A 119496-nucleotide genomic window follows, 5' to 3' on the forward strand; every position below is an offset into this window, starting at 1 on the left:
TTTAGATCTTAAAACATTCAACAGATGTTCACTGAGCCTGCGAGCTATGGAGCAGCACACAGTTGAAAGATCTGCCCTGGTTGCGCCTAACCCAAACCCTTCTTAGCAGCAGAATCATCACAACAATGTTTTAGAGTGTAATTTCTACAGAATTACTGACCTATTAAAGTTTTTTATACCAGCAAAAGGCGACACATGGGCAGAGGCTTGACACCATCATTTGAATACAAATGTATTCATTTTGCACAAGCTTATAATGACTTTGAACACACACCATCTTGATCTGCAGGGAAATATTCTACTACTAAGCTATACCCAACCCCAAATGTACATTGTTTTGGTATTAATCCAAAGCTTGGAAATTAATTTTTGAATCAAATGACGATTTGGCGATGATTTCTTTTCACTTGTCACTTGTTATTTTTCCTCTGTGTTATTTTACACAGTCACATTAGCATTGATAGGTTATTAATTCTTCACGAAATGACATACATTGTCATCACCTGCTAGTTGTGGCATTTTGTGGAATCTACGACACAACCGTCAGATATTTGACACCTGCTTCATTTCTCGGTTGTTCCCAGCGCTCTCTTTGATCATCTTCCTTTCCCTTACAAGTCCCTTGAGTTTCTCACTTCTCACAATCGAAACATACTTTCTCTCAAAATGTTTTCTTGCAACCTGGGAACAGTTCATTGTTTAATAACAAATCAGCATAAATCATATTTCTCTTTCACTGTGCTCAAGCGAGACAGACTGTAAGTGTGTTTTGTTATGACAGCCTCCAGGATGTTCACCTCTCCTTTTAATGGCTAACTTGTTTTTAGGCAGGCTGGTCTCTAAGGTCAGTTTCATGAAATTGTCTAGTAGAAAAGTATTGTCTACTTTAAATGGAAATGTATTCAGTTTACTTCAATTATCATAAGCCTGTTCTCTGGCAATGTATTTTGCCAATGTATTTCTTGTCTTTCCTCATAAAGATAAACAATAAACAATTGTATTCTTTGTGGGGTTACCTTTCATGATGCAGTGATGAACTGCAGTTTAAGTGTAATTTTCAGAAGCAAATAAATTGTCATTTTTTCTCATGGGCAGGACCAAGGGTTTCATGGACAAGAGTTCCCAAATGTGTTTTTGGGAGGAAGATATACGTATTAAGTAGGAAAATATGAAAGAGTGTTAATATTTTATGCGTTCATGCTCATACAGCATTTTGCCCAGCTGTACGACACTGAATTAAAAAATGTCTCCAAACTTCAATGTTACATTTCTTATTCCATAATAGATCATTTGTAAAAACAAGTAAGAACTAAGCTGTGTTTTTTTCCTCACAGACAAAGAGCAGAATCCTTGAATTCCTGAATGTTTGTTGAACCTGTAAAGAGAATGTGTCTGCCAGGAGGATGAATGAGTCAGTCATCCTTTTACATTAAAAGCAAATGTCCAACACTTCCTGCTGCATGGGCGCCATGGAGAAAAAATCTCAAGGATGTATAATGGCACCCAATAATATGAAATAAGCCATCCATTTCTCAAAACTACTATTAAAATGTTTCACATATCTTTGTGTACCTCCTGTGGAGGTACAGTGAAGCTGTGACTGAATCTTGCTTGTATTAAGACTCCCAGAAAAGGTTTTACTTAGTCCATTAATTAAGTCATTTATTTTTCTGATCATTCAAACTGCCCTTCCCTTTTTAGAGGTATAAACACCCCCAATACAATACTGGATATGTATCTCCTGGCAGCATAGCAGGTGTTATCTGAGGAAAAAGGACAGTTTATTCTTTACATCTGTCTACAAAGCAGCACTGCAGTATTATTGGGTATCAGTGTTTCTCATAATGTTAGGCTGGGACTCAGTGCTGGTTTGTTGCCATATCTTAATCTGTGACAGTTGGCTGTCACTAGAAGCAAGTTTTTGGCAAGAGACTTTGTACTGTTCATCTTGTGGGTGAAAAAAATGAAAAAGCTTTAGGCTCAACAGAGTAACAAAACAACAAGTAACAGAGTTGATGACATTCACAATGGTCAGGCCCAGTCACCCAAAAGAGGGTAGAGCTGTCTCTTGTCTGAGCTCCATTTTAGTCTGTGTGTGCGAAGGCCCTATCTTTTTCCCAATGAGTGGGAGGGTGGGAATTAAATGAGGGAAGTATATACCAGCAGCGGCAGCAGATAACAGACAACTTCTGCTTCACACCCTCCAGCTAAAAACCCTAACAGAACAAGGGTAGCTTTCCAGTTTCTCCAACGCAAAAGCCCATCAGACGTGGTGTTCTTACTCCCCCCTCGAGTGACAAGTGACGGATTGTGCATTCACATGGGCTTTACATATTAATAAATACATTCTGAACAGGAACACGACTTCTCCATTAACGCACATGGCATACTCACGTGGTTTCAATGGATATCGAGCACAGTTCTTTTTTTCTCCCTCCCAAGCTCTCCCCCCATGTTAAATTAAAGCAAAATGTCTTCCATCCCAATAGAAATCGCTTTAAAGGGAAATTGAGGAGCACTTCTGGCAGGAGCAGCATCTGCTGTGGAGGTAGGCAATGGAGAAGAAGAGTTATTGTTGTTTTACTGTTACTCAGTGACTCATAATCAACGCCCTATTATGAGTGAGTGAGACAGGCCAGGTCAAAACAGCAAATAAGAAGTGACTAATGTGTTCTGGGTGTGCTGTTATAATACAGGAATTGCATTTTAGTTGTTTTTACCGGGTTCTTCGGAGCTGTTATATAACAAATGACAATAGACCATTATTAAGAAAAGTGAAGAAGGAGCACACTTGCTTTATGTGGCAGTGAATATCAGAAGATTCTGGTAGATTAGATCCCATAGCAACATGTAATGGTAATTGAAATAGAACATTTACATTTAGTCATTTAGCAGACGCTCTTATCCAGAGCGACAGGGACATTCCCCCGAGGCAAGTAGGGTGAAGTGTCTTGCCCAAGGACACAGCGTCAGTTTGCATGACCGGGAATCGAACTGGCAACCTTCAGATTACTAGCCCGATTCCCTCACGTGGCTGAGTGTTCTACATAGAACAACATAGAACTCTGCATAGACAACATAGAACACTGCATAGAACAATAAGACATTTTAATCAAAACATTTCATTTATTTTACATTAACCAACCACGATGACCTGCTTGACCATACTGACACTTTTTTCCTGCCAAACCATTTCCTCAACATCACGGTAGCTCTGTTTAAGGACTTCTACAAGCCAACCTTCATAATTAAGACAAATTGAGTCGTGATAATGAAGCTTGAAGCCCTTCTACTGTGACACAAAGCATAGCTCTCTGAGCAATTCCGCTATCAACCCTTGTAATGAGCAGTTGATTTCTTTGAGCTGTTATTGAGAAGAGCCACACACAATGGCTGAACTACGTGAGAGTACAACATGATGAGGCGAGAGGACAGAACTCCATGGCACACCAGGCTCCAGTCACACATCCTCAGAGCAGGGATGGCACTCAGGCAAAAAGCCATTTATCTGTTTAACACACCCTCTAGATTATTTATGACTGTTGTACAAGGGAGCCATCCGGTAGAATTTCAATGTCCTCCCAGTCTGCAATGCCCAGGTAAATCAAAGTGACTGTTTAAGGGAATGAGGTATGTAAAACCATTAGGGCAAATTGCAGGAGACACCAGCGGTAACGGCCCACCAGTCACCTGGAAGGGAAGACTCGGGGAGGAAACACTGTGTATCATGAAGGAGAAGTGTTAACCCACAAGGGTGTTTCATGAGGGTGAGGTCGCTTGTTGAAAAAGTCAGCATTGTGTGAAAGTGGATTCACTTAAAGAGGTGGGGGGATGTTTCACTGACAAACCAGGAGAGGCGAGACAAATGGATATATATTTACATTTATGCATTTAGCAGACGCTATATGAAATGATATGCACAGTCACATGTGTTATCTCAGTCTGGCCTTTCAAAGTGAACCTGACATGGTTCGGAGAACAATCATGCATCTACCCAAACTTCTTCTATCACAGCTGTCCTCTTGGTTGTTAAAAAGCACTTTAATGTACAGTTACATATGCACACACCTCTTTCCAGTCTACAACTTTTTTTTTTTGGGGGGGGGGGGTTAATTATTGACATTTAAAATAGTTATTTAATAATTTTCTCTTACAGTACTATCTCTAAGCAGCTAGCCATCAAGGAGTATTTTGAAAATGTAATAGTTCATTCAGATGGATACATATGTGACTGTTTTCTGCTTTACAGTATGTCTGTTTTGTGAAAAGCTTAACTTTGACAATGTTATATCTGTTCTGTAGATAATTTCTCATCTGAGGATTTTCACTGCTAGATATGTCTAATATCGAGGCATCACATGTGTTTATACAGTACTATAACTGATGGCTCAATAACAGACATGTCATTTACAGTTTGGTCATGGGGGTCTTGTCCTTTGTAAAGAAGCATCCAATATTTTTGACAACCAGGACATCCAGTGTCTTCCTGTCTTAGCTACCATATGATCACTCACTAAATGTATATGTTTTGAGTGATTTTTATGTAACAGGTCTGACTATGAGTTGGCCTCTTGTTTTCCTCAAACCTGACCTGCTCTCATTTCATGTACTCTTCATTTGGAGTAATATTCCTGTAACAGGATTAGTGGGTTAATGACGAAAATGGCAATAACCAACCTCTGGTGATATGCAGTGTGTGCCTCATAATACTGGTGGGATCCTTTCCCCCTGTCAGACTGAACCATGTTGTTTCCTCATCAAATACACAGTAAATACCTACATAAACGATGAACATTTGACCAACTTTAACTTTAATACTGCAATTTATCTCCCATGTCTTGTTATTTAATTTAGAGGGATAAGGCCAACGGAAATAACAAGATACATCAAACTGTACCTGTTTCTACCTTTCTGGTTGGTTGTGCTCCAATAGTGATCCCTTGTCAAATGAAAAAACACGGAGGGTCTCATGTCAGTAATTCCACTGCTGTTTCCCTGTTGCATTTTCCTTTCATGGCTACCTGTCACATCCGCTTAGAGTGCGACGAGGCGGGGTGCTTTCTGAACCAGAGTGCCCCTCAGTCCACTCGGGCAAGTGCACCCTGGGAATAAAACCCAAACCACAAGCTTCCACTCCATGAAACAATTCTCCCTCCTTCTCCGTGGAAATCTGTCTCCAGAGAACCTGCTGTATTGAACTTTCAAAAAAAGACAGGAAGAGGGAAAAGATCAAGCCTCATGGAAACGACTTATTCTAGGTAATGAAATCCAGATAGCGCATGCACATCTTCAGCCATCTAAGGAGTGCTCTTACTGTTTGTGTGGCATCATTAATGCTGGACTGAGCTAGAGAAGATAGCAGTTTAAGTCTCAGAGTTTTATAGCCCACTCAAGCTACTGTCCGTGACAGAACAGGAATTTGCCATCATCTCAGACATGCAATCGAAAATGTGTCCAAGTGTAGTGTAGCACTTCCCATAACCAATGTGAAAAGAAGTTGATTTTATAAGTTGTGGTAATTTATCGTATCTTTTTTTTTTTATTGTGGATGAAAAACAATGAACATGTTTGCTTTGCAATGCCATGTCAATGTCGTGTCATGAGTAATATGTATTTTTCAATGCAGGCATGAATACTACACGAATATGCAGTAACTAATATCATGCCATGCCACAGTAACTTAGTGTTATACCAGACTCATTACACAGTGAATGAACAAATCACATGCATCTCAGATCAGTCGAATTCGGGAGTACAAATGAGACATGATATGCTGAGCAATCTCAGTGAGGTATAGCGTGCTGCCTAGCGACCCCGTCCTCATCTCTGTGAGAGTGGTTGGACCGATCCACAGAGTTCGTGATTCTCTATGTGCTGCAGTGTCTCCGACTACCTAATGAGGCCTTATTAATTCAGATCAGGGTGAATGATTAGCTCATCATTTCCACTCTCCTGGGAGCCCCCGCTCCCTCTTCATTCTGCTCTGTAAAAATACTGTACATCTGTACATCTTGCACCATGAGACCAGTTAACATTCTGGTGGGGCAATCTGTCCTATCTGCATAGAATGGACAGAGAACATTTCACAAATAGCATCGATGAGAACAAAGCATGGGTTTGAGACATTTCCTTGTATAATTTATTTATTTGCATTTCTGTATCTCCTACTCTGTTTTGGTTTGGATGTACTCCCACCAGCTCCATATCTGACAGAAACATAGCCCACTCTATCTCTCTTCTTCTCTGTCTCTCTCCCTCTCTGTGCAGAGACTAGTTGCCTAGCAATGAAGTCTGTGATTTTATGGTCCGTGAGGCTTACATCGAGAAGAAAAAGAAAAATCCATCAGGATTAGATTTAGAGTCGTTTAACACCCTTTCCTCTTGCATGTTTGTGTGGACTCATATCTACCAGGCTTACGATATTGACGATGAAAAGAGTAGAACAAACAATATCATGCTAGTTGGTTAATCCTGGGCAGATGACATAGTTTCTTGACCAGTCTGTATGGAAATTGTATTCATCACAATGTTTTAAGGCTCAACATGTTGAACAGTGCAATACCTGAAACAAGTCATACAAGACAATGGCATATTGTACTTACAAACATACAGTACATACAAAGTATACATTCGTTTTTGTCCTATGTCCCTTTCTCTTGTACAACCAAAAAGGCCTGAAAACAACTGCAGTGGAGACACCTATGAAACGACTTTTCATGATGCACACCAGAAGAGAGCGTGAGAGTGCTCACTTTGAGGGAACCGTGCGTGGATGCTTCTCTGCATTTTTAATTAACTTCATCCTTACACTTCTTTCTGCGTCTCCCAGTAGCCAAAGCTCTTTAGTGGGAAAACTCTTGGGAGAACTAACAAAGACTCCACATAACTTGGCTTTCCAAAAAGCTGCTGGATGACACAGCCAGTTTTAACTTGAACACACTGTTATCGAAAGTGTGTGTGTTTGTGTATGTGTGTTTGTGTGTGTGTGTGTGTGTGTGTGTTAGTGCTTGTGTGTAAGTGTGTGTGTTTGTGTATACAGCAGGAGGGAAAGGGAGCTTAGGAATAAGAGTAGCCTTCACTCTCCAAAGCAGATCACCAACTCGAGTACAGTAGGGAGGTCATCATATATATTATTTTGTGGCTGAATGACACATTGAGCTACACTCAAGGCTAAACTGATCATGACATCACTCAGTTCAGATCAAACTCAGTGCTACCCTCTATAATCTGTCAATACATTCCATGGTATGTAAGGATTTGATTTGCATTTACCAGTTCATCATTAAACCAATGCGGCTACTAGTCTTGACTGAACATATCAAGTTGTTTTTCTTGTCCATCCTCATCATACATGACATGACATCTCATGATATGCTTGTTGAAACACAACTGTATTCTTTCAGTAAGTCAATCAGATATTTTGGTCACTGTGATTATTACATTTAAGTCTTCTGGTTCCAACAAATTGAAACCATCTCAAGTACTTTACACTGATAGATTATCAAATAGTTTAATTATTTTTACTGATCTAATAGGAGGGATTTACTGCGATTCATGACTTTTGCAGTACTGTAGACTTTTACAACATCACGTCATAAAACCAGACAGCTAACCACTACACTCTCATGAATCCATGATCAAACCACTGTGTGTCTGGATTAGGTTAGGGTAGACAGGGAGGCATGACTCCCATGTTATAGCTGTTGTCAGGGATAAACATTCCACTTGTGTTGTTTGGGATGGAGATGGGAATGGGGTTAGGTTTAGGGTGTGGGTCAGGATTAATGGTTAGTTAAGTTAGTTAGTTAAGTTAGTTGGTTATGTACATTCAATAAAAAGCACTATCACAACAAGGCAACTTCATTGGTGCAGTGAATAACACAGTGTTAACTCACTTGCTTTGTTTCAGAACAAAGCAAACGTTTGACACAGAAGGAGATAAATGATTCAGTACATTGATATATTTCAAACCATCCACAAAGCCGTTGAGCTCTTAATAAAAATATATAAGTAGTGTTCCAGCGAAGTTCCAAAGGGACATATAAATGTTTCATTGCAAAAGGCCAAATTCACAAAAACATCCCTAAGGGTTGATCACATTGGGATGTTACATAAATGCAGTAAAAATGCACAACAACCTTTAAGGTTGGGTGAAAAACATGAGGCAGGCAGAGGCCCACTGAAAGTAGTCTCTAACTAAACTGCAAGTTTGGATGAATTTGCCTCACTAAATGTGTCTGCCATAATATTATGTTTTACATTGAAAGAGCACAGGACTACTACATATATTTAGTGAGAGACACATTTTTTCATTGTACTGTACGACATACTGCACAATGCTGTAAATTGTTCAACTTACTGCGGTTGAATGTGGCCAACAGATACCTCCTCTAAAGAGCCATTAGGGGCCATTCAAAGTGAGCCAAAACCAGAGCACTTCCCAATAATTGCCTGAAACATTTTATGTTTAGAGGTAATGTTCTAAACACCAGGAAACTTAAACTGTGTTCAGATGACTAATTAGATTAGAGAAAGGAGGACCTAATTCAAACCATACCAAGTGTTGACGCAACAAACTCTATGATCTTTGACTCCAATAGATTTCCATTGAAAAGAAAGGGGTTGGCTTAAAAGCATTTTTCGCAATCTGTAAATAGCTTTGATTCCTCAATTTCAAACAGAAGAATCAACTTCATTACATGCCAATTCAATCTGAAGCAAACTCACCATTTATGCATAGCCAATGAGATTGAAAAGTCTTATCACATTAGTTGCCATGGTTTTGTTTTCCACTGTCCAGAACATTAAAAGAGAAACCTGATTGATTAATGGCATTTCATTTTTCCCAGCATGCAGTGTGGGAAACCCTGGAGCCTTCAGATATATGTCCTCTAATTAGAACGAGCTGTCTAATGAGCCTCGTTTGGGCTTGGAAAACTAATAAAGGGAATCTAAGGCAGAGGTGAGGCCATGTGGTAATTAGATAAGCTACCAGACAAGCAATATTTCTCGTAGCACTTCGTTGGACACTATAGCACCAGAAAAACAATGTTAAGAGTCTTCATTAAACCGAGATAAATTTGTTTGCTCTTGCATCCAATTGATCGAGATTGATCCACACAACACACTTGTGCCAGCTGATGAAATCGTATTTGTCTGAGTGGTAATGAATGGGCACTAATCAATTGTAAAGACTGAAGTACTTGAGGACATATGTTCAGGTTGGTCTACGAAATATTGCAAATGAAGTATACATGCATACTGCAGACATAACTAGACCAATACATTTTTTAAGAAAAGCTTGAAGATCTCAGCTGGGATGAGTTTTGGGGTGTTTGCTCAAAATGCAAACATTCAGGATTCCATCTCACAACAGAGCACAGAGTAAAGTGTATACTGATGTTTTTGACAGTGAATCTCAGAGTCAGTTGAATATAATTAAATTGTTGTCAAGGTGATCAGACAATCAAAAGTTACTTGTGAATTAAGCAGATGGAGAAGATGTGATCAAACATGTTTATGCTCATTTCTTTAAACAGTGTATGGTGTTCAATGTCTACTTCTACTTCCATCTTAAATAGTTTCCCATAGATATTACCGCCCCATAGTACTTTCTCAAGAAATGACAAAGAACTAGAAGATCTGTCTGAGGATTCTCTGGAGACGAAGTGTTTACCAAGACTCAGGGAAACATGGTCGTTCATCAGCGCTTCTAATTAATTAGTTTGTTGTGTTTGCTTCCACTTCAGACAAAAGCCTGATTCATCACCAGAACTGCAAAAAAAATAAACAAAATAAAACTCTAATAAATGCAGCTGCAAACCATTTAAGAGGCCTCTTCAGGTGTCTACAGTACAGTCCTACTGCATTGCTCTTGTTGTCATTCTTTTTCAATTTCACTTTTCTTTCAAGTGTAAACCGTACCATAAAAAAGTAAGGACATGAAAGGAGCACTAAAACAAAAAAGCATTTAAGAAGCTTATTAATTCCAACTTTTAATGCTTATTTGAAGATTACGATAATAAAGGTTAAGCTGACCCATTCTGTCTCTTCATAGTAGATGTGCCATGTATTTATGTTGATTAAACTATTACATCCTCACCCCTTGAAGACTCTTTACAGCTTGGAAAACCATCTATCTGTCCTTTTCAGAGCCTCTGATTAGAAAGACTTCATAATTATTTTGAGTAAAGCAAAAATAATAATAAAGAACTGTTAGTGTAACCTGCTTTGGTATTTTTATAGGTGTTGAGATTTTAATGGGACCAATTACATGAGTGTGTCACATGTAAAGAGAGGTCAGGGGCATGAAAATCACTGTCATATTGTCAGACATCCCAACCTGCAGAGAACCCCCCCCCCCCCCCCCCCCGGGACGCATGATGTACCCCCTCAACCTGCACGTCCCCGTCCCCCGTCCCCCGTCCCCCGTCCCCGTCCCCGTCCCCGACGCACTCAGGACACGCGAATTGCACCTATCTCTACCAGAAATGACCATTAGACAGTCTCTCGCTCACTCGAAATACAAAATCCCCGATTTCCGGGAGATTGTACAGCATTTGCGGGCGTCAGGGAGCCGCTATTGAAATGCGGGACACTCCCGGACCTTCCGGGAGACTTGGGATGTCTGTATTGTTTTACATTCGTCTTCATCGAACTGACAGGCATAGCTGTGCAGAATTCTTATCGTTTTATTGACACTTCCTGTGTAAAGACTGTGATGGGAGAAGGAAATGGGGAGAGAAGGCAAGGGTGTTGTGTAAATCGCTTTAGATAAACCACAATGGGCCAATAATGACAGAAGAAGTCACAAAGTGACTGTTGATACGATCAATAGCAGCAACTAGGGATTTGTGAAAGACAAGGTTCTTCCTCTGTATTGATTAGTGTACTGGTATAATACACCGTGCAGGGGTAGTTTTTGAGCGATGTTTACAATGTTCCAAATAGTGGGATTTTTGTTTGGATTTGTTGTATATTTGTGATCTCTATTCTTCTCTCGGTCACTTTTGCCTAGTTCTTTATCTTTTAAAGAATTTGAGGTAAAATGATCAGAACATCAACATCAAATTCAACAATAACATCACTATTCCATCAACATGACCATACTGGTCTGAAGTACATCACATTCCATCATGGCAGTTGGATCCGACCTTTCTGAAACTATTTATTGTTTTCAATGAATTGCATGGCATGCACTTACTTTAAGTCACACTTATCAATTATCAATAGTTATGTAGATTGTCTGGTGTGTGGGTTCCTCCCCCAATTTGGTTTACATAATTATATTATGTAGGACATAGGCAGCCAGAAGCAATTCTTCTCTTTGGAACACTTGAGAGAGTGAATGGAGGGGATCTATTTAAGGAAGTGGGTTAGTGGTGAGGGGAAGAGACTTGATTCAGAGAATAAACAAATTTTTTACACATTAGGATATTTGTTATTTCACCATGCATCCCCAGGAGTCTCAGTTTTGTAGATTGCTGGAGCTTCCGCAGTAACAGCAATACATACCAGAAGCAGTCATAAGAAGATTGGTGATTCGGCCTTTGTCAATTACGCCCCAAAACTATGGAACAAATTACCCATAAATATTAGGGAAGCAAATACGCTAGACATTTTTAAAAGACAGCTTAAAACCTACCTTTTTACCGAAGCATTTAAGTAATTTTATCTCAGAAGGGTTTTACTACTTTTATTAGTTATATTATTGTTTTTATAATTTGCTATTTTAATTATTACTTTTATCACTTGTATTATCGTTTTTATTGATTTTATGTAAAGCACCTTGAGCTACAATTCTTGCATGAAATGTGCTATATAAATAAAGTCTTACTTACTTACATCAACTGAAAGGGGAATATTTTACTCAGAAAAAAGTGTAATGCTAAGTGTATGTTGTCGTATTTGTGTTGTATGTGTGGAATTAGTATTGTAGCTTCTGTGATAGGTAATTATGATGTCACACTCAGGGTTACAATGTGGGAATTGTACAAAGTGGACGAATGTACTGCAGCAGTTTTAAACTTACAGTTAGATAAATAATTGTATCAGTACTACAAAATAACCATTTGAAACATCACGTCTAAGATCTTGTCTATCAAAGTCAGATAGTAATTGCTGGGTAAATCCTTAAGCTTGTGATGTATTTTTTAAGTACTATTTATGTGCTTGTTGTAATTACCCAGAACCAGTGTAAAAACAGGTGAGCTGTGTCCAGGCCAAACAGTGTCATTTACTTTATTATTATAAGGTCATAAATAGGCAGTAAAATCCTCCAGCTCCACAAAAGGCATGATCCATGTTTTCAACAAAAAGTATTACATTTATACACTCCACACAAAGAGCTTTCTTACAGACATGAATTGTAAGATCTGATTTCCATTTCCAAACCCTTGATAAGAGCTCTCACCATGTACATTCAGAGACAGACAATGATAAAAGCAAATCAAAGCAAATCCAAAATAAATCAAAAGAGGCTTGCTAATGGCTTCGGCAAGCTCAAACATTCTTTGTAGAGATTTCTTCAACACGACATCACCGCAGATCTAGAGTTAACCAGTTGGGCTACAATGATAAACTGGTTACCCCAAATTAGAATATGTTTTTGGAGTCAGAATTGAGTGATTCACTTTGAAGTACCTTGGCCAAGGTACACTGTAATAAAAACCTTTGAAGGCAGGTTCTCAAACAACCCCAGTGAGCTTGCCAGAAAAGGAAGGCAGAGAAAGAGAGGAACTGTGAGTGGTACAGTAGAGTGCAGAGTAGTCCACCCTCACTGAAGCCCACTGCTGATCCAGAATCAGGCTTCATCTATCACTGTCGACACTGGCCCAGATGAATTCAACATGGACTCCAAAGAGAGACATAGTCCAAGCACCATGCTGAACCAGATTTATTTGGCATTGTAAAACAATCCTGAACCATCTTTAACCAAGCTTTGCCGTTGCACAATTCAAAGTTTCAAACTTCATAATTTACTTACTCATACATCTGTATATGATTCTGTTTGCACAGTGCAACGAGTATTCAGATAGAAGTAATGTTGACGAGAATAGGACATTATATACAGTACTTGCATGAGACATAAATAAACAATCTATCTTTGTAGGAGGTGTTGTCATATTCACCCCAGAGCATAACTGACATATTGCTTCATCCAGGACAGAATCCCTTTTGCTGATCTTTTGTTTAGAACAAATAATTGTATTTCTCCCCCTGCGGCCTGTTACTCAGGAAAATGGAAGACAGAGAAGAAAAGGAACCATCAAATGCAGTACAAACATATAAAACTATATGATCTGGGTTGTCAATCTATAGTTAACACTGCAGGGTTCAGGAAACGAATGAATCGCGATTAACTGTGGCACTCTTGTCAATAGAATATATTCAGCAGTGTAAAACCTCAGTTCAATCTATCGAAACCAAGATTTGTCAATGTGTACTGTAATGTGGTGTTAGAGTGTGTTGCATCTATGTTTGAAAGTGCATGTAAGAAAGCTTTAAAATGTTTATATTGGTCAACGGCCAAAATGGCAGCACTTTACTGATATTCTGCACTGTACTACGTAGGGCCATGGGAAAAGAAACACCACTCAGCCACAGGAAACTGGGTTAGTTAGGGTTGATTATCCACTTTGGTTCCTTATTTCAGTATATTATTCATGACACACCTTTAAAATGAAGATAACATTTAGGCTCCCACTGTCAAAGTTAATCAGAAAGCAGCATATGATGAAGCTGGCGTACAGCACCTCAGAAGCATCACACTTTAGAGGTGATTGCCACATGTACCAGAGGGCTTTGAGGGCAGAGTTTGAAATCAGAGGAATTTGTTGAGCAGGAAAATATAAAAGTTTAATTAATGATTTGTTTCCAGCATAATTTTATTTTTTTACATCACCTAGTTTTCTGTCGCTCCAGCGAACACGGTTCCTCTCTCCCTGGTGTCTGCTCCAGTAGAACACAGTGGAGAGTCTGGAAACTGCTTTTACAATCATATTAGTTCCTTTCATGCTATTGGCTGACACTCTGACCATCCTTTACATGGGAAGATCAGGTACCTGAGTGAATTGAGTCTTCAACAGGCTGGGCTTGGCTGCATTTCACTTTTCTTGTGGCTTGTCTCCCTAGGCATGAATCAAATGATATGACTACTATACAATTATTAGTTTAACACTGGTGAGATTTTACGTGGTCTCATATCAGTTTTGTCATATGTTATATTTGTAGCAATTATCAAATATTGATTGCTCAAAAAATGACTAGAAAATTGAACAATTTTATTGCAGATAAGGTCATGGTAAATGTTAGCAGTAGATCATTCCACGGGAAGTGAACCTTGAAGCTTGGAAAAGCATGCTAGACTATTAGGAACCAGTCAGGCTTTAAGTCCTAAGGGACCTTCCAAGTGGTGAATGTCTCTTTCCTGCTTCCATTCTCCCTGAGGAAGTGTACAGTGCAGGAACATGATCGGATAGTTGTGTCTTTACACAGACAGCCTTGGAAAGTCAGGCCAGTTAAGACTAGAGTTCAGCAACTGGGTCTCACTAACAGGCCTGAGAATGAAACACTGATAACACTTTCTCTTGCTTTCCCTTTATTTCGCCCTCATTCTCCCTCCCTCTCTCCCTCCCCATTCATTTCCCCCCACTATGTCTCTCGCTGTATCCCTCTCTGAATATGCAGTGACACCCAAAATCTTGTTTGTGGATGAACCAGAGTGCTTCTGTTGACGCTCCCACAATGCAAAGTGTGAAGTGAACCCCAGCCTGTCTCTCTCAGGTCTGACAAGTATAGGAGAGAGAGGGACTTGTCTTTTGCAAAACAGACTGCCGCTGCCTGACTGGCACCTAATTTATTTTACCTATTAGAAACAAGTGGATACTGGTAGGGGGGGGGGGCACGCAGGGCTTTGGACGCTACTGATATGGGCACAATGTGACACGACTACTGAACTCCTTACGCCAGTGTAGTGTCTGAGACTGTCAGGTGCCTGACTTTGTTGGACACAAGACAACAAAGACAACATGATCTGAAAAGAGGGCAAATTAAGTGACTCAAAAGTTTCTATCTAGTTTGGTCCAGTTTGACAGTTACTTACTCGAGACTTAAAGCTGCCCTCTTTTGTTGTCTGTGCTGAGTTCTTTTTAACTGGGCCACATAGAAGCCAGTAAATGAAGCTAATTTTATTGGGACGATAAGTTTGAAAAGGCAGTAGTCAAATGTGAAAAGCTCTGAACTGTATCCAGAAGTCTGTGATAAGGAGTAGTGTCAGAATCCTATCACTGCTGTGATGGAGTCTTTGGCTCTTTTGGTCACACCTAACCAGACAGTGTATTTCGATTAAAAGTGTGTTATGTTAACAAGAGAATTTTAGTAATTGTATGGACGCCAAAGAAACGAAACCATTTTGTTTCTCATCTCACGAATATACTGCATGTTTTCATGCAGAGTACAACAAACCTCATGTTTACCTATATGTTCTTGTCAGAAGAAATCTGAGTTTATTATAACTTTCTTCATTCTAGAGGAAATTATTCCGTTAGATTAAGTCATTATACCTGAAACCTACCTACCATTATACCTGACCTTAAAAATAAACACACAGTCTGCTACAACAAGTTGAACCTGCAACCAATTAGAGGGAAATGTGCTGTGAAGTACAAAAATACTTTTTCCTGCTTTAGAGCTTAGCAGCAGCTAGACATACACACTCACTTACTGTACACACATCTACAGCACACACTTATTCACACTCACACACATCCATACAAACACACAAATTCACACACACGGACAAACACACACACAAAAATGTCATTACCTGGAAGCACAGAATACTCATGAACCACCCTTCTGTCAGAAATCACACTGTCAAATACATGAGCTATTAAATTCAGTCCTTAATTCACTTCAGTACAATCTGTACATAATTACCTCACATGGTATGTTTAAGGTGACTTTGAGTATTCATTCATTTGAGTATTTGGTTTGGAATTTTAATTTTATATTACTGTAATTTGAGTTTAACTGTCAGCTAAACTCTATCCATGCACCTGTGGAGTGAAAAAAAGTATTTTCTTCTCGAGTGGTCTGTAATTCTCTCTGTTCCCATAGCCGATTTAATGAAGTAAGAAATGATAAAGTTAGATGTGTTTTTACTGTTTAGGAGTTAAAAAGCTTTCTGACAGACCATGGTTTACATTCAAATTACTTTCACTTTCATTCATTCTGTGTCATTTCAATTCAGTGGGTTTCTTGCTTGGTGCACAAACACATGCAATTTATGTATTTATTCACCTTCTCCTCAACTTGTTCAAAGCCTTTAAACCATCACTCTTTCTGATGAGTGGAGCTAAGGTTTTTAATTATTCATTTTTGGCATATCTGTGTTTTTTTGTTTTTTTTTCACTTTAATGTTTCCACCCTGTGGAGTTTTAGACTGAAATATGAGTGAACATAAGGAAAGTGATAGTTTATGCACTTCAATCAGATCAAATTAATGCTGAAGCTGTGACAATTTTGGGTGGGGTGATTATGAAGATCTGTAATCAGTAGTGTGGTTGGATTTATATTCCTTTCACATGAAGGAATCCAGTCACTCACTGCTACAGAAACTTACCAATGCTCTGATGCCTTCAAGGGCTAGTGTGTGAAACCAGGATATGTAAAACATTTAAGTGTGACATAAATGCATAGATTTGATATGTAAAACTGGGGAATTCAGCCTGACAAGTTCATGTGTGACAGTTATATAGTCTTTTGTGCACGGTCTTCGTGACTGCACTGCAACTGTGGTTCAATTACTATACCATATAACCATTATGATTAATTGGTAATTAGTGTTCTTAATTAGAATGTTTTACATGTCTTTGTTCCTTTTATCATCCATAAACAATGTGCAGGATGTGTTTGAAATAATTTTCTTTTCATAAGCACTGGTATTCAGCCATAGAGTATGGTATTCTTGGCAGCACAGTATCTACAATCCTTTTGGCTCTCACTCTGAAAGCAACATATGGTACACACAACTTGTGCCACTCAAAGTTAAAATTCATAGTGGGAGTATTACATAGTGTTATAACATTGCACTTGTAAAATTTAAGTTCTGTAGCGTACAATTTTGTTGCATACACCGGATGATAAAATAAATATGATAGAATATATTATAAAATATTATTATTATTTAAGAAAAGTGTTAGGAATTCATAGTTTCACTTTCAAAGGAGAATGAGAAACATGAGAGCTTGGTTGTGAGGCTATGTCACCACTACTGATAATAAGGTCAACATCTCAGGATTGAGGCAGGTAAAAAGGTGAAAAGGTTTTCCACAGCTGTAGAGAAGTTTGGGAGTTAAATTGAAGTTTGCTTCATTTTGCTCTCCTCCCTCTTCATCCATCAAATGGCATGTTGTCAAGAGGCAGTGATCCTTCAACATGGTTTCATGCACTGGTCTGCCCCCCCTTCATGGCTTGAGACAAGAGGAGGAAATCGTGGCAAGCGATCAGAGCTCCCCCTCTTTGTGCACCTGCTTTGTTTGTGAGAGCGTGTCTCACTCTTTCTCAGTGTCTCTTTCTCTCCCCCTCGTCGTGTCACGCAGAGGAAGCTCTCAATAGAGAGGCTGTGAAGGACGGGTTTTTCTAAGCGTCTTGCAGTTGTTTCCTTCACTGTCTCTCTCTCTCTTCCTTTCATTCTCTCTCTCTCTCTCTTTCTATCTATCTAGGGCAGCTCATGGTTTAACAAGGCGCAATCAGCTGACATTCCCATCCTCCCACGTGCCCATACAATCTTGTTAAAGCATGCTGCTAATCTGGGAGGAAACGGACTCTCCTCAGGCAAGCATGGGTTTCATCATCCTATTCCATCCACATTCCTATATCTTTCTAGATTTACCCAGGTATAGAATCCTAAAAAATAATGAGTTATGAGTACAACCATTGATCTCTCTCTCTCTCGCTCTCTCTCATACTCATACTGCCAGATTTACCACATACCGCCCACACCTGTGTGCGTGTGTGTGTGTACAGTGTGGTTGTATATGGATGTGTAGGTGTGTATGTAAAACCCTGATATTTGATTTCCTGCTTTATAAAAATCAGGATAGTTGTGTGGAGAAAGCATCTATCCAACTGTCTATCCAACTGTTACTCTGGAAGTTTTTTTTTTTCTCTCACACTCTCGTTCTCCTCTCTTTCTCTCTCAATCTTTCTTTTTTGCCTGTTTCTCTGTCTCTTCCTGTTTTCTCAGTCTCACCTCCTTCTTGTTTGGCATTAAAGGTTTTTGTAACGTCCCATTTCACCACAAATTTTACTCACAGAGCTTCTTGGAGCTAGAGGGGGTTATCATGGACTCCTTGATAAACCAGGACTTTAAACTTTATGACAAGTACGGGGGTCATATAGACAAGTGAATCGAAGACAAACCAAATGATATCACCTTTCACTTATCTGATACAACACTTAATCATTCTGTACTGTTGAATGTCACAATTGACTAGTTTAGAGTTTTCTCTAAAAGCACTTAAGTGAATATAAAAAAATCAACATGTACATCTACAGGATGCCTGTGATGTACGTGCCTTGATGTTGAATGAACCTTGAGACCTTTCTGTGTTTTAAAGAGTTTATCCTTCAAAAACGTTCCCTTTCTTATGTTCTTACTGGGAGGACGTCACATCATTTTTGAAGTCTTCTTCCATGTCCCAGTAGATTCCCCTTGACCTTAACTATATTTTACCAGTTAACCTGTCAATATACTCTACAGTAACTGCTCAGAGGGGATTTCATAGATGAGGGATAACCCATAAACTACTCATGTATTATTTGACCCAGCAAATAAGGCATTCCTTTGCCACTATACATCTTTTTGAAGATAAATATTTGTGAGTTACCTTGACACCACCATACAAAAGATACTGGTCAGGTCTGCAATGTCAATGTTTAAGTGAGTAAGATTGGTCCATTACCATAGGTCTGGAGATTCTAGAATACTCTATGCTTGGAGAGCTCACTATATAGGCAAATTGAATGTTTTAATTTAATAAACACTCTTGTTTTGAGGCTTGTTTGACTTGCCAACACTGCCATCTCATGGAAAAAAACTAAGCAGACGACCAACCAACAGTACCTTTACATCATGCAATTTACCTAACAGATCAGATTTGCATATAAAAAAAACTATATAACTCAATGTGATTTGGAGGGGAAATAAGTTTCATTAAAATGCACAAAACATAATTTAAAGCAATCTACTTGATTATTGAAAGACACAAATCATCTTTGCAATTTACACAATCCTTTTAGCAAAGAAACTTGAAATAGGAAAAATATAATCTTAGGATTGCAAACTTTATGCACTGCTCCTGTAAAATGGAATAGAAAGAGAGTGCCAATGTTTTTGTCATGGTGAGCTTGTCTCTGGGGACTCTCTTTTTACAGTGCACTAGAGTTGTAGTGATCCTCCGGAGAGCTGAAATTCTCAGTGGGACACTTTTGAAGGTGGGGGCCGGGGGTTGTAGGTTTGGCATATGTGCACGCTTGTCGTGTGAGTTAAAGCTACCCCCCCTGAGGGCTTAGACATGCCTCACAGCATTCTAAGGCTTTTCAAACCAAGAAACCACTCCGATCTCTTTCTCACTCTATTTCTCCGTCCCTCTCCTCCACTGTCTGGATGCTCTGTTCTCCACTCTCCCCTCGTCCCTCCTCCTCTTCTTCCTTCTCACCTGTCACCTGTCGCTCCTCGATGCGGCACCAGGGCATACTCACTGCGCACCCCTCTAACCCACTTTCCACTCCCTGCTCGCACTGCACCACAAAGATTCGGTAGACCTCCAGGAGGACGATGAGAATGTTCTTGCAAGTGAAAAAGATCATCAGCTGGTTGAGCACCTGCTCCCTGATCATGAGGTAGAGGCGATAGACCAGGAAAGGGCCGTCCTGGAGGCCCACGGTCAGCAGCAGGCTCCACACTTCACTGGAGTAGCAGGAGGTGGAGGAGGAGGACGGGGCTCCAGGGCTGCCACCAACACCACTCAGGACTTTCCCAGAGTGCTCCCACTGGAGGGAGCCAGCCCGGATCTGTTCCTGTGGGGGGCGTGTCTGGGTCAAAACCAGAGGGAATTGCATGAGAGCCCAAGAGAAGAGGGCAAGCCCCACAATGATGACAGCTTGGTTGGTTTTGACTTCAGGCTCTTTGAACGTGTCAAAGATATCCAAGATGTCTGCTCCCAGCCCTACGTAGACCATGAGGAGCTGGGAGAGCTGGTCTCGAGACATGTCCCCCTTTGGCATCAGCCAGCGGCCCAAAACCAGCACGATCAGCATGGTCTGTTCCAGGCCTGCTGCCCAGTCCTCTGGGTCCAGTTCCACAATTTCCTGCTTTGGTCAAGACAAAATAATAAAAGAACGTATGACACAATATGTAATTAGATCATGATGTGTTATAAAATCAAACCACAATGTAAATGTAACCAGCCAAAGCATTTATTTTTCCTGTGTTCTTGAGATGCAATTTATCTTCAGATTGAAGGAATTGAAACAAAAAAAATCACCCGAGTCCCACACAAAAGAAACAGCAGTCAAATGGCTATCAAATTCCAGATCTGAGAGTATTTAGTGAGCGAGACTATCTGGAACTCATCTAAATGTGTCAATTACATTTCCTTCTTTCGATACTTTATCCCCCCCCTAGATTTCAATCTAATCTATCATAGGTTATCCTTTAAATGTAGCTGGAAGAAAGAGTGGCGGTGGAAAGGTGTGTGTGGGTGTGTGTGTGTGTAGGTGTTTGTGAGTGGGTGCGTGTGTGGGTGTGTGTGTGTGTGTGTAGGTGTTTGTGAGTGGGTGTGTGTGTGTGTGTGGGGGGGGGGGGTGTAAGGGCTTTATGGGACCACACGTACCGATGCGATGGGGATGTGAGCTAGGAGATGGAGCTCAGGACCTGAGGAGATGTTGACGGGCAGCTTGATCTGTAGCAGGCTGAGCTCCAGAAACCAAATGGAGGGGATAACTGTACTGAGGTAGAGGAAAATCATGGGGGAGAACCTACAAGCAGACAGCCAAGAGGAAGAAGAGGAATCAAAAGGAGTGGGGGATATTTTTAGCGACACACGCCAATTTTTTGGGCCAGTCAGTGAAAAAGAATCCTTTTCCATAAAGAAGTGTCCCATTTCAGACAGGCAATTATTCTCATCACGTATGCAAATCCCACTTGACAGTGCAAAGCCTGCTCCATGTGGAGAGAACTTCAAAGTGTGTGAAAGAGAGAAGCCTGAAGTGAGCTTCCGCCTCTGTATGCCCCCACAAATACGAAAGTATCTTTTTTGAAGGAAGAATTTCCTTTTGCTTTTTACTGCCCAATGACATTTTCTGACTTCCCTGGAAACCTGTTCAATACAGGTCAACCTTAGTTTATGTTAGTGTAGCTCAGGCATGCGAGGAAATGTTTTCAGTTATTGCTGATAGTTACGTGTTTGGTCAGAAATAGGGATTGAGTGAGAGAAAGTCACAAAAAGCGAGTGACTGACAGAGAGATAGAGACAAAAAGAGAGTAAGACAGACAGAGACACAGACGGAAATAGTTTTTAAGGGGAAATTTGAGATTAGGTTTTGGATAGACAGAGAGCGAGAGAGAGAGAGAGAGAGAGAGAGAGAGAGAGAGAGAGAGAGAGAGAGAGAGAGAGAGAGAGAGAGAGAGAGAGAGAGAGAGAGAGAGAGAGAGAAAGAAATCTTTTGGCCCAATACCATAAGTAGCTTACAGAATCTCACCACCTCAGGCATTGGCTTGTAAATAGCTCTTCCTGTTTCAAGGTCACAAGTTATTTATTCCCAAACAAAAACAAAATTGAGGGGCGAAGACTTCAACATTGCAACCCTCATTCTACCCCGGGGACAGGGCTTGGTGTAACTTCATAACCTTCGACACAGTTCTGTTTCACTCACTCACCAACATCATCATCAGTTGTATTAAATCCTAAAATGGTGTGTTCCTCTTTGCACAGCTCACTGTTAAGCATGTAGCATCACTAATGTTTGCAATTATACGTGTGTGTGCATGTGTGCGTGAGTGTTTGTGAGCGTGTAACATCACCACTACCATTTCCACTCGGCATTGCGGGTGCACTTGATGGTGATGGTCATCTCCACCCCCAGCAGAGCGACGCCCATCAGCAGCAACCAATAGAGAGGCTCCCCTTTGACCGTGACCACACGCCACACAGTCACCACACCATGGACTGTAAACAGGAAGCGACTGAGCAGGGCCAGCAAGATGTTGAGAACACGGCACATCCTGTCCAAGACTCGTAGCTAGAGAGGAGTCCAAGAAGACCAATTACATGCGAGCCATCAAAGCTTCTTGAGTGATATAGCAAATCTATGGAACCAATCAGCAGTAATTGACACAAGATTGTAATTGGCCCATGCATGTTCGAATCAGTCTTGGTGATGAAACCAAGCCATTAAACACCAAGCCTAAGTGTATGTGTGAGTAATTAGTGAACATGTTACAAAATAGTAAAGAGCTACCAGCCAAGTCAACATCAAAGGGCAGCACAGACACATCAAAGGGAATTCATATGTAACACATATCTGATCAGTGCTGCCACAGTTGATGCTGAGTCAATCTAACCATGTGCCAGCCACTACTCGGTAGCAATTAAATATGTTCATGCAAATTTAATTGGGTTGATTCAGAATGTAAAGGTTGTGTCATGTCAAAAACCAACAAATGATATGCAAATTGGTAGGGTTATGGTTAGGTTTTGAAAGATAATTGCAAATCTATATAATACTACAAAATTCAACAGACAATTAAATATCTTCTTTGATTATATGTATTAGAAATATACAGTACTGGTAGTGGTCTGACTTACAGAGTTATGTTTCCCCAAAGTCTTTGTGGAAATTAGTTGAATGCCTCGATCAACTCCCCGATATGTTCCCTAAAAGCACCAGATGGTTTTGTAATCCCAGTACAAATGACGACAACTGATTCTACATATATGAAGTAGCTTGTGTCAGTGACTGACTTTTAAAGTACCCCTCTGTGACCCACCCACCCCAAAACACACCTCCACCCCTGTTACTATAGTGTGTGTGTGTCTGTGTGTGTGTGTGTGTGTGTCTGTGTGTGTGTGTGTGTGTGTGTGTGTGTGTGTGTGTGTGTGTGTGTGTGTGTGTGTGTGTGTGTGTGTGTGTGTGTGTGTGTGTGTGTGTGTGTGTAGACCCTTGATTGTAAGTGAAGGGCAGCAGATAACACTTCCTGGCCCTGCACCCACATCTTCATAGCCATCCGTCATGATGTCATCTCTCATACCCAGAACAAAGTTATCTGCCCTGGAGGAGCCAGCCTGCAATGGGCATGTAGGAAGATTGTCCAGCCCTGCCCTTTCCCCACCCTGGCCTGGCCTCGTCAGCAGCACTGGGCATGATAGGTTTCATACCCCAGCCTTCACAGAAAGAAAAAGAGAAAATATGGAGCAACAAAAGCACCGGTAGGGTTTTCTTACAGTTTATTTTATACGTTTGAGGTAAATTTACATTATTTATTATGTCCCAAACTAGTTAATTTCTCAAAATAAAGTTAGCCTTGAGTGTCACTGAGGGGTCCTTGTAGTTCGAAGTACCCTAGCAAAATAGAAAAGAAATACAGGCAGTTAAACCATCCTCTCATACCCTTGTTGAGGGTATTGACCACAATGCCAGAGAATTCACAGAAATGCTTTGATGAAAAATCAGTCATGTAATCCCATTCTTTTTAGGAGAACAATAGCTCATTAGAAGAAACTGCCACGTGATTTAAAAAAAAACCCATCTGTTTTAAACAAAGCAAGGCATTACAACTCAGAGTGAATATTTCCAGCCAGGAGATACACAGGTAGTAGAGGAAGTCCTTTAATGATCAGGAAACAGGCAGCATGGCTGGGACCAGCAGATAAGAGGCTCCGCGTCCCAAATCAAAAACTGGAATGGAAAAATGGGTGGGGGAATGAGAGAAAGACTGAAGGAAAGAAGGGGTGAAGGGAGTGTGCGGGCAAGGTAGCAGCCATGCAGATGAACACACATTTGGTCATTCTGCGTTTGAACACTTCCTCTTGTTTGAGACGATGGTCTGTCTGTGCTCTTGAGTTGTTCAGCCGGATAATTACAGTTGTGCGAATCAATTATACTTTGAGTATGCAGTCTATGTTATAACAGGACATCATTTATTAGTGTAGGGGATAGCGATGGTCAGCATATGGGGAATTGTGGATAAGGTTGCTAAAGGTTAAAGGTCAATAGCCTGGCAGTGGGACAGTGGGTCTCCCACAGGACATGACCTCAGCAACATCTGGTCCAGACAATATTGTCCATAGCTGTTATATTGATTCATAACATTTCCTTTTTTTCACTTCAACTCTTTTTATACCCTCTACCATATTCTGTGGTCATACATGAATGTGTTCCTTCTGAAATCTCAAACCCAGGCTTGAAGAAGACAGTGGAAGTGTCACAGAACAAGTCTCAGAATGACAAGAGACCTTTGATTTCCATGACAATATGTACATTAGTCCATGTCAGCAGTCTCTGTACGGCGGTCCTCACCAGCTCACATGGTGTATGCCACCCAGTAGATGACATTGACAACGGCAAACGTGAAAGGAAACACTGCTCTGGCATAGATGTCGATGGTGTCGGCATCGATGGGTTTACACACACACTTGGCACAGCACTTCTTTTCCTTCTTGCTCTCCTCCACCACCCTGTTCCGCCCCCTCCTGGGCTCGGCCTCCTCCCCGCCCTCCCCGGGGGTCTCGGCGCCGGAGCGCTGGGCACGGTTGTGACGATTGGAGATCACAACGCCCTGGTTCATACCAGTGACGGATAGGGAGAAGAGAACCATGGCCTGCTTGCCGTTCTTCACAATGGACTGAAGAGTAGGAGGAAAACAGTGTGTGTCAATAGAAGCAAGTGGAAGATTGCCGTACAAAACCAATCAGAAGCCTCGACTTTTCAAGTTGCACGGATGCTGCTTAGACATCACGTCAGTGGTTTTCTTACCTCAGAACTCAGCTTGTTGGCCTTGACCTTAGCCTTCTCTTTCAGCCTGTAGTCGGCATTGTAGTGAGCGAAGGCATACTCAATCAGAGCAGCAAACACAAACACATAGCAGATCCAGAAGTAAACATCCAGGGCTTTGATGGCCGAAGCTCGTGGGAGTGACGATCGGGCGCTCACCATCAGAGTAGTCATGGTGAGGACCGTGGTGATCCCTGCAATGCACATGACTTATTGTTCTACAAAATGTATGTACGGTAGGTATGTAAAATAAATATATTCTATCCTTCCATCCACTGATTTCGATTACTTCCTTTACCATAAAATGTTAACAAAAAAGCTAGTACAAAGTCATCAAAATATTATAAAATGTATACGCAAACACATTTCTATATTATGATCCTACTGACCCAAAGTTACCCTAGCTGGGACAGCCGATTGGCTGATCCAAAAGGACACCCAGGACATGGCGACCAATAGGATGGAGGGCATGTAGGACTGGATAATGTAGACGCCTCGGTTACGCCTTAGCTCAAACCTCAGACTGAGCCTGGGGAACCGGCCCGCTAGTAGGAACAGCACACTCTCAATGACACTGAACATACTGAACATAAAACAAGTTTATTAGCTCAATACTTTTATCATCCACCCACTCACCCACCCTCTCTTTCTCTTTCTTTCTCTCTCACCCTTGCTCCCTTTTTATGTATATAATTTGCACATTAGCTCAATGTCATGTATGTCATATGTATAATTTTTTTTTTGTATTAAAACATATTATTTATTTATTTTTTATTTATTTTTTTGTCATTTAGCAGACGCTCTTATCCAGAGCGACTTACAGTAAGTACAGGGACATTCCCCCGAGGAAAGTAGGGTGAAGTGCCTTGCCCAAGGACACAACGTCATCTGGCACGGCCGGGAATCGAACTGGCAACCTTCTGATTACAAGCCCGCTTCCCTAACAGCTCTGCCACCTGACACCCTACACATATTAGTTGTACGGTGAGATCAGGCATACCTGAAATTCCCATGTAATTGGAATTGAGTACCCTGAAGAGTTCAGAATTGGAGCACTCCTTTTAACAACCTAGAGGTTAAGTTTAAAACATTTATGCTATACAGTACGACTGCCTTCATGCCTAAATAACATGATATATTCTGTCTGTGCATAGACTATTCTCATAACCACAGAGGTAACTTGAGTTCAAAAAGTATTTCTTCAAACAGAATTTGAAGGAGCTCAACAGTCGTTCTCGATACAAGACACAAGCTGGGTGCAAAAACATGAATCATATGGTACCCAAGAGAATAGCACAGTAGGATATGGATTGTACATCTAAAGCCATTTTCACAGCTGAATGAGGAATCTTATATGCGTACAGTATATTAGGTAAATGGAAGGTGGCAACCATAGCTATGATGAAAGGGAAGATCTCACCTGATTTGAAGTTCATCATCTCTGTAACAAATCTGTAGTCAGTGATGGTGAACTGGGACAGTTCTAGTTTATCCAATCCATGGATATGTGTCTGGCTCTCTGACCAGTGGTAAACGATATCCTCTGAGGAGTAACCATCTGGAACAAACAGTTAGGACAAGAGAGCAGACTATTTACTGGTCTAGCCTGAAAATATACAGATAGAAGATATACCCCCCAGGGCTGTGCAGTGTTCGGAAGTTTTTAACATCACATTGAAAATAAGACAGAAAGAACTTATAGCAAGAGTCAATTATCTGTACTTTTTATGTGTGATTTCTCCTTTACTCCACATGAACTTGAGGAAAAATCATTTTACAGTTTTTGTAGGCATTTGAAGTCCCTACATGGCACTTAACCTGCCTGCGTGTGCGCCTTTGAAAGCTTTTCTAACTCTCGTCAAATTGAACATAAAATACAAATGAGTGAAGTGAAAGGCCAGAAAAGATGAGGGAAAACAGTCAAACTCACAACTCTCCAAGTCCAGCATGCACTCCTGTTCATCCATAGGGTATTTGGTCAGATCCATATCACAAGCCACTGTCGAGGTAATCCTGGGAGAAGAATGACAAGGTTGGTAAATACTGCCAGCATGAGCTAGAGTTATTGGGAGAACACTTTGTGAATGTTTTGCTGGAAACCAAGAATGATAAAGTCAGTTATGGTGTTGTGAAGCAAGAGCTATGAAGCAATGACAATATTCTGAATTTATATGTCCTTCAGGCAACATTAAACCAACTGTCAACAATAAAAAGAACCCTCCCACCTCTGCTGTTTATCTCCTCCATATTCTCCCCTCCGCTCTCCCACCCACCTCCTCCTGCCCACCAGACACCCCCGTTACCGGCTGCTGTAGAGGATGACCCCATCGGGCTGTAGGCGGATCAGCTTGTTTTCTACCGTGACGTCGTGGAACCAGGCGGACTTGGCATTCACAATGAAGGTGTCTGGGACCCAGAGCTTGTCCACAAAGCGGCTGTCCAGCCCCAGGGTCTTGTTGGTGTGGTTGTAGGACAGCCGGTCATCCCGCCAGCTCTGACGGAGGAACACGGTCATGGTGTAGTCCTGCCAAAAGGCAACACACACACACACACAGAAACACACACACACACACACACAGAAACACACACACACACACACAGAAACACACACACACACACAGAAACACACACACACACACAGAAACACACACACACACACAGAAACACACACACACACACAGAAACACACACACACACACAGAAACACACACACACACACAGAAACACACACACACACACACACAGAAACACACACACACACACACAGAAACACACACACACACAATCAGGGACAAAACTGAGCCCAAGACACTTGCAACTCTAGTCTAGTCAGAAAAATAACATTATTTTTGGTATTCCTTGACTTCTGTAATGGTGAAATCTAGACCATAGCATAGAGACTATGAGGATAAATCTATTTAAGTGAATACATTACCATGTTAGCCTCTGAGATGTGATCAATGCTGGCTACTTCAATAGCCATGGATACATTCACAGGTGGACCTGTAGGGTAAGAAGTGAGAAAAGAAAAAGAAACCTCTACCCCTTTCTCCCTTTAAAAAAAACCCATACACAAGCACTCCCCTCCCCTAGTGAAGTGACATAGCCGCACATTGATAAACGACATGGACCTCATGGTCCTTTGCGGTGAGGTTGTTTAAAAGCGCATTCATAGCGTTCTATTCTGCTGACATTGTGCTGAATGATTAGCATGAATTGTGCTGGTAGGATCTGATGCCAAGAAAGTGCAAATCTAGAGGGGAGTATATAGAAATCAGTGAGGCACAACTGGAAGGGTATTTATTGTGAACATTAAGGAATCATACATTGCCATTCCCCGCCACTCAATTCTTAGCCCATAACCATCATGACAAATTGCATAAAATCCATTAGTATATATAGCTACATAGAATGGGGCCATCAGTGTGGACAAGTCAACAGTCAAATAACTCCCTTTGGAGGGAATTAAAGTTATATAATATCTTAGTGTCAGAACTAGCTCACTTCTTGTCACCATATATACTGTACTGTATTAATTGTTAGGGGATATGAATTGAATAAAGGTAAAAAGGCATCAACTGGTGAATATGACTCTTCAATGGTCATAAATAACCCATCAACTTGACTTCAGCTTTTTTTAGCGATCAGATGTTGAGGTGGTTTTCTACCAGGGGAGTTCCAAAGACCCAAATGATTGTTGCAATATGGAGCAATGTGTATGTAAGAGTCTAGGTAGCCTGTGTTTACAGCCATGTATGTGGTGGTAGTGGTGGTGGTGGAGGTGGTGGTGGTGGTGGTGGAGGTTTTATTTTTTACCATGGATTTCTTTTCACCTCGACTAAACTGAGTTAAGCTGTGAGATTGAGAAATCCAACGCTGTGGTCATTGGATGTTTCACATTTGGCAGGCATTCTTAGCAAAGTCTCCAGCGACCCTCCTTCCTTGCCCCCACTACACATCTCATTCATTTAATAGCATTCACTTTGATAATCATCTCTTGTACAAACATTTTCCCTATAGAATTGCTTTAGTTTTCATAAGGGATCTGCTCATCATGTCACATTCAAAGATAAGCCTATCAGAATTCAAAACTGTTGCTTATGTGATTTAAAACAAAACGTTCACGTTTTTCTTTTCTTTTTTTACCCTAAAAAGTATATTTTGGTGACAGGGCAGATCAAATCATAACTGTGACATACACATACTTGGTCTTGTTATGCTAAGAATGACTGTAAATGTGAGGAGGTGAAATGCAATCCAATGTCACAAGCAGTAGATCTCATACGCACCTCCTATCCCAGGGCGAAAATTTCGAGCATAGCCCTTCATTAAATCATCCAGGTTAGGCAACCAGGATATTTGAATGTCTGTACCTACATATTCCCCAATGTCATTCAGCATGGCCCTAAAGGGAACAAACACAGCAAGCTTGAGCACCACACAACATCCATTATGCATTGAGAAAACCTAGGAGAAAGCTAGAGAGAAAGAGAGAAATTAAGAGATGGTGACAGGGACACAGAGACAAATGCAGGTTATTTCCAAGTTAGGTTAAGATTATCTTTTTTTTTAATGTATTGCCCTGTAGCATAATAGTGAAGCATAGACAGAGCTATTGTTTTCACTTCATATAATATCTTCAGTTTTTATATTTCTTCAGATTTTGGTCAAATAGGAGTGTAGAAATAGCAGTTGCACCCTCTCATCTTTCTCCACATATATCAAGAGGATTATAACAGTTTATGAATCATTCAAGATGTTGTGCCGTTAATTACTTTACTAACGACCACCAGAGGGCAGTGTTCTCTTCCAAAGAACCATTTAAAGAAGGTCACTCGTGGCCTCTACTTACAAGTACTGATTACAGAGAAACACCTTCCATCATTTTGAAAGTACATACATTATATTCCTGTCTTTTATTAAATAGATACTAGAGTTTAAAAACTGTATACATAATACAGGGTGAGTTCTACATGTGAAGACATCTTTCAAAGATGACATTTCAACATGGAGGCTGTATTTTTTGTTAATTTTACATGACAAGAATAGATGGTAACATTGAATATATTAATCAAAAGAGCTGCCTCATGAAGTTCATCACTAATTGGCAGTTTCTAAATTTGGAAAGAGCTGCTACTTCTCAAATTCACAATGTGCCAAATCAGGACAAAGCGGCAGAATACTGTTGCTTTGACCAAATTTGGATAACCCTTTGGACTTAACGATAACAATAAAGGTTTAATCTGTACCTGTTATTAGTAAACTTAACCTACTCTCACCACTTCTTTTTTAGAAAGTGTAACACTAAATATAAATGCAGTTATTACAACATTTTAATTCCATAACTTCCCTCTCTTTTGGGAACCTGAGGAACATCAAGAGTGCATGGGCTCAAGATGTTCAGTACCCATGTCTTCGACACAATGTGTTTCACCACAGGATACATACAAAGCCCACAATACAAGAAAAAGGGATGTCATAAACCTCTAATGGGGTTGAGCATTTTGATTGTTCTCGGGGGAGATGTGCACACTCTGTATTCTCACCCTTTTAAAACAGTTCAAAGTCAATTTCCCACCGATGCTAGTTCCTCTTAGTATTTTATTTCCCTTCATTAACAGGATCTCCTGAGGCCCAGTTTCGCTAACCGCAAGCATTCTGTTTATGAGCTCACAAACTGGGAGGTGGAGACACAAACAAGCTGCTTCCACATCTTCACGTCTTCATACACACTGATGTAGTACTCTGCTGAAAAGCTTAAGTTGCGTTGTATAATGACATCAATTTGTACCTGTGCAGACTTCATCCTCAACCAGAACAGAAATGTTTATGTGCTGTAAATCCAGAATATGTTAGCCTTAAAATGGTGTATTTAACATATACCAATATAAAAGGGCATTATAAGCAGAAAGGGTCTAAATTGTTCGTCTGCCACCACATGAGCTGAACACCTGACTTTGATTGACAGCATGATTTTCTCCAGTTCTCGAGACTAAAAGCATTCTTTCCACTTGCTGTGGCCTATTTTTTTTGTAACTCTAGGTAGTGTGATCTCCCATTCCACTCTCAGGCCTAAAGCCATTTGGCCCCAGCAGCCTGTATCTAGCACAGTGCATAAATGGCATAGGCCAGACATGCACATATAGAATGTACATTATGACCATACTAGGGGCCCTATGGGGCAGCCTTGTGATTTGTCAGGGTAAACTAAGCTGCAGAAGGGTCTGTGCCTAAGCTAAAGAGCCAAAAGCAATTAATGCAAACCCAAATGTAAATAACTGATCTTTCAGCAGCTTTCCGATTTGCATTTCTGGATATCCTCCTCTTATACTGTGACTCAACAACTAAAGTGTCTCCAGACATAAGGAACGAGAAGTCCAGATAAACCCCTGATGCATGCTAAGGACCCGCCAGTCATTTAAGGTAGAGTAGGGCAATAGAAACATTGTATTGGTCAGTAAATACAAATTTAAACAAAACAGTGTTTAGGTTGTAAAGAAAACTGTATATTTAGATGTTTTTATTTCATTAAATAGGTTCTATCCTACTCAACCTCAACCCCCCTACCCATCTCTTTTTGTCCTTGCATGTTAAAGTAGGCCTACATAAATGCTATGCAAAGTCATAACTGAAATGCATTAGAGATCCTTTGACAATTGAAAACATTTTGTAAGCGCATTTTAAGAGGCATATGTGAAAGCCATTTGTTTTGGCTATATTGCATGAAGTGCAGAATAAACAGATAAACTCTTCCATAAAGTTAAGTTAAACTCAACTTAATGCAAATTGTGAGAGAAATTGAGTGTACAAGTGCAGGGTAAGTGACACTCAGGTAAAGTGACAAGCAGTGAAATGCATAAGACACCGATAGGTGAAAAGCTACAGTAACATAACTAGTAAGCTTTTTTTCATAAAATGAACATGAGGAGGAGTATGCTCTACATTATTCCATAAATATAAAACTGTGGAGAAAGCTGAATTCATTCAAGCTTGTTGTAAAGTATTGTCCATTTCGGTTTGATTTGCCAAAGCATGTCATGGGGTGGGGAAAAGGATTAAGACAACAAATTGCATTTAACAATAAAAAAAACATTCAAAGCCCTCTAAAAAGCCCCCAGGAATCATTACTGCACCATCTACTGGTGGAGAAGAGATGATGGATCCACATCATTGAGCAGAAGATACATAAACTTTTGACCTTTTTGGAAGTGATGGTTAAGAACAAAAAACATATATCCAACAATCACAGATACTATCCGGGAAAAAGTTGGATTACATAAAAAAGCAATTCCACATTGAAGTAACCCAGAGACCACCCAGAAATACCAAACAATCAGGTCACATCACATCAATATTTAATCACCTGTTTATATTTATGTCTTCAAATATTAATTGAAATGCATATTTTATATAATGTAATAATTTTACCCTACCATTTTCTAAAGAAATTGTTCAGCAAAAAGGAGTTGAACTTTAAACTATGATCAATGACAGAGAGATCCTAACATCATAAATGTATATATGCTTATTTAGGCTACATCCATACGTAATTTCTACATTCTGTTTAAGAAATTGGTCAAGTCGTGATCATACGAAAAGTAGGCTACATTTAATTTCATGTTTGAAAAACTGCTGCGTCCCCTCCAATGGTAGTTCAATTACTAGCAAAGTTATGTATGCATGCATTGACAAAAGGGTTTTGCATATGCTAATGTTTGATGATAGACAGTGGACAACTGCTCTAGTAGCTACAGTTAGGTCCATAAATATTTGGACATTGACACAATTTTCATCATTTTGGCTCTGTATACCACCACAATGGATTTGAAATGAAACAATCAAGATGTGCTTTAAGTGCAGACTTTCAGCTTTAATTTCAGGATATTTAAATCCAAATCAGGTGAACGGTGTAGGAATTACAACACATTTTATATATGGCCCCCCCCTTTTTAAGGGACCAAAAATAATTGGACAAACTAACATAATCATAAATCTAATTGTCACTTTTAATACTTTGTTGCAAATCCTTTGCAGTCAATGACAGCCTGAAGTCTGGAACCCATAGACATCACCAGACGCTGGGTTTCGTCCCTGGTGATGCTCTGCCAGGCCTCTACTGCAACTGTCTTCAGTTCCTGCTTGTTCTTGGGGCATTTTCCCTTCAGTTTTGTCTTTAGCAAGTGAAATGCATGCTCAATTGGATTTAGGTCAGGTGATTGACTTGGCCATTGCAGAACATTCCACTTCTTTGCCTTAAAAAATTATTTGGTTGCTTTCGCAGTATGCTTCGGGTCATTGTCCATCTGCACTGTGAAGCGCCGTCCTATGAGTTCTGAAGCATTTGGCTGAATCTGAGCAGATAATATTGCCAGAAACACTTCAGAATTCATCCTACTGCTTTTGTCAGCAGTCACATCATCGATAAATACAAGGGAACCAGTTCCATTGGCAGCCATACATGCCCACGCCATAACACTACCTCCACCATGCTTCACTGATGAGGTGGTATGCTTTGGATCATGAGCAGTTCCTTCCCTTCTCCATACTCTTCTCTTCCCATCATTCTGGTACAAGTTGATCTTGGTCTCATCTGTCCATAGGATGTTGTTCCAGAACTGTACAGGGTCTTTTAGATGTTTTTTGGCAAACTCTAATCTGGTCTTCCTGTTTTTGAGACTCACCAATGGTTTACATCTTGTGGTGAACCCTCTGTATTTACTCTGGTGAAGTCTTCTCTTAATTTTTGACTTTGACACAGATACGCCTACCTCCTGGAGAGTGTTCTTGATCTGGCCAACTGTTGTGAAGGGGTTTTTCTTCACCAGGGAAAGAATTCTTCTGTCATCCACCACAGTTGTTTTCCGTGGTCTTCCGGGTCTTTTGGTGTTGCTGAGCTCACCAGTGCGTTCTTTCTTTTTAAGAATGTACCAAACAGTTGATTTGGCCACACCTAATGTTTTTGCTATCTCTCTGATAGGTTTGTTTTGATTTTTCAGACTAACGATGGCTTGCTTCACTGATGGTGACAGCTCTTTGGACTTCATATTGAGAGTTGACAGCAACAGATTACAAACACAAATACCATACTTGAAATGAACTCTAGACCTTTTATCTGCTCCTTGTCAATGAAATAACAAACTCCCATGAGGGAATAACATACACCTGGCCATGGAACAGCTGAGCAGCCAATTGTCCAATTACTTTTGGTCCCTTAAAAAGGGGGGGGGGGCACATATAAAATGTATTGTAATTCCTACACCGTTCACCTGATTTGGATGTAAATACCCTGAAATTAAAGCTGAAAGTCTGCACTTAAAGCACATCTTGATTGTTTCATTTCAAATCCATTGTGGTGGTATACAGAGCCAAAATGATGAAAATTGTGTCAATGTCCAAATATTTATGGACTTAACTGTATATACTTGACCCCAATAGGCCAAAGAGGTTGACATACCTGTCATAATAATGCCTTATTATGCTATGACAGAAATGTGATAAATGACCTTAACTTTTTTATGTCATCCCCCATCTGACATTTGGCGTTGTGAATGAACGTGTTGAACAAATCTTATAATTTCACATTCACTTCGTCATGAAGTCATTTCATTTATCACGTCGGCTTGTTAACTGAATGTTTCCTTAAGGTTATATTTTAAATGTCGAGGCTATAGACTACATCAGTATGTTAAATCAAAATCCATACGGATTTGCTGAAAGTCACCAATAGCTTACCAGATTTGCAGGTCATCTACACTGTCAAATATGTTTAAAGTGAAAATACCGCAACTGCTGCACAGTCAAATTTCAGCAAATTCATAAGGTAAATGACTACAGTAGCCTATCGTAACGTTTTATTCAATTTCGGATAATACTCTACAATTAAACCTATAAATCAACCAAACAATGAATTGCATTTAAAAGTGGTAAACAAGGAGAGAAGATATAGAATAAGTGATACTATAAGGTTATTTTACCTGGTGAACATGTCCCCCGTGTTCAGGAGCACAAAGCTGGCCAATATGAAAGTTATCATCTCCATTACAGCTGCTTGCCAAAATGCCCTAGAATCGAACGAATCGATAAACCGAGGGTATTACCACAGACTTTCTGTACCTATAGTCCCATTGTGTGGAGGCAGATTAGGGTAAAGTAAACTGTGATAATGACCCATGTTCCGCTCAAACGCGCGCTTCGTGCTTGTCCCGAACGCAGCGCAGTTAACCCACCACGCACGTACAGAGCCAACTCTTTGCACCGACAACAATAGTTTACTGAAACGCGCTCGTCCTCTCTCCTTCACCATCAGTGGCTGAGTGGGAGAACGCTAATCTGTCACTACTGCTTTCCCTGCTCTCTGAGCAAAGTCAGATTAAATCGTCCACGCATGGAAAGCTAGTAAAGCGCAGACCAAAACATGAAAAGACTAATATTATGTAATGTAGGCTGTCTTCACAGTCAGTTATGTTAGTTTTAGAATGTGATTGTGACCTGAAGAATAAGATATAGGCTATGTAGCCTTTTACACCAATGCAACGAAACCGATTTTGTTGATTTTGACTTGAGACCTGCAACTCTTCTACGATTCAGGGTCTCCCTTAAATGTCACGCAGTGACATTTATTGTAGGATATTGTGCAATAACGACAGCCATGAGAATTCCCCATTTCCTCAATATGACATCTGACGGTGCAGTGTTTCACCTGCCTTGATTCTTTAGGACCCTAGAGGAAAGGAGAGGACGTTAGAAATAAAACTACTGAGGAGTTAACACTTGTATTTGTCAAGTCTTTTGATATCAGACAATTAAGTGGATAGGATGCAAGATAGGCCAATACCCCCCCGCCCTCCACACTCTCTCTCTCTCTCTCTCTCTCTCTCTCTCTCTCTCTCTCTCTCTCTCTCTCTCTCTCTCTCTCTCTCTCTAATCTTGTTGGAATCGCCACACTTAATTTACATATAGGTACCTGACTTTGCACATAGAACGTCATCTTCTGTTCTTCGGATTTTATCACTGTTCCATACTTTCATTATAGATAGAAGGCCAATACCGCTGAACCAAGAGTGAGGGGGGTCCACAAGTAGCAGCAGAATTCCCCAGAGGGAATCTTAAAACAGGCTAGACCAGCCATTCCACTTTGCGGCCCACTTGCCGTGAAATGTAACATTATTACATTAATCATTGTATCCATCATTGCACCAGCAATGCAACCTTTTCAATTGCACAACATTTTGCATCTCCACTGCGTGCTGTTGAAGGGGCAAGGGGTTACCTATTAGTATATGGTTACCTCCTGTCCTCGTGGTATCCATGGAAACTCCTGACAACAACAACAATAGGGTGTCGTGCACTCGGTACCTGGTGCTAGCTAGTAAGCTATCTTGAATTTGAAAAAGCACGACGGATAATTAGTTCTAGCTTGTTTGAAAACCCCATCACAACTTTTAAACGTTTAATAGCACAGAACGTTCCACGTTAACTTGGGTAGCTAGCCATATTGTCATACAGGCGCGTCTAAAGTACTGTACTGTACTGTACCGTGCAGTAGCTAGCTACTGTACAGTACACAGTACGTAGCAAGCCTGCTATCGACTACAGTACAGGAGCTGATGATATGCCCACCGGGAGTTTCATTTTTATTTGCAGCCTATTTTTCATGTGTATAGACTAGTCGAGGCGGATTTTTTCCACACGTTCCAACCACCCTAGCAAGGGCTAAACTGTATTTCCTTCACCTTATTTTTGCATAAGTCAGGTGTAATGGATGCAAGGAAAAGTTCCTCACTCATTTCACACATCTCATCTGAGCATCAAGCTCCACTCAACACTTGGACAGATGAGGAAACAGGGGGTATTACAAATTTATTTTAATCTGTGTTCTGTAAAGTTAGAAAGTTACTCTTACAAAGTCATCTCTACAAAGTCATCCTTACAATATGAATAGACAACTTACTGTGCTATATTGTCAAAACATAGGCCTATATATTATACAATATGAATATGATATATTTGAACATTCATTTGCCCCATATTTCAGATGAAGGCACAGGAGGTGAGACCTTCCAAGAGGATGACCCAGCCCTTCTAGCTGAAGAAGATCTGTTTGGAGAAGTTGATGCTTCAATCTGGTGAGAGTTTGATGCCTTTTAAGGTTACAAAACATTTATTGATGATGTGGTCAGAACTAGAATGTTTGTTTCAATTATGAGTATTTGCCATCATTCACAACAAATAAACTTGATGATGATGTAATATTACGAAGGTATGTCCTTGTATATACATTTTGTTGCAGTTTTTGAATGTGCAGCAATGCTTTGCATATCTTCTCTAGGGAGGACAGTAATGGCGACCTTGCGGTGGGGGTCGGCACCAGCGGAAAGAAGAGTTACGCCGAGACAGCACGGATGTTCAAGCTGAGACAAAACCTGGACCAGCTGGACTCCTTTCACAGACAGAAGGAACATAATGTGCTAAAAGCCAGGTCAGGATCTGGCAACTTACAGATCTTTGCACTTCCACCTTCATTGGAATAGGTCCTTCTTCATCTTTTTATATTGTACCTACTTACATTGTAAAAAATAGCTGAAGTAACAATTCCATCCAACTAAAATCAGCCATTTCTAAATGGCTTCATAAACCAAGCTGTGATCGAGACTGTGGCACAAATTGTGTCTGTGATTTTGCTCTGACAAATACTCACAGTAAAAGACTGGCCAATATAACAGTTGAGTGTTTTCAATAAGAACACAAAACAGCTCTGGAGCACTTGGCTTTTATCCAATATAGCTTGCTGTTGGTTTTTGCCATAATGGTGTTTTTCTGCTGTTGCATTGACCCCAGTTCCATATTGTGTGTTGCACTTCATTAGATTGCAAAAAGAACATTGGGCCATTCAACACTGTAGAATTATGTGTTTATATGTGTGTATGAGCATGTTGAAAGCTTCAGTGCTCTTTGTTTCAATAAACCTTCATTAGTTGCTTGACAGCCCAATAAATAGTACCTTCCCCGAATCACTTGTAAAAAATATCCATCCAATAATTCATTACACAGATGCCGCAAGCACACTGCAAAAAACACTGCAGCCTTGAAGAAATGTTTTAATGAGATGGTTATGTTCAGTGTTTTTTCAGCCTTATCTTTTACCTCGTGTTTACCAGGGAAGAGCTAAGAATTTGTCGTCAGAATATTGCTGAACTGGAGAGGCAGAGAGATGCAGTGGAGGTGGAGATAGATCAACAACAGAAGGATGCAGACAACAGGTATGCTTCGATAAGCAATTGAGATCCGTTATCGTTCCATTTGAAAAGGAACGGATGAGCATATCGTCGCTATGTGTCTGCTTAAAACTGAAATGACAATACAATAGTACCTGGTTTCCGTGGTTTCTTCCAGTGCGTCAGTGTTTCGTCTCAGAGCCCAACACAGGCGCCTGTGTCAAGAGCTGCAGGCAGAGGAAGATCTGGAGGCCCATGTGACCAAGACTCTCAGAGAGCATGAGTGAATAGCGCCATCTAAATGAACTTTCACTGAAGTTACTTTTGAGTCACCAACTTCTGCATGTTTATTTGTTGCCTGTTTGTGTCTCTCGTTCACTCTATCTCTCTCTCTCTTTCCTTCCTCTGCTGCAGACTGGAGCTGTTGCAGGTTGAGGTAGAGCTGGGTCGTTTCTCTCTCCTCCGTGAGGAGGTGCAGGAGGAGGAGCAGGCCTACCAGGCGCTGCAGGCCCAGAGAGGAGCTGCACGGCTGCAGATGGAGGATGCTGCAGTCCTGGGGCTGCAGCGCAAGACCCAGCGCCTCAAGGCGTGAGTATGCCAAACTGCCCTGTCTCGTGCTGCTGCTCCTTTTTGAGATTAGTCTGTGTGATGATTGATTTTTGTGAAGAAATGTAACATCGATTGTTTTCAATGTCATCGTTGTTTGGTATCCACAGATCTTTATAGATTTTCTTTCCATACCAAAACAAAACAAGATTATATGAACAGCTCAAAGGCCACACATTAACATTTATACTCTGTGGTTTTGACATATGTATGTTAAGTTTCTTGTTTTGACAGAGAAAATACCTTCTAAAAATGCAATCAATTGTGATAGTACAACTTTATAAAGTGATCCCAATGTTTAAACATGCAACAATGCATTAAATCTATCTGTTCTGTTTGTGTTGACAGGAAAAAAGAAGCCATGCTGAAGGAGGAGGAGGATCGTTGTCGGAGAAGCAAAGGGCAGGCCCAGGCCAGCCGCAAGAAAGCAGCTGTATTCTTAAAGGAGACAATTAAAAGGTAAGTGTAGTGCCTTTAGTGCTAAACACTTGGAGCTTATGCCAACATGTTGTAGTCTCATACTACACAGGTATTAACTTACTGTAGGTTAGCTCTTTAGAAAATAACTCTTAAACTGCATAGTATTTTCTCTTACCTTATTTTGTTTTCAGTTTGCATCAGAAGGATGTGGAGGAGAAGCAGCGAAGCCATGAGCTGGTGCAGAAAAGAATGCAGGCAGTGCTGTCATTGAAATCGAACATTGCAGCTACTCAAGTAAGCAGTGCATAACTCACTGAGGGGGAATGCAACATGTCTGAACCTCAGGCCATTGTTTTATTCACATATGGGTTCAAATAAAAGAGTACTCAAGCTTTCCAACTTAGGATGCTGAGTGTTCCGCCTGTGGGATTTTACTCATGACAACATGTAACAAGAAGCTTGAGCTTTAACAGTTGGATGTCCTTCATCATTTTGTCACAGAAAGCAGTCTATACGTTAATACCAAATTCGGGTTGAAAAAACTGCCGTTCTCCCGTACTTAGTTCACTGTAGTGTATATTTAGGGAGTCAGGTGGCTGAGCGGTGAGGGAATCGGGCTAGTAATCCGAAGGTTGCCAGTTCGATTCCCGGTTATGCCAACTGACGTTGTGTCTTTGGGCAAGGCACTTCACCCTACTTGCCTCGGGGGAATGTCCCTGTACTTACTGTAAGTCGCTCTGGATAAGAGCGTCTGCTAAATGACTAAATGTAAATGTATATTTCTGTTGTTCAAGGAACGGCTGAGAGCACAACAGAGAAGGGCCGTGGCTGAGGCCCAGAGACAGGAGCAGGAGGAGAGGCAGCTGAAAGAGGCCCTAGAAGCACAAGGCTCCAACAGCACCAAACACATGTACCAACAGAAGAAGTTACAGGAGTTCCAGCGAAAGAAAGAGTGGGTTCTCAATATATCTGTGTTATCCTACTGTGTTATACAGTATTCCATCTGTGTCTGTTTTGTAAATATGAGCCTATAGGACAAAGAAGGGCAGTTTGCAAACACAGTTTTTACTAATTGTTTCATATGGAACTGTTAGATTGTTTTAAACTCAAATATACAGTATTTCATTGCAAATGTATGGTCCCTGCAGATGTTGTCTACTAGTTTGGCTTTGTCGATGCACTGTTTTCAGGGAGTTTGAGGAGAAACAGAAATCCAACAGGATGGATATTGTTGCTAAGTTACTGCTGGAAGAGGAGTCTTTGGAAAGAAAGAAAAGGCACCAGGCTTCGATGTTCCTTCCCCCATCAGTTAATAAGGACAAGATGAGGCAGACGAGATCTCGAAAGAAGATTCTGCAGAGCCTTGATCCACAACCTGCTAAAACTAAGGAGAAAACAATCAGACAAGTCAGTTGTAATTGCTCAAACATTCTGCATCAGCTTCTACTTTAGTCTGTTCATTAGGATGTACAGGATGAATAACTTTTTCCCCACATACATGGGGGAAGGATAATCATTTCCATCAACTATCCCCCCAGGAAAGTGCGTTGAGTTTCAGCAGCTCTTCGTCAGACCAGGAGGACCTGAGAGAGTGCGTGGACCTGGAAGAGGAGCAGAGCCTGAGGGAGAGCCTGGCTCAGCCAGAGTTCACTGGCCTATGGGACCAGACACACCAGGTAGACACTGAATACAGCACAAGCAAATCTATGGGATTCTACATTTTGTGATATAAGACTGAATATATATATATATTGCTGAAAGTGAGGCTGATTATTGGGATGATCCATCAAAATATACCACTAACACGAGAGAAAAACAAGTTATTCTCTCCAGCAGCAGCAGTTCTGTCTTTCTATGTCGCTACCTCCCTTTCCCCTTACTCCCTCTCTCTTTCGCTCTCTCTTGCTCCCTTTCCCTCACTCTTCCTCGCCCTCTCTCGCTCTCTCCTACCCCTGACCCCTGAAATCCATGGCGACAGGCATCACTTTTCATTTGCGGATGCTTCTGAGCCTTCCAACAGAACGTGACAGTGCAGTTCCGATATTTCTGCGTGTAAGAAGTCATGGGGAAACTGCTTTTAGCATGCAGCTTGGAAAATTGTCGTCCTATCAGACTAGGCTGAGGTGGAGATTTAGAAGTAAGCTTAGTTGCTATTTAGAAAAGCAAAGCAATAAGCTTACTGGCTAAATTATTTAGCTTTACATAACTGTACTGAAATCTGCAATGTTGTCTACATATCAATAGCACAATACCTCAAATTTGTGTCTTGTTTGTCTTCATTTGGTTTTGGCTTTGTGAGACAGACAGTGTCTTATATGGGAGGACTCAACCAGAATGTAGAGAGCATGTCAAAGTGTATGACATGAATCACTGCCTGCCCCAATTGTCTGCATGGTTTTACAGAGCAGCCCAGATGAGGAGGCTCTTGACAAAGCATTTCAGTCCCGGGCAGCCAGACAGGACATGACCCTGCTGCCTGTGGGGAAGCCAACAGCCCCTCCTAAAAAAGTCACTCATGGGAAGGAGTTAAAAGGCCCACCGTTCATCAGCAAGCCCGAGGTCGTCGCCTTCAAGGTGCACGTCTACATACCCTTTGTATTAGTACACTCTACATATACAATCACATTGTATACAGGCTGGTTGTTGTTGTTGCTCACTTCACTTACACAACTGTTGCAGAACTTTGAGGTGGGACAGACGTACAGGAAGAAGATCATCCTGACTAACATCAGCTACATAATAAACTACTGCAAGCTGCTGGGCATCACCCGAGATCTGATGGATTTTATTACCATAAGGTGAACCATCTTTGCAATACACTTGTCTTCTTCAACTGTCTCTATTATTTTACACCAGCAATTTTCCTTTGGTTGTTCTGATTGTCATTGAATAGAGAACCGAAAGTATCTGTGGGGTGTAATTGGAATGACTGTCCACCCCTCTCCCACTATAGATGCCTAAACACTGAGTCAGTCCAGTTGCTTCTCTCCCAGTCCAGGAGCCTCCCTCCCACGTCTGAGAGAGAAGCGGTTCTGCAGGTCACTCACACGGGATCGTTTTCTCCCGACATCCCTGTGACATGATGTGGTTACGTGGGCCCTCTCTTCTTCTCCCCTCCTCTCTTTCTGCCTGAGCGAGTGAAGGATCTCCCCGGCCGTGCCAGAGTCAAATGAAGCTTAGTCTGACCGGTCCTGAACTTTAACATGACACGTCAGCACACATCATTCTCCAGACCCCCCCCCCCCCCCCCCCTTCTCTCTCTCTCTCCTCTCAGTGAGCCGCACACTGGTCTCACCCACTATGGCGTTTCTGAGTATCATGACTCACAGAAGGTGGAAGATTTCTTTAATACTCTATCACCTTGGGAAAAGTACATTTGGCCAAGGTGCCAAAAGTGAGCGTTTAGTTTCTTAGAATATTATTGTACTATAAGCAACGCAGTTAGGATTGATGTAAATGCTGGTGTTTTACTATTTATTTGCTATCGATCGCTTAGCCATAACAGTATTCTGACAGTATTATATAACAGTATTGTGATATTTTCTTATTTATGTTTAATTGTTCAGTTTCATGGCTGCTCAAAAGTATACTGAAATATCTCAGAACAACATTCTCTGCAGCCAGAGAAACGTCTACCAAAATGCATTTGAATTATTTTTATGCCCACAGTTCCCTCTGCTACGCCCCCTGAAAATCTAAAAATGTCTTCCCATCTTTCTACCCCCCCAGCATAGCCGTGTGTGTGCCAGAGATGTTGCTCTCTCCACCATGTCTTCTCAGACACCATACAGGGACACTAGGTGTACAGCCTGGGCTTGCCAAACATCAGAACGCTTTATACGAGTGCAAAACGTAAAGTGTTTTCTCGGCTTAATACGTTTTCTAGCACCACCTGCAAATGATTTTGGCTGACAATAAGACTCCCCCCTGTTCTTGCTAACATTGAGAAACAACGCTGTGGAAGCTGAATATTTTACAACTTATTTTCTCTTTCTCACTTTGTGGCTGCTCATGACATATTCTAGCAATTTGGGTATTTGTTTTTCCAGTTTGCTACTGAGCTGAATAGTGTTGACTCGCAGTAACCACTCTGTTTAGTGTAAAACCAGTGAGGGTTTAGATAATATAATACAGGGTAGAGTCCCTCTGCTCCCATGAGCTCCTGGATATCTTTAGTCTACAGTAAATATGGCCTCATTTACAGTACAACACACCATGTCTGAAAACATGGTCTCACTCCAGTTCAATCCCTAGTGAACTGTTCTCTTTTTTTATGCTCATATTTTTTCAGATCATCTTTGTCTGACCTAGAAAACAATATCTCTATGTATTCATATAGCCCCTTGATGCCTGCCTGTACTGAAGCTGTCTCAAAGTGTGCATCTTTGTGCAACAGAGTCCTCTCATTGAGACGATGACAGACGTTAGGGCAGTTCTGTTGTGCTGCTTGAGAACATGCCCAGTTTGGACTCTTTCATTCACCTCCAGGTCACAGCTGGGTACTGGACAAGCAGACGAAGTTGCTTGGACACCCTTGGCCAATCATCAACATGATGATTATGTTGGTTACAGATGGCTAGATAGTCAAGTAATTTAACATTACATTATTAATAGTATGACAGAGTAGATTTGGTATATAAATACAATTTTGGCTAGAGACCAACATTTCAAACAAGAAGTAACTAAATGCATGCACTTCACATGTGCCCATCTTTATTTAACCAATGCAAATGTAAGACTAAAATCACCCTAGTCATACTTATTAAACCAGGTGGCCCCCAAGATGTGTTGTCATAATTCTCAAAAATTTCCCTTACATATTCATGATGAGAAATAATCCTGTTTTGGAAATATACAGACAACGTCAAGGCATGTCCCTTTGGTGTCAGCTAGGAATGGAGTCAGCTAGGAATGGAGTCAGCTAGGAATGGAGTCAGCTAGGAATGGAGTCAGCTAGGAATGGAGTCAGCTAGGAATGGAGTCAGCTAGGAATGGCACATTTTACCCCGTCCTCATTCTCCGTTTCCTCCATCAGAGGATTGTCCCAGATTAACACACAGAGAGAGAGAAGACTCAAATAGAACATGACATTAACCAATGCAAATTGCAAAAACATATTTCTGAGAGGCTGATCATGGGAGGCTAGCTTGTAAGTGGGTGGTTGCAATTCAGCTCTATACAGTTGCAAGATAAACAATCATCATGATTATTGAGACACAATCAGCCAGTAGTTATGTATTATTGTTGTGGTTTTCTTTCTCATAGTTTATTGGCTTTTGAGAAGTGATTCTGCCTGCTGTGTGCTATGCTCTATTGATTGGCTACCCTTATGCATTTTTTAGAGGAGGTGTCTGAAGAGCTCGAGGGCAAGTTCTGTACTGTAGCTTGCATGTGTTTTCCAATATAAATGTAGCAGTGAACTGCCTTATATTGTGCGTTGTCTTTTAGATAGCCCACTTATTTTTTCCAGAGCTTGTCATCTAATCTATGTGGATAAAAATATACAGAAACAAATGGAAGGTTAGATTAATTATTCAGGAATTCCTGAAGTGTGATCCTTACATCTTCATTGTTATCATTAGAAGATTCTCCTCTTGTACATAAAAGTGAAGATGCCAACATGTTGACTTTTGACCCTGTTCTTTCCAGTATTTTTCATATATTCCCCCTGAGAATGTTTATCTTTTTGCTTCCAAATAATGCAGGATTATGCTATCATAGAATGCAGTTTTGAAAAGTCCCTATGTGTTTAAGAATCAAAGTAGTTTCTTCATGCAGTTTATTTATCATTGCATACGTATGCTCATCACATCATCAGTGCAATATTGTCTCTAAACATTCCTCAGAGCATAAGATAAGATGGGTTTTTGGTTTTTAGTTCTCCTTGCGGAAAAGCATTTTGGAAAAAGATTGTAGTCTGTAAATAGTTTGTCCATGTTTGTTTTTAGCTTCCAGCCCCCTGGACCCATGTCTCCAGGAATGGCCTGTGAGATGCAGGCAACATTCCAACCCATGGTGAGTCTGGACACAGAGGCAAACCTTGTTTTCCTGTAACCATATGCACATTGATAAATAATGACATCGTGTATGTCCAAAGATAAATAAAGATTTGGAGGGAGAAGTCCAGTTTATGTCAGCAGCCGGCCCCTTCTCCGTACTCATCAGATGTACGATAAAGAAATGTGATGTAAGTACTTCCATATAAGGACAGTCTTAAAGACTGGCTGGGGTATATTGTACTCTTTCAGTGCGCCTCTACCATATTTCATGTAATGGCTATCCTCTATCCTACTTGGCCTCCTAATGCAATTCATTTATACCTCTTATACCTTTACTATGCTCATTGCCTGAACATTACGCTTTTGTCATAAATTAACTACCTCTTTCCCTCAAGTCCTCCATACAAACTTGTCCTCACTAATAGCTTCCATGCATATTTCCAAATCCTCATGATAGGTCCATTTGTAAAATAGATGCAACAAAAGGTACGTTTGCATTGTATTCACGTTTGTCTCGTGTCTCCCTGTCAGCTGGCTGTGGACAGCTGCCTCATTGACTTTGGTGCCCGTGTGGTGGGACAGAATATTTCACGGTACATCACCCTAAACAACAGGGGGGCCTTGGGCACCAATTTTACCCTGGTCCCCGTAGACTACCTCAACCCAGCAGAGACCCAGAACCTAACCCAGTCACCAGCCCAGGTCCAGGCCCAGATCTCATCTCAGGCTTCCTCCTACAGTACCCAGGTGAGACTAGGATCCCAGCCCTGAATACCTTAGCTGATTCAGGGTGGTCCCTGTGTCATTTCTGATTCAGCATGGGGACATTAGTACAAAGGTAGTCATCAGAAACAGCTTTTGTGTCGGTGTGAGAATGATATTGGCCTCATAACTGATTGTGTTTGTGTGTGTATGTGATATGTGATCTCATAGCTTCCCAATGACAGCAGCAGTTCAGTAGCAGTGTCTGATGGTCAGGGGAGCACGGCATCCAGAGCCTCTGGAAACCACAACGCAAAACGAGAAAGTGGGAAACCCTCTGTCAAATCCGAGCAAAAGCAGTCGGGTAAACACACACACACCTACACAAACTGAGGGTTCACCTTGTGCAGACTGCTGACTCGGATAGAGCAAGCGCTTCTTATCTCAGACCCCTCAACTCAGCATGTCTTCACAGTAATATTCTTCGATGCTTCTTTGATAAACTCAGTTTCATTGTCTTTGGAGAGATTGTATAGAAAATGTGGAGTCGACTCTTAGTTTGCATTTTGTTCTACCCATGTTAATACCCAACATTCTTATCTTATCAAAACTTCAAAAACCAACTAGTGGAACGGGAAAAGTATGAATCGAATGTGTTTGTGGACCGTGTCAGCTAAGCACATGCAGATCACCGATTTACTCATGAATATAGTATTTCTATACATTAATTAATATAATGAATCAGTGAAGTCAGTTCATAAATGAGTTTCTGCAGCTGTTTCCGAGGCAGGCGTGGCAGAGGCAGGACCAGGAGGGGTGCCCTCAGAGAGGGAGGGAGCCCACACCCTGGAGGCCAGTAGGGAAGAGGCCTCCTCAGTCACCAGCGACATCACTATCCCAGAGGTAGTGCTCTAAATGAATTAAAGATAAGATTTTGCTTGTGCTTTGTATTTGGGCCTTTATTGGTCTTCCATACTATCTGCCTTTCTTCTACCCTTCTCTCTCTCTTTCTTCTACCCTTCTCTCTCTCTTTCTTCTACCCTTCTCTCTCTCTTTCTTCTACCCTTCTCTCTTTCTTCTACCCATCTCTCTCTCTTTCTTCTACCCTTCTCTCTCTCTTTCTTCTACCCTTCTCTCTCTCTTTCTTCTACCATTCTCTCTCTTTCTTCTACCCTTCTCTCTTTCTTCTACCCTTCTCTCTCTCTTTCTTCTACCCTTCTCTCTCTCTTTCTTCTACCCTTCTCTCTCTCTTTCTTCTACCCTTCTCTCTCTCTTTCTTCTGCCCTTCTCTCTTTTTCTGTTTGTTTCTTGCTGTCTCTCCTTGGGTTGTCTGCCACGGGGTCTTTAGCACTAATGTCATGTGTGCCTTGAGGCCAACATGTAGTTCTGGGCTTGTTCTGGGCTCATTACGCCTCCCTTGGGGGTAATGGTGCATTGCTTCTCCCTCTGTGCAGTGCGTGTGTAGGTGTGTGTTTGTGTGAATGCAACTGTGTTGATTGTCATTTAGATTTATATGTTCATCCCCTGAGTTTGAATGCTTCTACGTTCCCTGGTTAAATGATCAGACCAGGCAGTGTGTTCTCAGTGTTGATTGAGTGAGGTGCCAATGCGTTTTTTTCTTTGTCCCAACTTATTGTTGATTGTTCCCTTTTCATTCTTGTGTAGTGAGACGTGACTTTGACATCAGTTCAATGTCCTTGTGTTTCAAATTACAGTCCTTGTTTCATTTTTTTTGTTCTCTCTAGGGCAGGGAGGGCCATATTGGCCCATTTGAAAGTGTCAAGCTGGAGATTGTTTTCAAACCTACCATACCTGGGAAAGCTAAGTTGGACTTCAACTTCAAATTATCAGAGCCATCTTGTGCACCAGTAAGATATTCATTCCTTTCACCTTGCCTTGGTTTCTCCCCAAGACAACTTTTATTAATTCTGGACATGTTAACATCGTAGTTTTGACAGATGGTTCCACATCTACTCCCAGATACCTGTTGAGGTTCGAGGCATGGTTGTGAGTGTGCCTGTGTGGGTCACTCAACCGAGCATTGACCTGAAGATCTGTATGTTTGATCGCCTCTATCAAGACACCATCGTGGTACAAAGCAGGTGGGTCAGTTAATGATCTGTTACAGTCCTCTTGTATCTTAATATCAACATTAAAAGGCTTTAAACTATACGCCTTTATGATTTAGATGAAATGATATCATGTCTTTGCCATTTTTTGTTGTTGCAATGCTTGGAATAGTATGCCTTAAAATAAGCAGAATCCCTTTGCAATCAACTACACAGAAACACAGAACCAGTTCACTTCTTATCCCTCCCCACTGAAAATAGCAAAAAGCCATCCAGCATATTGAATTATTTAATAATGGGTTACAATGTCCTGCACAAAAGTCTTCCTTTAAAAAGCACCTAACCCTGGAACTTTAAAGTTGGAGTGCTGGCAATTTTCTCTCTTGCTTTTCAGACGCTAGACTCTCCCAATCCCCTGTGCGTTAGATATAGAATTGAAGATTACCAAATCCTTTTTGATTATTATTGTGATACATCATGATGTGATAGGGTTCAGATAACACAGCACTGTTTTTGCTGCCCGCGAGTCGTTGTGTCACGTCACCAACGGGGGATTTATGTCAGCTGCCATCTGGAGCTCAGACACACCAGTGCATGTGATGATGTGACGGCGATGGTGTTTCTGAGAATGCCTGGTCTCAATCCCAAAAAATACCCAAAGGCTGCAGAAACCAACAGCAGTCAGCCAGCATATGTCACTTTTGCTTTTGAAACCATAGTTATTTTAAATACTATTTGGCAGGCAGACGAAGCAACCAGCATTGTACAATTTGTCCCCATTGGAGTTGAAACAGCACTTTGAATAGTTGACAGGTTTTTTGGGGGAAAAAACGGCAAACTGTAGTTTATGCCATGGTTTAGAGATAGTGAGCGAATAACGAATGAACGATTTAATCATTTTTGGTCATACCAAGAACATCAAGCATCGTACAGTATTGTCATGATCAAGCTAATGATGGAGCTTCTCCAGATATAAAGAACACTGAAAACCACTTTCACTGACACATACTGGGGAGCTGAAACAGGTTCAAAATAACCTGCCCTCAATTCCCCCTCCTTATTTTTAACAGTACCTGTTTTTAGTGCTGCCAACCACTAGCCATGGGGAACCAGGCTGAGTTGGTGAACGTCTTTTTTTTAATAGTGCTGCTATTTTTCCTGGAAAAACACCACTTTTTAATGTAATCTGCTGGATTCCTGGAATGAAGCAGGAAGGAAAGAGTGCTTGGCATCTCTCAGAGCTGTGCAGCTTAGTGTGGAGCCATGCCAGGAGAAGTTTCTGGTGTGGGTCTGGAGACCCCATAGGCCACACGAAGGCCACACAGTAAACCATCTGGCCCTGCAGGAAATACAACTTTGTCATGGATAGCATGAGCAGGTAGCAAAAACATGGATAATCATGAAAGCTGATTAAAGACAGGTTTATAAGACATACAATGAAAGAATAATCTCAGAAAGAATCTCCAACTAATAAACGTGCGTGATCACCAGATAGCAATCGTCCATCCCTTAACCAGGCACCCGGATTGCAGAATATCTTTCAGCTGTCCAGCGGTAAATCTCGTTGATATGGAGATGTCATCAAATCTGTAACTACTATTGTTAAACCTCAGATAGGCTAGATTTATTACTTATCTGGTGTATTAAATTACAATGTCATCAAAGTATAATGCCAATAAGGAAAAACTATTGAGAAGGTGGCACTGTTAGAGGACATTAAAATACTTTGCTGAAGCCAAAATGCTGAGTTTGCAGATTCTTTCTCCAAATCAGAATATGTAATTGCTGTAATTGATTATGGTTTATGAATATTCTTCTGAGAGCAGTTTGAAGGTTACAGTTTGGCTCATTCAAAGATAGTCGCTTAACACCCCGAATTATCCCAAGTGTCCTTTCCTCAGGCAGCAAAGCCATCTGTTTGACCCCACTATTTAAAGTAGGTCATTTAATTTAAGCAGCAGAGAAAAAACTGAAGGACCTCACGCTTTTGCCGCAGTCAAACATTCTAGCTAAAGGCTCATCACTTTCACCACTCTATCATCTCACCTCTGTATCTTTGGAGACAAAAGTAGCATAAACCTTTAGGAATACAAAACAGTGTTATTCACCGAGCGGAGGAAATCTTTACCTATCGAGGGTATGAGTTTGGAGGTGTGTGTGTGTGGTAGTTTGACTGTGTGTGCGGGGTAGAATTCCCAGGGAGGATGGGCCAGTTATATCACCAGCTAACAGGCGCTCCTCACCACGGGCACAACCATCTGCTGGATCCCTACTGAAATTGGGTCACCTAAATGATGAGGGGCCTGAGTACACTATAGCATACATGGCAATTTCATGTGGTGTCAGTCATGCTGTCTCCTCACCATGTCCTTGTCAGGAACCCCACGGCAATAAAGGTGCTCCCAGGGTGACTACTGTATGTGTGTACGATAACATGAAGCTGCCTGTTGGCACTTTTTCCTTTAAGGACTGTTCTGCTGTTCAAAAACATGAACATTGAATACTTTATAGGGAATCCCATATGATATATACAGTATGTAATATATATATATTTCTCTATGCACTTTATATTCTGCATGGCACAACTGTAAATGGATAGAGGCAGACTGACCAGATTCTGGAAATATTGATGTGATATGTGAAATATTACTACAAACATGGTCTGAGCATTACCTGTCTTTTGTATTAAAGAGCTAGCACAGCTCTTCGACTGACGTTTGAGGTGTGTCCGGCGCTGAGGAACCACATGGAGATCCTGCCTAAGACTGGCTACATACAGGCAGGGGCCAGCTTTAATGCACAGCTCAAGTTCATACCCAGGTAAGCATGCTAAGGGCATAATGATCATAGATTAATATTTTATAGTCTACTATGTTGCGTACATTTTGCAGAGCCTGAATATCACATAATGAAAGCAAGTGCCAGTACTGTATCCCAAAATGTTGGCTTTTATAATTTTTATACCTCCGTTATTATCTTCACAATTTGACCACAGTGCAGATTGCAGCTCAACACAGAAAATTGAGTCACGTTATGTCTTCTGATAATGAATTTTAATGGTAATTTTAGGACGGTGAGTCTATTTTTAGGATGGCGAGGCTGAGTTGCACTGCAGTTTGAACGCCAGGGGACTGGGTAGCAGACCTCCAGAGCAGCTCTGAGAGGCCTTCAGGATCTACAATGTATGGGGGAGGGGGCACAAGTTCTCCCGGGCGGGGGCGCAAGTTCTCCCGCCCGGGTTTTTACCAGAGTTTAGCTGCCTGCCTGATAGCTAAGAAGATTTAAGGTCTGACGATGGCAGTAGTAGAGTATTTTTCTTCTTTACTTGACAAAAGTTAATGGTACGATGGCACGGCCCGGGTGCTGGAGAGGAAGAGAGGGAGCCGCGGTAATCTGACTTAGTGAATCAGAGAGAGCTTTAAAACCAGGATTAAAGGATAGCATTACTGCTACGGTGCTGCAGCATACACCACCATTCTCACTCCTCCTCTCTCTCTCTCTCTCTCTCTCTCTGCCCTCATCTCTTCATCCATCCACTGGTGAGCAGACCTGCTTACAGTATGCAGTGAGCTATCGGCCCAAGTGCTGCTTATGTAATGATGGACACTGGCCCAATGTTTTCTGCTCTATTTTACTATGCTGCTGTTCTCAGCCAATGTAAGCTCCCAGATATCCCCCATAAACATCCCTTCTGAAATGCAAAAGTTAAAGGTTAATCACAATCATCTTAATAAAAAAAATGCCCTGGTTGACGGATGTGCCTACCAAGAATATGCTCACACACGAGCAAAGAAAATCCATCAGCAACAAACATATGTTGTTTTTGTACTATTTCTTCCCTTTATTTTGTCAGAGTTTAATTCTTTTTTGGGGGGTCTGGGTTTGATTTTGTTTTGAGTTTCTGAACAGTGTGCCATCTAAACTAGAGCTAGTCCTGCCAGTGCTATGAGGCACACTGGTTAGTTGCAGTATTGTAGCATGCCTTCTTACCACGCACACACAGGCAAACCTGCTGTATCTCCATACGATGAGTCACCTCTTGCATTCCTCAGAATGGTGTTTATTTTCATCCTCCATCTCCTACATACCTTGTTCACTGAGTGTTCACGCACATTCCTGAAAATGTGTCGATGTTGACCAGCTTCCTGCCCCAGAGGTTATGCTCCTTTACAGCTCCACCCCCCCTGTCCCCCTCCCCCCTGACCAGCTTCCTGCCCCAGAGGTTATGCTCCTTTACAGCTCCACCCCCCCTGTCCCCCTCCCCCCTGACCAGCTTCCTGCCCCAGAGGTTATGCTCCTTTACAGCTCCACCCCCCCTGTCCCCCTCCCCCCTGACCAGCTTCCTGCCCCAGAGGTTATGCTCCTTTACAGCTCCACCCCCCCTGTCCCCCTCCCCCCTGACCAGCTTCCTGCCCCAGAGGTTATGCTCCTTTACAGCTCCACCCCCCCTGTCCCCCTCCCCCCTGTCCCCGTCTCTGTCACTAACCTTTCTCTGTCAAGAGTCTCTCACTCTCCATTTACTTGACTCATTAACATACATATGCCAAGCCATTGTCAAACTGTGTAAATATATTGAAATGCCTCTCTCTCAAGGACAGGGGTGATGTGGCTGTCCAGATAGTCATGTGTAGTGATTGTGAAATAGTGATGAGTCATGTAGGTTGCGTTTTGGTGTATATGAACTGTCAGAGCGAGTGAACCTGGATGGATGCCGTCTCAGATCCTAAACGGTTTAGGCGTAATCTACTGTATAAAGCGTCGGAAACGTGGCTCAACTCTGGCCATCACAGGCTGATAAAAGGGAGATTACAGTGGTGATTTAGTACTGATTTACTACAGATTATTGTCTACAGCAGCCCAGCTCTCTTCCCCCATGCAGTACATTCGGCACCTTTAAACCAACATCTGTAGATGCTGGTGTACCACACACACAGTAGGAAAAGGACTCATCAAGACTATCTTAGGGACAATTTTAGGATGTTATTCCCTCTTTTTGATGAGGAATTATTAAGCCTCTTAATCCGTTTTAGAATCATTTTTTAGAATCACTGTTTTAATGTGGAAATGAAAGCCAACACCCAGTCTATATGAAACCCCTCATTGGAAACAAACACTGTGCTATAGTAACCATAACAGTACAAACTGGGGGGGGGAGTGTTCCTCCTAATTCATAATTATAGGTGGTAAGTGATTCTTAGACTACATTTATGGGAATGACAAAACACAAACTCTTGTTTTCCCACTTAACAAGTTAGAAATCAAATGTCAGCAACATACCCTAATTGCTACCCTAATAAATTAACACTCAAATTGAGAACATCAGTATATTTGCTGCCCATTGTCAGACAGTATTTCAAAATGGTTCTGTTGGGTTACATTTGGAGGAGACAATGGATCAGCTTGCCAGACAGCGAGTGGCATGAGGCAAGACCGTGGGATGCCTACGCACCTGAAACCTCATCCATCCACAGATTTTTTTTTCTCCAGCATATGGGCTCTGCGACAACCCGCCAAGCTTTTCCACTCTGCCCTGCCAAGCTAATTCAAGAGTGACTCTCCAGCCGAGATTCTATTAGCAGTCAAAACAAGATTGCTTCCTTAAATACATTCTCTGCAGTGATTGGTTAAGCTATCATGTGGCTATACTACTCTAAATTAGCCCAATCAGGCTTCAATGTCGACCTGTGCCCAGTGTGACATGCCTGCCACTCTAAGTTTGGTCATTAGTGGCATACAGTGGAGCTTTTAGGCAAGCAACATTTCTGTACCTTGAGGGGAATGGAAATTACAACACAAACCGTTTAATGAATCTATAAGTTTTTTTTTTTAAGGAGGCGTTTGTGGCAGGGCTTTGATGGCATTTAGAAAGCCCTCTGACATCTGGAAAGCTCTTCTAAAGTTCTTTAAAGCCACTGACACCCAACGCATTAGCTACATGCCTTCCACCAGCTTTACTCTTAAACACAGTACGAATTAAGTCAGAGAGAGAGAGAAAGACAGAGAAAAGAGATGTATATACAGGCAGAGAGAAGGAAAAATAAATGGAGGGGAAAGAGTTCGAGAAATATTGTGTGATAGAAACATGCATGCAAAGAGAGAGATGCCGAAGAATAGTGAAATAGAGAGAAAGAAGATCGTAATTGCCTTGCACTCAGGACCTACTGTAAACTGACATCTGACCAATGTTTTCATGCTGATCGACTTATCTGTTCGCTTAGAGAGGGGGTGAGACATAGATATATCAGTCCTCAGGAGAGCAGCTCTCCATACCCGGGGATGGGTTGGCTAATGGTTTACATAAGCTTGTGCATGACAGCCAGACCTCTTTGAGTTGTTTTTACTCCCAACATCACCATGGCTACAGCCTACAGTAGTGTGGAGGCGCGCTCTCTTCCCTGGTGATCCTACCAATGTAGCAGGGGGAGGTGAGTCTTCCTTCACAGTGAAGCATAGAAGGTTTGACTGGGTTCCGTCTCTGTGTGATGCTTTCCCCATGTGTTTGCGTTAACGGGACTCTGAACTGCCATCTTTAATGGCTTCTACCTAATCTACTACTCTCATCTCCCCTGATGTCTCCCTAGACGGTCCTTGTCCGAGGATGCCAAGAGGTTTTTTGACAGTCAAACAAGTGTTCTGGAAGTCCCATTGGCACTAAATGTGGCAGATCAGGTTTGTACAGCACTGTGTACGTTCTAGTCTACCTACAGTATGCAGTGTCATACTGTCTCTCCCCTCTTTGTAATCCACAAGGATGTGTTGTATGTTGTTCTTCAGTGTCTAGTATCCTGAAAGGTCAGAGTAAGAAGCATTGAAAGTTCTAACTCATTTAAATGGTGGAGAGCTAAATTTATCTCCCACCCGGAGGTCCGGCATTTCTATGAGCACTAATGAGCCAAGCGTAAAGGTTATTGCAAATAGCCTTACTGAAAAAGTCCCCATAATATATGGAATACTTGTATATTATGTAGTTTTCACTTATTATATAAAACTCACTCAAATGGATAGTGAAGTATTTGTACATACAATCAGTTCTGAAGTGAAAGGAGTGCATTCTGGATGTATTCATGAGGAGAATATCGTCCTCTCGAAGCAACATTGTTGTCACTGACACAGATTCATGTTTCTCTAGGGACCTCTTTAATATCCTATTATAAAAACCTACCTATGTATTGAGGTTTAAAAGTTTGAAAAGGAAAATAACGAGCTCAAAAGTTTCATCAGGTTGTAGTTACCCAAGTAAAATATTATGAAAATACATCTGGGATGATCTGAACACGCATGACTCATCAATAGAGAATTAACTGGACAGACTTACCCTCCAACCTCACCTCCAACCACACCTTCACATTTACCACCACTACCGACAAACTCAAATCCCGATATCTGCTCAGGCAGGGAGAGGAGAGGATTTGGACCAAGTTGATATCTGACCGAGCCAAAAGCTGGGCCAGGATGCTCCTGCAGAGCACTAAAGCTGTTGCCCCCAGTTTTAAGCCCAGTGCTCTTGGCACTCTCCCATTCCAACACACATACACACACTCCAGATAGGCTACGCGTCAGTGCTATGAGTAAACAAGGTCATCTGCCCCACCCATACACAGCTCTGGAGGACGTTGGAAGACAAAGCAGTAGGCTTGTGGCTCCATTCTAAACCAGGTCCTCATATAGACTACCTATTGATGTGAACACAATGTGCAGAAATGTGGTCTCAAGAAGTCAAACACTGATATTTTACCAGCTGCCTGTCTTCACATATGAAATAAGTATCTAAACTGCTGTATATCTTGAAGCGAGTGACCAGCTCTACCTCTTACTCATCTTCCTCTGCTCAGGTGAGGCCTGTTCCTTTCACAGTCCATGCGGTTGTCACGTCCTCTGACCTGAAGTTTGACCAGACAGAGGTGGACTTTGGCCACTGCTCCATCTACGAGTCTGTCAAGACCAGCGTCCGCCTCACCAACCTCTCCCTCCTGCCCCAAGACTTTGGCTTCCTAGAAATACCTAAGGTGCCACATAAATGCACTTGGGTGAATTGTTCTTGGGTGAAATGCACTAATATTACCTCTTAGCTTTGCAAATGATGTAATATGCTCACACTACATTTTCTAATTACGGATATGCTTTAGATCGGTGGGTCAAACACAAGATCAAGTTCCTACTAGCTAGATAATGTCCATTTCAATAGTTTAGTAGGGCAGGTAAAAGCATAATCCCAAATCCCTGCAGTAATGACCGTAATGCTTCCACCTATCCAGTGTTTTCAGATGTGGTGGGTAGGGATGACAATGAGATAATCCTGGTTTTGTTCTGCCCGAGTTCCACTCATGCTCTCTAGTGAAGCGCTAGACCTTTGTATCCCTGCCTGGATGATTACTAAATATATAATCTCTGTTTTTGTCCAGGTAAAAGATTGTACTGAAACATTATAGTTTTGTCATCCTAGTTCATAGAGGTCCAGCCGAACGAGGGATTCGGCACTCTCCTCCCACTCGAAACCCTGGAGATCGATCTGATATTCAGCGCAAAAAAGGCTGAAGAGTACAGCTTTCAGATCAACTGCAAATCTGGAATTCATAGGTAACAAAGTTCGGTATTTGATGTCCTGCATCCCGTAGCCTTAGCCTATGGGGGCTGCATTAGGACAATCATCCATTGAAATTCTCACAGGGACTTCCCGATACTATGCCGTGCTGTGGGGGTCCACCCTCTGTTGGAGCTGTCCCACTCTCTGGTCCAGTTTGGGGCCACGGCGATCGGGGACAACTCCACAGCCGTGCTCCACGTAGTCAACTCCCACACCAGCCGCAACGAGTTCAGCCACGCGGTGCCTCGCGTGGGCAGGGGGCCTGTAGCGCCCGTGGGGCCCCGGCTGTTCAGCTTCGCCCTGCCTGAGAACTCGGAGATCATCCTAACACCCACAGCAGGTCGGGTGCTGCCTGGACAGGTAGTGGACCAATGCTGTCTGGGACATTGTTGGAGCTCTATGATAAGATTCAAAGTCTTCTTCTGATACTTTGATATTTGCCTTCTCTGCATTATAACGCAAGAGCGGTCCAAAATGACTTCCCACCAGCCAAACATGAACGTAAACAAACGAGTGTAGTGTGAAGCATATTCCACGCCTAGTTTTTCCTATTTGGGTTGTTGTACTGATGCTGCTGTCATTATGCACCTCCCTCCAGAGGTGTTTGGTGCAGGTGACGTTCAGGCCCAGGCTGGGAGAGCATGAGGTCAGGGAGGAGGCAGCGCGCCTGCTGTGTTGCTCCGAGGAGCTGCGTCTGCAGGACATGGAGAGGCACCGGGGTGCTGAGGCAGACGGGGGCAAACGCACCGAGCAGGAGGGGCCTGTAAGTGGTCGCTTTCCATATGGAAACGCTATTCAGCGACACTGTTTTATGTGATAAAAGAGTCCACACCTGTGTTTTTAAAGTGCAAAAAGGAGCCGACCACAGACCCCAAGAAATGTAAGAAGACTCCTCCAGCCCATCCCCAGGGGAAGCAGGCTCTGAAGGAGAAGAACAGCAAAGTGTCCATCAGCCCAAAGAATGACAGCCCCTTTCAAGCTTCTAATCCAGCAGACATACAGCCAGGGTAGGGATCACTCTTTTGACAGACAAACATACGCAGCCTGCTAGTGAAAGATTTCGATTCAGCTTCTCACTGACCTGTCTGTCAATCCCCTTTTTTTTTGGCTCTTCTGGATGAACACATGTTATACTAGCTAATCCACTGTAGTAAATACATTGATTATCTTAATCATTTTTTTCTTTCAGGCAGAATATGCTGTTTTATTGTGTCATTTGTGACATGGATTAGATGTGACCTCAAAACAGTATACTAATGTTGACCATATATGAACCATTTCACACATGAAAATGTAATGCATATACAATTGTTCAGCCTTGTTAAATACGAAGGCTTCCAATTAAAATTAATTTATATATTTCCTCAAGGAACTTCTTTGGTAAAGGTTTTTCTGTGTAAAAATGTAAGCTCAAATAGGAACCTCAAGTTGATGTTTATTGCAAGATACAGCACTGAAATACAAATTATATTATTAAAGTTAGTCCCGGCTTGTACATCCATTAGCCACCCACCTTGTTCTGAAGTGATTTCATCAATACGTCGAATGATTTGTACTATTACTAATATGACTGTAGTTTATATAGAACATTTCTGAAAGACTTATGTAACGTGAGAAGTGGAGCACACAAACAAGACCAAACAATCCATTACTATCAAAGATTTGCACAGTCTAGGATTCTTTTGGAACGGACTAGATAATGAATTTGTTTGTTCCCAGGTCAGACGAGTATGCGGCAGGAAAGGCCTCTTTACTGCACTCGTTTTCCCAGCGCTACAGCCGCTACACCATCCCTTGCTTCGTGTCGGAGGGAGACTCTCCCCAGGGTGACCCCCACACGGGTCCAGCCTACAGGTACACACACGGACCCACAGAGACAATCACTACTGGTGTCCTGACACTGCTGTGCGTGTGAGCATTGTCACTCACATGGATTACAGTACATCTATTGACATGTGGTGGGGGTGTTTGTGGGTGAGGGGTAATCTTTGATTTCCAATCATCAGAAATCCCTCGAGATTGTTAGTTTGATGTAATGAAATGAAAATGTTAAGCTGGAGACTCGTTACTATAGAGACGGCGATGCATATGAAAATGCTAACCCCAACACGTTAGTCATTACTGTACAACGTGCTACATGTTTTCATCTGAAGCATATTCTTTACGTCCTAAAAAAGTTGACTATATTGTGGAAGAAGGGATGATTGTATCTGCAGGAGTGTTTTTTCATGAGATGTACCTTCTCCTCCCCAGCCCCCTCAATACACTCTACCTCGAGCTACTTTGCCCAGCTGTACGGCCCCCTCTAGTGGTGACATTATGTAATGACCAGACCACCATTGACTTCAAACAGGTTGCCGTGGGTCAGTCATTCTAAATGTTTACTGGCATTTGATGTTTAAGGATTGTGTATATTTCCAGAATCAATTGATGGTTTTTTTCCCTTATTAGGTCAGAAAGTGGTCAAACAGATTACCATTCAGAATATCTCTCATGAATCTTTGGATGTATCCTTCTCTTCATAATACACACACAGATACTGCCCCAGACTGATCAATATATACGTCCTTATCTTGCTAGTGCACCAGCTCACACATGAATTCCACAGTCCATGCAGTCTAGAGCATATGGCAGGATTCCGGTCTTTGTATTACCTTGACCTTAAACCTGTGTTAAGCTGAGCTCCTCAGTGCTGGACCTGAGCGGACCCTTCTCCCTGCTGAACGCTCTCAGGCGGCTGTGTCCTGGAAGCACACACACCCTGGTCCTGGCCTTTACTCCTGCCCTGGGGAAAAAGGTAGGAGGACATTTCTGGATGGAAGATGAATATTGGAAACCACCTAAGCAGAATAAGGATCCTAACTCGCAGATTGAAGATGAGGCGGGTGTTGTTTGAGTGAATGATGTGTCCACTCCCTTCACAGTACCGCGAGGTTATGGAGATCCTCACCCACAGGATGAGCATGGAGTTGAGGCTATGTGGGGAGGGAGTTGTGCCTGTCGTCACCTGCTCCCACCAAGAAAGCCTCATCAACTTTGGCTATGTGCTGGAGAAGGAAAGTGCCACTTACAGCTTCAAGGTATGCAGATAGGGGCCAACAGACACATTCACCCATACTCATTCAACTTCTCCTTCTAATTCGATCAATATTTCCCAGTAACCAAGGCCAACAGCTTCTTCTGATTCATTGCCATGATTGGGGAAGTTACTGTAACAAGAGGTATCTCATTAGTATGTGGGTGTGATATTGAGTTGTGATATATCCATTTGTTCAGCTCCAGAACACCTCGTCCCTGGATGTGCGCTTCTCAGTGCTGCTGGACAGCCAGGCTCTGCGGAGGTCTGACTCCCTGCCTGCCCTCATCAGCCCCAGTCCAGAGGGAAATACACAGCCTACTGTGGGTAAGACCTGCGCCTGAACCCACCAATGAGCCAGAAGAACTTTTCATCTGCTTCTCCCCATAGTCTGACTGTATCTTATCTGTCTTAACAGGCACCCAGAACTTTAGTGGTCTGAGTGTGTTCAGCGTGACGCCCATAGAGGGCAGTATAGCCCCAGGGAACAGCCGGGACATCACTGTCACCTTTTTCCCCGACCATGAGAGCCTCCACTATTCTGACAGACTCAGAGTACAGCTCATAAACAAGGTCAGAAAACAATAATCCATCGCTGTCCATTGTAATGTTAGGTTTAGGGTTAGGTTTAGGATTAGGGGTTAGGGAAAACAGAGTTAGTGATAGTTACAAAAATGTAATGTGTGTACATGGTTGCAGCTATTGCAGATTTGCACTTGCAAATAATCAAATAAATCTTCAGCGATAGAGTTAAACACAGCACGCATCTGGTATAATTTCTCTGCAACTCTGCAATGAGAAATAGGGAATCATTATTATGGCAGCAGGAAAACTGTATTTCACATGATTTAGTAAACTCACAATTAATCTGCTGTTCACGTATTGCTGAACTGTGGGAGCGGGGGGGGGGGGGGGGGTATCACGGATCAACTACGGTCTGTTACCTCACTATCACTCAGCATCCTGCACTAACACTTTGCATCTCAGCATACAGTCTGTGCTATTGAGCTGAGGGGTTCTGCACGTGCTCACACCATGTACCTGTGTGGAGGAGACCCACTGACCATACCCATTGATGCCCTCCTTCCTCTACCATCCTGGGGCAACTCAGAACTTAAAGGTAGCCTTTCTGCCCCGCCATGTCTTATTTTTATCACTCTCTCTGTCTGAATGTCCTCGATATCTCTCATGTCATGTCATATTATCTCTGTAATAATGGCCCAAATCGGGGTAATAATCAGTGTAATACCCCTGTATCTTCCTGTGGAGCAGACTCAGAGAGCCCTCCCCTGCCTGTGCTGCTGACTCTCAGAGGGGGCTGTAAGAAAGGGGCCATGAGCCCTGCCGTCAGAGAACTGGAGGTGGGCTGCATACGCACCCTGCAGCCTGTGGCCAAGAAGGTGCTTACACTCGCACACAGATATATCAACCTTGGCTACTGTCAATGCTAATGCCAATGCCTATGGTATGCAGTTATCCCCTAATCAGTCAAGTTTCTAGTCAATTCCTACACATAATGTGATTCAGCACTCATACCGGACCTTTATAGACTGTTCTTTTCTGCTGTGATCTGTGACTGTAGAATGTAGACTTCAGCTGGGACAGCTTGCCCACCCTACAGCAGAAGGGGTTCAGTGTGGAGCCTAGCAAAGGGACTGTGGATGCCGGCAACAGACGCACCATCACCGTAACTTGGACACCGCCTAGTGGGCTCCAGGTAGAACTGCAGTACACTCGCTCTGAACGCCTATGTTGCTGGGTCAATTAATCTAATCTCATTTCACCTACTGAATAGAAGTTATTTCAATTAGATTTCCATTTCTCTGGAATGGAAATGGTTGTGGTGGATTGTATAGAATAATTTCCAGTGAGGTCTTTCAGATACCGCTTTAAGGTTCTATCTCCGTGCCCCTTTATAAATGCCATCCATAATTGTCAACATGTGTAGAGTTTATACATAAGATATTGATAAGACACTAATTGTGTGTGTGTGTGTGTGTGTGTGATTTCAGCCTAATGAAGTGGTGCAGGTGTGTGCTCCCCTCATCCTGAGAGGAGACGATACAGAGGTGTACAATGTCAACTTGTTGGCCTTGGCCTCTGGTGCAAAAGACTAGCTTTCACTCAAAGATGGATGAAAAAATCGGGTTCAGATGATTAATACAGACACAGGGCATAGGGACAGAAAAGCTTTATTTTTTTACTTCATCATCCTTTTGTAGATTGAACAATTGTTTAAAATGATTGATGTTTGATCTGTTTGGAAAATTGGAGATTAATATAATCTTTTCTGTCTGATCCAACCTGGATGTTTCTGTCCTGCTGTATATATTTATCAATTCACATGTAATTTGAGATCCCTTCAAATTTGCCATGTCCTAGTCTTTTTAATGTCAATGCAGACTTTACATTTACATATTTCAAACCATGATTTAACATAAATGTACAACTTCTAAAGTTTTTTTTAATTGAAGAGATTATATGTAGTTGCAGCTGAGTTTTATGGAGCAACTTTTTAGCAGAGCCCAACCCTGTTTCTGTTTTTCTCTCCAACACCAGTGTTGAACCTTATTCAGATTATCAACAAGCAAATGATTAGAAGCAGGTGTGCTAACTCTCCAGGTAATAGGGATGTGCAGGTCCGGTCCATAGACATGCCTGAATACAGGACATACAGGACTAGAAGGGAGAAGAATAATAGTTTTTTCACTATTACACTGGATTAAACCAAAGCAGTTAGATGGTCCTTATAGCTACGATAATAATAAGCTGTCAATAATAATAAAGAGTGCTTTGGTTCTTCACAATGGATATCAATGCTTCTGTCATTTAACTGCATTTTCATTAAACCATTATAATTTATATTATTTTACTTTGAAGTAGTGAAACATAGTTTGAACAGTTATTTATGTTCCATAACTGAACATTGTATCATTTTAAATGCTGCATTGCATGACAAATTCACCTGCATGCTATGGAAACTTTTTAAATTTAATATTTCAGTGATCATATCATTTCACAGATAATCATTCATTCAATAACTATTTTTTCTTTTTTTTTATTAAATGGTTCACTGTTATACGATACACATTTAACACTGTAGAAATAACAATGGAACTATTTAAACCACAGACTTTTATAAACAGCAGATATAAGTAATTCTGTGTGCCTACCAATAGGACCCGTTGTTTCATAGAGATACATGCGGTAAGCATTTATCAGAGATTGAAGCAGATTACACTAAATCAGATTACTGTATCCCAACCTGGCTATAAAAAGCAAGGTCGTTATGAGCTTAGCCTAATATAATGTCACTCGCTTTATGAAATGCATTAGATCATATTATATGATATTTGTGTTGCCATCCTTTTTCTAATCTGATTTCTGGTCTGATCTCTACTAAGTCTGTGTGATAGTGCCAATTATAGTCGCTGCTCTGCTGAGCTTGAGTGTTAGTTGTTTTTCATGGTAGGGTTGTGTGTGTGTGTGTAGAACTTGTGTCGTTTTTATATTTTCATAAACCATGTGAACACTGTCTGAAGGGCCAAGATTCCAAGACAAGCAAAAGAAGCAGTTGCTGCCTTTAGCCACTGGGTGGAAATACTTCCATTGCGAAAAATAACCACAACTCCCGATTAACATAAAGGTTTTTAAATACCAAATATAAAATCTAGATTGAAGCACAGAAAAATACAGTACATATATTCTTGATTGATTATGACCTAGACATATTGCCATTGTACACAACATAACAGGAGATGATACATGGAGTCATCTAACACAGTCTGTCACAAGGCTGCCACAAACCAGACAACCAAAAGGCTTCCATGATTGTGTGCAATGTAGCTTCACAACACATGTATGCATCCAGGATGTATCCAAGGCAACTAAATCTCAGCAGCACTTAGGTTTACCTGGATGTAGCTAGGCGGTGCAGATGGGTCCCTGAGAAACTGTGCACAGAGCAGGGTAGTTTGTGTCCACACACATGATATTTACTTGTTTGTCACTGCTACAGTAGTTACACAATAGACACCCACAAACACACAGGCACAATGAAGTACACATCACTTCCATTGTACTGATAGAAATAACCACTATCCAATAGCATTTTTCATTCACTCTTATTGAAGTTAAACATACAGCATGTGTTGCACATTTACAATCAGGGTGCAAATTACGGGGGGGTTTGGGGGGGTCTGACCCCCCTAATTAAGATCCCCCGAAAAGAGGTAAAAACAACAGGTCGGGGGGGTCGATACACGCCCTGGAGAAGAAGTTGACCCCCCGATTGTCATTGTATAATTCGCACTCTGGTCACAATCACCATGTCTCTTGTGCTCCAGTATGTGATATGTAATCAAGCTGAACTCGTGGAATTTGAGTTGAGACTCTGAAGAATGAATTAATTGAAATTATCTGAACTCTAAGATAGCATTATGTGTCGCTGGCTGGCATGTGAGTTGTGTCACTGTAAAACTGCTACTGTGCGTGAACACACCATGCTAATATTAGTAACCTACCCTATGGATTTCAGACATGCTGTTATTGAGTTTAAGAACCCACATGGGAGATGTAAAAAGCAGAAGAAGTTGTCTTGTATCTGATCACCAAGGTTTGTATACTTATCATGCATTGACACGCCCTTCAAACAGACAAAAGGTGAGACAGACACACACATAAAGAAAAATAGAGTGTATAAGAGGGATAAGCTATGCAAATAAGATTATTATTTTTATTGATTCTAATACAATGTACCGTGTGCAGTTGAGTTTGCACATTGTATGAGAGAGATGCTACAACAGCAAAAAAAAATGGCAACTAGACGAGGGTTATGCTGAGGCTAGGTTAGATAATACAAATCTGGTCCTGGTTAACTTTGAGCCTTGAGTGGGGGTTTGTTGATGCTGCCTGCCATATCCTCACTGGAGAGTATACCACTCTATGAGGGTTTCTGTCCCTCCCCTGGGTAATGGATGAGGGGATATTGTGTTCCAGGTCTCTAAGTAACGCCTTAACCCACTGTGCATTCAATGTCCCTTTGAGCACTATGTCACAATCTAGCTTTCCGTGATAATGATCTATCTAGTCTGTGTGTAGAGACCGATATTATCCCCATAGACATAAGTGATAGAGATCCCTTGACATCTTTGTTTGAACTACCCCACTTGTTTTTCTCTGATATCTGTGGTAAATGTGGGACAATAGGCAGACTTGAGTTATATTGTTTAGGACCGGTTATTGGACAGTGCAGAGTTGAGGGGTTAGTGTGCTTCTTGATTAGTACACATTTAATATGCTTATGGAAAAATAGTTAGCCTTGGACTTTGAAAAGATGGAAAAAACAACCCCCCCCTTCCATAGACTAAATGGAAACATGGTGGTGGATCATTGCTCAGTTTGTGGGCAATGACTAAATACTGTAACTTTTTCTCTCTCACTCAGCCACCTTCCTTGGCGTTTAATTAAGCTGCTAATAAGTATTCAGTAGCTGCAAATTGAGCAAATCAATATCCGTTAAAGTTATAGGTGTTGGGGGATTAAACCGTGTAAATTGTCATTAAAACAAGTGGCTAGCTACATTACATAAGCCCATTCTTAACGAAACGATCCGATTTTGAGTGGACGACGTCTCAGTCCTTACGTTATGACGCCACCATAACGTGGGGTTTCCCATAGCTGAGTGCAGGGTTACCGCGCCCATCTCTGCTGTTTGATGGCCGGAGGAAGCGTTTGAGATACTGGTGTGAAGAAAGAGAGAATAGGGGGAAGACGGTGGGAAAGACTAGAAGGATTAAAGATTGGAAAGAAATAGTTCTCAATTGGAAGACCACCCCCAGACTCTAAAACACGTATTTCGCAAGTAACATTTGGTGCGGTGAACACTGCCTCATCTTTGTGCCTCTGTGCCGGTGTGTCTCCCCTTGGCGGATCGAAAGCTGGATTCGGGGAGTGCCGCTCCTCGATAGCTTGTTATCTCGCCAAGTCTGCGTGCTAGGTGGAAAGAGGAGAACCTGTCTTCGCTGTTTCCAGTCAATGCGATATAAAGAACGGATACCCTCGACTGAAAACGGGTAAGATATTCTTTGGAATTTGGGTTTGAGCTAGCTAATAAACGTGTTTAAGATGCGACAAAGTAGTTTACCCGAGTCAGTGCTAGGTTGAAAGACATGTGAAAATTGGTTAAATAGAGTCGCTGGTTGTGTGGTTCCTACTCTGCTACCAGCCGTGTACCTTTTCAAAGGCATTACTGCGACGGGGTGGGGGCACAATTAGCTGTCTTGTAAAACAAATCAGGACTAGCTAACGTGCTGTCAACGTCCGGGTTTTTCTCCGGATCCATACTGTCGTCCCTGACTATCACTTCTAGTTCCTAGTCCTTTACTAAGCTTACATGGAACGAAACTGCATGAACTAAAGCAGTAAGTAGTTATTATTGAATGAAATGTGGTCAAAAGAAGTATTAATTAATCAACTTGTTTGCTGGTGGCTCAATTTCTTTTCTAACTTGGCTAGTGCTAGCTAGTTGGCTAGCTAATTTTACTTGCCAAGCATGTTAACAAATTAGCCCTACAAACTTGGCTAGTATTTTATGTAGATTTAATACACCGATAACTAATTGTTCGTGTTTGGTCCTGGTCCATACATACACCTGGACACTGCTTGGTTTAATCAAGCAACAGTTTGTCACTCAAATTGTGTGACTTAGCCAGCTAGCAGACTAGGGAGGGAGTCTAAAAATGGCTACTTCACGTTCACCAATACAGCCAGCATCTAGTCTACCACCACCCCCACTTTTCCTAGCATTTACGGCTTAGCTAGCTAACGTAACGTTTGCCAGGTATGGTGGTTAGTTTCAGAATCATGCAACCACCAAGGGACCATATCTAGCAATAGGAACTATCTGGCTAATGTTGGTAGATAGAAAGTAGGTTATGATATTGGGTTCCACGATTTGAGCATTCATAGTTCATTCACAGTTCTTGATAAATAGAAAGTGAAACAGTTAGAGCTAGCTTCGACTATAGACGAAGGCCAGTGGTACAGTAGCACTACTCTAGCCGTATCAGACATTGTGAGACACTCACCTACAGTAATTAGCTAACGTTATAGTGAGTAGATATACATCGTTGGCCTTGATTGCAACGGTGTCAATATTTGTTGCCTCCATTCCCTGTACATACAGCCGTACTCCCCGTAGGCTGATGGTGCATCAAGCGGTAGCCTTTGTGGCTATGAATAAGACATCCATTTTACTAATGGGCAGTGTGGTTAGCACGCTAACGGGTTAGCAAGCATTAGAAGTCCCTTTGGCTTTTCCTGGGAAGCGTATGAAAATGTGGGTAGGCAAATGACAGTTGGTTGGTCGTGGAACTGATCGTAGAGCAGTACTTTGAAAAGAAAGGAGGGCATAGTTCAATACTTAAATGTTAGCACTACCAAGGCTTGTGTGCCAGCGTACTGTCCAGGTGAATTTGATTAGCCTTAACTTAAGCTTCAGCTTCTAATGATATATCAACGCTGTTGCCTAATTGGATCTTTGCAATCTATTTAACTTAAGCACAGGTCTGGTAGTGGAGGTTACCGTTTTTAACTTTCCAGCACGGTGAGAGTGTTGTTTATTGACCGGTATAGAGGAAACCAGAAACGTCAAGTGTCCATTCAATAAGGAAGCACCACCTCATAATAGTTTGTAGATGTAACGACGAAAATGTACTGGGTTTGACAATTTAAGCGGGAAAGCATTTTAATTAAACGCATGCCAACTGGGTTACTGGTGTTATCCAGTGAATTATCGCAGAAAATCTAAACCGGTCTTGAACACATCATTTTCGAGCAGTGAATAACTGAAGTCGCTTTTTATTACATACATACAAAACCGCAAAATATTTTTGGTGTTCATGGCAGGTGATCAGGGATATCTGTGTCACATAAAACATTTTCCCTGTCTTTGAAAAGAGCTATTTGTAATTATTGCTCGTTCAAAGATGAATTCATCTTGCCAGTCTGGCCCCCCCTTCTTGAATGAATGGGTTCCTGTATTCAGGGCCCAAGCAGCTGCAGCGAACAAGATGGCGTTCAAAGCCTTTTTCCTCGCCGCTCGTTCTCAGACTAAGACAACAGCCCCTCATCTGACGGATTTAGCATTGGCAGAGTACATTTAATCGGCGTTTACGTTTGCCTTACAATATTTCCCTTAACGTATCGGTTAGATAGACAAATCAATGACATTCCCAGGAAACCGGCGAGTCTATAGAAAGATGTAGGACAACATGGAGGGATTACTAGGGATGGGGTGAAGCCTGCATCTTGTGTATGTCAGACTGTACATGCATACATATTTTGATATATTTACCAAGGAATTTAATTGCAACCATCATTTTAGCCAGTAGGATATTACACTCAAACGGTATAGTTGAGTTGTATTATGTATAGATATACAGAAAAATGCGATAAAGCTGAAATGCTTAATTGGCATGTGTTTGTTTCTTTCATATATTAGCCTTGTATGATTGGTAAATGCATTTGTCAGATTTATGTGACCACAAACGAGAAGACAACATATAATGTTATTGAAATCTACACAAATGGATCAATGAAGTAGTAGTACTAGGCTATTTTTTCTGCATGTGAAAGGTAATGTTAAACCCCAGTGTCCGATTGCTGAGATATTTGAGCATACTGTTTTACAAATCTTAATGACTTTTAGCAAAACATGTCATGTTGGGATGTTCTAATAAGGATTTAACTTGACTCAATAACATAGTAAAAATATATTTCTTCTGTCCTACTGTGAGATACTGTGTCTTTTCAAATATTAATTTATTCTAGGGCATTGTTGTGGTTTGTCAAAGCATGACAGGGCCTGCTTGACTTTGTCTCCACTTAGTTGTCATTGCATTGTAAATCAAAGTGAACAACTGATATGTTCCCCTTCCATGATCCATAATTACATGGGATACAGTGGCCTCGAATGGACAGTCAATGGTGAGAGTCTCATGGGGTTCACAGAATTAGTTAGTCTCAAACATGAGTTTAACACTAAGGATAATTTCTTGTCATATCAAAACTGCTTACCCTCCCTCACCCTGGTTTGGACACATCAGAGATGAGTGGCACTACAACAAGATCATTCAGCTTTGGCATATATCTTCTCTAAGTGAACTAGAGGGATTTTTGTTTTGATACAGATTTTCATCCTGCTGGATTCCCCCCCCCCCCCCCCCCCATCCAGTGACGGGTATGAATGGGATTAAATTCTTACCGTCTGTGGATTGCAGTTTGTAGGATTATGGGGCTTGGTCAGTGATAGTGCTGATTTCCAGTATTTTCATATGATCCTGCTTTTAGCTATATGGCATACTACAATATCCAACAGACCCTTGTCATGAATGGGACTGGCAAATTACATATAATTTGTTAATTGTTAAGAGTTGAAGCTTGTCTTTCATTGTTTCCTATTCTGTCATGTTTTGGTGTAGTTCAACAAATCAACCAGGGCATGCATACTTCTGTTGATGGGGAATGCCTGAAATGGAGGGAGTAAAATGTTAAAGAACCTGTAATCCAGTTTTCATTTTAAGGTACTTTCAGCCCTGTTTGTCCGAATATTACCTGTCTGTACTAGTGCGTGATGCAGATAAAATTGGCATTGTTTCATAATTGTTTGACAGTCTAACACCGTGTCCTAACTGGATGCGATGCGAGCGACTAAAATCAGTTTGATTGTTTTCTATTGGAATGTCCCAACTGGATTAGAGCAACTGAGAAGCGCGACGCGGTGCAAACTTTTTGACGGACACCCTGTTTCTATTTATTTGTAGTCGCTCGCGTTGAAATTTCCATAGCACACAGTGTCATAGGTTAGTTACATGACGTAACAAAAGTGAATATGACGCATTCAGTGTGGACAGAGAGCGTCCGATACGACACAATAGTCACACTCGCATCCACTTAGGACACAGTGTAACTCCACTTTCCAACTTGCTAATGTTAAGTTTTCTCCGGACGAATCACATAAGGCTGCACAGCACCCCCTTCATTGGGACCAGGCTATCTCAAATGAAGGCCTACTGTTTATTTTTAACCCAAGGTGCCAGTTGATGACTGTAGGCACTATGATGTTGGTAATCCACCCCCACCCACCCTCCCTACTCTGTGCTAAGGGGTGCTAGGGGGCCTGTGCCTGACCCTCGAGGTTTTAGTATATTTGAACACAAACAAGCACATCTTCACCACTGTGGTTTATTTTTAGTGTGAGCTGCATGTGACTGGCCACCATTCCCCTTTCTCTCCTCCTCTTTTGCCCTCCAACCATTCATCAGCTGTATGAGGAGGCTGGTTCTGTCGTGCTAGCCTAGATTGAGGAATGAGGATAGCCCAGATGTTGTGGATACAGGTGTGCGTGAGCTCAACTCAATGCCACTGCAACTGCTTTAACCCCACCCCTCTATTCTCGCTGTCAATTTCTACTTTGTCATAGAATGAAACCTGGAGAAAATATGCAACCAAATCCATTTTCCATTATACTTTCCTGCTCTTTGCCAACTTATTTCCTCTGTTCTGTTGGTGTCATTAGGTTTGAGTTCTTTGTGGCTGTAACGGTAGCTTTGCCAGCAGGAGAACTCTGCAGTGCTAGTCATCACACATCACCACCAACTGTGTGCTTGAGAGCCTCTGTTTTGAATAGTCAAAGTGAGTGGCGACAGCAACGTTAGTGACCCACTCACTCCCCGTGTTGTCAGTGCATCATGTGGTCCTGTCAGCTCTTCAGCCTTTACATAAAACAGCTGGACATGTCTGCTTTGAATAAAGAAGTAAGACTGTTCGGTTTTTATTTACATTCTGCACAGTAAATTTGACTACCACAGAGAACATGTGACTGAACCTGAATTCCAAGACGACTGGAAGGCAAGGAAGAGTGTTTAGTGTCTGTGTGTATATTTCTTTTTGGTATAGTACAACAGCAGAACTAAAAAGGAAGGGCGGACTAGCTGTCACCTGACTCTCAGTTGTTTCTTTCCATTTGGTAACATGGGAAGAATGGGAAGGAGGGCGTGGTGACTAATATTAATGCAATCAAAATGGTGTATTTTACTCAAAACAAAGTCATGCTGTTGGCTTTGGGCAAGCTCAATTTTTATCTAGTCTGCACAATTTCCATGAAAAGCTAAATGTGCAGCATGTTGACAATTCTAATCTTTGTTCTCATTTTTAAGAAATAATTTGCCTAAGTGTAGGCCTATGTATTGATGTGATTAATCTTATTAATGTCATATTGAGACTAGTAGTTTAGAATCAACTGTTATGTCCCCAACCCTTAGTGATTGTCCTCGTGCTGTGCCATTTTGGTGTTAGTCTGCCAGCATGAGTGCTAGCCTGTGGAACCTGTTTGGCTTCAGCCTTGTGCTCAGCGACGTAGCTAGAGGAGGAGCAAGTGCCGGGAAGGTGGGCCTCTTCGTGAGGGGGGGGGGGGGGGGGGGGGGAGTACATGGGTGCCTGAGAATGTAAATACCAGAGGACAGGTGAATGGTTAATCTCTCCATACCTTGTTACTTTAATGTTTTTGCACGGGCAGCAACATCCCCTAACTTTCAGATTGCTATTATTACGCCACTTCAAAACATAGTGAGAACTCTTAATGGAATTAAACTGGAAGACCACTACTTTAGGTCACATGATTCCTTCCTTTTTGATTTCCTCATGCCAAGAATCGCCTCCACTGGAAATGCGCCATCTGCTGTAACCAATCTGCTTACTAGGAGCTCATGGCATCATGGAATGTTTCACAGATCGATCGATTAAACTCTACTGTCACTCTCATTGATGTTTTGTCTAACATGGTCCGACATTCTCTCCATATACGAGTGACCACGAGCACTCTGACCACCACTTCTGCGGCAAATGGAACCATTGTATGGGAAAAGTCACTAAAATACAAAAACAATTATAGTTTGGGCTTTCTGTTGATCACCTCAACCTTTATGACACAATCGGCATCCGTTATTTTATCCTTTCTCTGTGATATTGCTGAATAAAGATTCTGAGTTTAACTTAAACTTGGGTTGATCAGCCTTCATATTCCAGTCTGTGAATAATGTCTATATAGCCTGTTCTGATGGTGTCATTGGACCAATACAGTCATGGATCTGCCACTGCAGAGCTCAGTTTATTACCTGAAAGCTGAATGAACGTACACAGAAACTACTCAAATCATATGTGAGGGTTGACAGAAAAGAGTACTCACAGCTGTGTTGGGGGAGGGAGTTCCACTATGTTGTCGAAGAAATGCAATAGGTTCGCCATGCACATTTGTCCTCTGGGTGCAAAGCTGATGAGGTGAAAATGTTTTTGTGTGATTATAAAAAAACCTTGTTTCTGTCCTCAGAGACCTTTTCTTAATGCACAACCTCTTATCTTGACCAACCCTCAGGTACTGACTTGGTTCATTTCATATGATGTCACAGTGAAAGGGTAATCCTATGTAGGTTTTTTGTGGATGCACATGAAGTTGAAACATATGGTGTCCTATCTCTAATGCAGTGATCCAAGTAGGATCTAGCCTAACCAAGAGTTCCCGTCAATGTATTATTGAGTGGATCGGATGCTCAGTTCATTGCTGGCGGATTGCTGGATTTTTTGAATAAAAAAAACACCATGTATATTTATGGATAATGTTTGTAGCACTGCAGCACTGTACCCTAATTGTGTATTGGAGCATTGGAATACGACCAGCCATTCGAGAGGAAAGGGGATAAACCATATCCCAAATTGTCCTGATATATTCTAATGTGTAGCCTCTGGATTATGGATCCAGAACTCTCTTGCTCTTCTTTCCATTGAGGAAAATGGGCCATGGGGCTTGAGGTTACTCATTTTCAGTTGAGTAATTCTCCTCTATGCCTTTAGGATTTGGAATTCACATGTCCCTTAGACATTCAGGTTGTAATTACACTAGGTCTTCCCTATTTCCCAGCTCAACAGTGCAGAGTCTCTGTCAAAGTTATATTATTAATAGGATACTGTATAATCACCTATTCCAAGTGACTTGAGTACAGTTTACAATATCTGATATGACCTAAAGGAACACACAACACAGGTGTTTCATGCACGTTGCTTTACCAATTAAGCCACTCAAGGTTATAGGAATAATTGGAGTTGCATTGTGACTGTGGTTGTACTATAGATCAAGGCTTTATTGCTAGTGTTGTGAAGATAGAACATTTAAGTTTTTCTCCATAATTTTTGTGCTCTGTAATCGTAGTTCAGTTTGTCCCTGCTTGGCGTCATAGTGAATAGCAGTCCGCAGCTCCTCCCATGCAGTCAGGGCAATGTCTGGCTGTCTGATTGAATTTGTGTGTTCTACCATAACTACGCAGAAAGACTAAGGACACACTCTCTTTCTCTCTCTCTTTCTCCCTCATCCCTGGTCCTTCTCTCTTTCTGTGGCTTGCTATGCTGGACTCCATTTGGCAAAGAGAGGGGCAGAGCTAGAGTGAGTGTGAATGGGGTTGAGGCTTTTAAGAAATGGCCAAGAGCAACTCCTGGCTCTTTACGGCCTCTTTCCTGCATCAGCCCCCTTGTCCCGGCACTCTTTCTGACCTCCTTGTGTTTCAGCTGTGTTCACATGCATGACTTCTTCACAGCACTTAGCCCCCCACTCAGACACCAACCACACACACAGCCACACATACGCACACTCGCACAATGTCCAGATGCTGGTTTACTCTGTGGTGTCACTCAGTACATTCTCAGTGTTGGGCAGGCCTTAAATATACCCCTTAGGTGTGTGTGTGCAGTATTGTGTGCTTCTACAGCTTTGTGTTTGCACAATTGTGTGTTGGTGTGTATGGAGGGGGAGGGTGGGTGGGTTCCGGCTGTGGGGCGATGGGTCTGTGGGGCTCATCCCTGATCCTCTAGGTGAGTGAGGAGAAGTGAAAGGATTGGGGGGGAGGGGCTGTCTCTGGGCTGTTCAATATTGCATACTGTCTCCTTCTCTGGATGGAGGGTTGGTAGGTGGGTGTTTTTTTTTCCTTTACAGTCAGCAGTCTTACCCAGAGAGCTTCTGCATTTAATGCAGCTCTACTTCAAGCCTTGGCTAGACCATCTGCCCATGACCAGGGCCTTCCTCAGTTACATGAGCATTACAGTCAAACATTATTTTAAGTATAAAGCCTAGTTTTCACTAATCAAATGTATGTCACTTAAATAATCTGTGTTGGATAGCAATGGTGTGTGGGACAGAAAGGAGTTGTATAAATAGTTTGATGCGTTATCGTCATTGATCGATCTGACATAACTTTTGATTTCACTCTTACTCAGCATTTTATTCCGCAGTTTGAATTTAAGGAATTGTAGCCTGCGGAATGCAATAATTAGATTTGTGTCATTTTGTTATGATAACTGATTCTGTCTAATCACAGATGTTTAACATTTGTATATGTTTGAGAACTGTGTTTGGCTCTAGGGACTTCTCCCTGAATTTGGAGTAGGTAGATTATGCCAAGTGTAGATTATGCCAAGTGTATGTTAAAAAAAGGTTTGGGGAGATATTTCAGCTTTTGATTTTGATTAGTGACAGTTTTAGATCAACAGGAAAGTAGGAGAGACAGGAAGACATGCAGCAAATGACTACCCTCTGATCCCCTGCCCAGTGCATTTTAAAGTATAATTTTAGCCTTGTTAGTTTTCTTATCTAATGAGTTAGATAAGAATTTGCACATTGCCTACCTGCTCATCCCAGTCTTCCCTGGCAGCCTAGTAATCCAATTAAAGAACACTTGCTAACATGCTGACTTTTATGCTGTTTTTGTGCAGAGCTTGTAGCATGAGATCACAGCAGTTCACAGTTTGATGAGTGTATTGCAGTGTGTAGTACATGCGGGCTAATTTGAGAGTGGCATGATCTCTGGGCCAGAGTGAACTTTTGTTACAGGCAGCCGCAGACAGCACCACACACCAGCTGCTGATCAAGCAAGTAGCTCCCTCAGTGGCCTGGAGCAGTGGCACAGACAACAACAGGGAACATTCCCAACCAGCTATGGATAAGCCATTAGAGCATGTTCTGTTTTGGGTCCTAAATAACAAATGAGCGTTCATCATGTGTTATTTAGGCTGTTCTACCTGACGGTGTGTGTGGCTTTCTGTCTCTTAAGATTTAAGAGAAATGTTTGGGAGGATGCACTGTTGCCACTTCCTCTGAGTGTTTCGACAGAGTGAGCGAGCTAGAGCCAAGAGCAGCAAAGGAAACACCCTTTCAGAGGAAACGCCCGTTCAGAGACACACTAACTTCCTGGGGTAGAGGCAGTCTGCTGACACAAACACAATCAGTAGTTGAAGAAGCACTGACACAGTCAGCTATTGACGGTCTCGCCCTCAGTAAGCAGTTGGAGAGAAGATGCAGTCATTCTGCATGTGCCTCAAGAAAAAGCATGGCCATTGGCTCTATGTTGCCCTAGTAGCCACGGCCAACAATCATATGAGCAGAAGGAGGAGAGCGAGCCTGATGCAGGTGAGGGGTGGGGCGGCTGCCGAGGGGGCAGGGAGCCTTTAATGAATAAGATCCTCCCCACCCACTCTTAACAGGACCTCATGATTAATACACAGCGCTGTATGGGGAGAGACTGCCTCTCTTTGTCAGATGGGTACCAAATCCCTGCCGTGACCACTGAAGGACAGTGCTTACCTGGTCCTCTGTGGGGTGAGGTAGATCTGGTCACTGGATCTATGTACTCATGGTCCACTTCACGGCTGGGGAAAGTAGTGACTCGGTTACTGCTCATTATGTTATACAAAACCTCACAAACATTTTGGTTTATTCTCTACCTTTACAGAGATAATGCAGCTTAGGTATATGAAGTGCATGTTTTTATACCCTAAGCATAGCCTATATGATTTCAAAAACAGCTAGCATAAGACATACGTGGAAAAAAGTTGTAGTGGATGGTCTTGCAGTATTAATTGCTCTATGCTATTGTTGACTCTTGTCTAAGATTCTTTCAGCCAATCGGCGTAAAAACCACCGTCAGCGACTAAAATGTAATGAACGGTTATATAAAAAGAGTGCTCCCATTAACTGGTCTTGTTGGTCTCGCCACCTCCCCAGCAAGGTAAGCCTAGTGTGCCTGCTCCGGTGGGCCCTTAATGCCATGAAGGTTACCACACCCAGTTCCCCTTCACCAAGGGGTTAATTAGCAGCTCTCCTCCCAATCGTCCTCTGCTTGTTCACTCTCATTAAGCTAATCTGGCTCTGTCCTCCGCCTCGTCTCCCTGGGCTGTATCCTCTTGTGCACCAGAACATCTCCCTGCCTGCCCGCCCGCCCGATCAACCACCTCAGTTCCTGTCCTCGTGTCATGGAGTAGTAGAGCTTTCCCAAGGGCCTCCTCACAATTGTTCTGCCCTACTATGACCCACCAAGTTTTCATGTGAATTGATGTGACCTCCGTATGTTCATGAAATATCTGTAATTCGCCATCACCATTTCTAAAATGAGCATGAGCAGAGTTTATGGTGGATATTATTTGGATGTTTTGTGTCATGGTTGTGTCATAGGTCTTAATGATAATTATAGTTTAAACTTGCTCAACTGTGGCTATAAAGTTGAAAGTAAGAAGAGCCTTTCCGATTTTTTTTCCTCCCTCCAAATTTTTTTTTTTAGCAGAGAGGGTCTTTGATTCATCTATTGCTGAAGGCTGTCTTTGTGGAGCAAAATCTTCCTTTACTAGTACATGCCTGTTTGAAGCTTTTACAGGAAGAAAAAAGGCCATAAAACTGGTGTGTGTGGAGTCAAATTTCACTTCCCTCTCCTCTTGTCACTGTTGCGCTCGAGATGACGAAGCCGATAGGACTGGCTGGAAAATGTGAAGTCTGCTTCCCTCCTCCTCCACCACCACCTCTCTAAAAATAGCCAACTGAGAGAGAACGCAGTAGTGTAGAGGCACACTCTATCAGTTGGGCTGCCAGCGGTTTCAACACACTCCCACCACCAACACAGAAAAAAGCCTTCTCTGAATCACACCTCTGCCACCCTTGCAGAGCTCCCCTCCTTCCTCACAAAAGAAATATCACACTTCTATCAATGCAGAACCCTAGCCCCCCCCCCCACACTGCCTCACCCCCAAAAAATCCTATGACTGCCACCTTAACTGGACCCTTGATGCTCTAACACTGATTTTAAAGTTGCTACTATAGATCTATGCTTCAGATCCACTTTCAATCCTTTTGACCATTTAAAAAATATATATATATCTCAAAGGGGTTGACTTGACTACTTCTTTCAACAAAACCCAATATGGGCAAATGTATTTTTGCATTTATACTCTCCACCTACAGTCTTGTTAATGTATTCAGTTTAGATACAGTTTTTTTTTTTATGTCTACGCAGATTTAGAGGAAAAGCCACCAGTGGGTCATTCTAACTAGCTGTGACACCGAGAGCTCTCATTACAAAGACGACCAGGAGACTTAACCATGTTCCCATGACACATTTTTATTGACCAGATTAGGCGGTTAAATCGCATTGCTTAGATGCACACTCAGTTAGCTGCACTGGCCAATCAGATAGCAGGTACCTGCTAGGGATGGTCAGGTGCTTGAAGGATAAGGTGTTCATTCAGGTTCCCACCATCCTCAGGACACAGGACCTATACTGAAAAGAAACAGGAAAAGGGAGGTAAGAATAATGAAAGAATTCAAACAGAAGCGTTATTTTTTGCCATGTACACCTTGTACAACATTTTCATATTGTTAACTTTTTCCTTATTTGAGAAAGGAAGGACTTTTAAAAGTTAGTAGTGTGGATTTTACAAGTCTACTTGTGATCAGTGATGCATTTGTCAGTAATGTACAGTATGTACCTTAATCTCCCGCATTTTGTGAACCGTACATCTAGAAGCCTGTTTTTGGACATTTAGTTTGAAAGCTAATGGTGACTCACTGGTGGAAGATAGGGGAAGTTCTGCCAAGTTGCAATAGTAGTTCTTTGTAGATTGATAGCAAAAAATAGTTCCTCAATTCTATGAAGCAGTGGGAGGAGCATTTGAAGCAGTCTCATCAGCACCAAATCCCCCAGCAACCGCTGGAGGATTTCATCCAAAGTAGCATTAACAAGAAATGTTCTTTAAACTCAGTTGTGGCCACATCCATGTCCTTCATGTATCCGAGCTGTTTGCTATTTAGTGTTTGTTTGTATTTTGCCTCCTTTCTCTGGAGAGTGAAAGTGTCAGGGTTAAGCCCGTTGACCAGAGGATTGGGGTCAGCGGGATAGCCACTGCTTTTAGGATCATCAGCAGGTTTTGTCTTAACCGGATTTGGCTGGAGGAGCTGAATCAACTGTGTCCCAGGATTACACGGATGACATTGGAAGGAGGTTTAGAGCCCAGTGACCAGGTCCAGAGCAGTAAGATCTGTAATAGAGCCCACCCTCATCACCTGAGCACCTTTGGGCTCCAGTAGCACACAGAAAACCTCCTCCAGCTTCTGTAGTTAAAGCTCAAGCTCCAGGCATCGCCATTCGGCCAAGCGAAGAAGGGGTATGTTCGCTTTCAGAGCTTCGGCCCCAAGGAATGGATTTCAGTTTTGATTTGGAGCTGTCCAGTGACGGTCATTCGCCACCTCACTGTTGTCCAGATGTTTGGTTAGGTTGGCCAGTTTATTGGAGGGGAGGGAAACCTATTCTGCATCACTTTAGAAATAGTGATCTTTAGCACAAACTGGGTGCAGAAGCCTGTTGCTAGGTAACGGTTTCAGGCTGGAAAGGACACATCTTGGTTTCTCTATGAAAGTGTTGGGATTCTGCACTTTCTGGCTAGTTTCTGTGCCTTCTAGGTAATGTCAGAAACAGAACAGGGATTGTGTGCATTATTCTGGCAAGTCTATATAGCGGGCTGTGTAGCATTTAGAGATGTAAAACTAAATTTGCCACATGTTGCGCATTAAAAGCTTTGCATCTGTTTAATGGGGGATAACTGCTAATTGTTATTGGCCTACTTGTAACCCAAGTGCACTGAACCTAACCATTTACTGTGCCCGTAATATTGGATTGAGTGTCAAGTCTGTACAAATTACCTCAAGGAGTTTGACTGTCACTAAAGCTAAAGGATACATGACAAGACCCTGCCACTGCTGATGTAGGGTCTGGTACCAGCCAAGCCAGTGTAACCCCTCTGCGATGCTAAATGCTAATACTAGGAATAGTGTGTTCAGCTTTTGCCTTGTCGTCCTACAGATCAGCACGAGTCCCGGCGGCGGAGCGAAGCACACCATTAGCAGAGGAAAATGAGCGAATTGGACCAGCTACGCCAGGAGGCCGAGCAGCTTAAGAACCAGATCAGAGTGAGTCTTCCAGAACCACCTTTCCCCTTTGTACAATTTTATTTTTATATATATATAAAAAAGCTTAAGTGTGATACTTTGACAGGACTAATGAAACTGTTGTCCGTAGAACAAAATCTCCTGCCTTATTTAAAAGAGCAAAAATGTAATAAAAAAAAAATGCATTAACTTTTACTACCCTATTTACAACATAATGTGCAGAAACACTGTAAATAATGAATCTATATTCTTTTTAGTCAATAGGCCCTTGGTTGTTCGTTCTGACTGACTAGTAACTTTCCGGTTGTTATTAATATTGCTCACAAAATTGTGAATACCCTCTGCTTAGCTTACCTGAGTGATGACATCATCACCATTAGTTAGTGCGGTGTGTTTGACATTGTTTTATTGGTCAACTCTTTATTCCCTGTTTCAATACAGTAATTCAAACTGTTAATTACATTTCTGTCTGCAAATGTCTGTGTAAAACAAGCTATATTGTGTTGCATTGTGACACTGATGGCTGCCTAACAGTTTACTGTAGGTGCGCTGTACATTTCTTCAGTTTCATACCTATTACATTTACCAATAACATTTAAGTAATTTAACACACCACACCCACAGCCTAGTTGAACTCATTGATATTCACGCAGAGAAATACTTTGGTAGGGTCGAGTCCAGAAGTTTCAGCTTCCAAAATCTAAAATGAGGCAATATTCTGAACATAAAATACCCCCCAAAAGCTGTCCATAGCAATCAAGCATATTCCTACCCTCCAACGCATTTGAGCAATATTTTAAGAATACTGAGTATTTCACAGAAGTAGTTGTGATCAGGCATAATGAGACACGATCGACATGATAGGCTTGATGGCGTATTATCTGTTTGTTTTTACCAGTCAATCCGTCCTAAGTAACGCAAGACTGCTTTTTTTTATCCTAGCACTCAATTTCAATTAGATGCAGAGGGCTGGTTCTCCATATACAAATACCTACTTCTAATAAGAGCCCAAAACTTTGTCTTGAAAAGTTGTGTGTGAGAGGGGGGAGACTAACATCAGCTAGTGATGACTGTTTGCTGCCAATCCTTTTTGGGGGGTGGGGGAATAACAAAAATGTGCGTGTCTTTTTTAGGATGCCAGGAAAGCGTGTGCGGATGCTACACTGTCTCAGGTAAGGAAGCTCTCTTTAAGCCACATGCTATCTACAATTAGCAGTTCAAATATTAAATATTAATAATTGCTTCATCAATAAAACTTTTTAGAGGGAAGCGTTCTTAAGTGTCTAGTGAGGGAGGGGAGGGGGTGGGTTGTAGCAAGGTTCAATGAGTCCATGGTTTAAAGCCTGAGTTATAGTATCCATTTGTTCTTAGAGACGCTAGCTTTTTCTTTCACACATCATTGCGGAAATGTAATGTCTTATGCTTCGATTGTTCAGATTTGTAAAAGACAAGGCGAAAAGTGCTGCCACACCTATGCAGATAGACCCACACTTGCCTGTTATTCATTGCCTTTTCCCTCCTGTTAGATCACCGCTAACATCGACGCTGTTGGCCGAATTCAGATGCGCACTAGACGGACACTGAGGGGGCATCTGGCTAAAATCTATGCCATGCACTGGGGCACTGACTCAAGGTAATCTCATTTAGCTTCATTCTATCCATTAACTAAATAATTCAGTCTCTTTGCCAAATACAGGAAGTGGGCATAAATGTTGCTCTCTCTGTGTACTAATGGTATCTCCTGCAGCTCCTTGTTAAAAGGGTGGGGTGGTATAAGGAAGTGTGTGTGGAAAATGGTTAAATCACAACTGTTAACTGAGCACTGTGTGCACTAGTGAACATGAATGTGGTTCACTGAACCACTGTTGGTTTTGTGCTCAAATGTTTGTCGGTGCATTGTGTATGTGTATGCACTGTGGGTGTGTATAAGGGGTGGGGGTATGCGGGTAGGAAAAACATTCAAAATGGTGTCGTCCTTTAGTACTAAGTAGTGTCTGGGCAGTGAAGGCAGACTGTCATGTGAAGTCACGTGTCTCTTTTGCCAAGGGGGCTTTCCCAAGAGCCACCAGAAACATCTCTCACCTCAGCAACCGGCAAACTAATTACTCTACCACAGGTGTGAACCAGTCCAGAGAGACGCCACAGACCAGGCCACACCTAACTGCTTTGTTATCTTGCTTTGCTGCGTAGTCATCTTTCCATATCAACATCTCTTCTAACAAGCTCAAATTCGCAATGGCTGCAACCACGGGGGCATTTTTGTGGACCAGCCGACAGAGCGAGCTATAGAGCTGCTGGTCGCAGCTACAAGTTCAAATCAACCTTTGTTTCTCAGTTAACTTGCCACAGTGCAACACAGCTTGGAGGTGCTATTTCTGGACAGGGTTGTGTCCCTACTGCAATTTATAGCTCTTAAGCTTAATTTATACTTAGGTCGCCGACACTTTTGAAATGGTCGCCTACAAAAAAAAAGTGTCGCTCAGGCTGCTGCAGTTATACTTCGGCAAACAGTCGCCTGTGCTCAAGGTTCGCGTGACGTAAACAGAATCATTTTACCGTTACATTCATAGCTATGGTTACATAGTTAACGCTTTGTAGCCTACATTTACATTTAGTCATTTAGCAGACGCTCTTATCCAGAGCGACTTACAGTAAGTACAGGGACATTCTCCCCGAGGCAAGTAGGGTGAAGTGCCTTGCCCAAGGACACAACGTCATTTTGCACGGTCGGGAATCGAACTGGCAACCTTCAGATTACTAGCCTGCTTCCCTCACCGCTCAGCCACCTGACGCCCCATGGTGCCTAGGTGATCAATCGGAGAAACTGACCATTTTAATTTTTCGCTATGTGACGACATCAGCGCCAGTAGAAATTTCTCCTGGTAGGCGACACTTCCAAGCGACGGTTAAAAGTGTCCACCGTGACGTCATTTCTGTTGGTGACCTTTTCAAAAGTGTCTGCGACCTAAGTATAAATTAAGCTTTAGGCTCACCTGACAAAAGAGTCCCAGACACGTATCTCTTTTCACTCCTCTCCTGTGACGACCATTAATTGGTCAAAATCTTTGCCAAATATTTTCCCCCTTTGCGGTCACAATTAAGAGTTTTAAAACTGCACTCCCTTGGTGGAGTCATGTACTTATCACTGGTCTTACAGGTGCAACCTGTAACTTGGTTCTCCCTTGTGGCCTCCTGATGAATTGTACAAACGGCTCAACAGAAACAGTCCAACATAAACCCAACTCATGGCTCATCTGGAAGGGTGTCTCGACTCTTAACATTTCTTATGCTTAGGCCTAAACAATGTATACTCTCCAAGAATATAATAGAAACTCATTTTTGAGTTGCTTTGAGCTAGGCAATATACAAGCAAGTAAAGCTAAATTTAATTTCTAATCAGTAAATGCAACTGAATTTAGGCGCTTACCTAGCAAGAAGAGAGCTAGTTAATTCCACTCCTGCTTTATTGCACCGCGTTTGGAAAGTCAGATAATGCGCTACAATCTCCACTAAGCATCTTACTACTCTGGAGAAACAGTAGAGCGTGTCAGTGTTATAAAGTAAACTTTCACTTAAAATCTTCACAAAATCCCTCATTCATTACACGTCTATTCAGAACTGGTTGTTCAAGTTTGACTTTGATTTGAAACAAACACTATCACATCGCCGTGAACATTGTTAAATACGTTCACAAGGCAACGGCCACTTAAGCGAGAGAGGTTTCCCCTGCAAAAGACGGATGTGCAAATTCTGAGGTCCGTGTCTCGGTCTCTCACTCTCTTACTGTATCTCACGTTCTCACCCTCTCTCACCAGCATCTCTAGGTTAGGCAGGCTAGATGTGCGTGTTCCCCGCAGGGTCTAGGGCGGGCTCCTGTACCCCAGTGTTTGCTGCCCTCATCTGCATTGAGGCAGCTTTTTGTGGTTAGATTGTTTAAATCATCCAAATAGTGGAACATTGCTCCCCATGGTCTCTAATAATTCAAGCACTGGAAACCACCTCACCATCCCTAAAAAGCCAAATACAAGCTCCTCAGGAACCATTCATTTGTACATTGTACATAAAGGTGCAATTTATAGTTTTTGTTTGGTTTTCAGCATCATTTGCTCTCACTTTTCTCTGTGTGAGCAAGAGAAACTCTGAGAAAGAGCAAGACAATATCTCAACTCGGTGTTACAATAGCTCTCATTACTAGGTAATAATCCATAATTTGCATTTTGTCCTCTAGGCTTTTAGTCAGTGCCTCTCAAGATGGTAAACTCATCATTTGGGACAGCTACACCACAAACAAGGTAAAATAAATCAAACATTGCTCATCTGCTTATGAAGCACCATTGATTCGACTAACACCACCACCTGTCTCCTGTAGGTCCACGCCATCCCACTTCGCTCCTCCTGGGTGATGACATGCGCCTATGCACCCTCTGGGAACTACGTTGCCTGCGGAGGTCTAGACAACATCTGTTCCATCTACAACCTGAAGACCCGCGAGGGCAACGTGCGCGTCAGCCGTGAGCTGGCTGGACACACAGGTAGCTGGTCACCTATATACGCACGCGCACACACACAGAGACACACACAGACATCAACAAGGCAAAGATGGATGAGTAGTGGTGTTGGTGTGACCAACCAGCGTCGAACCAGGGCTATCACCTATCAAGCTCCCTTAGTTCCAAATGGGTCGATCCCACCTCCATGTTAATCACTATATGAATCTATCTCTACTTTTCTTCCTCCTGGGTGTTCCTCAACCCACACTTTTTTTTTTTTTTTTTACTGTCTGAACAAACTGTTCTGGACATTTGGATGTTGCAGCTATCTGTCTTCCATGCCTGCTCTCCCCTCCAAACAGATATGTCAGCATCACACAGCTGTGTACTACTCAGTTCTGATTGGCTGTTCTCTTGTGCCCGCCAGGTTACCTGTCCTGCTGTCGTTTCCTGGATGACAACCAGATTGTCACCAGCTCTGGAGACACCACCTGGTAAGTGTAGGAACTGCATCCTCCCTGTTCTCCATAATACCTAATGCCTATGAGAGGGGATTTCCCCACCTGGAAGTGAACAACCTCCAAGTTTAGGACCTCATATTTTGGATGTTTCTGTTTATGTAAAGTAAGACTTTAAAGGCTGGTGGTGCTTAAGTCCATGATGCTGTTAGCTATACCGGGATTAACATTTATTAAGCATGAAAATAAAATTAACAGGTGGTCAGTCAAGTAGAGGATGTAAGAGGAATTGTTTATATAAATAACGTTTTTTGACTTTCTCCATGGTTAGAGGTCAAAGTTGGGAGCTTGCGGTTACGTCCTACTAAATTACGCACATGAAGTATTCAGTTTGTTAAATGGGCCCACTATTGTTAATTTCACAAGGAGATTTGCAGAATCTTGGAAGGTGTAGCTAAGTACATGTTTGACCAACTGACAGTCCTGTCCTGTGTTACTGACGCGCTCCCCTCCCTCACTCCCACAGTGCTCTTTGGGACATTGAGACGGGTCAGCAGACGACCACATTTGCTGGCCACACCGGTGACGTTATGAGCCTGTCGCTGGCACCAGACACTCGTCTGTTTGTGTCAGGAGCGTGTGACGCCTCCGCCAAACTCTGGGACGTTAGAGAAGGAATGTGTCGACAGACCTTCACTGGACATGAGTCGGACATCAATGCCATTTGCGTAAGCAAAATTCCCATCATCCTCATTGTGACACTTAAGTCCCATCATACTCAATTTAGTAATTATCCCCCCTCTCTGACACACTCGTTCCTGCTATCATTAATTTCAGCTTTAGCCTTAATATTGACATCCTGCCTCCCTGTGTTGGAGCAGCACAAAGCCTAATTATAAACGCACTCTGCTTCCATCTCTCATTGTGGCTCTTCTACCCTCAGTTCTTCCCCAATGGCAACGCCTTCGCCACAGGCTCTGATGATGCCACCTGCCGGCTTTTTGACCTGCGCGCTGACCAGGAACTAATGGTCTACTCGCATGACAATATCATCTGTGGTATCACCTCAGTGGCGTTCTCCAAGAGTGGCCGCTTGCTGCTGGCGGGCTACGACGACTTTAACTGCAATGTGTGGGACACCCTCAAAGCCGACCGTGCAGGTGAGATGGAGATGACCTCGTCATTAGTATGTATTAAAGTACACACACTGGGATTTGAAGGTGAGGCTCTCTCACTCACAGTGCAAAAGATATAGGGCTCCCTTACTAATGATTAAGGAATAGTGTAGATTTAAAGGAAACTAAAAGGTTTTGTTCATATTTTTATGAAGCGCAAAGAAAAACAATTTAACCGCAGCAACATTTTTATTGAATCAGTCTTGGATTGAGAAAGACCTCGCCGCAGGGTGCCCAGCAGCAGTTTACTGTAGTGTGGATGTGTAGGATGCACAACCTCAGCAGTGGAGGTAGTGGTATAGAGTTACTTATGATGAGGAGAGGGTTTTAAAGGCTGCATAGCTGCTGTAGTAAAGTCCTATAGAGTTACGGGAGAAGAGTCAGCAAGGTTGGTTGTAAAGTTGTGTCTGAAGTGGTTTAGGTGCAGAGTTACAAAACAGTAAGGATGGGCACCTGCAGTACTGTTAACCTTTAAAACACTTCCGCATTTTAATAGCCAGTTTTGTAGTGGAGGGGTAAACGGCATGTATGCTTTTTAATTCATGTAAGCACTCAGGCAAGCACTCTTCCACCTCATGGTAAAAAATGAGTGGCAAGCAAAGGGAGCATGCTCAAGGGATATTGCGCGCTCCCATGCAACAGTGCAAGGTTTGATCCAAATGTTCTTAAACCTCCACATCCCTGGTCACCACAGTAGTGGAGTGTTGTAGATGTATAGCAGGGGCAGGTGATGGGGCAGTCGACCAACTGCCATCTCACCTGCTTCACAAGCGGAAGAGCTCCCACAGAGGCATGAATACTTTAGAGGTATTGACGGCATGTGTGGCCTGGATCAGAGAACATGTGGTTTGGGGCTGGCACTGCCTCTCAATAATACGATATGTATTCAATAGGGAGTCGGTGGGGTGGGTGAGGTCGGGGGGTGGGGGAACTTGAGCAAGTTTGAATGTGCATGTATTTGTCTTGTGTCTTGAGGACCCCCTCGAAAACGAGATGCTGCATCTCAAGGGGTTATCCTCCAAACAATAAATAAATAGCAAATTTCAAATTCTCCCCGAGGCAAGTAGGGTGAAGTGCCTTGCCCAAGGACACAACCTCTTTTGGCACGGCCGGGAATCGAACCAGCGACCTTTTGGTTACTAGCCCGATTCTCTAACCGCTCAGCCACCTGACTCCTCCTTATATGCAAGTGTGTGACGCTGTGCTTTGTCTGTAGGTGTACTGGCCGGGCACGACAACCGTGTGAGTTGCTTGGGCGTGACTGATGATGGCATGGCTGTGGCAACAGGGTCCTGGGACAGCTTCCTCAAGATCTGGAACTAGAGTCTGAAGGTATGACACCCTCACCTCACAAGGGATGAATTCTAGCCGTGAAAAACACTTCCTAAACTAGCTCTAAAGAGGGAAATGCTGTGTAAATACTACAAATGTACAGTTAATTGTATTTTGTAGTAAATTGTGATTGAAATACAGTTAGGTCCATAAATATTTGGACATTGACACAATTTTCATCATTTTGGCTCTGTATACCACCACAATGGATTTGAAATGAAACAATCAAGATGTGCTTCAAGTGCAGACTTTCAGCTTTAATTTCAGGGTATTTACATCCAAATCAGGTGAACGGTGTAGGAATTACAATACATTTTATATGTGGCCCCCCCCTTTTTAAGGGACCAAAAATAATTGGACAAACTAACATAATCATAAATCTAATTGTCACTTTTAATACTTGGTTGCAAATCCTTTGCAGTCAATGACAGCCTGAAGTCTGGAACCCATAGACATCACCAGACGCTGGGTTTCGTCCCTGGTGATGCTCTGCCAGGCCTCTACTGCAACTGTCTTCAGTTCCTGCTTGTTCTTGGGGCATTTTCCTTTCAGTTTTGTCTTTAGCAAGTGAAATGCATGCTCAATTGGATTTAGGTCAGGTGATTGACTTGGCCATTGCAGAACATTCCACTTCTTTGCCTTAAAGAACTCTTTGGTTGCTTTCGCAGTATGCTTCGGGTCATTGTCCATCTGCACTGTGAAGCGCCGTCCTATGAGTTCTGAAGCATTTGGCTGAATCTGAGCAGATAATATTGCCAGAAACACTTCAGAATTCATCCTACTGCTTTTGTCAGCAGTCACATCATCGATAAATACAAGGGAACCAGTTCCATTGGCAGCCATACATGCCCACGCCATAACACTACCTCCACCATGCTTCACTGATGAGGTGGTATGCTTTGGATCATGAGCAGTTCCTTCCCTTCTCCATACTCTTCTCTTCCCATCATTCTGGTACAAGTTGATCTTGGTCTCATCTGTCCATAGGATGTTGTTCCAGAACTGTACAGGGTCTTTTAGATGTTTTTTGGCAAACTCTAATCTGGTCTTCCTGACTCACCAATGGTTTACATATTGTGGTGAACCCTCTGTATTTACTCTGGTGAAGTCTTCTCTTAATTTTGACTTTGACACAGATACGCCTACCTCCTGGAGAGTGTTCTTGATCTGGTCAACTGTTGTGAAGGGGTTTTTCTTTACCAGAGAAAGAATTCTTCTGTCATCCACCACAGTTGTTTTCCGTGGTCTTCTTCTTTCGGTGTTGCTGAGCTCACCAGTGCGTTCTTTCTTTTTAAGAATGTACCAAACAGTTGATTTGGCCACACCTAATGTTTTTGCTATCTCTTTGATAGGTTTGTTTTGATTTTTCAGCCTAACGATGGCTTGCTTCACTGATGGTGACAGCTCTTTGGACTTCATATTGAGAGTTGACAGCAACAGATTCCAAACACAAATACCAAACTTGAAATGAACTCTAGACCTTTTATCTGCTCCTTGTCAATGAAATAACAAACTCCCATGAGGGAATAACATACACCTGGCCATGGAACAGCTGAGCAGCCAATAGTCCAATTACTTTTGGTCCCTTAAAAAGGGGGGGGCCACATATAAAATGTATTGTAATTCCTACACCGTTCACCTGATTTGGATGTAAATACCCTGAAATTAAAGCTGAAAGTCTGCACTTAAAGCACATCTTGATTGTTTCATTTCAAATCCATTGTGGTGGTATACAGAGCCAAAATGATGAAAATTGTGTCAATGTCCAAATATTTATGGACCTAACTGTATATGTACTGGTCTTACTAACTCATTATGGAACCTTGTCTTGTCCTGTTCATTGGAGTATTCCGCCAATATGGAGAGCAATATTTAGCATATTATTATTTTGTTACCTAAAGGAAGTAATTCAAAAAAGCTATAAGTAGTTAACTACAGCCATGGTGGAAAGTATATTCTATATTTTGATATCCCTGTGCATTTAAGAGATATTGTTTTCATTATGTATATGTTTCTGAGGAAAGGGGTCTAGTTGCATTATGTTACTGTAGAACTGTTGACAATGTTCAATGCATGTGCTGCCATCTTGGGGTAGAATTGAGAAGCACAGGAAAAATGGCTTGCCTTACCAAGAGGTTACCCAACTATCACACACTTACAAACAAATACCAACAGTTACTGTATAACTTATGCAGTTTATTAACGTGTGTCTCTTCCTTTTCCAGATGTCAGACTCCAAAGTTGCGTGGAAGACCATTCCGACATTGAAATATTCAATTTTATTGCATATCCAATCTTCTCAAAACACCACGATACTGACTCCAACACCCCAAATAACTACCAAGGGCAAATATTCTCTTTCTCTCCTTCTCATTTAAAAGAAGAGCACAATTGTTATAACTCACTTGACTAAAAAGATGAGGAATTCAATGGTATGAAAAGGAAAATTTTGCATTCCTCCGGGGACCATCTTCTGATATTGTAGTGAACAAAAATATGAACACTCACCCCCTCCGCAAATGTCACACCTCTTTATTACACAAGGTTTGAGTGAAGTTAATTACACAACAGTGATCTAACTCTGATAGCTTTTTTGGCCATGTTTATTATTATTCAATGTTTTTTTGTTTCAAGTATTTTTTTTCTTTTTCTCCCCTAAGAACTAGATCAGTGTCGGTTAATGTTGAAATGAGGATTGAAAGCTTTCTTTTATCTCATAGTCTTTACACATATTTTAGAATTATGTTTGTAGATTGAAAATAAAAAAAACTTCAAATGATCATTTCATTTTTAATCCAGCTTTATCCCACCTGAGAAAAGACAAGAGAATTGAGCTACAACAGGGAGTCCATAAGCCACCCACTGGGTCTGGCCATTCTGTATATTTAGTCCCAAGATACTTTTACTCTGTTTCTATTTTCTGTCTAGTCACAAGTCTTTGTTTGCACAAAACTTAACTTTGCATATATAGAATAATGTTTCAAGACAAAGTTAACTAACCAAGCACATGCTGTTTATGATAATGAATGCTCGTTTGTAAAACGAAAACACAAGAAACATGCATTTTAACCATTATTTCACCCTTTGTCAGGCAGCAATGTAGAATAATTACATGAAGATTAACCCATTGGTTCATTATTTCTTTATTTTCCATTTTGTTTCCCCTTTTTCTGTTGACTGTGGTTGGGACCGGTGATGTGATTTGGTTGGGTAGGAAGAACCTCCATTTTATACCCCGGTTTTATTCCGGAGTTTCTGTTTCAACAGAGGTGCCCATTCCTTGCTTGGAAATGCAGTTACTACTCTGTGAATGACATGTTGTATAAATCAATGTTTGAAAATAATGATATCGAAACTTTTTAAGTTAAAAACAAAAAAAAAGATTTTGGTTGTCTGCCACGGGTTAACTCTTAGAATCGCATGCTGTAGAATTGCTTAAAAGAGGTGCATATGGAACTAAGTCCTTTGATGTTTTTCTTTAAGAAAATAACCTGTTGAATATATCATCATTACAATGGTATTTATATTGTTTTGGCTACTCTGTGCATAAGTAATTCAATTTAAAATGTCAAAGCTATGCACTTGAGAGAAGCAAACACCACAACATAACAAATGGTTACCTGGTCCATGGGAAGGATTCCACAATAAAAGTAATGTAAACATTGAAATTGTATAAACACACACAAATGGAACAAATCAATTTTCATTCCTTCTGTAGCAAACAAATTCCACTGACCAAGAAAAGAAACATTTTGTAACAAACAGGTTTTTTTCTGTCCTTTAATAATAAAAAACAAACAAAAAAACTTGCAGCATCTGAATGGCAGAATTTTCTGTTGTTCCCCTCTTGTAAACAGAGACGCTCTTTCTTTAGCAATAGTGGCATTTTTTCCATTCTGTTTTTTCTCTGCGACATTCTGTACAAAAAGAAATGTGCTGTAATTGTGCGTTAGGCCTGGAGTTGGCAAAAAAAATAAGATAAAAATAAAAAAACTATTACAAATTAATTAAATTCCCTTTCCTTTTCTCTATCATGAAATAACTGTAGAGCTCTGCACCCCACTGTCCCCTTCTCACCTTTTGTATTTAATTTTAAAGTCAGTCAGTGTACAACCTGAAAGCTGGATGCAAGATAGAAACTATATTAAAATGTACTGTTATTTAAGATGTAATAAAAAGCAGTTTGAGATGACCATCTGTGTTGTGTCAATGTTTTGGAGAGGTGTGGTTGGTGCTGAAATGACCTTTTAATAAGTTTACCATAATGTTAAATTGGGAGATTTTTTTATACCAATATCTAAAACCAACCAAGTTTTTTTGGTTTTGCAACCTGCGCCAATACTTGTTTTGAACATTTGTCTTGGCCCATTCCCACAGGTCACCAGATGACACTACCAATCTAATTGACCACAAGCTATTGCAATTTAGTGCATGCCTTTATGGATTTTTTATGCCGTACTGTAACTTTTTGTTCTAGGAATAACTGATGACACATTTGATTAATTATAAACATGTATGTAGAAAGTACACACATCCTATGCACTACTAAGGAATACAATGCATATCATGCCGTAGCCAGCGAGGTGAAATTGGTTTCATATTCAACTTGCATCATTGGTCTCACATTCGGGAAATGCTAGTTTGCAGCGTCGCGTTAGGGACCGTGTTTAAACTACCCATACAATTGGCTAACCCTTTATAATATTTGTATGAATATATAACCTCAAACGGACACCAGAGTATTCTAACAATGTCTGGTAGACTTCCAGAGACTTTTTAAATTACGTTTCAAACAAAATGATAGAAAATCGCTAATCTATGAAAATACCATGAAATCCACGCTAATCTTATTTTTTTCAGAATTGTACTGAAAAATCTCAAATATACACCAGATTATTCTAATAAAGTTTGGCCTACTCAATAAAGTTTAACAAAATTCAAATAAATCGCTAATCTCAAATAGCATGAAATCCAAACTAATCTGAAATCTGGGGCCCCCAGCGCCATGTGAAGTGTGAAGGTCCATATCCAGCATCACATCAAACCCAGGATACGTCATAGATTTGGGCTAAACTCCGAATGTTTATAACGTCTGGCATGATTTGATTAACACTCGGATCGTTAACCAGACTCAAAAATGGTAACATAATGGTAATATAAAAAACAATACGATCCCTTTCCGTAATCATGATACCCACCAGAAATGTTTACTGCCCCCCCCCACCCTCAAATGTCAAATGTTGAATATGAAACTAACTTCACCTCGGTGCCGTAGCGTAGCTAACTACAACAACAGGGGGACGCTATACTGTTAGCACTTAGCACAACCTCAGGTAATGCTAAGGTCTAAACTCCACTCGTCAAGGTGACGTCAGGTTTCCGTTGGGCGGAATCCAGGTTGACATTTTACAAAATATAAAATGTATGATTGTTTCCAATTCCCTTGCGATATTTGGATATCATTTTACATTGGAGTCTTTCAACATCATCGCCTATTTTATTGGTGGAGGGCCAAGTGAACCATTTTATTTTCTTGGTAAACTTCTGGAATCGTTGTTAGCCAGACAGCTCTAGAGGGGCACACTGTTACTGGCAAACACGACTGATACAGTAGGGAGTATACAGTACTCCAGCAATTCAGATGGATATGCTCTGATCAAGTTTTTACCTCCCAGTTCTTCGTGGTGCTTTGTGAAGTCTTATGTATAAGGTAAATAAAAGCAGATGAAGAGTATGTAGTTAAATCAAGACAGGCTAGGTAGTGTTATTTTGAAGCAAAGTAGCCTGTAAGTTAGCGAGCCTGTGCTAGTCGCTAGCTAGCGACTAATTATGTAACTAGTGTATAGTATTAGGAGGTGGCACGCTATGAAGCTAGAGGAGCTATCTGAATTAATTTGGCGTGTCAGGTAAAACGATTTGTGGTTGCCATCTACGTAAATTATGTACCAGAATCAGTCACTACATCCTTTAGAGCTAGCTCTAGCAATGTTCACAGGAGCAGAACGTCAATATGTACCGCAGCGCGTGGGTAGTTAGCTAGCTAGCAGCAACTAACAGTAACTAACTATGGTGTAAACGTTAGCTAGCTAGCTATGAATTGGAGATGCACCTGCAGGTTAACCAGTGGCCTCCATTTTGGCTTCTGTTGACTATGTTTCCTTCATAGCCAGTTGGGGAGATGGAAACTGGGGAGATGGAAACTGTGGAGGACGTTGGAGTGGAGGCTGTCCCATACTGCTGTTCTACCTGCGACGGTGGGGGTCCCAACCACAGTCTTGCCATCCGTACCAGGAAGACCCGCAGTCTGAGCACCTCCGCAGCCACTAGCGCCTCAGAATACAGGTATAACTAGTTACACCTTTATCAGATGTTGATTTGGCATTAGGGAATGATCTGTATTTTGACCAGTCAAGTTTGCATAATTGAAACTGTTGATTTAGAGCTGAGAGTCTTCTGCTGAGAACATGGATTTTTTAATTAATCATTACTTAACCTATACTCACTGTATAGGTGTGTCAGTATCACTGTAGGCCTACATCCTAAAAGAAAGAATGAGGAACTAGAGGGGGTACAATTTCTGGAGAAATAGTAGGGTGTGCTTGCTTGCCTCGGTTGCAGATGGATCCGTTTATTAACTGTAATTTTTACAACGTGATATTTCTGTATATTTTATTAAAAAATGTGTACTTATTATTTATGAAGATTGCATTGATTTAAAAGCATACATTTGTTGCTGCTCATTTACAATTCAAAATACTAAAATTGAAGTCTAGAATGAAACGGTTGTCTTCTCATTTCCCCTGCAAGAGGGAATAGTGATAGCAGCCTCAGTTGAAAAGTTGGATCAAACGAAGATATTGGGCTATCCAGTGTAAAAATGGTCCTATAGGTTAGGTTATAACCTCTATGACTTAAACGTCACCTTAAGTTTTTCCCTTCTGGTGATATTTTCAATCCTTTAGCCTACTCATATTGCATTCATTCATTAGGAACCCCCTTTGGAACAAGCTATTGTAACAACGTTGTCACCGGCAGTATTTCAGATGGAATCGCGATTCAAACAGTACCATCTGCTAACTGAAAATATGCTCTACTCACTGTATATGTGTCAGTATCACTGTACATCTTAAAAGAAAGAATGAGTAATAACTAGGGGTGTAACGATACACTCAGCACACGATACAATACGTATCACGATACTGGGTGTACGATACAATACGTATCACAATATTTTGAACAACATTTTAAATTAAATTGAAATTCAATTAACAGCTTCATTTCCAAAACATTAAATATTTTCAATAATTTTCTTTGTTGTACATACAATTTAGTTAACTCAGATCAAGTGATTTCTGTGAATGCAATGAATGCACGCATGACGCAGGTGCAGAGTAGGTCACGCGCTGGTAGCTCAACCAATAGGATCAAACGGACGTCATATTGTAAAAATATTGCCGTAACTCTACGATACATATTGTAAACATTTTGTTTTGCGATATATTGTTCCACCCCTAGTAATATTTTTTTTTTACTTCACTATAGTTGCCCAATTTTATTGATAAACAATTTGAAGTGTTCTCTCTCTTGTGTCTTTAAGCTAGTGAATGTGTTGTCTGAGAAACAGCCATTAGCAAATGGCAAATTTACAAAACTGGGCTTCTAATAGGATTCGTTAAACAGAATTACGTTACAGGACACGGGGGTCTCATTGAGAGGGGAGGGGCGGCCATATTGTCCATGTCAATTGTAGCTTGCCCATCACCATACAACCTTTATGCAGTTACCAATGTTAAATGCAGTCTGGAACCCATAATGAGTACACAGTTGTTTTCCATGGCCATGTGCATGAACCAGATACAGCAGGAACTTGCCTTGGAAGAAAGCTATGAATTTGTATTGTTTTCCCTTAAAGTATTTGACTGGGAAAGTGCTTCCCTCCATAATATATGATGACATTTTAGATGCATATTATTTAATACATTTTATTCTCTTTGAATCTCATTTTCACAAATGCTTTAAAACATATCAGGTTTTCCTCTGTGATGTCAAACACAGGTTAATTGGATAATTAAGTTAAAGGCACAACAAAGTCAATAAGAAAAACTGTAGTTTACTGCTACATTTTCCAAGACCCATTCTGTACTTTTCATATTATGTTTGTGCTGTGTGGAATTCTTGGGGACTGTTAATTAAGATTTTCTTCTATATATTTTGCAACTTTCTTTTCTAGACGAAATCAGTCTCTCCATGGACCAAGCCCGGTGACTACATTTGGACCGAAAGCATGTATGTTACAGAATCCACACGCAGTAATGTAAGTTTCACTTTTTTAGTTCAAACTTAGTTATGTTAAACTATTGATTGTTTGGAAATAAGTGAGTTCTAGTTCTGTAACATCATCAGATCAAATGAATAGCTTTAGTTTGTACAATGTGGTTTTAGTGAATGTTAAGTTTCTAATATCTCAGGATTAAACACTAGACACTTGTGCAACTTGTACATTTCAAAGCAGTCTCAACGGTCTTCACCTTCATTATCTTTACACATTCATTGGTTCTGAATGCTTACTGCTGGCAGATAATCAGAAAGTATAGGGAAGTATAGTACACCTCAGTACCTTGCCCTCTTGACTCATACACTAATGTCACTGCCTGGTAATTATGTCTGCTTTTGGCAACAATAATAGATGGATTAGCATCCACGAGTTTAAAGTTGTTGGACCATATATAGCAAAGGTAGATTTTTTTGTTTGTTTTGTTACGTCTGTACAACAGACGTAACAAAACAGGCTTTTAAAGAAGTAGTAACAGGATATTTAGTTGTCAAGTTTGGTTATGCTGCTGATTTATAACATGAACAAGTAAGATATTGAAAGAATCATCAAACCACAACATTTTATAGCACAGCCTAGAGGAAATATATTTATTTGCTTTTATCAGGCTTTATGCTTTGTTTTACCAGGCATTCACTTGTACCCTTGAAAGCTAAACTTCTCTATGTTGTTGTGGACATGTTTCTAATACTGTTGCTTGATGTGCAAGTAGAGCCAAATTGAAGCATCATATGTAAATTACCTTTACAGAGCAAATTCAAATTTTCTGAATTATTTTTAACCATTATTTACAATTGGCATGCTACCAACTTAACAGTCTGATTTACAATTGGCTTGTAATGGTATTTTGCCACTGTTGGACAACAAACCAGGTACAAACTCAATAGTTTCCTATGCTTTACAGAAGTAGCTTAATTTCATTTTTTTTCTAAAATGTGAAAGCCAGGCCATCACTGAACTTAAAAAGGGGGGGGGGCACATATAAAATGTGTTGTAATTCCTACACCGTTCACCTGATTTGGATGTAAATACCCTGAAATTAAAGCTGAAAGTCTGCACTTAAAGCACATCTTGATTGTTTCATTTCAAATTCATTGTGGTGGTATACAGAGCCAAAATGATGAAAATTGTGTCAATGTCCAAATATTTATGGACCTAACTGTAAGAAGTTTCAGGTGAACAAGTTGATAATAAACTTGTATGACTTCTTTGTTAGTGTTACGTCACACCTAACCAGTAAGAGACTGCTTCCTCCAATGGGTGTTACCCTTGGGGCAGTGTGGGTTGGTCTTATACAATGTTGTCTTTCCACGGCTGTCTTAAGAAGAGGAAGAGGTTTTGGTCACTGACAGAATGCACATAGGAGATTTAGCGTTAAGACCTTGTGTGGACAAATATAGACACAAGCGCATGGGCAGAATTGATGACTGCTGTGGCATGCTGAATGGTTTTGATGAAGGAGATCAGTTGAAGGCTGCACACAGGATCTACTCAATAGAAGAATTGAATTGACCACAGAAACTTTTTTCTTTTTTCTCTACTTATAGAATGATTTTATTTTCCTAGAGACTGAGATCAGAATAAGATGTGTGGTTGTAGATAACTGGATAGATTAGACTGAAGGGTAGGTAGAACTGGACAAAGCCCTCTTCATTAAACCCAGCTTCAGGACGCAACATCACATGCAGACAGCCATGAAGTTCAACCAGTATTTGCATGGTCCAGAGAACAGCAACGACAGAGTATGGAAAGGGTGAGAATGTTGTCAAGCTTGTCTTAAACTTGAAAGATTTTCTCAGCAAAAAGAACATGAACAACAACAATGTCAAGTTGTGTAGTATTAACTGTGGTATTCAATTGTTACCTGTGTGTTAAAAAGGAGGATGCCAGACGGGTGATTTTTCTGAAAGCTATCCTTTATGTCTTCAGTAAAAAAGAAAAGAAAAACAATAACATGAAAAATTGTGACATGTTTCCAGTAACCTTTAAAATTGTTCTTATAATTCTATTCGGCAGTGCAGTGTTTTCAATTCTTATCCAAATTTGGCATTACCTCATACTAGAAGCACAAACACAAACGGACTATCAGTGTCCAAGGAACTTAAATTAACCAACCCTCACTTTTAAGGATGTTTCTCATCAAAGGAATGCACCATTTAGCAACTTTCCAGTAGTACTCTGTTGAGTAACGAAGGGTCTTTCTGACTTCCCTAAGTCATATGAGTGCATGTCCCCGGTCTGTCACGGTTCAATATGAGCTTTGGTCCCCTGAGCATCCGTTTCACCAGCTCTGTCTCACAAACACAGAGCGCTCAGTTGTTTCCCTTCATTGGACACACTTGTTAGGAAGCATGAAACACTGTATCGTAACATTTAAGTATTACTTAACATAGACTGAGAAAAGTGGGCAACCATCTTATCAAGACCTTTCATGGTATGCTGTCAGCAAATATCCACATTATACATTTTATATAGACAGATTAATAACTTTTATACTGGATCAGAATACCCAAGCTATGTATTACCCTTAATTGATGGATTGTTACTTAATACAGGCCTAGTTTGTATTATGTCAGTGTGCACCATTACATATACAAACCCTTTAGATGATTCTGACCTTAATACATCCTGGATCCACTTTGTTAAGGACTGGCCTATTACAGAGTATGAGATTATACAACTCTCCAAGGGAGACTAGGTGGTGGGAAACACAGTAGTTTTGTTCATCTCAACTAAGTGTTTTGCTTTACAAATAAAGGCAGTCAACAAAGGACAGATGAAGCCAGATCAAAACTATTGTGGTTGATGTTATGTAATACTTGATTAGAAGTGTAGTAATTTCCTTCTCAGAATTCTAGGTCTACTTCCTGGAAGTCATAAAGGTCTGATTCACATCATTCTGCTGGGATAAGACCAATTGAATAGCTGGTGCATTTACTTTTATTTCCTAAATCCTTTCAGCTCTTTGGTCATGTATTGATTTATTCTACCAAGACAGGGATCCTGACCTGACTTGTTCTGTCTTTGATACTGTACAGTAGTGGGTTAAGTTAATTCAGAAGCACTGGAGTCTGTTCTGGAGAATGAGCCTGCAGCGCCTGTCTAAGCTCCAGCCTCTAATTGGATAGGTGATAAGCAGGCTGGTTTCATCAGACAGCCTGTTATTCAACCAGACAAAAACAAACACCCGTTAACTGTTGTCTAACTACCAGACATCCCCTGGAACATTTCTTAAATACTGGACACTATACAGAGCTTAAACAATGACTACAGTATGCTTAAACAATACAATCTTTCAATAGTTATTCAAAAGCCACTGCTTTAGAAGCAAATCTACTTATAGATTATAGATCTTTGGTTAAAGTAATTCATCCTTAATTGAGACGCTTTTTATATAATATATAATAATTTGATCTCCACAGGCACATACAAGACCCAGCCAGTCAAAAACTGACGTGGAACAAGCCTCCCAAAAGTGTCCTTGTCATCAAGAAGATCCGTGATGCCAGTCTGTTGCAGCCTTTCAAAGAGCTCTGTGTGTTTCTCACTGAGGTATGAGGAAGTGCTCTATCGCAGACAACACCAACATCACACTCTGAGGAGAGTAATGGTTGAACTAAAACAATGGAAAGGTATTTTATTCTTTAAACTGTCATTGACCCACATTTGTTTGTTTATTGTTTTAGCTAAAAAGCATGATTGTTTACGTGGAGAGCAAAGTTCTGGAGGACCCCGCCATCGCGGACGATGAGAGCTTTGGGGCCATTATCAAGAAGTTCTGCACTTTTAGAGAAGGTTTGAGTCATATACTTCAATGTCTGAATGGTTTATTCTTTATGGATTTTTATGTTGTACAATAATAATTGTTTGGGGCCACGCTTCAGATCTCGATGACATCTCCAATCGAGTGGACTTTATCATCTGTCTCGGTGGAGATGGAACCTTACTTTATGCATCTTCTCTTTTTCAGGTAAAGTATGCATTCACTGAACAGTATTTTTCACCCATAAATTAACAAGACAGCGGAATTTCAGTTCCCCAGCAGTGTTGATTTAGATTCGTCTTATCTTGGCTGTCTGTGTGCTGACTTTGTATGCTACTATGTATTTCAAGGAGAGTGTTCCACCAGTTATGGCCTTTCACCTGGGCTCTCTGGGCTTCCTCACGCCTTTCAACTTCGACACCTACCAGTCTCAGGTCACCCAAATCATCGAGGGTATGTTCACCAACATTGACCATGCCCAGTTTCTCCACCACGAACAGTGCCCTCTTAGGCTGCGTGTCCACTACAGCGGAGCGGGCGGCGCGTCAGCTTCCAATCCATTTTCAATGAAACCGGGCGTTGACGCTCACGTAGGGCATTGTGGGAGCATCAACGCCCGGTTTCATTGAAAATGAATTGGAAGCCGACGCCCGCTCCGCTGTAGTGGACACGCAGGGTTATCAGTCCACCGGGTTGTTAAACTGGCACAGGTCGTCCCATTGTTGGACCTTCTTAGGCTAGTAGTGTTTTGACCGTTCTTGCTCCTTCCTGTGTGTGCAGGTAACGCTGCCATCATCCTGCGCAGTCGTCTGAGAGTGAGGGTGACGAAGGAGAGCAGAGAGAAGAAGGCCAGGGAGGAGGAGAAGGGCCTCATCATGACCAACGGAGACAACGAAGGCAGCCGCAAAGCCATGCAGTATCAGGTGCCTAATGTAGCTGGATTTTTCAGTAGGACTACTCTACGTCGGGGCTGAGGTTTACAAATGGCTGTGAACTCAAGTTTGTTCCTGTCATGGTGACTTGGCACATATGTTTAACAGCCTCTGTCTTCACTCTGCGGTGAACCCATTGTTGCAGAATCAGTGAACCCAATGTTTTAGCGTTTAGGAGTTAACCAAAGCTAATGACTCCTTTGCTGTGATGAAAACACCAAGTTTCACCAAAAGGTGAGACTTGTGTGGTATGTGGGGAAGGAACGTTAGAATTGTCCCTCGTTTTATGGGGGCAAAGTTGCTTTCTTTTAGATTTTGGTGGCCCTATGCAGTACCCTGTAGATCATGGCATCAGTGTGTTCAAGATACTCAAACAAATACCAGGGCGTGTGTGTTTGACTTGGGTCTGAGTTCAACACATTCTGCCGAGTCATCACAGGCAGCGTGCAGGGAGGTACTGCATGTGTCACGATTGGTGTGGAGATAGACAAGCACCAAGAAAACATTCCTTCAAAATAATGAAATATGCTTCTGATCCCAAACATCATATAATCAAAAAAACAAAAAAAACATACTGTATATATATTTCCCCGCTACAGACTCGACAGCACCCGGCCAGTGGAGTTACTCTGCTCTCTGTGTCTCCCTCTGACAGGTTCTAAATGAAGTGGTGGTGGACAGGGGACCATCCTCCTACCTCTCCAACGTTGACCTTTTCCTGGACGGACACCTCATCACCACAGTACAAGGAGATGGTAAATCACTGTCATACAAACCTCCTGTCCAGACTTTCAGAAAGACTTTCTTCTTTTCATACACAATAGATTTGGGCCTGACCCCAATACAGATTCCAGTTTGTCCCGATATTGCATTGTAACCCTGATGTAAATTCTTACACCCATTTGAACAAGCAACATTTTGCCACAGATCAGCTTACTTTCTAGTTATTGACCTAGAAAGTAAAACCCATAAAGTGGTGTCAGTGCTAGAATGCTAACAGTACTGTTGCTCTGTGCGTCAGTGGTACGTCACACATGCATAGTTGACTAGAAGATTTGCTGCTATAGTAGGACAAAGTTCAGCCTCTGCTCTAGCTCGCTTTATAGAAAACCCAATCTTTGATTCTGGCATTGGTTCAGAGATTACAGCAGTGAATTGGTGGTTGTGTATTAACAGGGATATTGATTAACCACAGCTTATGCCTAAACTAGTGATGGTGTTTGTGTTTTCTTTAGGTGTGATAGTGTCCACTCCCACGGGTAGCACGGCGTATGCTGTGGCGGCTGGAGCCTCCATGATCCATCCAAACGTTCCTGCCATCATGATCACGCCTATCTGCCCTCACTCTCTCTCTTTCAGACCGATAGTGGTACCAGCAGGAGTGGAGCTCAAGGTGACAGCATGCCCCTCTATCTATACTGTACACACACATGATCATAAACCCAAGTAGAGTTTCTACAAACACATCTCTTTTACAGTTCTATAAAATGTGTTTGTTTATAAATGAGACAGTGTCATCCCCAATGCAGACACCAGACTTAATCTTATTCCGTGTTTCTCACTCTTAGATCATGCTGTCCAGAGATGCTAGAAACACAGCCTGGGTGTCCTTTGATGGACGAAAAAGACAAGAGATCTGCCATGGAGACAGGTGAACCCACAGATCATGGATCTCCCCACTCAGATAAAATGACACATAGTCACATGAACTTGTCGAAAAACTGAAACTGATAAGCATGGTAGAAGAGAGTTGACCTTTCAAGGAGTTTCCTGAATACCTTATGGACTCTAACTGACTTTTTAAAATGGACTTGAACACATAATGACACATTTAGTGGGTGGAGGTGCGGTGCAACTATGAAAAATGATCTTCCTCGTTGTTGAACACATTGTCACCTGAGTGGCTTACAGTGTTGACTCACATTTTGTTCACCATTCTTTGTCATTTGAAACCAAAAATGTCCCCACTTGCACCAAACTGTGTGACAATTCTTTTCTTCCTCTTTCTTTTCTTCCCCACTTGCAGCATTACCATCACTACGTCCTGCTTCCCTGTTCCTTCCATCTGTTTTCGGGACCCAGTAAATGACTGGTTTGAGAGCCTGGCCCAATGTCTACACTGGAACGTGAGGAAGAAGCAGAATTACCTCAGCTCAGAAGAGGATGAGTTCTGAGGCTGACTCGACTGATGCAATTTACAAACTATATTGCTATATTGACTTTATCAGTCCAACATCGTCACTCGATCACTCTTATTGATCCACGATCAGACAAAACTGTTAAGCATTTTTTTGTCTTTAATTAATCAAGTCACGCTGTTTGATTATTGAGTAACTCCCAAACTCAAACTGCTTCTCAGATGAGTCAAGGCACAATATTTGATAATACCCCAAATAATGATAAAAATAAGTAGTATATTAATAGTTGATGATCTAAGGTGAAGACCATGAGATGAACTCTTGACAGAAATGATTACTGTTGATCGTGGTCTATAAAAACTTTGCATCTAGTATTTGGACCTCAATGGTTAGTAGATAAAAACCTCTGTTCCCCTTGAACTATTAAAGCTGTGGGGGTTCCAAAACTTTGCTTAACATGTTATATATTTACAGCCGTGGCTTACCATTGCTATAATCATCGCCACGTTCATGAAAACAAACATTCTTAAAGGAGTTCAATTCATGTTTATTTTATTTTTTTGCAATTTATATTTTTGTCCATAAACTCTCATAACAATGTGAGGCATGAGTACTTCAGGGATAATGGCAACAACTCAGCAATAAGGAGCTAAGTGTAAATATTGTGCCTTAAACACCTAATTATTGTATGGAAACCTAATATTTTAACCTTGACGTATTTTCTTAATCACATCAATGTCTTACTGCAGGTGTGTGATGTCAGTATCCTCAGTAAAACTCATTGTAGTCTCTGCAGTGCTTGCAAGCCAATTGAGAGGCTTGTGTTTTAACGTTGCATCAGCAACCTGTCAAACCAGTATGTGATGTTAAAAACTGCAAGAATGGAGAATGTCAGACCTATAACTTATTCCAGGGTACATGATATGTCTTCATTGCCTATCTTATAAAGCCATAGCTGAACGACATCTTAGTTTCACAGTGCATGATGAGGGCATAATACAAGTCAGATAAATCCAGTGAAGACCTAACCATTTCCATTGTCAAGTTAAGGTGAATGTACATTTTCTCACACCTGTAGTTAGGTGTCAGATTGGTATTGGAGTATGAGGATATGTAATGTGGGGCTTTTGTTCAGTGCATGCTGACATCACCTCCCCATCTGTTACTTTCTGACTGTGGTAGTAAGGTTTTCCCTCTTGGTTTTTCTTTGTCAAGGAAAAACAAAACTGTAATTTGGTTACAATATAAATCAGCAGGAAGTTTTTAATATTTTAAAATTAGATGATCACCTAGACTTGGTTAACTATGAATTGTCAAAAAACAGGCAAGTGATGTTTCTAAAACAACATTTGTGAATACTAGCATACCGCACTCATCAGAGGACCAGCTAATTCACTTTTGAAATCCTTCATTCCGTTTTGAAATCATCCATTCCATTCATTCATTCTAATACGTATAGTGCTTAATGAAAATGTATTAATATATAGCCTATATGTTTATTTACCAGTTTATAATATCATTGATGATATAAAAGCCTATTTGATACTTATTGTATGATATGTATATTACGGTCTTCAAAATGAGTTTTTACAAAGTTTTACATTTTCTCAAGCTTGAAAAAGAAATCCTCTTACAATGGAATTTATTGCTGAATCTTTCTGCTTGCTACTGTTAGCTAACATTCTTTGTACTTAAGGCATAGCTACCATAATTTGTCATTTTATGACTGTTTCAAAGCATTTGTCTTTATATGTGATATACTTCCCTTCTCAAACAGGAAGTGTATCTCACCCTGTCCTCCAGACTTGTAGCAGTCATGGAGTTTGCCTTATAAACCTGCCTAAAGATAAAGGAGGAGTTTGTTGTGACACTGAAATAACAGATTGTAAATTAACCCAGGGTGTGGTAGATTTTCATTTAATAACTTTGTCATTTCAGTTTTGAGGGCCTATAATTTTTATGGTAATATTGTAAATTGTTTCTGAAATGAATTCTGCTATTTTTCCAGAGCACTTTAATAATAAACAAAGAACATAACTAACTTTGTTGTTAGTCTGTTGTCAATTCCTTCGTAGAATTGCAATCAATTTTAGGCTGTGTTTGTGAGGGTAGTCAAAAAATGTATTAACTGTAGTTTGCCAAGTTCCTTAAATGTAATGGTGCTTAGACTTTACAGAAATATAGTTAGTGACACTTGTGTTAGTCATTTCTTTAATTGAAATAAAAAAGAATAGGTTGTCAATCAAAGCAATATTCCCTATTATCAATATATTTTAAATGAACAACTGGTAATTTGATACGGGCTAAAATCATGTCAAGACATCTTCTGCAATGTGAAGTCTAAAATCTGTAAGCTAGTAGAAAATAGGTAATAAATAGATATTATGTATAAAATGGATATAAACCAATAAAAATCCCCATATATCAGTAAGTAAACAAATCTCCAATGTGCAAATAAAAGTTAGCAATATAATTCCAATATTTCTGATGCCATCAATTTCAAATGGATAGTATAATTATACCAACCAAAATATATTATCTTTGGTTTTTAACTAATAGGTTAAAAGTATCATCAGAAACATAAATCATTGTTACAGTAAATTCAACTGAAATCCTACAATTTAGTTACAATATAATTATGAACTCGAACTTGATGAACTTGTCATTTGAATGGAAAAGTTGGGCCTACAGTCTTCTCAAGATGCAAAACCTAACTGGGCTGAAAGCATCTCACATCCAGTAGCAGAGGGATATCTGAATCACAATGAATAGTGTTAACTATGAAAACATTACTTGATTCCATTCTTAACATTATGAAGTTCAGTTCAGTCCAAAAAAAGTCTTGTAAAAACAGTAGTTCATCTTCAGTTTGTTGCATCCTTCCACAAGTACTAATGCACTTCACTACTTACCTCCCGTCCGACACGAACACTGCAGAGAGAAGTTGATAAATAATAACCTTCATTGTCCTGGTCAACACAAATGGTCTAAACTTGAAGTCTATGAAAATTCATCGACCACAAAGCTGTTTTGAGTTTCATGTTTTGTCTGGTAGGAGCTTGGTTTGTCTTTCCCCTCACACTTCAACAACCAGTGATTAAACAATACATACAAGTGAAAAAGGACACAGGCAGTACTTACTTCTCTCCCTCAGGCCCTGCCCAAAGCTGCGCACCAATCGGACGACGCCCCATGACAGTACTCCTTTGATCAGGACTGAGATCAGGGCTCCTGTGATAGCAGCTGCCTCTAGAGTGTACGTCTTATCCTGGCCCCAATTCAGACTGATCTGAAAACAGAGTTCATATAAAAGTGAACCTTTTAAATACGCTGGCACCACAGATGAACTATTTTGAGACTTAAGCCACAGTTTTTCCACCAACTCACCTTGTACATAAGATAGATGAAGTAGGCCAACTCAGGTAAATTCAATAGTAAGAAGACACAAACCAATGACTTGGCTTCTTTTAAAACCTAAAACAGAGTAAATAGACCAACCAGTTCTTCCAACAAACCAGCGTGGCAAAACGTGTTTAACTTTATCTTTCGACCATTCGCGCATTGTTCATAACTTATAAATCATGCACCTGCATCTACAGTTAAAACAAAGGGGCAGCTGACAGATGGAAAACAAACTGGTTTAACTGTAAAGGGTGCGATCACTTACTGCAATACCACCAACCATAGCTGTTAGGCAAGCCCATGCAACCCCAAAGCCAAGGATTATGTTGTTGGTGAGGGACATGGATGTTCCTGACGTCATGATCAGGATACAGAGGCATAGCTGACAAATACCAGGATAAGACATAATCTACAGTGAGTAAACATGTACAGCACCATAACAATCCCAACAAGACCAGTAAGTCCAACCAACCATATGTTTCATTAGATGCACGTCAATTTATCTTATGTCCTACCTGTGCCTGTAGATCAAAGGTTACCATGGAGAAGCATAAGTTGAGCAGAAAGTACTGCTCTTGGAGACTCTCCAATGCCCCACCCACTCTGAAAGCCATCATGTTGGGTCTATTGATGAGCAGGACTGTGCAGAAAACATGGAACACACCCACACCCTGGATGCATACAAACCGAACCTGGAACATAAAACACAGAATTAAGAATGTCTATATGGAAGGTTGATCAAAATTCCAACTTCCATTTGATTTGTGCTGTGGATGTTTCAATTGAATTAAATTGCCATATTTTCATGTCTGGCACATATGTTGACTCTAGATACCAATAGAACAGAACAGTGGAGAACGTAGAGCCAACAGAGGGCAGCATACCAGCAACTCATGTCTGTCCTTCACAGGAAGTACAGTAAAGTTGACCACAGAGCGCACCATGACAACCACCACACTGAGAACAAAGACTATCAGCTCCTGTCTGTTCTCCTGTAGTATACCCCGGGTGATGTAGTATATGCAGAACACTGGTGAAACAAAACAAATATCTCAGTTTAGTTGAGTACAGAACACTAGGAGAAGACACTACACTGTCACTTATGAAGCAAAGAAAAACGGGAAACATTACATTGTATATTACTAGCAGCATGCAAAACAGTATCCATGTAAATACAGTATACTTAGTGTAATGTAGAATGGGGGGATGCATGCATTTACATAAAACTAAGTAAATACAATGCCTTGCCAAGTATTCACACCCTCTCAAACAATTCCTCTTTTATAGCCATTTTTTACTTTCAGTATGGGTTATTATTTGTAGATGAATGTGATATGGTTTTAATTATGAATGAATGCAGAAAAGAATGTGAAGACTTCAGCAAGGTGCAGTAGATGCAGCACTTGTGTCTAAAACAGGGGCATAACTGCTATGCTACGATCCGAATAGGATTGCATTTCTGGTAAATCCCATGAGTTGCAATAGAAGTGCAAGGCTTCTTTCAACTTTTTTCAATCTTTTCTGGGATTGCACAGAGTGGTTACCACATGCTTACTTCAGGATACTTCCGCTTTCAGATGAGAGAAAGGAGGTTGTGTGCAGTTGCTTGTCATAAGTTAGCAATCTGATGCCATCGCCAGTCATCTAAGTCACATCACTTACAGATTCCAACCAGCTGGATGATGGATACAGTGAAGTCGTCCTCATAGCTGTAGGTTGACATGCTTTGTTGGTAGATACTGCTAAGAGTGAGCGTAAACAGTGCCAGAAGTGATACAATAGTGAAGCAGAAGTAGAGCTTCACCAAGCATGATAGCTCTGACCAAGGCTTTATCTGTGGGAAAGACAAAGCACAAAGCATAAATGGCCAGGATGTAAGCAATCCAACATGACAGTTGCCGACAGATAGTGATAAATTAACGAAAATGATTTATAAATAACTGAAATGTAAATTTACATTTCAGTTATTTGACACTAGTGTGGCTTCATCTTCAAGTTTAAAAGAGTGAGCCACAAATCTGCATAATTGCCTTTTTGGTTTTGTTGGGGTGTTGGTTTGGATGTAGTTGTCTTTAAAGCCAATTGTTGATAATAACTTACTGGTCCACATGGTGTTGGTATTAGTTCCCTCCGCCGTGGCCTCAGATTTGGGGACGGGAGATCGGCTCCTTCTCGCACCTGGTTGTCCAACAGTGGACTGGAATGTGTTAAAAATATAAGTTGATTTTATATATATTTTATGACGGGGGTTAAAGTTAAGTAGGTGCAACTACTGCATGTCGTAGAAGATTTACTATAATTCGTTGATGTCTGGCCAAATCATAATAGCCTATACTGAGAGAAACTGAAAGGCTAACCTCGGTCTGTAATAACATGACAACTACATTTATCGAACACCATACCGAGCTGACTTCATGTAGATCACTGCCTTTTCACACTGAATAAGGTCAGTTGACACTGACCATCATGTTCTCATTGTTGTATTTTTTTGTTAGCCGTCGACTCTTAGTAGCTATAGCTACAGACAGCTATAGACTGGATCAAAGCAGTGTGGCCAGTCAGAAGGCATAGGCTACATTGCTGCTCTGATCGGGCGTTTAACCTTTCCTCTGGCTTTTGGCTTATCAAAACACCTATAAATTTATAAACGATAAATAGATAGGCCTGCTGAGGTTAGATGTTTGTTACTGACCTTATCTCGTCCATTTCTGCCACACAGCAATGCTCTTTATGATTAGTGTCAAGCTACATTCTAACAAGACAACTATAATCTGCAAATGTCAACGTTGTCAGTTTCACCAATTTTTTGGTAAACATTATAATAGTTCAAACCGTACTGTATCAAGCAGTATTTCCGCTAACACATTTGTATCAGTCACGTCATTTTATGCTAATTTGGGGTGCATTCAAAATGTTTATGCTGCGGTAAATTTCAGCATTTTTAGCAATGTTTTGAATCTACATTAACTGCCCTTAAAGACGTTTTAATTGATAGATGGATACATGATGTGGCTCTAAGGTTGACCGCGATGGTAATACATAACCCATCGTTGTAACATGCTTCAACCTCTAAACGTTACGACTCTTGAACACAACATGTTTATAAACGCTGCATTGAAGCAGGAAGTAGAGTATACAGAGCATTTATTCTAACCCTAACCCTAACAACACACGTTATGATGCGAATATTTGGTAATAATATTCGCATTTATGCCAAAAAAGCATTAAAAACACAACAGTCTAAGTTTCAAGATCACTTCTCCCCAAATAAAAACTAGCTAATATCTTTGTCCGTGAGAGGGCAACCACTGTATTTTGTTTCCTTATTACTGGGCTGCGTTACAATTCGCATAACAATGCTAGCTAGAAAGCTAGCTGGGTTAGGTTACACCCATGTTCACCAAAACAAGTGAAACATTCGAGTACCGACCAGTTCGGTTTTCATTTATTTGTGTTAGATGATTTCAAATCTAGTTCGGGTTGAGTTTACCTCCATAACTCGGTGGAAACTAGTGGATATTCAACCTAACGCTGACTATATAAGGTAAATAATTTGATTAAATCAGTTATCGAGATAATTTAACTGTCATTGTCATTATCCAGCACCATGAACACTAGATTAACATTTAGCTATAAAATGTGTTATGTAGCTAACGCTAGTGCTAACACTAGTTTTCTATGATAGAAGCTTGCTTTTCATTTCCTGGCTGCGAGTTTTGTCGCTTGCACCTTACAGCGATATCATATTGAGCTATAGCTCATAACTATAGTTATCCAAATGGAAATTATGCGAAACTGTAGCGATGCAAGATAGTCGATGCAACTTACTTGCTATCGCCAGACCTATGGGTATAGCCTATACGAATGGAGAGACAGATATGAGATAGATAAATTGATACTATATTGTCCTTTTTCAATGAACTTTGTTGCCACAGTCTGTATAGAGCACATGAATAGCACCTTACCAGATGCTAGTTACCGGGGTGTTGTGTTAAATTAAGCTCGGGCAGAGGGGAGAATAAGACAATGTCCGTTTCCAGTTCAGGGATCTGTAGCCTATCTGCGACCTGATGGAAGCAATGTGAAGAATGGTTTGAAGGGTCGTGCAATGGAACGGGCTCGGCGTGTAATCGCTTTGCTGTAGACGTCTGAGAGGTTGGGAGTAGGGACAACCTGGAAAACCTGATTTTGTGTGTTTTTACAGGTGAGGGAGTGCCCAAGTGGTCATGCTCAACACACTACTGGACTGACACACAAGCTGTGGTGGACTGACATGAAATCATCCCCCTGACCCCTCTGGGTTTTTACCTGCTGGGTACCTGTGGTCCTGAGTTACGGTGCACTAAAATGGCCAACGAAGGACCCATGAGGCATTCTTTTTGGCGTTTCCTCACCCCGTTCAGAAATAGTAAGGAGCGTGTGGTGTTGGCCCGCAGTGAGAGTATGTCAGGGGAGCGTGTACTGAAGATCACTATCACAGAGACCACAGTGATCGAGGCAGACTCTGGGGTCTGGAACTCACGGTCCCTGGCCTATCTGGGCCTCTGGTACTTCTTCAGCTTCTGCACACTTTTCCTCAACAAGTACATCCTGTCGCTGCTGGAAGGGGAACCCAGCATGTTAGGTAAGGACAGAGAATGTCTAATAAGGGGAGAACTGCCACTCTGGAAACTTCCGGCTTCAGAACTGGTTGCAGTTCCATATGAGGGCGCTCACAGGCGAGTGCAGAATGAATGAAGGTCTAAGGAGCTATACCCCTCAAAATCCACTTTTCTCAGGATATAATTTTTTGTCTAGTAATTTGAATGTTGCATTCGAAAGGCGAGGCAAAGAAAATACACACTTCTGGGTGTTTTTTAATGTCGCTTTTTTGTTCTAAAAAGCCTTTTTAAATGTCAATGACGTCATACAATCAGCGTTCATTAGCCGAATGCTAGCGTGTTATGGGCAACAACGACTCACCCTGTAAGAAATCGAAAGGACATAAGTACTTGTTCATTCAAATTTAGACCTATAATCCATGTTGAACTTGCAAAAACTGCAATCAAATCTGAGATTTCTCAACGACAATCAGGCGAAAGAGACAAATGTAGCCGTCTAGCTCCATAGACTCCCATCATTTTGCACTCGCCCGCGATCACTCCCAATGGAACTCTGGTGGAACTGTCACCAAATTCGGTACAATGGGGCTTAATAGGGAGTGGACAGGCTCTCCGTATACGGGCTCTCGTAAAGACAACAACATACATTGACTGAATAATTGTAATTTATAATTCTTATAGTTATATAGATTAGTGATGTTGAAAATAAGTAGAAGCTCTCCTTGTGTGCTAAATGGCTTTTTACTATGAACACAGTGTTTCCCCTACCATTATATTAGGGAGGCACCCCGTCCCCCCAACGGCACCCCCCGACCCCCCTGGAATGTCAAGTTAATAATAAATAAATAAATAATGATTTATTTATTGCTACCGTTATTGTAATATTGTTACCTTTCCTATAAAACAGGTCTATACCTTGCTCTTTGATTAAACAAACTAAATGGCCTTATGTTATTTATCTTATTTACACGACGGCATGTCATTTCTGTCTCTACATGGTCAGGCGACTATGTCTCTACATGGTCAGGCGACTATGTCTCTACATGGTCAGGCGACTATGTCTCTACATGGTCAGGCGACTATGTCTCTACATGGTCAGGCGACTATGTCTCTACATGGTCAGGCGACTATGTCTCTACATGGTCAGGCGACTATGTCTCTACATGGTCAGGCGACTATGTCTCTACATGGTCAGGCGACTATGTCTCTACATGGTCGCCCCCACCCCGCAGCCCCCACCCCGCCGCCCCCACCCCCCACCCCCAAAGCTGTAAACCTAGGGGAAACACTGACATGGTAATTAAAGTAAAACATGATTCTTGGTGGAAAAGAGGTATTATTCTGTCCATTGTCACTACTTATCAGAATAAGCAGAGGATAAACTCAATGCTGTCTGCTTTACAAATATTTTAATTTGAAATTCTTTCCTATTCTTATGAATAGGAAAGCTGGAATTTCAATGCTTATTTTATGCACATTGTCAGCAGTGTGTTGTATTAAAACATAGGTTCTAAATGTTTACAATGCAAGTAAATATTTTCATTGTATGAATATTTGCAGGTGCGGTTCAAATGCTGTCCACAACTGTCATAGGCTGCTTCAAGATGTTTGTGCCTTGCTGCTTGTACAAGCACAAGCCCAGGGCAGAGTTCCCACCAAACTTCTTCATGATCATGTTGTTTGTAGGGCTCATGAGGTGGGTCTCTAAGCACAAAATAATATAGACATAACTGACTGAGATTTCAGTCAGTTGTGGTGTTACTGTAAAAAAATTGTCAGAAGTGGTTTCAATGCAATATGATCATGATTAATCACAGATAGAAAAGCTATGGTCATCAACTTTTGTAACTGTGGCAGTTAAAAGGGTTATGTCAGTAGGAAAAAAGGACAGTCTCCGCTCACTGATTATACTAGTTTTACATACAATCGCAGAAAGTGACCAGCTTTTTTGTACCTTTGTTGTGTCAAGGCGTGGAAAGGGCGAGGTCAAATGCTTTCCATCTTTCCTGTTTCACAGGTTTACTACTGTGGTGTTGGGACTGGTGAGTCTTAAAAATGTGGCGGTGTCCTTTGCAGAAACAGTGAAGAGCTCTGCCCCCATCTTCACTGTGATTATGTCACGACTCATCCTAGGGGAATACACAGGTACAACTCACAGAAGATCCTGACATGACCCTGACCTACATATTCATACTGCTTAGTATGTGTAGTAGTGGAGAACCTACCTAAAATATACAACCACATGTTGAGCTGTTGCTCAGGCAGTTTTGATTGACTCGAAGATAATTCACTTTGTTTGTGGACTTGTTTAGGGCTGTGGGTGAACCTATCTCTCTTCCCTGTCATGGCTGGCCTCGCCCTCTGCACAGCAACAGAGGTCAGCTTTAACATGCTGGGCTTCTCTGCAGCCCTCTCCACCAACATCATGGACTGGTACTGTGTGTTACCCTAATACTATGCAATACTATGCATTCCACCAAAACAGTCGCACACATTTGCCATGTAATCACTTTCTCTTTCTATGCCTTCCTTTATCTCTGTCGCACATGGTCAAGTGCTCGCACACACAAACACCCAAAAAATAACTTATTTTATATCAAATTCCATCATGTGACATCAGTACGACGACGACTCCACTTGCCACCCCAGCCTATTTGTTATTTGTTTCAGTTTACAGAATGTATTCTCTAAAAAACTACTGAGTGGGGACACATATAAATTCAGGTAAGTGGTTTTGTTTACTTATTTTATTTACTTAGATTTTGGAATTGCTGATGAGCGTGTATATTTAGTGCAAATTATTTTTCGTTGCATAGTACTACATGCTGCTTGTTTGTCTCATGTTTAGTCCTCCAGAACTGCAATTCTACACCAGCGCAGCTGCAGTGATAATGCTCATACCTGCTTGGATTTTTCTCCTGGTATGTCAAATAACCTCAATTTTATTTCAAGTTTATATTGTGTATGCTGCCTTGCTAACTGTCTGCTGTGTGGAATTGGTTTAATTTCCCACTAAATCCCCACCTATTTGTGTGTACCAAAAATGCTAGTATTGGTTCTGTGCTTAGTGTTCTTGTCAAAAATACAATTAACATAATCAGTTTCAACACACACTTAAAACATTCACCAAAAAATGTCACCTGGGTGTCAGATCTGACATGTGCTTCTTCTTATGTACTCACAGGACATTCCAGTGATTGGGAAGAGTGGGAAGAGCTTCAACTTCAGTCAGGATGTTATTCTGCTGTTGCTGTTTGATGGGGCCCTTTTCCATCTCCAAAGTGTTACTGCCTATGCACTAATGGGACGCATCTCCCCCGTCACTTTCAGGTAGGAGACAGAGTTGGCTGCCTTCACTTTGAGAAACGAAACGGCTAAATGTCAAATGTCAAGCATTACTGTAATGATTTACATTTTGCTCTATTAACTAAGTCACTGTCTGTCTCTACCTCACAGTGTTGCAAGCACAGTCAAACACGCCATGTCCATCTGGCTAAGTATCATCGTTTTCAGTAACCACATCACTGTGCTTAGTGCCTTCGGCACAGTCTTGGTGTTCTTTGGAGTACTGCTTTACAATAAGGCCAAGCAGATCCAGAGGAAAATCTTGTATTCTCTAGCTTCTGAGCACGCCCAGAAGCCTCTGCTGCAAGACCATGACATTAAAGCTTCCCAGTCCTAGACTGCTCCAGACTGAAAGGGGGGAAAGCTGACCAACAAGATTGAGAGAAGGGAAGTCTATGCATCTCTTTCAACTTGGAAAAATATTAACCTTGATGATGCTGTCAAAACAAATGAATTGCATACGTAACATTTGCAAGAGGTAAGGAAGATGGAACTAGTCGCCAATTGGGTTTCACTGACTAGAAACATCCTTTTGAGTTCCTGGTTCCGGGTATTGACCACCATTCCGTATGTTCATGCTTTGGTTCCAATGTGAACTTGCCTTTGGTTGTTTTTATAGGTCTACGTTTGATAAAGGTTTGTTCTACCATACAAACCTGTGGAACTTGTTTATTCATATTAATGGAGGCTTATAACTCAGGATTTCTCATTTGATTTTGTGTTTTATAGAAACAGTGCAAGTCTGTTTTTTTTTTACTCACTTGCCTTTATACATGTATGTCTTAAGATGTTTGGGTATGGGCACAACACAACAAAAAATGTGTTCCTGAGAATGTGAAAAGAAATCCATCACCCAACTTGTTTATTGCATCTATTCACCAAAAAGCTATACATTCAAAGGAAATATTCACAACATATTTGGCACCATATATTTTTTAAAGTTGTGCTCTGCCTTCAAGATATGGTACAGAGAGCTGTCTTTTAACTGTTAGCCTTAGCTAGCTTCTCTTTGACACAGACGTTTTACAGCAGCTTGCGACATAGGTGAATTACCTACTTTCCTATAGGAGAGTAAATATTATTTTATTCACAATATTTTTTTTCCACAATTTTGCAACCATTAGAACACAGACCATTTATTTTGGAGAATTTGATGGACCAAAATCTGTTCCCCTATGAGGTACCAATGGTCCCATATACCTTTAGTTCAGAGCAGAGAATTAACCAATTATCTACTGGTCTTTTTCAATTTCTTTAAATGTCTCATTGTTTCTGTATTTTAATTGTTGTGTGTATTTTGATCACTCTGATAGTGATAATGTTCTCAACCATGTTCATGTCTTGTGTGTTAAATATGTTTGCTTTCCAATCGGGTTCTTTTGTTGCATCTCCAAAGATGCTTGGCTTTGTCAATACATTAACACAGTTCCTAATTGTTAAATATTTGAAATAAGAAATTGCTATTACAGGTGATGAATAACTAATAAACCACTAAACTGAACCAATGCTATCTGTTGCTCAGGTCATGGTCAATCTCTTTTATTATAACTGTAATTATTGAATTTTTTTCAATCATTCATCTCTGGCTGAAATGAGTTCTGGGTTATTTTGTTTATGGCTTGAAATGAAAAAGTTGGATGGTATTAAACAGAACGGACCCCTCTTTGTGAGAGGAAATTGTCATAAAAATGTGCCCCTTTCCTTGTTTGAATTGTACTTGAATGTATGTATATTTCCAAAAATGTGGTTCAACAACTTGATGCTATAATATCACTGAACTCATGTTTGTACATGACTACTATTATGAGTTTTTTTTACTGTATTTGATGTGGACAAGACTGTCAACTTTTGTAATCTTGCTAATTAGATTTTTTTTTCTATCTTTGTTCTATTTTATTTGCACATAACTCGTACTTTTTACAGCTGTTCTTGTACAGTTTGGGGTTGTTCTGTTTGTTCTTGCCAAAATGTGCTTTCCACTGATGGATTGTTGTTGATAAGAATACTGTGAATGTTTTAGACTATGTTAATCAAAAAAAACATTTCATAATTCTTAAATTGGATTTCAGGGAAACTATCTTGCCTCTGAATATTAAGCTGGGGTTGCTGATAATGGAACAGTAGTTGAACCTCAAACCAAATTGAAAGGGATAAACAAGAAAAAAGTCAATACTCCCAGTTGACCATTTAGCCATCCACTTAAACCTCATGTTGAGTTATATGTTGAGAGCATTTTGCCTAAGTATTGCTCGTGACAAGTGTCTTAGATTCTTTATACATTGGGCAGATTGCATTGTGTATGAACTAGGTTTATACTGATTATGCACCCCTTTTTCATACTGTATTAATAATACTGTATTAATAATAGTCATCTATTAAGTCCATGGAAGGACGGTAAGTGTGCATTTAGGTGGATGTACTGTAATTTCAGTACGTGTAGAAGTCATGAACTATATATTTTGCAGAATTGTGAATTGAATCGATGTGTGATGTTTAACAGACTATGAACAAAATACATTTGATTTTAAAATAAAAATATTTTTCTAAGTGGATAACAATGACTTGAGTGTAGTCAAGTATAAACTTCAGTTCAGCACTATCCCATGTGGGGGCGCAATCATAATCTTGTTGATCAGAAATGGTGGCTATCTATCTTTAGGTACTGTTACTGGTTACAACTAGAGAGGGTACAATTTCTGGGGAAATTGTAGGGTGTGCTTGCTTGCGTCGGTTGCAAAGGGGTCCGTTTTTGAATGACATTTTTACAACTGATATTTCTGTATATTTTATATAAAAATGCATACTTATTATTTATAAAGATTACATAGATTTAAAAGCATTTTTTTTTTATGCTCATTTACAACTGAAAATACGAGTGAAGTGTAGAATGAAATAGATGTCTTCTCATTTCCCCTGCAAGAGGCAGCCTCAACGTTGAATCAAAACGAATAAATTTGGCAGACCGGTGTAAAAATTGACCTAATCTCTATGACTTAAACGTCATTTTAAGTTTTTCCCTTCTCATGATATTTTCAGGCATTTAGCCTACTCATATTGCATTCATTCATTAATAAAGAACCCCCTTTGAAGATTATTCTACGACGTTACCGGCAGTAGAAGATGGAATCGCGATTCAAAAAGTACCATCTGCTAACTGAAAATATGCCCCCAAAAACGTAAATAAGCTTGACATTTATTTAGTGGAAAATCGCTCATTCATAAAAAGCTCACTGGTAGCGATCATTGTCAGTAACAACGCAAAATGCGATATAGCCCTGTGTGGAGAAGCTGCCCCGGTAAATTCTACTACTACAGTACAGTACTAGACTATTGCTGTGTTTGTCTTGGTAGCGATTGTGTTGGTTGAATTGGATTTAACGTTCCGTTGTACGGTTTAGGCTGAAATTAATTATTTTCATGAACAGATTGACAAAGTTTAGGCTGTGGCAATGAAGTTCAGGTTAGTAGTTAGACTTTTGATTTAAGTAAGGGGAGTGCCGAACATGTGTAGATGTTTTTGTACTGTAGTGTCTCGCGTAGGCTACAGCGTTGCAGTGAGCTACAGTACACTGGTTTGAAACCACAGGTAATGATAATTTCACCCACAAATCGTTTACTTGTAATGTAATGTCATAATAAATCCTACAACGAAAATGTATTTGTGAGGAATGTTTATTTTAAAGATTGAAAACAGATGCATCATAGACCACTGTAGTATGTGTTGCCCGGGCAACAGAGGCTAATGTCATGATGCTAATGCTTCAGTGAAATAGTAGACTACCGTTTCCAAAAGTAGATGTGGGCCCCTTCCTTAATAATATCAGCTAATATTGTACATTACATTTCATAATTGTGTTTCACATCACAAAGTAAAATGAGTAAATAGTTATCACCCTGGCCTCTTTGCTTGTGGCGTTCCTGCAGCTGCCTTGCAGTAAAGCTATAGTTAGCCTAGCTATCCCCCATGTTAACAGACGTGAAACGAATGTTCTGCTACAGGTAGTCACGTGTGTTTTCGTGACGTTAGTGACGTAGTGACGTTAGTAACGTCAGTGACTGTGGCTAGCAAATTAGCCACCGTTAGCTTCACTTTTCACCACAAAAACGCAATTTCTACTTAAACCATGCAACTGAACGTAAATAAAAATACAACCAACGCAATCGCTACCAAGACGAACCTTTTGACACCGCCGTTGTGTATGTAGTCCAAATATTGACTGATCCTTAGGGGGGCGAAAATAAACAATAACTAGAAACGGCTGTTCCTGCGAAACAGCAGTGAGAATGCTGAAAACCTGAATGGGGATAGCTGACCATGCTAAAAAAGCTGAAAATAGTGAACATTTAGTAGAAAGTTATAAGCTGAAGCTTCAAAGCAACCGAAAGGTATTTTTGAAAGGGACTGGAGCAGCATTCCAACAATGATTTGAAAGGATTTACCATTACTTTTAAAGGGAGAATAATTTGCACAAAAACCTTAATATTTTAAAAAGTATAAAAGTGAGAAATGAGAAAATACCCGCAAGCTGAAATGAATTTCAAAAATGTGTGAGTCACACAAAAGAGGCAGTGTGGAAGCTGAACTGCATCATCTTAACAAAGCTAAGAGCTAAAATAGCCTACAATGTGGGAGAAGCTGAAAGCTGAACTGTTAAACAGAAGAAGAAGTAGGCTAGCTAGTCGTAACAAGAATATTATCGATTTAACAGATTAAATTATAGTTGGGATAGTAATAGCAGTAGCAGATGTAGCCTACCATTGAGTGCGTTTACTCGGCTTTCTTAGTAGGATTCAATGTGTTGATGGAATGAAACATACAGCAGTAGGGCCGATACAGGAAGACACGGCGACACTTTGTTGCAGAAGGATGATGGCGCAAGTTTTGTCCGTGGAGCATACAACGATTAATAAAAAAGAATCATGTAGACGCGTTTATTGAGTAATCGCATAACTAATTACACATGTAAACGGAGTAATCGTATTATTGGTATAAACCGACAATTGCTAGTAATCGTGTTTCTCATGGTCAAGTAAATGTACCAATCACCTGTGTGAGAGACTGAGTGGTGCTTGTCTGTCGTTACGGTGATGGTGCAGCTATGATTGCTAATGCGCTGAGGGCAGAGAATAAGAGAAATGTAGCTAGAATCCACACCTCAAACAAGATAACCTAGACGCAAAACTGTACGTCCAATCCAAAATATAAGGATATTTTCCGAGACCCAAGACTCTGCCGAAACCAGAGATATTCTTTATATGTCTGTGCAGTCAGAAATACGACTCTACCTGCAGTTTCAAAAACGTGTTCCTTTTGCTTTCCTGGTGCTTGTTTGTTTGGTTGCCACGGTGATGGCGCAGCTGTGATAGCTAACGAGCTAGGCAGAGAGAAAAACGAACATTTACCTAGCATCCACACCTCAAACAAGTTGACCTAGACGCAAAACTATACGTCCAATCCAAAATATAAGGATATTTTCCGAGACCCAAGACTCTGCCGAAACCAGAGATGTCCTTTATATGTCTGTGCGGTCAGAAATACGACTCTATCGGCAGTTTCAAAATATTGTTCCTTCTTGCTTTCTCTGACTGATTTTACTCACCTCTCCATTGAAGTTAGTGAGAGAATTTGAAAGGCTGCTCTCGCTTCAAGGCTCATAGCTGAAATTCTGTAAATGTGAGCTCTTTAGTAGTTACATTGGCTGAAAGAGGACAATTTTTCCTACATTTTAAGGTATAACTTGTTTCTGTAAGTTAAACTATATGAACGTTAGAGGAATTTGTTTGACAAATTAATTGAATATCAGAAAAAGAGCAGCAAGCAGAGTGTGCCACTCTCATTCATAAAAATCAAGAAGGAGCAAACATTTTAATGTATTTCAAACTGTCATAATTCAAAATCGGCTGAACATTTGAAAAAGCTGAATCATTTGGGAATAGCTGAATGTCTTGTGAACATTTTAAAGGTTGAATGGTGTCTCTAGCTGAAAGTAAGCTGAAGTAGTTACGTTTGAAAGAGGAGGAAGCTTTTTAATGATTTGAAAGGATTTACCATTACTTTTAATGGGAGAATAATTTGCACAAAAACCTTAATGTCTTAAAAAGTATAAAAGTGAGAAATACCAAAAGTCATAGCCATCATCTCCTGAAGGAGCTGAACGTTTTGATACAAAAGTTGTAGGAATCGGTTAAAGTATGCAGAACGAGTTAAAGGCCAAAAAACGGCGGAAGAACTAAGAAGTTGATATAATAATAATAATAATAATAATAAAGAGAAACAGGAAAACAATAGTGAGAATGCTTAACAGCATTCTCACAATAAATAAATAAATATATATGTGAGAGAACAAAGGTTGTGCTCTCGCCGAAGGCTTGAGCACACCCAAATATATATGTGAGAGAACAAAGGTTGTTCCCTTGCCGAAGGCAAAGCACACCCAATGACGTGGTTACAATGATTACATACAGTCTCAAAGCAATTTGGAATGAG

At 41.1% G+C, this 119496-nt stretch overlaps 7 protein-coding genes across 13 annotated transcripts; 4 read left to right on the plus strand and 3 right to left on the minus strand.

The window, feature by feature from the left end:
• Positions 1-19342: 19342 nt before the first annotated feature.
• LOC134018280 (transmembrane protein 26) lies at positions 19343-22290 on the minus strand. The gene is made up of 3 exons (XM_062458163.1): positions 22097-22290; positions 20901-21045; positions 19343-20376 (listed from the first exon to the last, which is right to left on the minus strand). The coding sequence occupies exons 1-3, from the start codon at positions 22288-22290 to the stop codon at positions 19636-19638; spliced, it is 1080 nt and encodes a 359-aa protein (XP_062314147.1). The 3' UTR covers positions 19343-19635.
• A 1206-nt stretch (positions 22291-23496) lies between these two features.
• Positions 23497-35380, minus strand: gabrd (gamma-aminobutyric acid type A receptor subunit delta). The gene is made up of 9 exons (XM_062459727.1): positions 35034-35380; positions 29349-29464; positions 27995-28062; positions 27363-27583; positions 26990-27072; positions 26480-26617; positions 25449-25604; positions 25042-25253; positions 23497-24910 (listed from the first exon to the last, which is right to left on the minus strand). Exons 1-9 carry the CDS (start codon positions 35096-35098, stop codon positions 24590-24592), a joined length of 1380 nt encoding a protein of 459 aa, XP_062315711.1. The 5' UTR covers positions 35099-35380; the 3' UTR covers positions 23497-24589.
• A 1389-nt stretch (positions 35381-36769) lies between these two features.
• cfap74 (cilia and flagella associated protein 74) lies at positions 36770-62540 on the plus strand. Its single transcript, XM_062459729.1, has 38 exons — positions 36770-36907; positions 37094-37184; positions 37388-37537; positions 38217-38318; positions 38452-38556; positions 38688-38861; positions 39228-39338; positions 39491-39593; positions 40094-40251; positions 40490-40706; positions 40838-40975; positions 41703-41873; positions 41979-42097; positions 45248-45314; positions 45397-45486; positions 45830-46045; positions 46232-46364; positions 46776-46903; positions 47746-47868; positions 47981-48102; positions 50761-50889; positions 54651-54738; positions 55902-56075; positions 56513-56646; positions 56737-57013; positions 57252-57416; positions 57500-57660; positions 58373-58507; positions 58907-59016; positions 59105-59160; positions 59331-59450; positions 59578-59733; positions 59930-60056; positions 60148-60302; positions 60717-60849; positions 61002-61129; positions 61312-61446; positions 61742-62540. The coding sequence occupies exons 1-38, from the start codon at positions 36817-36819 to the stop codon at positions 61844-61846; spliced, it is 5097 nt and encodes a 1698-aa protein (XP_062315713.1). The 5' UTR covers positions 36770-36816; the 3' UTR covers positions 61847-62540.
• Positions 62541-65418: 2878 nt separating this feature from the next.
• Positions 65419-90689, plus strand: gnb1a (guanine nucleotide binding protein (G protein), beta polypeptide 1a). Of its 4 annotated transcripts, none has more exons than XM_062459730.1 (11): positions 65419-65803; positions 78956-79062; positions 80175-80213; positions 80568-80674; positions 83270-83333; positions 83411-83573; positions 83959-84025; positions 84516-84717; positions 84933-85149; positions 86381-86496; positions 88722-90689. In XM_062459730.1, exons 2-10 carry the CDS (start codon positions 79006-79008, stop codon positions 86485-86487), a joined length of 1023 nt encoding a protein of 340 aa, XP_062315714.1. In that variant the 5' UTR covers positions 65419-65803; positions 78956-79005; the 3' UTR covers positions 86488-86496; positions 88722-90689. The 4 variants fall into 4 exon arrangements, with proteins under 4 accessions (XP_062315714.1, XP_062315717.1, XP_062315715.1 ...); XM_062459733.1 differs by lacking the exon at positions 65419-65803 and adding an exon at positions 66052-66151; XM_062459731.1 differs by lacking the exon at positions 65419-65803 and adding an exon at positions 77244-77401.
• Positions 90690-91742: 1053 nt separating this feature from the next.
• nadka (NAD kinase a) lies at positions 91743-103681 on the plus strand. 4 transcript variants are annotated; one of them, XM_062459735.1, is made up of 12 exons: positions 91743-91829; positions 92663-92838; positions 94727-94810; positions 98251-98380; positions 98515-98623; positions 98713-98798; positions 98942-99044; positions 99372-99514; positions 100179-100278; positions 100759-100916; positions 101092-101174; positions 101550-103681. In XM_062459735.1, exons 2-12 carry the CDS (start codon positions 92675-92677, stop codon positions 101695-101697), a joined length of 1308 nt encoding a protein of 435 aa, XP_062315719.1. In that variant the 5' UTR covers positions 91743-91829; positions 92663-92674; the 3' UTR covers positions 101698-103681. The 4 variants fall into 4 exon arrangements, with proteins under 4 accessions (XP_062315719.1, XP_062315718.1, XP_062315720.1 ...); XM_062459734.1 differs by lacking the exon at positions 91743-91829 and adding an exon at positions 91862-92206; XM_062459736.1 differs by lacking the exon at positions 91743-91829 and adding an exon at positions 91862-92206 and having other exon boundaries at positions 92667-92838.
• A 14-nt stretch (positions 103682-103695) lies between these two features.
• LOC134019152 (uncharacterized) lies at positions 103696-108082 on the minus strand. Its single transcript, XM_062459739.1, has 9 exons — positions 107756-108082; positions 107164-107260; positions 106726-106897; positions 105948-106093; positions 105579-105755; positions 105329-105445; positions 105049-105135; positions 104803-104950; positions 103696-104592 (listed from the first exon to the last, which is right to left on the minus strand). The coding sequence occupies exons 1-9, from the start codon at positions 107767-107769 to the stop codon at positions 104570-104572; spliced, it is 981 nt and encodes a 326-aa protein (XP_062315723.1). The 5' UTR covers positions 107770-108082; the 3' UTR covers positions 103696-104569.
• Positions 108083-108431: 349 nt separating this feature from the next.
• Positions 108432-115726, plus strand: si:ch73-236j9.2 (solute carrier family 35 member E2A). The gene is made up of 9 exons (XM_062459740.1): positions 108432-108607; positions 109268-109687; positions 111225-111360; positions 111682-111809; positions 111977-112097; positions 112335-112388; positions 112513-112585; positions 112849-112994; positions 113121-115726. Exons 2-9 carry the CDS (start codon positions 109411-109413, stop codon positions 113344-113346), a joined length of 1161 nt encoding a protein of 386 aa, XP_062315724.1. The 5' UTR covers positions 108432-108607; positions 109268-109410; the 3' UTR covers positions 113347-115726.
• The last annotated feature ends 3770 nt before the right edge of the window (positions 115727-119496 follow it).

The sequence above is a fragment of the Osmerus eperlanus genome, chromosome 4, assembly GCF_963692335.1.
Source record: "Osmerus eperlanus chromosome 4, fOsmEpe2.1, whole genome shotgun sequence".
Lineage (NCBI taxonomy): Eukaryota > Metazoa > Chordata > Actinopteri > Osmeriformes > Osmeridae > Osmerus > Osmerus eperlanus.

Bases quoted from the DNA above. Each gene is read 5' to 3' on its own strand.
- si:ch73-236j9.2 (XM_062459740.1), top strand. From the start codon at position 109,411: ATGGCCAACGAAGGACCCATGAGGCATTCTTTTTGGCGTTTCCTCACC. The intron at 112,098-112,334 runs GTACTGTGTGTT...TATTTGTTTCAG, and splicing joins TCCACCAACATCATGGACTG to TTTACAGAATGTATTCTCTA. The intron at 112,389-112,512 runs GTAAGTGGTTTT...TCTCATGTTTAG, and splicing joins GGGGACACATATAAATTCAG to TCCTCCAGAACTGCAATTCT.
- nadka (XM_062459734.1), top strand. The intron at 94,811-98,250 runs GTAAGTTTCACT...TGATCTCCACAG, and splicing joins CAGAATCCACACGCAGTAAT to GCACATACAAGACCCAGCCA. The intron at 100,279-100,758 runs GTAAATCACTGT...TGTTTTCTTTAG, and splicing joins CACCACAGTACAAGGAGATG to GTGTGATAGTGTCCACTCCC.
- gabrd (XM_062459727.1), bottom strand. From the start codon at position 35,098: ATGGAGATGATAACTTTCATATTGGCCAGCTTTGTGCTCCTGAACACG. The intron at 29,465-35,033 runs GTAAAATAACCT...TGTTCCCTTTAG, and splicing joins ACGGGGGACATGTTCACCAG to GGCCATGCTGAATGACATTG. The intron at 27,073-27,362 runs GTAACGGGGGTG...TTCTTCTCCCAG, and splicing joins GTCATCCTCTACAGCAGCCG to GATTACCTCGACAGTGGCTT.
- LOC134018280 (XM_062458163.1), bottom strand. From the start codon at position 22,290: ATGTGCCGTGTTCTCAACATCTTGCTGGCCCTGCTCAGTCGCTTCCTG. The intron at 21,046-22,096 runs GTAGTGGTGATG...GTCTGCTTGTAG, and splicing joins CGCAATGCCGAGTGGAAATG to GTTCTCCCCCATGATTTTCC. The intron at 20,377-20,900 runs GTACGTGTGGTC...TGACCAAAGCAG, and splicing joins CTCACATCCCCATCGCATCG to GAAATTGTGGAACTGGACCC.
- gnb1a (XM_062459730.1), top strand. From the start codon at position 79,006: ATGAGCGAATTGGACCAGCTACGCCAGGAGGCCGAGCAGCTTAAGAAC. The intron at 84,718-84,932 runs GTAAGCAAAATT...TTCTACCCTCAG, and splicing joins CGGACATCAATGCCATTTGC to TTCTTCCCCAATGGCAACGC. The intron at 85,150-86,380 runs GTGAGATGGAGA...CTTTGTCTGTAG, and splicing joins CCTCAAAGCCGACCGTGCAG to GTGTACTGGCCGGGCACGAC.
- cfap74 (XM_062459729.1), top strand. From the start codon at position 36,817: ATGGATGCAAGGAAAAGTTCCTCACTCATTTCACACATCTCATCTGAG. The intron at 40,976-41,702 runs GTAGACACTGAA...ATGGTTTTACAG, and splicing joins TATGGGACCAGACACACCAG to AGCAGCCCAGATGAGGAGGC. The intron at 45,487-45,829 runs GTAAGTACTTCC...TCTCCCTGTCAG, and splicing joins GTACGATAAAGAAATGTGAT to CTGGCTGTGGACAGCTGCCT.
- LOC134019152 (XM_062459739.1), bottom strand. The intron at 105,446-105,578 runs GTAGGACATAAG...GGTATTTGTCAG, and splicing joins CCTTTGATCTACAGGCACAG to CTATGCCTCTGTATCCTGAT. The intron at 104,593-104,802 runs GTAAGTACTGCC...TTCTCTCTGCAG, and splicing joins GCAGGGCCTGAGGGAGAGAA to TGTTCGTGTCGGACGGGAGG.